The sequence below is a fragment of the Brachypodium distachyon genome, chromosome 3 (genome assembly GCF_000005505.3).
Source record: "Brachypodium distachyon strain Bd21 chromosome 3, Brachypodium_distachyon_v3.0, whole genome shotgun sequence".
In the NCBI taxonomy this organism is placed as follows: domain Eukaryota; kingdom Viridiplantae; phylum Streptophyta; class Magnoliopsida; order Poales; family Poaceae; genus Brachypodium; species Brachypodium distachyon.
In genome coordinates, this window is record NC_016133.3 from 19,638,634 (window position 1) to 19,779,707 (window position 141,074).

Sequence of the window (141,074 nt, forward strand, 5' to 3'; positions counted from 1 at the left end):
GAATTTGGTCCAATATACTGTATAGAACATTCCGTTATGCTGGGCCATTTTCGGTTGACGTGGCAGGAACGTTTGTGTTCAGATGGGCTGGCGCATGTTACATCAAACCATCGGGGACCATCGCGAGTGTTTTTTGTTGGAGCATTCCAAACACGGGACCCCACCCACCCCACCGCGTGAACACGACAGAGTCTTCAACATACACAATACGCAAAAATTTCAATATTTGCTAAGATGTTCATTTTTAGGATTACACTATAAAAACATGGTTGAAGGAGGTTCTGCATTCCGTATCAAAAGAGGCTAGACAGTTTCATATTGATCTGAAAATAAATTAGAGAATTAAACCTCTTATTTTGGTGGGCAGTAAACTATCCATTATTTCACAAATCATGCCACCGAGTTTATTTCAAAAAATAGACAATTACATTACTCATATGGGGATAGCGGGAGTTAGGCGTCCAGAAATTATGGATGCATGCATGCGACAATTCCCAATTTCAGTTGTGTAGCAAGTAGCAACCCGTAATCTGTTTGTAAATGTACATGATCAAGTTCCGCTAGTATACAACAAATTAACTATAACACATCTCTTGTCTCTGCGGTGGATACATCCGGGAACCCAAGTTCAGTGCTGCGGCTTCTCTCCGGTGACAGCAGTCTAAAAGACGTCCATAAGTTGATGCTCACAAGGTAGCAATAAGCGGTGTTGACCTGTGCGCCACCGTCGAGCCAGATCTCCGCACCCCATTCATCTACTGGAAGCACACCGGCCAACTTACATGTTGCCTCGAATCATCCTACTCACATCTCAACCCAGTCTAGTACTACCATTAATTTACATGTTGCCTCGAATCATCCTAGCGGAATTACAGTAATATTTTTGGACACATGCAGTGATGTCCATGGAAGGACGCCCAACTCCAGTGGACGGCGATGAGACGAGCCCTCTTGGTAAAATTGTGCAATCAAACAACTTACATCATCAAGAAGCCGCTGAATGCAAATGAGACTAGCTTGTGGAGGGTCATGGCATGCCACAATGCGCGTTGGATGTGAGGAGGGCGAACGGTTGCGCACCTTCCTCATCCTTGGATGGACTGCAAGATGGCAGTCTGTTGTCGTCATTTTTGGAAGGGACTCAGACGCCGATGATGATGATGAGCAAAGTGGTCACGGCTGGTGGCAGGAGATACAAACAGGCCAACAACCACGACAAAGCAGGTTTTTCTAAAACCAGTAATCATCGCCTGGGTCATGTGGGCACAATTTATACCTGCACCAGACATCATAAACCTTCATGTTTCAGTCGAATTTCTCGCCTTCGAAAGTGGAGCATGATTGTGCATCACTATTGTCCTCTTCATCCCCGTCATCCCCCATCGTTGCCGTTGGGCTTGCTCTGGATGGAAGGTTTGGCAGGGAAAACCGTTGATGAAGTAGAGGAGGCGGCACAGATCGAGAGAACAATTTCACTAGCAGAGCGATGTAGGCGAAGATGTTTGTGGATAGGGTAGATGGGGGAGGAAGAGGCTGATTGTTGGAAGCCCGGCGGTGGTTCCGGCACACAAGGTATGATTCACAGGATGGGAACAGGGGCTTGCCGGGTTGAAGAGACAGACTTACGGCACTAGTTTTTCAGGGGGATTAGGATGGATGATATAAGGTTACGGTTTGTTTGTTTATATAGATCTAGGAGGGAAGCGGAGGGTGGGCAGGAGAGATGAAGTTGCACGGAACTTGCTGGGTGGAGAGAGACAGAGAGAGTTGCGGCATTAATTAGTCAGGGCATGGTGGGACGGATGGGGGCGCGTTGCCGAGACTAGGTAGGAAGAGAGAGGGAGGGAAGGAGGGAGGGAGAAGGTGCACAGAACTTGCTGGCATTGATAGATGGGGTGGGTTACAGTTGGGTGGGTCAGTTGGTTTCGAAGGGCCCAAGGCACAAGGGTTGTTGGATCTTGATTAAATAAAGAAACAAAATTTCATTCAAATCTTAAAAAGTAGTAATTGATGTCACTCCCATAATTGTATTTGAACTGAGGTAAGAAAAACGATATATGGTAATATCGATGTTAAAATAGAACTTCTTTGATGAGTTCCGAAAAAAAAGTACAAAATTAAAAATTTCTTATAATATGAATGATAATGCATTTTTTCTGGAAAATAACAAATGTTTTAGAATATTATTATTACCAAGTTCTTCTATTTACACTGATATCTCAACCAGGAGGTCATCGAAGCAAGATAGCGGACCGCATGAACATGAAAGGCCTAAAATTTGCACCAGGTGAATAGCGACTCACAGGTGCTGGCGCTTCCAAAGTCATGGAGTGATGATTTGCCTTCGTCCTTCCTCATTATGCAAAGATTTTGAGTATTCCATGCTAAAAATATTTTATAGTACCCCCTCTAGTTTTATCTCAATTCATGTCTAAGTATATTTTTTCTATGAACTACACTATCAAAAGTAGACTTTCGCTTCCTATTCTCAAGTTCTCTAGAAGCTGTCATCTTTTGCACAGGCTTAGTAAAACTTGAAAGTAACTAGGGACAAATATCTTCAGAATTATTTAAAATAGCTACTTGAGAATTATTTACCAACCGTTAATTGCCTAAAAATGATAATAATATTACAATCATGTGAGATTTTATTACTCCCTCCGTCCCATATTAAGTAACTTTCCATTGCATGTATCTAGACGTTTTTTAGTTATAGATACATCTATGTTTGGACAAATTTGAGTCACTTATGAGACGAAGAGAGTATACTTTGGGGATCATGTCATCAGGAGTCAGGAGATGCCTTTAGCAACAACGCAACAACGCAACAACGGCTGTGGCAGCATAGGAGCAACCTGTGCTTCCTTTGTCGCTACAACAAACAATGTTGTTTCAGTGGCGTTCTTCGGAAAAGCTACCCCGAGACCTTCTTCGTGGCCTGTGATGTTCCAGCAGTCAGCCGGGAATTTGTGTGGCAACGTGGCACAAGGTGGCGACGCCAGAGGAGGTGCGGCGGTCCTCTAGCACCAACCAGAACCAGGCCATTTTCCAAATTTGTTCCTCAGACCATTTGTCTGTTGGCTCTCGTCCCGGCGCCTCTGGATCCTTGCGTGGCACCACCAAGTGAGGCGGAAATAGAGGCGTTATTTGCCCTCACTGGATGACAATGATGGTCTTGTTGTGGCATCAGATGGTGGCGATCAACAGCTAGGAGCAGGGCTGCTGCTACTGACGGTACATCATGTCTTCACCGGAAGATTTTCTGGGGCTGCACTGCACGTGCCCATGGACATCGACGGTCAGTCAGTCAGTGGCGGCATCGTCGACGAAGCTCGGGGATTCTTCGATGACGCGACGGCCGACATGGGATCTTCAGACGTAGGGACAGAGTGCTTCGTTCTCCTAGATGACATCTTTGTACCCCTCCGTTTTTATAATTCTTGTCTCAAATCTGACCACAAGTTGATCTATCTATTACTGAAAAGTATCTACATACATGTAATATTTCGACAAAAATTATGAACCGGAGAGAGTAAGTTCTAAGACATGAACGGGGCAGCGAAAAGTCAGTGCTTCAGTACGACTAATAATAACCCTATGGTTAATCAAATAGAAAAGAGAGTGTTACGGGCTTGCTCGGCGGAAGGAAAGCTTATGATTATGGTTTTTAATTTTGTTACTCCAAGGGATTCTCTTTAGTTCAGTTTTAAATTTTCTTTTTAGTTTTAGCGATGAGATCAACTATCAGAAAAGTATAACGTTGGTATTTTCTTTTCTACCGTAAGACATTCCAAGGGACTCCTGATTTCAGAACGAGACACCATTGGAAAGAAATTTTGATACTCAGTCCGACCGGTATTACTTGTCTCAAATTTGCCCAAATACAGTATATATGTGCAAAAAATGTCTAGATACATGTAATATTTCGACAAATAATTCCGACCGGAGGAAGTACCAATATTAAGCGGTTTTGCGTCTCACACCACTGGCCAAGTGGCAATCCCGTTCGACCCCTCGTGGACCGGTTCCGCGAGACAAACGCTGATTCCCAGGCCTTGAAGAGGGTTAAGAAAAGGAAGACAAGTGCACCGTTCACTACAACAAAACGGTCTATATGCAACGGCACATCAGTAACGGGTCCGGCGCGACCGTTACTGATGAACCGAGCGGGCACCGCCCGTCCCCGCCTAGCGACACATCAGTGGCGGTCGCGAGAACCGACCGCCACTGATGAACACTCATAGCTCACGAGTTACATCAGTGGCGGTCGGTTAAGGGGCGACCGCCACTGATGAACTATGCATCAGTAACGGTCAGCCCAGCGCGACCCTTACTGATGTGTACATGATTATCTGTAACGGTCGCGAAAACTGCGACCGACACTGATGATCATCGCATTTTAAATACGCTGGGCAGAACTGCAGCTGGTCGTGCCACGCGTCGTAACGGACCAGCTGCGGCCCCTTCCTCTCGCCCGACCGCGCCATGGCCGCCGGCGAGGCCCCCAGGTAGCCCCTCCTCCCTCCCCCCGCGCCGGCGGCGCCGCCTCCATGGCCGGCGAGCGGCCATGGCCGCCGAGCTCCATTTTTAGAGCTCCGGCGGCCGGCGAGCTCCGATATTCAAGCCCTAAGCTTCCCTCTCCCCCCCCGATCTCTCTCGCCGGCCTCCAATTTCTCTCCGAATTTTCCCCATTTCAAATTTTTGAGCTCCGCGGCCGCCGGCCAAAATGCGGCCTCCTCCTCATCGCCCGGAGCTTCCCTCTCGCTTGCGAGCTCTCTCTCCCTCCCGATCTTTCTCGCCGGCCTCCAATTTCTCTCCGAATGTCTCTAATTTCAAATTTTTAGTTAGCTCCGGTTAATTAGTACCTTAATCTCCTTGTCAATGATTAGGCTAACTATTTTGCTTTTTTGTTTTCTTGTGTATTGTGTTGTAAATCAAAGGACTGTTCATGGATGTACGCCAAGGAAAGAATCAATGCTCGATGGATAACCGAATGGACGGTCTTTTTTGGAGTCGCGAAAGGTGATATGGAACGAAAAGGACTTTTGATGATGCGTTGCCCATGTCGCAAATGTGGAAACACATGCATGATGAAGGCTAAAGATGTTCAGATGCACGTGCTGGCATCGGGTTTTGTGGAAGGTTATTCTCGCTGGACTTGTCACGGGGAGGATGCGGTTGATGTCGGTAGCGGTAGCGAAGATGATGATGTCCTGCAGTATGATCTGGCGAATGATTTCGAGGAAGAAACAAGGGTCGATGAGGAGGATAATGTGGAAGGTGAAGGAGCTCCACGTGGCAGGATTGCCGAAATGCTAGATGACCCGTACCTACGGGACCAGCTGGAGGACACCGAAGATGAGGCAGAGTCTGCTCAGTTCAAAAATTGTTGAAGGACGCAAACACACCCTTGTATGATGGAGCTGGCGAAGAAAACAACGTGCTTGAAGTGACGCTTGAACTTTTGAGGCTGAAGGCAGCATCATGCTGGTCAGACAAGGGCTTCACGAACTTGTTGAGTTACCTTGCTTCGGTTTTTCCACAGCCAAACTAGTTGCCCAAGAGCACATACGAGGCGAAGAAGATTACATGCCCGCTCGGATTAGATTGCGTGAAACATCATTCATGTCCAAACGACTGCATGGTATACATTGGAGAGTACGAGAACCATGAGAGCTACCACATATGCGAGTGAAACATCATTCACGTCCAAGTGAGTGTGATGGTGGACTCCGTCGTCGACGACCATCAGGATTATGTTATCCCGCTACCTCCGGAGGAAGGCGTGGATAACCTAGGCGGTTGTCCAAACTACTGAATTATGTGGCCTAGGAGCTTGGTATCTCTCTACAACCAGCCGGCCCTCTATGACTCCATCTCCCTCCGCCCACAAAGGTACTTCTCATTCGCCGCTCGGCCTTTCCCCTAGGATACTTCCTCCTGTCAATGCCGGCGGAGATGAAGAGCGGGCAATGTCGATGCCTGCACAGCTCAAAGATAGCCAGACCACAGGGTCGGCACAGGCTGGAAGCGTCCCTCCCACCTTCTCTCTCTTGGGTGCCGCTGAGTCCATGGGTGGCCACAAGATCGATGACAAGTACAAGGCAGAGGAGCAGAAGGCATGGGACAGTAAGAGAAGGCATAAAAAGAGGGGGCACGGTGACAAGACCATCAAGGAGTCCTCCAATGTCACTCAAGATGAGATGCACCATGTGCCTGACATAACTGGAGTCTGGGAGGACAATAGGCCTGACATTCTCATCAAGAACCCATATCAAGGCCAGAGATCCGAAGACAGATCCTATTTCGTGGCTAGGAAGTTCGACCGGGTGCTTCTTTACTATCCTGGAAGACCGATGGTCACCGAAGATTCCCTGCGTGCCGTGTCCAGAGAGATGCACAAGAGCTTCATCAGTTCTACATGCAAGCATCAGCTGGTTCTCAACAGCACGCCCAACAGATCAATGTTAGAATCCCAAAAGACTATGGCTTCTTTGACCAAGAAACCGGGAACATTCAGGAATGTCCTATCACCTTTGGTGTGAAGTTCAACGAACGGTTCCACCTCTTCAACCGCCAAAAGCTTGATATCAATCTCTTAAGGCTGTGGTCTGCCTACCAAATAAGAGAACTGCGGCGATTGGAGGTAAAAAAAGTAGCCATCCTAGACCCCGCGATGTTCAACTACGGTGACATCGGTCTTGAGCCAGAAAAGGATGCCTCAAGAACCATGGCATCTAAATACTTGGTGGCATGTCTCCAGAAATACGCGGACGACGACTTCATCCTCTTCTTCCTTAATTCGGAGTAAGTTCAATTTTATATATGGAACCGTTTTTTTTTTCTAATTCAGTCTTTCTTATATACCCTTAGATACTAAAGTTTTTTTTTAAAAAAAACAGAGACCATTGGGTGACAATACTCATTTGTTTGCCTTGGTCCGCGGTGTACTACTTTGATTCACTACTTCCGAAGAAGGGGGTTCGAGGTAGGTTCTGGAAACCCATCAAATCACTCATTAACACTAGCTGGAAAGCGGCGACCAAAGGAAAACTAGCTGGTAAAGGCTATAAAGACGAGCCTCACCACAACCACAGGTTCCCTTGCCAGCAACAGCCGCCCGGCAGTGTGTTCTGTGGCTACTACTGCTGTCACATCCTTATGGAGAATGCCAGCATGTTCAAGCCTGGTGGAAGGGGTTAGTCGCGGCGATGGAAGAGTACTGGCGGCCCCGAATGAGCCCGACAATGGGACACCGACCTAAATGGGTCGTCTATAACATTCAAAGGGAGTTCGCCCATCTCATAAACAATGAGGTCATCAAGCCTAGTGGGGACTTCTTCGAACGCGTGGAACAAGTCGTGTCTAGGGTTCACCCACGATAATAGATTCATTTGTATTCTTTATGCTTCCATGAAATTTTGACACTTTGTAATTATGCTTTTATGGAATTTTGACACTTTGTAATCAATGTCGTGAAGTGAGATACATTTGTATTCTTTATATGCTTTATATGATGCGGCTTATATACATTGGTATGCTTTAAATGATGTGATGTGATGTGATGTGATGCGGCTTTATATGTATTTTTCTGTGATGAGATACATTCTGTATATAATTTGCTGTGTTGTATATAATTTGCTGTGTATTTACTGTGGTTTTAATTATTTTTTAAATACCGAAAATGTATCATCAGTGTCGGTCTCTCGACCGACACTAATGCGGCGATGCGACCGTTACTGATGATGGGTATCATCAGTAACACGAAGTTAGTAACGGCGGCCCTGACCGTTACTGATATGATTTTTCGACCGTTACTGATAACCGTTTCTGTAGTAGTGATTGCCAGCCACTAGAAAGGAGATTTGAACCAACCATGTGCTGCTCCACATTGATACTAATAACACTTGGGTGGATAAAGAAAACAGAAGTTGGTTTTCGCTCATTTGGGTGTGTGAATTGAAGAAAAGTCGGTTTTAAGAGTTATAAGTAAAGAAATATATTTAAAAAAATAAAATGCATACTTTCGTGATACTTGGGACAAACTTGTTAGCATTGGGTTAAAGGGAAGGTTATCCTGACGAGGGTGTATATGTGGCTGTGCCCGGTTCCCCTTCAGGAACTATTTATACAGGCAAAACATACATAGTTGAAATTACTTTTCGAAGAAGCTGTTTGGATGTTGGTTAAAAAAAATACTCCATTCGATTCATAATAACTGTCTTTGATTCAGTATAATGTTAGTCCAACTTTGTTTCGATATAGGAGTCAAGCTGTTAAAAAAAATGCTCCGATCCATAATATGTGCCTTTGATTTTGTATCTATAACAATATATTAAATTGGAGTTGATGGTGATGGTACCGACGTCGCGGTAGGTCTTTTCATCAAAATTATGAGAGATATGCCACTCCCGCACGAGAAAAAAAACGTTTCGCTTAGCTATTGTCAATCCATGTAAAAAGAAAGCCTCCCGCATCCGAGCCATCCGTGGTACCCCCGCGGCAGCGTCTCTCCCAGTCGAGCTGATGGGCTCCACGTGCCACAACACCGGTGACGTCCCTGGCACGCTGCAACGCGACATGCCCATCCCTCCCCACGTGGCGGCGCGGACGAGCTCCCCGCGGCACAGCGCCGACGACTTTCCTCAGTTTCCTGCAACGCGACATGCCCATCGATCCCTCCCCGCACGGCGGCGCGGACGAGCTTCCCGGTCCCCGCGGCATAGCACCGACGACTTCTCTACATCGCGACATCCCCATCCCGCCCTTTCCCACTACGGCGGCGCTCCCTCCTGCGGCCCTCCTTCCGGTGTCCCTCTCGTTACACCCCAGTCCGCCTCCTCCCGTCTCGCGTCCCGAGCACGACGAGCAGGCCGTTGTTAGCTAGCCTGCCAAAAATACCAATGCATCTCAAAACCAAACGTTACTAGAAGAGGAGTCAGCGGTGGCGACGACGTCCATGGAAAGAGCAGCAGTCTGCGGCGGCGCCGTGGGCCACAACAGGAGGCGGCGGCGGCGGCGGGTCTGCGGGCAAGGAGGTGGCGGTGGCGGAGTCCGCTGAAGGAGGAGCAGGCGGCCACTTGAGGAGGAACCAGCGGGCAGCGGGAGCCATGGAGTTTCAGGTAAGCCACGGGTATGGGAAAATTGGGTAACGGGGAGAATACGGGAGGGAGAACGACAGAATGATGTGTTGAACTGAACCAATTGAAAAGTTAAAATCTATACCAGTCATGCATGTAATTTGAAGCCGACATTGTTCCATCACCTGGCCGGATCGCATAAAATCTATGGAATAGTTTGAAGCAGTGAAAAAATCTGTAAAGAATGATAATATATGCCAGTAAAAAAAAAGATGACATGGAGTCCAGCTTACATGTATGTTTACACTTCAGTAGATATCGGTAGTAGTTGTTGTTTAAACTAACGATCATCAATCAATAACGATCTGTAACTCTCATGTAATCCTCCCGATATATATATGGCGAGTGCTTCCGTGCTCTCCGGATAATTGTTTTGCACGAAACCCAAAGCATCATTATACTTAACGTTAAAGAGTAATTATAGATTATTCCGTAGAAACACATGGATACTCTGCTAGTAACGTTAGTACATCAAAATGAGTAGGACCTTAATCCTTCAAAGGACTACCGTAGTAGTAAGGTGAATTAGTTCATCTTAATCATTCCATTTCGAGGCATGCATATGGCTAAACTAGTTTTGCAAGTGGGTTCAGTCATATATATATATGGCTTGTGCTTCACTCTAAGCCTTCGAATGCCTTTTTAGATCCCATTTGTTTCCTGTCTACACGAATGCAAATAACAAAAGCACATAACATATATTGTACTTCATACAAGACAAAAATATATATGAAAAGAAACAATTAGTCAAACACCTGCGGTACTTGAATTAAGATGCAGTACCTTCCGCACATGAATCCATTCTAAACAGCTAGTTTTACAAACCAGCTTTTAGCAGGGCATTAAAAATCGGGAGCAAGCATTCAAGGGTAGACTTCAATAATCGATCGAAACCCCAGAACGGGCGAGATCTTATAGTCACTGAATCCAGCTTCAAGGAAAATCTTCTTCCACTCGTGCTCCTCTCGCTCGACCCCGTCCATGTACATCTTGTAAACATCGGAGAAGACTTGCGTCTCATTGGAAACTGTTTCAGGAGACCCAGCAACAGCAAGCCCGACCACCATATCGATGATTGTCACCTTTCCTCCGGCATCCCTTGTTGGGATGGCTTCTTTGCACTTCTTCAATATCTTGACGCAATCTTCGTCTTGCCAACAGTGCAAAATCCACTGAAAATCAATGCAGAACAAATTATGCGACGGCCGGTGTCAGTTGTTGGGAAGGTTAGGACATAGGATCTTAAGAGGATGCGCAGTTTGCGCGGTTTCGTGCCATGCTTGTAGTACTCCCCTGTGATTCAGGGTGTCTCGACCTCATTCAAACACACATTTAGGTCCAATTCAAGACAGGATGAGAGAATTGCGCCGTAAAAAAGGCACAACAATAGACGATTGTCGATTTTTTTCACTCTTTTCTTGTCACTAGCAGAATGTCTGTGCGCTGCCACGGCCCGCAAGCAAATTCTGTGTCTTCTCTTTTTTTTTTTTGGACCACACCTGTTCTACCTCTTGGGCCAGCTTCCCGAGAACGCCCGCCAGCCGATGCCCGCACGAGTGATCGTGTCCGTCTTCCTCCTCGCACCAAAATCAGCACACACGTGTGCCGGCCACCGCAATCTCCGCCCTCGACGATGCCTCCTCGGCCCGCGACTCGTCCAGGTGCTCTGAACCGTATCCCACGACACTTCCCTTCATTTCCCCCTCCTCAATCACCCCCCATAATCATGGCTGAACCGCCTTAGCGCGCATTGTCGTAGCGGCTCCCGTTGGCCCAGATCAACACGCCGGGAATGAGGGCTGAGAGAACGAACTTGTTCCCATGTATTCTGTGGAATTAAACATTGTTTGACAAGATGTAGCCTGCAGGCCAGCGCCGCCGGCTCTCGGATGGAAGGAGGCATTGCATGCTGGACCATATGCTGCATCACAGGATCAATCTGCTGCTGCACCTAAAGATAACGAGCATCACCAGAGCAGCAGAGCAAGGTCGAACCGTCGAAGGTGTGAAGAGATACCTTTGGGCTTTTAATTGGATTTTCTTCACTGCGTCGGGGGGAGTATTTATGTTGGATTAGGAAGGGTCTCCTATTGGGCTGCGATAGGAGCGGGTCTCCTATTGGGCTAACCAGCTTAGTAGCCCTAATATACATAGAATTTTGGGGGCCCACAAATTTTACGAGAAGTTTGACAGACGACGGTGAAAGGAACGGTCCGTATTTTTTAGATAGGTATAGATATAGAGTCAATGGTAAAAACTAATTCGTACAATATCAAGTCTTTAGTTGATTCTATACGAAGAGGTGCGACCAATCGTTGGTGTTTCTTCTCCACGTCAACAATTAACACACAAAAACGAAGTCCGTTAAAAAAAAAACACAAAAACGAAGAGGTCACACCTTTGTAAATGCAAGTAACGTATACTAGTAGCACGGCAGATTATTCTGTACGGTGCCGATTAATTTTGAAATTTTGAGGCTCTAAAATATCCTAGAGAATCGAGAAGGGGTGATTACACACTAGCTATTCTGTTGTTGCGCTTAAAGAATTCACGGTCAACTTCATCGGAAATTAAAAAGTGGAGTGTGTCCCGAAGAATTCATAATGGGCGGTAACTTATGTGTGGTGTTATGTATTTTGTCATTTATTAAGTTGCAGACTCATTTTAGCTTGATTTGTGTGATGTTATTGGTAACATATATAATTACCACAAACCTCTCTTTTCATTAATAGTATGTCACATCGTTAAATTTGCTTAGCTGACATTTATGTTACCATCTATGTTACTCCCTAATGAGCAGCCTCAGGCAGTATCACCCGCAAAAAAAAAAATTCGGGGAGTATCACGAATTCTCGATCACAACACAACGTCAGATCACAAGGGCCGCATGCCTGCAACATGGTTTTGTGATCCAATCTTCCCGTTGAGGCCAGAAATTTGGGTACCGGTCAAAAGAAATTTGAGCCCTTTTTTGAACTCAGTTAAATTATGTATAGTTGATTTATTGCTCAGAATTCAAATTTTCTTTGCCCATTTCGTCCGAATTTTCTTTCGTTCGGCCATTCCGGATGTAGTCGACTCAACTATTTTAAGTATTAGTCCCTTTATCCCAAATTAACTGACTTTTGGGACGGAGGGATACATCACGCACATTGTGCTGTTAATTAAAACCGTTGCTGCTCGTACTGCAGTGCACAAAAAGTTGCTCCCTCCATTTCAAAACACAACTCATATAGATTTTTCTCATTTGTTCCAAAACACACCTCATTTTTTCTCTTGGTACCCCGCACCCAGCCAATAACTACTCAGATCCATTTATTATTAATCCAATATGAATGGTCAGGCATAAGAAACGAGAACTGGCTTGGTCCAACTGCACAAATCTATATGAGTTGTGTTTTGGAACGGAGAAGTAATTCAATGCAAAGAAGTTAATCATACCTTGAGAAGAACAGCGTCCGCCGACGAGATGTGCTGAAACATGTCCTCGGCGACAAACCGGACATCGCCTTCGACAGCAGGCGCTCCGGCGACCACCTGGGGGAGTTCCAGCACGGTGCACTTGACTCGCGGGAACGCCCTCGCGACGGCCGCGGCGACAGCGCCATGGCCGCCTCCGACGTCCATGAGCGAGCTCACGCCCTGAAACACGCCGCCGCCGCCGCCGCTATCCTTCAGGAGGGCCTCCATGACGACGCGGCTGTCAGCGACCATGCCATCGTGGGAAACGCCGGCGTCCTCCTGATCTGCCGCCATCTCCCACCGGCCACAGCCGTGCGCCAACTCGAACAGTGATAAGCCTGCGTGCTCTGACCTCTCGGCGGTGAACCACTCGCGCATGCTGAAGAGAGCGTTTACGGCGGCCGGGTTGACGTACACGCCCAGCACCATCGGGGACAGGCCGGTGCCGCCGTCTTCGACGAGGAGACGGGAGACCCGGGTGAGCTTGTACACGGGGGCGTGAGTCCTGGAGTCACCGACGACGGAGAAGATGCCGGAGGTGGTGAGCACGCGCATGAGCCGGCGGAGGTGTGAGACTTTGGTCGTGTGGATCCCGGTCGCGTCGGCGAGCTCGGACAGGGTGGCGGCGCCTCCGAGGCGGTGGATGGCGTCCGGGATGCGCAGATCGGCGGCGGCCCTGAGCGCCATGGACTTGATGAAGCCGAGCGAGGGGTGGTAGAGCTCCGTCTGAGCTTGGAGCAAGTCATCCTTGCTCATCGCGGGCTCGTCTTTGTCTTTGTCGCAGACATGCGCCATGGTATTACTGTGTGGCAAGCTTTAGTACTGTGACTACTGACTAGAGTGGCAGAAAATTCTCTAGGAACGGGCCGCACGTCCTCTCCCCCGAGGCCCCTTCTAGGATGCTGACAACTCAGCTCAAGGCACCAATCTTAACGCGTCTCTGAATCCTCAAATACTATTCCGTACTTTCTACTTGTTTGTACACAAAACGTATCTGTATCGTATTGGTCAAATACCAGAAAGAAAAACCCATCAACCCCAATCGGCCAGATCCAGCTGCATCTCGCGGAAGCGCTGGAGCCGGCAAGTGTTCGACTCGCCGCCGCCGATTCCTGCTCGCGGTCAGCCCCAGCCGCCAGTTCCTGCTTGCGGTCAGCCCCAGCACGGCGCTTCTGCATCTCGCGGAAACGTAGGTGCCGGCGAGCCCCCGATTCCCCACCGCCGCCTTTTGCTCGTGATCCGCCTCCACACGGCTCCGATGCTTGTCGCAGATGCGCTCGCGCCGGCGCTTCAACCGACGGTGGAAACAAAGCTCCAAGCAATGCGATTCCACAGTTTTCTTTCCCTCTTGTATTTTCTATGGAGTACTATAATTTTTTTACTGAACTATGTTATTGTCTTATGCAGGCAGTCACGATCTTGTTCAGACATTTCTGAATTCCTCACATTCAGCTAGCAGAGCTTCGTTCTCTACAAAGCTTTGTTTCCATTAGAATGCTATAAATTGCCAGGATGTTTCCTTCGGTTGTACACCGTCTGCTAGAGTGCTAGTGCTATGCCTGTAGACTCAGAGTCACAATTATTCTGTGAACTGCAGGTCTATATGAGGTGAAGCAGAAGTCTTTTGGTACTACACTTAGTGTTGAGAAATTAGAACATTGTACCAGTAGACTTTATGTATTGTGAAATTGTAAAAATACCAGTGTGTATATATCAGATTGATGAATGAATGAACATGTGGTTTGCTGCCCTCAAATTTGAGATTGTTTGAAATATTTTTCTGGTAATCCTACTGCTTCACCTCATATAGACCTGCAGTTCACAGAGGGCAAAGTGTTTGTCGCTCGAAACGGTGTCTTCCTTGAGAAAGAGTTTCTCAGTCGGGAGGCAAGTGGGAGGTCAGTGCAACTCGAAGAAGTTCGAGATGAGCCAGTAGGGGATAACTCGACAGGTGATGTCCGAGTGACTGAGCCAGTCGTCGTACCCACGCCAATACAGCACCATATCCACGAAGGTCGGAAAGACTGCGTAATGTACGCAATGTGTTGTTGTTAGACAATGATGAGCCGACTACTTATGCAGAAGCGATGGTGGGTCCAGAGTCCGAGTTATGGCTTGAGGCCATGAGATCCGAATTAAAGTCCATGGATGAAAACCGAGTTTGGAACTTGGTAGATCCACCAGAGGGTGTGAAAACCATCGAGTGCAAATGGATATTTAAAAGGAAAACTGATATGGATGGAAATGTTCAAATCCATAAAGCTCGACTTGTCGCAAAGGGTTTTCGACAAGTTCAAGGAGTTGACTACGACAAGACTTTCTCGCCGGTAGCGATGCTTAAATCAGTTCGGATCATTCTAGCTATTGCTGCATATTTTGACTACGAGATATGGCAAATGGATGTCAAAACAGCTTTCCTTAACGAAAATTTAACCGAGGACGTGTATATGATACAACCCGAGGGTTTTGTCAATCCAAAGAATGCTGGAAAAATATGCAAACTTCAGAAATCCATCTATGGATTGAAGCAAGCATCTCGGAGCTGGAACATTCGTTTTGATGAAGTAGTCAAAGGGTTTGGCTTCATCAAAAATGAAGAAGAACCTTGTGTGTACAAGAAGTTTAGTGCAAACTCAGTCGTATTTCTAATCTTATATGTGGATGACATATTATTGATTGGAAATAACATTCCGATGCTAGAAGCCGCCAAGGACTCATTGAAGAATTTTTTTTCAATGAAGGACTTGGGAGAAGCGGCTTATATTTTGGGAATCAGGATCTATAGAGATAGATCAAGGAGGCTTATTGGTTTAAGCCAGAGTACATATGTTGACAAAGTGTTGAAGAGGTTCAACATGAATGACGCAAAGAAAGGGTTCTTGCCCATGTCGCATGGTATAAGTCTAAGTACGATGTATATGCCAGTCCTAGACCTGAGGTCATCGCATGAGCTTGGGATGTGAATTGGCCTGCTTAGGGGTTGCCAAACGCTACTCCGTAACTGGGTGGTTATAAAGGTAGCTTTCGGGTTTGCTGAGAAGCATGCTGCGAGTCATGGTTGATCAAGATGGGATTTGCTCCTCCTGTTCGGAGAGATATCTCTGGGCCCTCTCGAGTGATCAAATTCGGAAAGCATGGTCATGCGACTTGGGTTAAGTGTTAACCCGTTCGGAAATCTGTATCACAGGAACGAGGAGAGAGTCGAGCTATCCACAAGGATGACAAGCACTCGCCTTGAGCTCAACACACATATCGTGAGGCAAAAAAAATGTTGCATATGACACATTGTATGGTTCGTCAATATACCTTGTGGTTACTCGGGAGTTGGCACGTGCTGCTAGGCGCCGCTACCAACTATCGACTTGAGTCGGTGCCAGTGGACGAGTAAGGTGTTGCTCGGGCCCGCAGTCCGAGCTCGTAGTCGTGTCCGACTGACCGCGAAACTGAAGGGTCACACGTTTAAGGAGTGGGAACCGAGTTGGATCGGATCCAACTCGTATCGGGCTTAGACTCCTAACGGGCCTCAAGTGTTGAGCCCACTAGGGACGTCTATATAAGCGGAGGAGACCAACCCGTCTAGGCTTACACCAGTACAGACGCGAGTTAGACTCGGCCGTCACACCTCCACGCCCAAAAGCCTTGCGATCGGATCTAGCAGTCCGTCGCACGGAGTTCCTCTCTGTATCTGTGGATACCTCATAGGCGCTGCACCTGCGGCGCTTGGACGAACTGTTCATGGGATCGGCGAGGAGGAGCAGGCTGTTCGACTACTCGGCATCGACGCGCTACATCGACTCTACTTCCGCTACGGGTTTGCGCGTCTAGTGGTAATCTCGTGATCCATTATCTACAACATTGGTCCGGGCGGAAGCGGTAGAAATTTTATTTTGTGCTAGCGTAGCATACCGCGTTCCCCAACAATTATATTACATGGGAAGTATAAAATAGCTTGAGACATGTCTTACGGTAATTGTTGAGGACCTTCTCGATGAAACATATTATTTGCGAACTGTGTCATTCCGGTATTAGTCCATGATCTTGCCTCCAAAGAACCCTGTGTCATAATAAGTCGGAAAATATTTATGGTTGTTTTTGGGATAGTTAAATTACATGAAATAGTTTGTCAATAAACAAGGCCGAGTAATCTATCCACAGAAAATTGTTGAAGACCTTCTCCATGAAACATATAATTTGTGAACTGTGGAATTGGAGTATTAGTTATTGTGCTTGCCCCAAAAGATGCCTGTGTCATAATAGGTATAGAAACATTTAGAATTTTTGTGGTACAGTATTACATGAAAATATTAAAGAAAGTAGAGCAATCTGTCTTACGGCAAATTGTTGAGGACCTTCTCCGAAAAAAGTATTTGCATTTACTGTGTTCCCGGCACCTACTATTGATGAACCATGTAAACAAGACAAACTCTACTATCTATGTAATTGAGAGTGACCAATATAAGAACAAGTGGGGTTGCATTGGTAGTTTCTTTGGTAGTTTCTTGATTATTCAAAGAATATCCTCTTTTTGCATACTTTGTACGTCTGGGCAGTATATATTACGATGGTAAAGTGAAAACCTCGTTGATATTGAACACTCGGAGAGCATGTTTGCACAACAGACCTATGACATCATAAAACACGGAGTAAGACAACATTTTATAAACGAACAAATGTTAAAAGATGATTACGTACCTTTGAATTCGTATCTTCTACAAAAACATGATACAAACAGATTCTCATGATTAAAGATGACTAGTGCCTCATCCTCAAATGCCACTGGCATCACCTTATAAGTTTTCACAGTTCCCACCGTGGAAATCATCTCGCACGTGACTGAAAATTGATGTTTGAACTGCTCCTCGAAATCAGAATAGAGCCTCCTTGTATATGACTCGGCTGCAGTCTTCAACATAGGTAAATTCCTTATATAAGTAACAGGTTTAGTCTTTCGTGACTTAAAATCTGCATCTAGTTCATTTTCACGAAGACTAGTAGCACACTTCTCATACTGTACTAAGAGCTCTAAAAGGCAGAGCTTCTTGCAAAATTGTTTCTTGAACACATTGTTCATACCTTCACTCCTTTGAGTTGAGGTCATGTCGGCATGAAATCAATCATTGCGGTACACAACAGCCCACTTCTCACGCAAACCAAATAGCGTTTGTATCCATGAGTTCTCCACAAGGTCATATTCAATCAACAACTCTTGCCACTTCTGCTCAAAGTATGGCACTGAATTTTCTAGGTATACAACTTTCTTAAAATCATCAAGAAACCGAGGATGGCTTGAAATTACATGGCTAAGATGCTTAGCGGCATTTTGATAAATGTGCCAAATGCAGAGAAAGTGTTTTGTGCTTGGGAAAACAATGCTAATTGCTTTGGCCATAGCTACACATTGATCTGTGAAAATTGTAACAGGTCGTTTCCCAGACATTGCTGTTAAAAATGTGTTGAAGAGCCATATAAACGAGTCAGTGGTTTCATCACATAATAGTGCAGCTCCGAAAAGAATGGTTTGCTTATGATGGTTTGTCCCAAGGAGTGGTGCAAAAGGCATTTCAAACTTGTTTGTCTGAAAAGTGGTGTCAAATGACAAAGCATCACCAAAACAAGCATAATCCATGATAGCTTGACCATCTGCCCAAAAGAAATTAGCTATCCGGCAATCCTTCTCATCTAATTGTATGGCATAAAAAAAAGAAGGATCTTTTAATTGCTTGTTTTTTAAGAACTCCAACAATGTTTGAGCGTCATTGACTTCCAAATACTTTTTGCGCTCGCAGCCAATATGGTTATTGCTATCCACCCGCAGAAAAGGTACATGCTGAGGTCCTCCATACCACTGCTTGAAAAATTTGTATACATCTGCGGGCTTTAATCCCGCTTCCCTCATATGACCTATCACAACTTTATCTGACTCTATCAAACGGCGTTGTGACCGCAACATGTGTCTTTTATCCGGACTTGCGAGATAATGATTGTGTTCCAATACAACCTTCTGCACCCTCCAAACGCCATCCCGAGCAATGCTAAACTGAATACGGGCATCACAACCGGACCTTGTTATAGCATTTTGTTTCACAGTTTCATGTTTTGAATGAGCCTCTCGTTTCCCTTCACTACTACAAACTATATGTTTCTTAAATACGGTTTTATCTGGTCTCAACTTTGAGTGGCTCTTTCTAATGCTAAAACCAATCTTACCGGCATAATTATTGTAAAACTCGTATGCTTCCTCTTCTGACTTGAATGCCATCCCAACTTTAGGAACAATTAATGATTCACAATTGGTATCATACACCTGCTTTCAAATATATATTAACTGAATTATACTAACAAACCATGATTTTGTTTGCACAAACTAACACATGGATATGTACCTTAGTGGGGGATGATGTTCTAGCTGAACCTGTTAACGTGGTACCAATCAAGATCGATCCATAATTCCCCATCATGGAAGTAGAGCCAGCTGACGCTTGCATCGTTTTGCCACCAGCCACAGGCAGAGTGCTAGCGGCAACTTGATCGCCGGACGAGTCGAGTGAAAAAGAAGGAACCAGTTGTGCGACCGCCATCATCTGATCACCGGTATGCAGTACGTTGCTGCCGTCGGCATTGGCTGTGTGCTGGGCGTCCGGGATCTTCACGCCGGTGGACGTAGGCGCTACGGCGACAGCGGCCGCGTACTGGTCCGCGGAGGTCATTGCATGTGGAGATTCGCCCGACTACGCCATGGCTCTCTCGTCTCAACACGAGGACGCAGAGTTGGTTCCAATTAGCCGATCGTGTGCCTGGATTTTAGGCCTCGACGGAAACTGTTTAGAGGCGCGTATACGTGATGTGTACGGGCCTAGACAGATACGTATCAAATACTTGGGATTCAGAGACGCGTTAAGATCGGTGCCGTGAGCAGAGTTGTCAGCATCTAAGAGGGGCCTCGGGGGAGAGGACGACCGGCCTGTTCCTAGAGAATTTTCTACCCTGACTAGAGTTCCTTTAAATGCAGATTTTGCCGTTGGTAGGAAGCCCCTAGCATCTTGCATTTAGCTACGCCCGCGTGCATGCCAGTTTAGCTGCACATGTGAACCAAAACGGCTGAGCTGTGCCAGCTAGCTGATTGTGCTGTCGTAGATCAATGCATATCTTTTTGTCATGATATTTGACTTTGTAAATGTAATAACCATGCATGATGCACTTTTTTTTTTTCAGAATAGGAGACTGCCCTTCGGTTTAGGCCTGGCTAACGAGCATGCTCGGCTCGTTAAGAGCTCAATTCGTTAGGCTCGTTAACCTTAACGATCATCATAGCACGGGTGCTCGTTAAGCTCGTTAACAGTGAAAAAAAGGACAGCGTGTAAGCAGAAATAATGACAAGCAAAGCAATACAACAACATTATATAATAAACCATAACAGTATAATAAAACATGCATTAGTGAAAGACTGGAGTTTCGAACGGCACTAATAAATCTAATAACCATTACATCACAAATATTAAATCCTCCGGCTGTGTCCTCATACAAAAGCAATAAATAAAAGGTTCCACAAGACATGCAGCTATGCCAGCAGCCACTAGCCAATCCACAAAGCCAAATTCTTTTGGTTCGATCGACAACGAGGTACATGAGACAAATTAACGAGCAAACGAGCATACGTCAGGCTCTTTAGAGTTACGAGTTTCAAGATGTGCTCTACCCTTTTCGTTAGCCTACCAAGCCGAGTTCTAAATGAGCTGAGCACCTAACGAGTCGATCCGCTCGCCGAGTACCGAGTAAAATGTCCAGGCCACTAACATGCATGATGTACATACGTAGCATCTTATTGGAGGCGAGGCAATCCGCTAAAACACTATAGAGACTCTTGGACATACTTCTATCTACTTTACAAAATATTGGAAAGAGTCCTGGGCTACAACTTTCACTTCTCTAAACAATATACCTGACCTTGAATCGTCATTGGTCATCACTTGAGTTAAAACAACATTATCAGTCTCCAAGATGATCCTGTGACAACCCATTCCGACCGCTTCTTGAACTGCATAAAACATTGTCTCAGTTTCTGCATGTAGAGGACCAACAATTGACAGCAATCTCCGGTTTGCCACCAAAGTATCCTCTTGTTTGTGTTTCTGCATCCATCGAAGTATTATCTTTCTAAATTCAAATATATTAGAAACCTCAAATGAGCCGTTTGATATGAATGTGTGAAATCATATGTGATGTGTAACATTGACAAGTGTTTTAGATGAAACATTGATGTGGATACTTTGGATAATATGGATATTTAAGTGATGACATGTATCTTGTTTGGACTTAGTGCTTTGCTAGTGGTGTGTTGATCCATTAGTTTTTTATGTGAAAACATGGCGTGAGTTGTGTGAAACTTACCCTGAGTCAACTCGTGGACTTGTGCTCGTACTGGTTATTTGTGTGTTTGCTTTCAGGTGTTGCCGGAGCTAGAGGAACGTGGTCGATGACGGGATCGAGGGACGAAGCTTGGGAGAAGCTGAGGTCGAGGATCAAGGTCATGCAGGACGTTTGTGCGAAGGAAAAATGGAAGTGAAGGCTACGATGATCCGGAAGGGCACCGGTTTGTCGTATGTTGTTTATACCGGAGATGTACGGTATTGGAGATATTCGATACGTGATGGTCGAGTTTTGAAGACATCACAAGAAGAGTTGATGGCATGAAGTGACATCGAGGTGAAGATATGTAGGTCCAGCCGTGGCTGGATGAGAGCTGTTTAAAGATTAAACAGTACCGTCATCAAGATGGCGTCGGATGGAAAAGTGATCCACATGAAAGTTGTGCGCGTCGTCGAGACGAACAACTTTGCTTTTGGAGTCATCTCAATCCGAGGTCGTATGCGGGCCCCACGGGCAAAATACTGACCGGGACAGAGGAGTCCGTGTTGGATTCGGATTCGGTTTAGGGTTGCGAATTTTCCCTTATAAATAGAGGGCATCCTAGCTAGGGTTTTAGCAAGGACGTGAGGGAACTCAAAGCTTTGGATCTAGATTAATTCTTGGAGAGTTCTTAGATGCATGGTTGCATCTTTTGTAATCGATCGACATCGTTGCAATAAAGAGATTTGTTGGCGGTGTCATGTCTGTTCTTCTCGGATCTTCGTGAAATCTTCGTGCTAGATCTTTCTAATACTTTGGTGCAGGTTTATCACAAGTTCATAATACTTTGCTGCAGATTTATCACGAGATCAAGAGAAGATTGCAATTAATTCATCTTTCTTGTTATTCCTCGAAATTGGTTTTAGATTAATCCTCGTAACTTTCTATCAGCTGTTACTATTTTGATCATATCTTTTGATTGGTAAGTCCGATTGAGCTGATTCTTGTTGCGTTGGTTAGATAATTTTAATACCTTTCTTTTCCATACTCATACGTATTTTTTGGTTCATCCAATCAAAAGTTACGGCTGTTTTACTATCACGGACAGAAAGGTGATTTAGGGTTTGAACTTTCGGGAAAAGTTTTAATTTGCTTCCGCGCAATCATTCACCCCCCCTCTGATTGCCTATCTCGATCTCGCAGAATGGATCACGGGGCTTTGTTTTTTGACAGAACAACGTTCCAAAGCATTGCATGGGACAGTATGATGTTGGGGCGGTCAAATGGATGAAATTTGAGTTTTTAAAGGACAGGACTCACGGGTGCCCGTGCACTATTAGGTATCCGGGGGTGCACACCCAAATATGGTAGGATCTGGTAATCCGCTTTCCGCCTTTCCTAAAATTGAAAACATGATCCCCCGATCCCGCGCGCGTGGACCCCCCCGATCCCGATTCCTGGTGCGCGTCAGACCGACCCCGAACAACTCCACGCGCAAGTTAGGAAAAGCAAAAAAAAAGGAAACAAAAACAAGTCCAAAAAGTGACCACCCCATCCCCCCGATCTGGTTCGTCTCCCACCTTTCTTCCCTTCTTCCCCATCACAACCTTGCCTCAGAAAAAGCAACAAAGCAACAATGGAAAGGAAGATCTCCATGAGACCTGCGCTATGAAGTTGCTGCCTAAATTGAAGAAAAAGGTACTTATTCCCCCCTTAGTGCAATTCATGCGTGCCCCCCCCCCCTAACAGTTCCAAAAGAAAGCACAAAACCCCCTAATCTGGCAAAAAAAACCATAAACATGTTGCATGCATCCATGATCCTGCACCAGAATTGCTAGGAGGAGATCTGGTTCCGGGTAAGAGTTGGAGCATGCCTAGTTAAGAATTGCAACTTACAGAATAGGAGGTTCCAAAATCAAAGCAACTCTGTAAAACTTGACGAGTGCAGAAACAAAAACCATAGGCAAAGAAAATAGGATAGTTGTTTCTGTTTCTTTTGCCTATCTTTTGATAGCAAGCTATGGAGAAGCAAAAGCAAAACGCATGTAGTTCCCCAGGAATGAAAAAATTGCATAAACATGCATCTCTTCTGGAAAAGTAGAAGCAAAAGCAAAACACACAATGCTCAAGCAACTCTTAGGTTCTAGAAAACACATAAAAATGCTAGATCTCCAGTTGACAACAGAGAAAAACAACCTAGACATGTTAAAAAAACAGGGAAAAAACAGCAACTACCTCACCTATATAAACCAGGAGGCACAAGTATTTCAAGTGTGATAGCACTATGCAAGTGCAAAGTAGCAGCAAACTGTACAAGTTTCATCATAGTGTCAAAGCAGCAAAAAAGTAGGACAAAAGTATGGACAATTACCAATTACAGTAGTACCCCCCCCCCCCCCCCAAAGCAAAAGCAAACAACTGAATCCACTTCACAAAAAAGCTTCTACTCCCACCCAATTTAGTCTCCCCAGTTTCCACCATTTAGACTAGTCTACTATTCAGACTTCACAACACTCCCCCCCCCCCCCCCTCCTCCTCCTGTACAACTTGGCATAGTTCACATCACATTTTCAGTTGCCTTTCATTTTACTCCTTTTGCAATATGTACAAAAGCTTATGCATCTATCTTGGGCATTACTTGACACCTGCGATTAAAAATACACAAAAACAATACAAATCAGGAGACATTAAAAAAAAGTGGAATATGCTTCTTCAAATGTAAGTGCAAGACATAATTGATTGACTGGATTTTGCTTAATTTGCTTTGTTGGTTGTTATTAATTGCAGATGGATTTGCTGGATCTTAATGAGTTGCCTACTGATCTAGTTGATGAAGGAGTTGCAACGACTGGGTTCCCATCTTACTGCACTCAGCCTGCTCCAGGCAATGAAGTAAGAGAAGAGGTGCACAATGAAGTCAATGATGGCTCCTCACATAATGGGAGCCTGCACATTGTTGGGCGTGAGGACCAGGCCGGGCAACTTGACTCCACTGACTTAAATCCGCAGACAATAAGTATCTCGGATTATGATGATGACATCAATGATGAGCAATTTCCAGAAGACGGAGTTCTGTCACAGCCACATGAGCCATATTTGGGGATGAGATTTGATACACTGCTATGCGCAAAAGATCACTACAACGCTTATGCACTAAGGGTGGGTTTCTCGATAAGATCAAGCACTTCTAGGAGATCGTTGTACACAAATGAAGTGGAGAAGCAACTTTTTGTTTGCAATAAGTTCAGGAAGCCTAAAGCTGATGGTGAACCGACTAAGAAAGCTAAAGTTGCTCCTGATGTTAGCTCTCATTCTGAAGTAGGCAGTGAAGAGGAAACTGATCGAGAGGAGGATTTGCCTATAGGGAAAAAAGCTCCAAAGAAAAGAAGGAGAGAGACAATTAAGGGCACAAATTGCAAAGCACGGATGATTGTAAAGTTGGTGGACAGCAAGTGGCAAGTGATATATTTTATTGCAGAACACAACCACCCTTTGATTACCAAGCCATCCTTTACTAAATATCTAAGATCACACCAGGGTATTCCCAAAGAAGAAGAGAATTTCTTGAGAATTCTGCACAATTCTAACTTAGAAACAGGTGTGTGCTAGTTGCTTTCTCTCTGATTTGTTGGTTAACATTAGCTAGTTTGTAAAAAAAAAAAGGAAAAAACAGTGCATCTGTGATGCTAAATAATTTTCCATGTAATCTGCCTTCTCTTATGCATGATGTTCATTCTTTTTTCAGGACGAATGATGCCACTAATGTCATCATTTTATGGATCTGGCCTTCTGGTTCCATATACAACAAAGGCAATAAGCAACTACCAGTCTAGGATGCATGCACAAACCCGTGGTGGTGATATGGCCGAGACAATTTCCTATTTTACACAGAAGCGACTTGATGATCCGGACTTTTACTTCAATGTTCTTTTGGATGATGAACAAAGGGTTCAAAACTTATTCTGGATAGATGGTGCAGCTTGCAAAGCATATGGAGATGCTTATTCCGATTGCATATCATTTGATACTACTTATTTGACCAATCAATACAACATGCCGTTTGCACCTTTCATAGGTATCAACATACATGGGCAGTCACTCATGTTAGGCTGTGGTTTTTTGAGAGATGAAAAGGCAACTAGTTTTGACTGGTCGTTTGAGACCTATTTAGATGCTATGCATGGCAAAGCTCCCGATAATATTATTACGGACCAAGATTAGGCGATGCAGGCTTCAATAGCTAAAGTTTTCCCAAACACCGTCCATCGCAGCTGCCGTTGGCATATCATGAAAAAAGCACAAGAAAAGCTTGGTTCATTCCTAGGTAGAAGGCCAGAACTTGTTGCTCAATTCAATGAGGTTGTTGATTACAGTATGACACCTGAAGAGTGTGAGCAGGGTTGGGCAGAAATGATGGAAACACATCAAGTGGCTGGCAACAAGTACATTGCTTGGTTGTACAACATTAGGGCAACATGGGTCCCGTGTTACTTCAGGAATTGCTTCTTCCCATTTCTCCAATCAACCCAACGCAGTGAAGGCTTTAATGCTGTATTGAAACGCTATGTGAACCCACACAACTCTAGCCTCAATTTTGTGCACCAATATGAGAAGATACAGTTGAAAATCTTGGTGAAAGAAGGTGGCAACGACTACAGGACAGACCATCTGCATGTTGATACTTGGTCGTCCTATCCAATAGAAAAGCAAGCATTGGAAATTTATACTATAGACATATACAACAGTTTCGGTCAGAGTTTGAGATGATTGGAAGATACAATGTAAGGCCCCTGCAAAATGACATTTATGAACTTATCCCAAACAGAAAGTACTGTTGCAACTATGGGACAAGAACATACAAAGTCACACCTAGGGTTGATGAAGCTTCCTACTCGTGTGAGTGTTGCAAATTTCAAAAGGATGGGCTGCTTTGCTGTCACATTCTAAAAATATTTACTCATTGTTCGATTGATGAGATACCCCAACATTACATCTTGACGCGTTGGACACAGCAAGCAATAAGAGAAGAAGTTGCCCCCGAGCAAGACCAGCCTGATGTTATGTCCAAAGAATCAGAGAAGGAGATCCGTTTGGCCAATATGTCTGTTGAGTTGCAAAAAGTTGCTAGAAAAGCTTGTGGATCAGATGCAGGTAAGCAAATTGTGGACAAGCACATGCGCACAATGTGGACTGAACTTTCGCATTTAAACAAGACAAGGAAACACACTAAGAAAGCAGCTGCAACAGCCCCATCACCTCGGGCGTCAGCTTCTGTGCCGCTGCAGCCGGAAGTTGCTCCAACGGTTCGGAACCCAGAGAGGTCAGTGACAAAAGGAAGGACGAGGAAAAGAAGATATGAGAATGCACTTGAGCTAAGGCCCAAACGGAAGAACAAATGTGCCTTGTGTGGTTCATATGAGCATAACCAAGCGACTTGTCCTTCTAAATTGGTGTGATGTTTGACTTAATGTGCTGTTGATTGATGCTGCGACTTGTCCTTAATTGCTATCAAATTTTTGTCAACTTTGTTGTTAATTGCTTATACAGCTGTAATGTTGGCTGGACCTATTTGAGACCTATGTTTTGTCTTTACGAAATGAGATGCTGGAATAGTAGTTCTTTGTGCCTTCTTTGTGCTTTATTGTAGAAGAAAACCAAACCCAAAACATGTGATGCCAAAAAATGGTAAAAAATTGCTTCAAAAGGGTAAAGGAAAAGTAATGTGTACCTAATTCAGCTTCAGAGTGCTTCTCCATGGCGTGCTATTGATGTCAGTGCTCAGCCACAAATAGGTGAGCAACTTCCTGATGTTTGGCACATTGGATTGCCCATAATCTGGGGGTAACATTCCATCCCATAATTGTGTATTCATAAGCATGAATATTCTACAGTCATGCCTTCAAAAAAGGTCAAAACCCCACATCAGAGAGCAAAAAGCAAGAAAAGGAGAGTGCAAAAAGTAACTCTGGTAGTTCTAGTTGCTGACAGAAGCAAAGGGTATAAGCAAAGTAGCTTACGTATTTTCTTGTTTTGGGCCTCCAATATCCTTAAGTTCGAAGGCATCAACTTTTGCTTTTGAGTTTGGGTAATGAGTAATCCACAGGCGTGATATTGATGCAACTATTGCCGCTGCACATTTGTCCAGCGCGTTGTTTCCTAATGTTCTCATTGAGTCTAAAACTTCATATCTCTTGTCCCTTATATTCAGATTGAGTAACCAGTAGTGGCCCGACGTATCATCCTTGCATTTTGGATCTAGTGGTTCAAGCACTGGGAACATTACCTTTACAACAACAAAAATAAAAAAATAAAAAAAGTTAGAATACATGCAAGTTTCGGTAAGAAAATGGTTTTGACAATTAGACAAACTACAAACAAAGGTAAGTTGGTCAGTAAGTTTTTGGTCCGCTCCCAGCAACTACTAGAAAACAAATCTCATGAGCTTTGACGAAAAAGACATGAAAAATGGGGAAGATATAATGCAATTCCTTACCATGTCCAGCCGGTCAAGGTGCATTTTGTCCCTGTCGAATCTTTTCTTTAAACCAGAACTGGTCAAGTCAGAACGCTGCAACCACGTCTGCATTTTTGTATTGGACAAAACAGAGTAAAAGAGTGAGAAAATATTTTTAGTTGCATGGTTTGCTCTATCTGAAAAGGCTGAAAAGAAAAGCAAGAAAGATTGCTTACGGCGATTCTTAGTGGCATCACCACCTTCTTGACATTGCTTGGTATTTTTAGCCTGATGTACTCGATGCCAATCTCGACGACAATGTTCTTCAACCAGGCTTGTGGTGACATTGACATCGCTAATTCTTTCGCAGTAATGTAATAGCCATTGTAATTAATAATCTCTGAACTGCATTTGGACATTGCAGATACACAGGTCAAAAAGAGAAGAAAAGTTGCTTGTTCAAAATATAAAGTGGGGTAATTTTGTCAAAGGAAACCTTTTATCTTCTTTCAGAACACTTGAACTTCTCCAACCAACAGCAAGTACTGTTGCATAGGTTTCTTTGACTTCATTTGAGCAGGAGAAGGAGTTCTTTGTGTTGTAGTCAACATAAGGATACCTTTTGCACGCTGGAGCCTTGATAAATCTCCTCTCTGGGGCGTGGGGAGCTGTTGATCCAGAACTATTGATTTTGCAATTTTCACTGTTGCTTGCTTTTGGTTGAGGTGGTGTACTCAGATCAATAGTTTCGACATCTTTAATCTCTAGGTGTTGGGCTAAGATTTCAGGAGGTGTGGACAAGTCAATGTGATCTGGCTCTTTTTTTGCTTCTTCTTGCTTCTTTATGCCTTCAGCTTGTAACAACTTGTGGGAAATCTTGTCTGCGTGAGCACAACCTTCGTTTAGCAACTCAAGGTCCCAGTCGGCCAGATCGTCAAAGTTCTCTACCTTGATTGCGGATGTCCTAACAGTTGCTTGTCCATCTGACTTGCCTTGCCAATCGGGTTGCGAGTCTAGCCCCAGGTCGAAGGATGGACAGGGGAAATCCATGCCAGTAGTGCAGGTCCATGATCTGCTTCTAACCAATGGCTTGTTGCTCAGTGTGTGATCCTTTAGTTGCTTTGAAGGCATATTATCATCTACCTTGCTGTGGGCAAAAGCTGGTTGTCAAAGAGCATTTGGAGGGCACGTGTCTGTACTTACTCCATTGTATGTTGGATTGCTGTTATGCATATTTCCATCCCTTGGATAGAACACTTGCGGATCTGTCCTGGATGGTGTCCCCTGTGCAAATGATCTAACAAATGTAGTTGGGGCAATCAACTTTGGAGCCAAATCTTTCCATTTACAAGCATTGTCAGTTGACTTCCCTTGTCCATTAGGCAACTTTGTTTTGTACTCATGAGCGAAAACGTCTTCAGCTCTGGCCCATGTTTTATATGGTGATGGCTCAGGGCAATATCTGACCTTCTTAGACGAACACTTTGCTGCCCTGCAACGTGAGCCCTTCTTTGTGGCAATGTTGGTTTTTTGTTCCCCTCCCCTACTAGAGCTCCAGCTTGAAATGATTCCTTGCATTCAAATAGTTCTGATGTTGCGGTAGGTGCTTGCAAGTCTGGCTTCCTTACACCTTAAACAACATCATTAGTAGGTTGCATTCTAACTGATGATTGCAAAAATTTCTGTTCTTTCATTGCAAAATCTGCAGCTTGGACTTGGTACAAGGGACTAAGAGCAGTTGCAACTTTAGGTGATATTGGTTTTTCTGCTGCTACTGAAGCTACTGCTGTCACACCCTCAGTAGATGACATTAAAGGTAATCCGAGATTTCTCCGGAATACAATCTTTTTGTATTTCCTCACAAGCTTAGCAGCTTGTGTTCCTCCACCTGAATATGTTGCTTTGCCTTTGACCTTGAGAGCAGGTGATGCATTATTTACATTATCTGCTGTCCCTTCTACTTCCCTTCAAGCAGGTTTGAGTCCTTGCATCTCAACAGTATTTGCCTTAGTTTTTGTTGGAGTCAGATCTTTCTGCTTATCTATTGTAGTTGCCCTAGGAGACCGGGCAACACAGTTATCTTTTGTCTTGTTTGAGTTCCGTAGCCAAGTGGCTGGAGATGTTGGTTCCTTCTTGGCCTTTGCTTTCTGTTGACCATCATCATCATCTCCCCCCTCAAACCCTGTGTCGTCATTGCCTCCCTTGTAATCCGTATCATCTTTCTCATCCTCCTCCTCATCTTCATCGGCGTCGTCTTCTTCACCCCCCCTCCTAACTATCCGAGCTGTGGTGCCTGTCGCGTGCTCGGTGTTTCTTCACCTGGCCTCCTTCATCGCAGTTCCGTTGCTTGTTGACATTTCTAGCAATATCGGCTCGAGCATCTCCCACCCTTTTCCTCCTCCCAACTGTTTTTTTGTGGTGAGTTTCACTTTCTTCGTCTTCAAGTTTGCCTATGCTCTCAACAAATTTGCCAATATTCTCTGAAATTTCTGAGCACAATTCTCCCACCATAGTTGCTAATTTTCTTTCTTCTGTGGATTTGAAATAGAAAAGGAAAAGGGGTTCAGATAATATTATGAGAAAGTTGCCATGTAAAACAAATGCAAAAAAGATATCAAAAAGAAGCTTGCTGGGTTGATTGTTGCAGGGCACTTACCGTTTTGTTGTAGGTTGCTGGCAACTTTGAAGAAACAAAATCTTCGGCCTGTTGCGAACCTACGAACAAGCTGTACTCAGTTGGCAGCTCCGCGTTTGTTGGAGTCTCTGATGTGGGTTTGATCTGTCGGCACGGTGAAAAAAAGAAGAAGATACAGATACGAAATTAACTTTCAGGATAACAGAATTGCATATATCCGGGCTGCGAAAGGAGCTTGAATGCAACTTTAGACAAACTTACATGCAGTTTCCCGTATACTCCGGGTTCTTTCATATCTTGTTGAACCACTCTGTTTATGGCTTGTTTTGTCCATGTCCGGATACGCATAGGGCAGTTGCTCAAAGGCTCATCAGTGATCAGCGAGTCGAGATAGTAGATCTGCGAAAAATGAGTTCAAGTTCAGTTACGCCGTGAGAAGAAAAAATGCAACACAGAATAATAGAATAGATAAAAAAGGAAAATAGACTAAGAAATTAATCAAACAAGCAAAAAAAGGGAAAAGTGTGTTGATCAAACTTACAAAAAGGTGATACACACAACACCGGACTGAGTTCTTTTCGTCACCCAACTTCTTGAAAGATTCTTGTAGTTGATCAACTACGAACTAACAGAAATTTAAGTCATCGATAGCATCCAGATTTATGAAGGACGGGTAGCACCGTGGACTTACTTTGAGGCTTGTGGTTGGGCAAAGAAAGCGGGACATTGCGGGTATTAACCAGGCCCTGAGAAATTTCTCATCTGCTTGTTCCATTTTGCCAATCATATTGCACCATGCCGTGATGTCTGGTGATGATCCTTTTTCAAATCCATACTCTTGCAAGATAAAATCTGTGTCTTCCTGGTTTATCACATAGTTGACTCTTCTGCCTTTGTTTCGCAACTTAAACATTTTGTACACGATGGCAGCTGTTATTCTGATGACACCCCTCTCAGGAACTACTAATTCTGACAACTGCAGGTTGTAGCAACTCATCACAAACTTGCTGAACTCTGCTGGCATTGTATGGGAAGGAAGAAATAGTAACCCGCCAAAATGCCTCCTGGTGATCAAAGCTTGTATAGCCTAGCAGGAGATGCCCTGTTCCTCCCAACCTAAGTAATTACCAGAGAGGCGAGATTAGAATGTAATCATCATGTAATTAGCAGTTTTAAACAAATTAAATAAAAATGTTGCCTATTTTAAGCAAGCTATGTGATGTTATTACCTCTTTTTCTATCCTTCTGGGGCGTATGTGTTTAGAAACTTGCACATCTACGACCTCTTTGACAGCTACAGCCTTGTTAGGAGCCTCAGAAACATTTGCCTCTGTGGGAGCCTCAGGCTGCGTGTTAAAAAAAGCAAGTTAATAATTACTGGAAAAGGAAAAAGAACAAAAAACAAAAAAAAACAACAGAAACCTCATTAGCCAAAAAGCACTACTGTACCTGAAGGGGTAGCGTAGAAAACCCGCCTACAGGTCCTGCAATTGAATCATCTGTTGCATTGTGTCTCCTGCGGCGATGGATTAAACCCCCAGTTTCAGCTTCTTCGATTCCTTTCTCGATTATGTTCATTATAGCTACCTGCAAAAAAAAGGGATGCTTAACTATCTTGGATTGATGTGGCTAGTTTATATGGGAAACAACTAAGAGCAACTAATGTGACACAAAATTTGCCCAAAAATTAGTAGGAACAATAGGTGTACTCCATAGGTGTAATCTAGAAAAAGCAACTCCTAACGACACCTGGAACAGTAGAAGCAACATAGGGTATTATATATCCTATGTATCTCCTAAAAAATAGAAGCCCTAAGCAGTACAAGCAAGTCTAATAGAAGCAATTCATCCTGAAATTTTTTACAGTGCAGGCAAACTTGTTGTGAAAGTATGCCGGTAAACGCAATTCCTAAAACAAAAACAGAAGCATCTCATTATTGTGCTTAATCAGTAGAAGCAACCCCTAAAAAATTTGCCTAATGGGCAATAATGCGTCCAAAATGCAAATCTAAACAAAAGCATGACAGAAGCAACTTAAGATGCTCTCGCGCAACAAAAAATCTGAAGAAGCTTCTGAATTGGAAGTTGCCTAATGCAATTTTAGCCTAATGGCATTGAGGGGCAGTAATGCAAAACCTAATCCCATGATAGAAGCAACTTAGGGTGCTCTCGCGCAAAACATAGGTAATCTGAAGAAGCAGAATATTCTATTGCGCTTCTGAATTGAAAGTTGCCTTAGGTATGCAATTTTAGCCTAATGACAGTAATGGGCAGTAATTCAAAAACTAAACAATCCCATTACAGAGGCAACTTAGGATGCTCTCACGCAAACACAAAATCTGAAGAAACAACATATTCTAGTGCGGCTAAATTAATAGGATTGGACATTGCCTTATGCAAGTGAGATTCAGGATTCGAAAAAAATAGGACATGATGAACATCCCAAAACCGCCCTAAAAACACCCTAATCTGCACCAAATCTCAGGTAATCTCGGGGTAATCTGCACCCGGACATGGCATAGGAACTACAACACGCCGAGGAGGATGCACGAACATGTACAAAAAACATGTGGATATCCTGCTGCCGAAAAACAGCACAACCCTAGGAAAATTAGGAACAACCATATCTAGCACTGACCATGCTCGGTTCTGAGGGGGGGGAGGGGGGGATTTGTGCATCCGTGCATAGAAAGGGCGATGAAGACAACCCTGCTTGCCCCCGCACGCGTGCTCGGGATTGGGTGTTGATTTGGGCAGCACACATAGGATCGCGGGTAGACGGCACGACAGGGGAAAAACTAACCGTATATGGTGCGCTCGCCGTGGTCGATGCGTCCCCCTCGTGCTCGATGCGCTCGCCGTGGTCGATGCGTCCCCTTCGTACTTGATGCGCTCGCCGGGGATGTTGGGGACACCAGCGCCGGGTTTCAGCAACGAGGTCGTCCTCCGGGAGCTCTCAGCTCCTCGCCCGACGACATGCAGGAGCCCCCGCACACCCCATCGCCCTCGCCGGTGGAAAATCTCGCGCCTCGGCGAATCCCTCGCCTCCGCCCGCCTTCGGGGGAACTCGGCGCCGACGCGTGGTCCGACCCTCCCGGCGCTGCTGTTCCGCTGCGCCTAGCCAACGCCAAAGCTTGCCGGAATCGCGGGAGAGAGAGAGAAAGAGCAGACGGCGAGGTCGAGTTGGCGAGGGGGGAAATGGGGACGGTGAAGAGGAACAGACCGGCGCGTTTCCCAATGCTTTGAAAGGAGAAAAGGTTTAGTCTCACTGGCGTATGGGGTCCACCCGCCGACAGGGGGAAGCTGTCTTAACTTGATCCTACGCCGGACAGGCCAAGCTGAAACGGATAGCGCGGAACACAGTGCACTTGTTCCCCCAAAAGAGTGCATAAGCACTTTCGAGCAATTAGGGTTTTTAAATATTTAACGGTTAGAAATGCGGCCGATCCAGTCCAGCTGGGATGAGCAGCTGATGCCTGGGCCCGGCGTCCTCTTCAAATTCTGGATGCACGTCACAGCAACGTATCCCACGGGGAAATGGGAAAAGGGAAATTGGATTCACATGGAAAATGGAAAACGGGGAAGACTATCGAAGGGTCAGGGGGGTCCCCGATAAATGCCCAAACCGACCGAACCCTTTTCCTTCCTGCCGTTCTCTCCCAAACCCAAACCCAAACCCAAACCCTAGTCTAGAATGGCTCGCAAGCGCCGCGCGCCGTCGCCGCCGCCGCCGCCGCCGCCTCCGCAGGAGGAGTCTTCCTCCGAGGAGACCAGCTCCGGCGAGGAGGAGGAGGTGGAACCCACCCCTACCCGCGCAACCCAAAAACCCCATGAAATCCCTAAATCCCCTCCCACCGCCACGGCCGCGGATGCCACCGCCGAGGGAAGCGATGATGAGTCTTCCGACTCGGAAATTGACGCCGAAGCCTTCCAGCTGCGCCAGGTTGTTACCTCCCCCAGCAAGCCGCCGGCTGCGGCCTCCAAGCTCGAATCCGACGCCGACGAGGAGCAGGGCGAACCGTCGGACAAACCGGAGCCCCTCGGGAAGAAGAAGGAAATGAAGCCCAAGGCCCCGTCTGCGAGGAAGAGGCAGGCCACTGAGTCCACTCCGTCTGGTAAGTCCAAGAAAGCCAAGGCCGAGGTGGAGAAGGCAGTGCCTGAGCCGGCTCCACCCCCCAAGGCCAAGAAGGCTAAGGCTGGGGCAGAGAACACGAAGAAGGCAGTGCCGGACCCCTCACCGTCCAGCAAGTCTGAGAAGTTAAAGCGCTGGACATTGGCGGATGAGATCAAGATTCTGGAGGCCTTTATTGGGTACGTCAAGACTAATGGCACGCAGCCGGGTGCTCTTGACCTTATTGCTGCTGTTGGTGATACTCTTGACCGAAAGAACTGCAGCAAGGTGGAAATGTATGAGAAAGTGCGAAATCTCAGGCAGCGGTATGAGAAGGCAGTGAGCACAGGCACCCTGCCAGTCAAAGATGATGACCTCCGGAAGTTCAAGCTCTCAGAGGTGGCCTGGGGAGCAAATGCAAAGGAGGTTGCCTCAGCCTCCATATCTCAAAATGATGGTGCCAAGGGCAAGAAGACACAGACCACCAAAGAGAAGATAGAAGGAGATACCAAGGGCAGATCGTCAAAGAGTAAGAAGCAGGGAAAGCACATAGAGGAATTGGAAGATAATGAAACTACTGACCCCCAAATCGGTGGTACTTTGGTTAGGAGCAAAAGGGAGAAATCTGACAAGAAAATGGGTGGAGATGTAGACAGCCTCGGGCCAAAGGAGGCCACAGAGGAAATGGACACAGCTGCTAATGTGAAACGCATCCGCAAAGGATTTGATGAGCTGCAGAACTTGTATCCCAATCTTAGCACTTATGTGGAGAGTATCAAGGCCCAGCATCCTTGTGGGGAGACACTGAAGAGAGCATTTGAGCTCATTGACGATGAGAAGGCTTGCACTCTGGAATCCAAGATCAAGAAGCAAAGAGTAGCTGAGGTGAAGACGGAGATTCGCCGAGCTGACACAAAGAAGGAGGTGGCGAACATGTTGTTGGGCTAAACCTCTCTGGTTGTCAAGCAATTTATGTGGTATACCATTCTTCTTACGCTTGGATTATCATGTTTTGTCGTGATATATTGAAGAATTATTACATCTCATTATGACATGAGTTGTTGTTTGTTACATAATTTGAATGTCAATTTTAAAATTTCTACCTATATAATATCCTACTTAGTGTAGCTTCATATATGTCCAATCGAAAATAGTCCCAAGTTAAAAAGTATAGAAATAATAGGCATATGCAGATCATATTGAGGCTGCGTTCTTTTCGGCTTCTAGAACCGGCTTCTCCTAGAAGCTGCCCTCACCTAGCTTCCTGCAGAAGCCACATCTCAGATTTAGCTAGGCATTCAAACTAGTTTAGGCCAATCTAGTTTGGTAGCGTAGTCAAATTTAGGCGGCGGCTTCTCCAGGAAGCTGGGGGAGGGCAGCTTCTCGGAGAAGCCGGTTCAGGAAGCTAAAAAGAACTGGCCCTGAAGTTTGGTTGGACGAATATTGAAGTGTACTTTGGTGCAGGGAGTGTGGGGGCAGCGAATCAGTCGCAACCTAGATAAGGATCATGAGATGGCTGATGCATATAATTACTTATGCACCTATTGAAATATGGCTTCAACACTTATTTAAAATACGCAGTGCGGTTCTAGTATCTTGTTTTTTTGTACTCAGGTCTAGTTCACAAAGGATTCACTCGTGAGTTTTGGGGTGATTTTCTTCTGCGGTATTGATCAAAATAGTGCTTACTGTTTGATACATACTGTTTTGGAACTGTCAAAATACTGTTTAGGATCAAAATCCTGGTAATTTTGATTGTTAGTTTAGTTCATAATCATATTAATGGCTTAGCATTTTAAAATATGTCTCAGTTTTCAACCAACTTATAAAGTTATGCCTTGTAAGACAACAGTTGATTTTTTTTGGGGGGTGGGGGATCAACACAACTGCTAGTCAAGTGAAATAATATCATCTTGACGCAGCAAATTATTTTTGAATAAAACTTCCTATAAGACAATGGTTGATTAATTCAGGAAACTTAAATATCTCAAGATATTTTTGTAACTTCTGCATTCAGTGTCCTATAAAGAACAACGTGTAAGCTTTTATGCCAACAGATGGTTGATTGATGAATCCAAAATAACATTTGAGTACCTAATTTGTAGTTGTAGTTTTGGTTTATGTGTACCTTGTTAGATTAAGGATCAGTATTAACTCAATATTATAGCTGATGTTATGGATCTTTGGTCAACTACCATGTACAACAGAGAAATTTGGCATTGGCCTCTTATTGAACTAGAACTAATAGGTAGAGCCATCCATGGTTATTGAGTCGTCACCTAAACGATGCTAAGGCGTCGAGGCGCGTGGAAGAGGACGACTCTGAGGAACGCCCAGGATTTTCGAGTTAGGCGGGCGCCGAGGGGAAAAAGCGAAGCCCCGCCTGCCTGGGCGTCGATTGGCCTTGTCGTGTTGCTTGCCCAGATGAATTGGCGGGGAATTCGGGGGGAATTGGCGTGCACCTGTGAGGGGAAAAGGAAATCAGGCGAGAGAGGGAGAGAATCTGCCTCTCCAGAAGAGAATCGGCAGGAGAGAGGGAATCGTTGGAGAGAGAGGTAAGCCTTCTTTCTCTGCTTCTCCTGCGCGGCTGCGCCTCCCTCCCCTTCTCTCGCGCGCCACCACTCTGCTACTCCCCTCGCTCCGCCACCCCTCTGCTACTCCATCTGGCCCGCCCCTCTGCTACTGCCTCTCGGGCCGCTCCTCTGTTCCTACCTCTCGAGCTGCCCCTCTGCTCCTCTGCTGGATTTGTTGCTGTTCTGTTCTGCTATCCCCTCTTCTTATATTCCTTGCCGCTGTGTTGCATTGCTGGTAATCAAACAATAGTTGATCATATGAGGCCTTGCCTGTTTGCTTGAGTGGCCTTTGGCTTTTTGAAACTAGCTTTTGGGAATTGAGACTTCAGACTTGGTTAATTTGCTGTCCCAAGTGCTATATCTCCGAATTTGCGTTGAACTTATGATAATGATAGTTGTTATTTATGTTGCTAAACCCCCTAATTTGCTGTCATATGAGGTGTAATTTTATATTTCCTCTCATTTGAGGTATAATTTCATATTTCCACCATATTATATATCATTTTTATTTTATTATGCCCAACGCCCAGACATAGCGGGCGACATGTCTGACTCAACTCCTTGAACCTGACTCGACTCAACTCAATGACAAGAAAACCATGGATAGAGCTATTTCTTTTAAGAAAAAATATCCAGTGGAAACCACAATATGGTAAAGACCATGGAAGCCATGTTTATAAGTTTTGAAAAATCCTACAAAAATCAAGTATGTTAGGAGGGTGATGTTTTAGAAACATGCCAATGAATAAAGCGTTTACTGTTTGTTAATATTGATCGCTGAATTGCTTCCAAATAATTTTAGGTTCGAACTTGATATTTTACATGCTCATAGAAATTTGACCCTTCCAGCATACTATATATTTTTATATATTTTTTGAAAATTTAAACATTATTTTCGTGTGGTGTCAACGTATTTTTTCTCTTGTTATAACTGTTCAGTAGATCTGCATTTTTTGTTTCTGCAAATGCAAGTGATGATCCCAGATGAGCATGCCCATGCACACTTTGTTTGATCTGTGTGCACCTTTTTCTGTACTTCCGAGTTTCAATGCATTTTCATGTGAAATAAATGTCTTCCCTTCTCTATAATGCTACTGTGATATATAGTGATCTAATTATGGTTCTGTTTGCTTTTGGTAATCAGGTGGCTGAGTAGAAGATTCAAGTTGCAAAAGGATGATCTGATATATGTAACCTGAGTAGAAGACTGAAGTTGCAAAAGGATGATTCGATATATGGAGCCAGGGGATAAGATGGGGTGATTTGTTTAAGACTAGTTGTTAACTGTTATCTTGTCTATGATTGTCGGTGGGCAATTATGGTCTACTGACTATGGTGTCGAAACTTAAACTTTGTCCTTGTTTGCCGTGCTAGACAAGTTCATTTTGTCTGTATTTTGAACTTCTGCTACCTTTCTGGCCAATATGAGATGAATTGTGGTTTCTGGCTCGGTCCAATGCACTTGATTTTTTGCCCTACATTTCCATGGAAAAGTAAACATGTGTTGTATGGATCTTGCATCTGGACTGATTCCATGCGTCAGGACGATCTGGAAAGGATATATTGATGTGAATATAATGACGCTAACTGCGGTGGCATTTTTTTGTGCAAAAGTTGTACTTAATGAATTTGTACCCTTGAAGGCTTACTCTGAGAAGTTGACCTCTCTTTTGTTTTTCTTCCGTCATGTGGACGTCGGCCTCCTCCACAGAGGCGGATCTCCTTCTGTGTGTTTGGTGTTTTTTGTTTTCCTTTTCTGAAATTGGATATATAAATGGTGAATTGGAGTGATCTGTGTTGAAATTGGATAACAAAATGATGAAATTGGACGCTTTGTGATGAACTTGGATATTTGTGGTGAATTTCAGATCATTTGAGGTGAATTTGGACGAAATTGTTTGAATGAAAAAAAATAGGGGCTGTAAAATAGGGTCTCTTGCTGGAAACGACTGCAATTTTTTAGCGCCTATTTATTAGGGTCAGTCCCTACTTGCAGTTAAGGCTTGGTTGGTATTAGTGTATTTTTTAGTAAGTAGTGTTTTTGTATTTGAGGAGTTTTGGTGTTCACTCAAAACTCTTAAAAACCCAAAACACTTGCTTTTTCAAAAAACATGAGAAGTGTTTTTATTTGGTACAAAAGTGGAGTGTTTTGTGGAGGAACCCTAGGAATAATCCTCTCCAATTCCTTCCCGCTAGACAACCATTTGAGATTTTTAATGTTTTCAATTTGGAGTGGATAATACTCTAAAAACATCACAAAAACACTAGTACCAAACTAGTATTCAGTTTTTAGGGTTTAGAGAAAAAAAACTGTCTTCAGCATGGCTCCTACTTGGGTGCCTAAATTAGGGAGGGCTCTGGATCACAACCCCCAAGCCCCTATTCCCAGGGGCCTGGAGGGAAGCCCATATTCTTTACCATGTCATTTTCCTCCCATGCCCATCTTCCTCCTACACATCCTGATCTTGTCGGCCTCTTCCTTCCGCTGCTTCCCCTCGTTGGCGGCCAATCCCGCCGACACCTTCACCTCGTCTCCCACCGCGCTCTTGTGGTGTAACGCCACCGTTCCTCCCGCCGCTACCCCGCATAGCACCGCCGTGCCCCGGTCTGCTGCCGCCACGCGGCTCGCACAACCCTGGCCGTCGCCGTCTCACAACCAACCCATGCCCCCGCGCCTCCTTCGCGTCCATCTCGTGGCACGCCACCCTCCGCGATGGCCCCGCCTCCTCCGCCGCCCTCGCCGGTTGTTCCCTTAGGAAGAAGAATATGAAAGGAGAAAAAAAAAAGAAATAAACGACCACTGACACATGGGTCTCGCTAGTCGGTGTAAAAGCAAAATTAAATAGGGGTAAAAATAGGAACTATTTTTTTTAGGAAAAGCACCTGTATTTAGAGACTCTCCTTTAGGGATCACTGAGCTTAGTCTAGGGGGTATTGCTGCACATGTTTGGTTGTTTGAACTTCTACTTCAGCTTTTGGTGATTCTACCGGTCCAAAAAGTATGTTTTTAACACATGAATCTTAAAAATTACTTTTCTTTTACACATGACCTGACAAACATAGAAAAAGAAATCCAAACAACCAACATGTACCCCTAAACAACTTCCCTCCCCTCCCCTGGCCCAATCCCGTCGCTCGTCTTCCTCGAGCGACCGCCGCCACCCCTCCCTCCCCATCCCGGTGCCGAGCGCCCCAGCCCCCTCGCTCCGTCGCTCGTCTTCCTCCTCGCGCGAGCGCCTCCACCGCAGGTATCTATCTCCCCTTCAATTCTCTCTTTCCCGATCGTTTCTCCTCCCATCACCCCACGAACAGATCCCGCCCTTTAGCTCCCCGTTTCATCTCCTTAATCTTCCCCAATTCGTAACTGACGCAAAAACTCAAGGTAGGGCGGCTTGCCCTTGTCTGCAGGGGATTATTTCGAAAATTTAGTGCGGTCCTGTGCGGTTCTTCAGCAGCTGAATATACTGTGACAGAGACCAGAACTGCTGGTAGCGCTGAGAGATTAGGGAGATGTACCGCGGCGGGCTTGACCGCTTCAAGAAAGCTCAGGCCTTGGAGCCGTTCTCAGTGCAGCAGTCTGGTCCCAGCGCAAAGAACACACCCGCTGCTGCAGGAATAGCGAAAGTGCCGCCGGCTCCATTGACGCTGCCTCAGAGTACACATGTTGGGCCCAGCCAGAGTCAGCATGCTCCTCAGAGTGCTGGCTCGAGCATGCCTGGGCAAGAGGCCGGGGCTCCAGGGCCTGCTGGGACGCAGCTTGGCGGTGGGCAGTCGATGTGGCAACCGCCAGACTGGGCGATTGAGCCGCGCCCTGGGGTTTACTATCTTGAGGTGTTGAAGGATGGGGAGGTCATTGGCAGGATCAATCTGGACAAGAAGAGGCACATATTTGGGAGGCAGGTGCCTGCTTGTGAGTTTGTGTTGGATCATCAGTCTGTGTCACGCCAACATGCTGCTGTTGTTCCACACAAAAATGGAAGGTTAGAGACTTACATTGTACTGATGTTTGATGCACTTATAACACTACCTGATGGCTATGTATTTGATGGTTAATGGGAGCTTGTTTTTGCTAGTATTAGCAACCTGAATGTTAAGTTGTTACTAAACAAATTTGATGTTCGAAATCTATGGACAGCCTGAATGTGATGAAATATTGTGCTCCTATATGCTATTAGTCTCGCTTCTGCATCTTATCCATGCCAACATAAAAAGTACGAGTTGGGATGGGATACTTTTGATCTGAGCAGTCTAAAATCTGTAATCTAATCCATAACTATCTATCCACTTATCCAGTGGTTGTGACCAAATGTCATATCCCCCTCTAATCACTTCTATACTTATAGCCTTTTAACTATTCTGATTGCATCCCATTGTTCTCTAATTTTGTTTTGTGTACATGAGTGTTTTTTTATATCTTTACACAATTTATGTGATATTTCTTTCATAAAAAATAGCAAACATGTACATGAAATGCACGTTTTGTGAAAAAACAAACAAAAAAGAGACCTATTTTGATGGAATTATATTATATGAGACATAGCTTATATATTGGACAAAACATGCATTGCATGTTTAGTCTGCTAGTCAAATTTGACGATCAATATTCTTAGCTAGGATAAAACCATTTACCTTGTGTGCAGTCTGAATAGCTAGTTTTTGTATTCTCCTGTAATAGCTTTGCACTTTTTCTTGCTCAATCATTTTGTAGACCTTTAACTTTAAGGGATGGTTCTTTCAGAACTTTGTCTGCCAGAGAAATGGCAAGATTGCCTTGGAAAATGTTTCTTTTATTTACATTGTGTCTGAGGTGTATGACTAACACTCTCCATGATTCTGCCTTTTGTTTCAGCATATATGTTATTGATTTAGGATCGGTTCATGGTACATTTGTTGCAAATGAGAGAATAACTAAAGACAGCCCTGTTGAATTTGAAGTTGGACAGTCACTTCGCTTTGCTGCCTCAACCAGAGCATATATTCTGCGGAAGAACACAGCTGCTTTTTTCCCCACTCATAGTCTTCCATCAGATGTGAGTTTGCCATCTCCTCCAGACCCCAATGATGAAGATGCTGTTGTGGCATACAATACAATACTTAATCGCTATGGTATTAGTAAATCAGACATGCCATCTAGGTCAAAAAGATCTTCACGGGAGGACTCTGGTGCAGATGATGACAACCAGACTGTTGGCAGACTCCCAAAGAGAAGTAAAAAGCTCAGAGTGTCATTTAGAGATCAGGTTGGTGGAGAACTTATTCAGGTAGTTGGGATTTCCGATGGTGTAGATGTTGAAACTGAACCAGGCCCAATAGGTGTGAAGGAAGGCAGTCTTGTTGGGAAGTATGAGTCTCTTGTACAGGTGACTGTCATACCAAAAGGGAAGGATCAAACCTCACCAAAGGAGAGTGCTTCCCAGAGTGGGGTAACAGATAAACTACAACAGGTGCTTAACAAAGTTAAAAGCACAACCAGAGGTGGAATTTATGGTGACCTGTATGACGATTCTGTTCCAGCAAAACTGGGCTCATCATGGGCATATAAATCAGATAATCAGTCAGAACAAGTCAAAGCTGTTGATGAGAAGAAGTCTAGCAGGAATGCGGATACAAATTCAGCTGATGATAGTGATGACTTGTTTGGCGACTAGTGATTGTCAGCATTTTGAATTAGTATAGCGAGTTGGACTGCTCACTGATGTGTGAGGGCACAAGTGTTTTATTCATCTTGGTATTTTGCTTTGTTCTACATGATTGTATCCTGCTGCAAATCAAGGTACACTCGTTTGCCTAATGTTAGGGCATTCTTTCTTATGTTTTTTTTTTCATTCTTTCTTATGGTTGAACTCATGGGGATTAGTAGTTTTACCTAGTTTCCTCATTTCTTAACCCTCTCTTCATGTGGTAATGTTTAATCTTCCAGTTCTTTACCCAGACCTGGTTTCCTAGTTTCTTTAGTCTTACTTTGATAGCTCACTCGTGCATTCTGATGCATTTTCTTGAGGTAATATTCTAATTTTACTTATTATTGGACCTCACATGAATTGTTGCTATATTCATGTTGATACGGTCAATTAGATACACAGCTTTGTTGCATACTGCCATGTTCTCATGTCATAAGCGTGGTAAGTCTTATCTCTGGGTCCGTGGCTTTAATAGACAAGTCAATTATTTATATTCTGTCTTTTCTTTTTCGTTTTTTGCAAGGGATATTCTATCTCTTCTTTAGCTTGTTTTATCTCTATATCTATTCTTTCAGGAACCCTGATCTATAAGGAGTCTTTGTCTTCCTTTTTATTAGCCGAAGAAACGAAAATGAAATATCCCCTCTAGTGTTTTTTTGTTTGTCTAAAACTCCCTCCCCTTGAAGCACTGCTGCCTGGACACTTTCTGCATGGTAGTTAACCATCATGATCCAGTTATTCTATTGCATGAGTTATATATTTTTTAAGTGAATTTGTAGGCTAGTTCGTACTTATCCTTTTGATAGTATTCTGCCATCTGATTGTTGTGGTAAGTATCTTGAAACTACATTTTGTTGGTCTAACTAGCAGGCAGCTCCAGGCAGTGACTATTAGCTTGGACTTTATGCTTCAATTTAGTTTGGAGGGGTTTTGTCATCATAGTGTTTTACTATCTGTGCAGCCCCATTAGTTAGGGCCCCAACTGAGTACACGAGACTATCGTAGTTCGTGGATGCTACTCTTCACGTGGCAGCAACAATAGGATTGGATTAGTTTTATTAGAGTTAAGATTAGATTGGGTTGTCAGGATGATCTATTTCCCTAATATTAGAGATGACTTTCTTAAGGCAAGCCATCTGAGATCTACATAAGGATGCGGTTGTATCTCCTATGGAAGCAACCAATTAGCCCCTGTAGTGTGCTCGCAGCTTGGCCGTGCATCTCAGATTCTTTTTTTTACCGGAGTGCTTCTCAGATTCTGGACCATCTAATTCTTGTCTATGACATTCGATATCAAAGGAATCAATCGTGAAGTGTCTTTGTACCATGGTGGACACGATCAGTGTTCACTTCGCTACTTTGGTGCAGGAAATTTTTCTGAGATTTTCAGCAACTCGGGGCTTGATTTCACCGAGATAACAAAAACATATGCTAAAGATCCAGGCCGAGACATCGTTGAGGCAGAAGTGGCATAACGTTGTGTTTGTCCTTTCATCGTGCCACATTGCTGGTGCTAGGCGGTGCTGCCTCAACGAGCAGAGCTGCCCTTGGCTGTGTGCCGGCGGTGTCTTCACCAAGGGAGAAGACACCAGGTTTCTGATTCCTGACTTGTCTTCATCGTCAACCTCGTGTCATGCTTATGGTGGAGTGGAACACATTGGCTGCCATGTGGTAGATTGTGATGTCGTTGCATCTGTACGACCGTAGGCATAGTAAATCACAGGAAGACAACTCTGCTGCCCTGTGCTGTTTGGCCCTTCTGCTACCAGCTTTCTCAACGTCGAGCATTGTAAGGACTTACCCGTCATGACCATCCACCATCACCGAACATCTCCTGGATGAGGCACTGAATGACCGAGATGGAATAACCTAGAGGGGGGTGGGGGTGTGAATAGGTTCTACAAATTTCCTTACTTTCTTTTGCAATTTTAGGCTTTGCGGATAAATAAAGTGAGCCTGATGCAACTATGTTAACAAACCTATATGATGAGCAAGATACTTCAAGCACGAAGGCTATCACAAATTAAACAGCACAAGTAACCACAAGTGAAACTAGCAACGTCAGAGATAACCGAAGCATGCAGACATAAAGATGTATCCCGATGTTCACTCTCTTGGGAGAGTGCTAATCACCGTTTCGGAAAGGTGCCCGGGGCTTACACCGAAGTGCCACACCGGAGCACCACCGAAGGCTCACCTTGTCTTAGAGAAGCTTCCCACCGAAGTGAAGCTCCTGGGAAGAAGGGTGGGGCCTTTTATACCCCCACACAATTCTGCCCGTTAGGACACAATTTCTGAAGCCGGAGGCAAAATCAGGAACCTCCGGATTCTCCGGGATTCAAAAACAGTGCTGAGCTCCGAAATCTGGCCTGGCATCTGGGCTGGGCTTCAGGGTAGTCCAGTTTCCTCTAGATGCACCCGGAGGCTCCGGCCTGAGATCCGGGACTCAGAAACCCACGGCAGTGCCCAGATTCCGGACCAGCTTCCGGGTTGAGCTCCGGGATTGTTCAGTAGGTACTAGACTCACCCGGAGCCAAAGCTGGAGCCTCCGACCTGAAATCCGGCCTGCACATAAACACTCCAAAAATAGGATTTTCAATAGGCGTTTTAATGTAATGTAAATATGATTTGTCTTGGCTATTTTCTTGGGGATAATATGTGGATTAGAAAGGTGTATGTTGGAAAGCGTAAATCCACTTGAAGTTCATCACAAAATCCCTCTTAATAGTACGGCTTTCCTATGACTCAAAGAAGGTAAAAGATGCGTAAATTTAAATGTAGCGCCTTCTTCTTCCTTTATTCTCGTAGCCAATACTCCATGCATGCTTAGATGATCTTTTTGATTAAAACGTCTCCACACACTTAGCACACATGATTAAATTTCTAAGCATGATGTCACATACACCAAAACCCACTTAGGGGATAAGATGTCCTTTCAATCTCCCCCTTTTTGGTGATAGATATGAGACAACAAAATATGTAAATGAAGCTCAAAAGATAGTCTAAGCATCTAAGAGCACTCCCTCTAAATTTGTGCACCAATTTAGAATTTGTTTTGAATGCCAAGCACACAAGCTAGAGAGAAATACGTCTCAAAAAACACAAACCAAAGTGGGATGATACAAGGTGACAAGATACAACAATATAAACAACCTTGTGCCCAAATTGTGAGACATAAGCAATGAACATAAAGCATTCTCACAATAGGCACAAATATACAAGATACATATCACAAAGCATGTGTAAATGGATATATCACAAGACTATCACAATAATAAGCACGATATGACTAAGTCTCGAGATATACCATAACGAAGCATAACAACATCCAACAAGCTATATAAGTTCAACCACCGGACCAAAGTACTTAAGCTATTACATCCCACACAAATAACATAGTTCAAACATAAGAGTTCACAAGTCCAAATAAAAACCAACTAGCAGGAGGACTTGATAGCATAAACCCATAAGAGGAACCCGGGCAAGTCCTAAATAAGCTCCCTTCTACTCAACCTCTCCCCCCTTGGCATCGAAACACCAAAAAGGGAGAAGGAAAAGCACAAAGGATCGATGCTACTTGACCCAAAAGCTCTTCTCTTCTTGAAAGTCTTCGCCATCGTCTGCACCTTACTCATCACCTTGGTAAGCACTCTCAACATCTTCCTCTTCGTCCTCATCACTAGAGAACGGGTGCTCATAGTATTCAAGATCACTCTCCTTGTCCTCAGACCCAGCAGGAGCATCTTCAGCATTCTTGCGTCGTTCAGCATTGGCGAGACTCAGAGCCGTCTTCACACGCCAACTAGCCTTGAACAACCTCTTGTGCATAGCTTTCACATAAAACAAGGATGGACTTGAGATCAATGCGAGTGGCATTCTTTCTTGTGGGCTTGCGCATGGGAGAGTCCCGTGCCAAGCCCTTTCCATGAGGCCTAGACCCACCTTGCTCAGCAAACTTAGCAGTAGCAGTAGGTCCATGTGGATGAGGATCACGAAAATTCTGAGAAGGGATAGCAGGTTGCATAAGCTCGTGATGGTGACCTGATGGGGAAGAAGGGTGGGGCCTTTTATGCCCCAACACAATTCTGCCCGTTAGGACACAGTTTCTGAAGCCGGAGGCAAATCGGGAACCTCCTGATTCCATCCGGGATTAAAAAATAGTACTGGGCTCCGGAATCCGGGCCGGTCTCCGGGGTGGTCCAGTTGCCTATGGACGCACCCGGAGCCAAACGCGGAGGCTGCGGCTTGAGATCCAGGACTCAGAAACCCACGACAGCGCCCAGATTCCGGACCATCTTCCTTGTCGAGTTCTGGGATGGTCTAGTAGCTAAACACTCTGAAAATAGGATTTTCAATAGGCTTTTAATTGGAATGTAAATAGGATTTGTCTTGTCTATTTTCTTGGGGATAATATGTGGATTAGAAAGGTGTATTTTGGAAAACTTAAATCCACTTGAAGTTCATCATAAAATCCCTCTTAATAGTATGGCTTTCCGATGACTCAAAGAAGGTAAAAGATGCATAAATTTAAATGTACCACCTTCTTCTTCCTTTATCCTCGTAGCCAATACTCCATGCATGCTTAGATGATCTTTTTGATTAAAACATCTCCACGCACTTAGCACACATGATTAAATTTCTAATCATGATGTCACATACACCAAAACCCACTTAGGGAATTAGATGTCCTTTCAGGCATGTAACCAGTTTGTCTAGCATGGGGCCACCAAGGGCTACAAGGACCATAAGGTGAATGAAAAAGAAGAAATAGGGAATAGAGAAGCGCTTGACCCAACAGAAGAGCCAAAGAGGGGAAGAAGTGCACCAACCGGAGTATTTATTCCATAGGATTTTTCTTCAGTCGTTAATTTGAACTCCATCGGATTTCACTTCAGTTGTTAATTTTGAACTGGAATTGGTATGGAAGTTCAAAACAAATCCGCGAAAATATTAAATAGTAACCGGTGACGTGGCCTACCTGAGCATGCAATGTTTTAATAATGTTGATTAATCTTCTTAAATTAACTTTCAATAAAAAAATCCACAAATCAGTATTTGAAGTAGATATGTATGAAAAATTGGGGTTACAAACTTACAGTGGGTACCTATGCATATTGTAAGAGTTGACAACTTAATTGGCACTCATGTTCATCAGTATTTTCACGTGATGAAATTAGAATCCATTAGACTAGAATGTATGATAGGAATGTTTGGATGCTTGATAGAATGTATTTTCGTGTGTATTTAAAAATCTCCCCTATTGGCTGACAACAAATAATCTGTATAAACACAAGTAGACGCTTTGGCTACTGCCATTGGTAGGTACATTTTGCTTCAATTATTTGTCTTGCACATTCTGAGACCATAAAACACTGATCTCACAACTAGTGAACTGAAGTAGCTTTGAAGCTTCAGTAGTCTTAACTTTGCGAAACAAGAGAAAGAGAAGGAATAAGTTGCCATGTTATACTTTGACTGATATTTGGGAAATCAAGTTGTGCTCCGAGCGAAAGGCTATCCTGAGATTCTTTTCTGTCCCTTGAACATGTACATGATAGTGTTACTCTCTCAAGTGTACTTCAGCCTTGGGCTTTACTTCATATTTTATAGGCGAAATGTGGGGTGCAATTGCAGATTGCAGTCTGAAGGATGCATTTTAGCATTTTTTTTTATATTTTCACCGCAGTTTGTAAACATGCTGTGGGACAGTATGTTTTTCCAAAACTGTAGGATAAGAGATAGCTTATTTAATTATCATTGAAAGTAGGGATGTTAACTAATGAGGTTTAGGAATGTGGTTCTTCTGGATTCAAAATGGAAATAGCTATTCTGCACCTTGCGCGATATTGATTTGTGCGGTGTCTCTTTACTTGTGAGAATAGTATTTGGTTCCTGTTATAAACATCTTTATAATTTAGGGATGAGTATGTGCAGCTGCACCTTCATCTACTTCAACCCTGACCCAAGATTTGATGCTTGTTACACATAGCATATACACACTAATTTCATTGTCTTATTTCACTCAAACATCTTGGCATATCTCTAAACGTTCTTGAATCCTCTACAGGGTGTGGCATGCTGACAGGGCCTGTTTTTGCCAAGACCACCTACTCTTTTGTAACAAGACAATGGACGGAAAAGAACTACATCACCTGAATTCATGTAAAACTCATTTGAAATACACTGCCTTGTCTGAATATGATGTGCATTGCGTTCCCATGTTTTTTGGTAGCTTGGTCATTGGTACCCGCGACATGTAAACATTTGCTTTCTTAGATACTGAATTACTGACCTAGTAGATGTGTAGTCTGTCGTCACTCACTCATAACTTCATGTCATTTTGGAAGCCGAGGGATGTATCCAGTTTGGGCAGGTCAATTTTCGTGCCCTGTCAAGGTAAAATGCCATTTTAGACAATGCAATACGATTCATGGGAAATGAAGTGAGATTAAAAAGAAAGTGCAATACAATGACATTCAACTTGTACTATATCAGAAATGCAAATCATCAGGTCAAAAAAAGAAAGAAATACAAATCCTGCCCCTGGAGCCATATGCAGGACACTTGCTCTGCTCTTTCAATTGCCCTGATAAGTATGTACGAAATGATAGGTAAAACATATGCATTTGTTAAACTACTCCGATTCTAAATTCTTGTCATGATTTTAGCAAGCAGTTGATAAGATGTCCCTTCACGTGGCATGACAATTAGCTCCTGCGTGCATAGGTGAATCAGAAAGAGTAGAAAACGTACCCAGGTGACCAGGTCTGGAAAATTCACGTAAGAGTTAAACCTGGCTGTAAAAAAAAGGCTTTCACACTTTTTGAAGAAAAATCATGGCATATTAAACCACGTTTATACGGGAAGATTTTTTTTTATGCGATGGGAGATGTATTAAAATTGGTAGTACCAGGACCATAGAGGCAACATGTATACATCTTGACACAGAATCTCAAATCCAAATTTAAAAACACTACACAAAACAAATCTGTCTTGGTACCTATTGAAATACAATTTGGATTTGTAATTTCGTGCCTAGACGTATATATGCATATCGCATTTATGTACTGATTTAAAAAAAATCAAAAATGAAAGAAAAAATATTGACCACCTTCAGATTGGAGCATCTCTAGCAGGTCCTACATAATCTGAAACGAAAAAAAACGCGTTTGCGGGGAGCCGAATCCGTGTTTTCCGGTGCAAAATTGACCCGGGCAGAACATCTCCCTCAAACCGGACTGGAAAACCAATTCGGGGCTGTTTTCGGGGTCTGTTCTGCCCGGGGCCTGCGAAACCGTAAATATGAATCGGAAAACAGAAAATCGACAGTTCGTCGGTTCACAAAATACTTGCGCGTCTAAGAAACATAGCGCATCATCATAGTTGAATTAGAGTAATCAAGCAATATTGCCTTTCGGGGCAGCAGCGGCAACATGGGCGGGTGCTGCACGGCCGCAACTCTAGCTTGGCGGTGACGCTGCATGATCTCCTCCCTTTTCATCTGTACAAGTTCATCAAGGTCGTCATGACTTTGTTCTCCTCCGCCTCCAATTCCTTCGCCGCTTTGGTCTCCTCAATTGCAGTCTTGCGGGACTCGATCTTCGTCCTCTCTTCCTCGATTGCAGTCCGACATTCCTCCACTTTTTTCACCGATTGCCACTTCTCTGATTTCTGTGTATGCTTATTGTCGGCCAATGCAAGTTTGACCTCCAACTTCTTAGCCGCAGCAACCTCTTTCGATATCATTCCTTCCATCATCATCATCCAACTCGAGGAAGGCCCCTTTCTTCGGTAGTGTTTCTTCATCCCTCAATCTCCACTTCTCGCTATGCTCTAGAACCTTCCAACAATGGTGGAGTACGAAAGGCCGACCCTTTGATGCTGGCATTTGCTTGTATCTCTCCATTGCAATCCGGTCCTACGAAGCAAACAACAATCAAAATTGTGCAATCTCAAGAATAAAACAAACATGTATTGGCTCAATTTCACTCACGTAGTCATCAATTGTGCAACCACTTGACGGTGCATTTCGTACTTTCTCCAAGCAACCACTCCATCAGATGCAACATGTCTCGATGGTCTCAAAATAGACCTTGGAGTGACCTCAATGTGCGTGCCGAAGGAACTGTCATCAACCGATGAAACTTGTCCTTGATACTTTGCCAATATTTCTTGCCGGTTTGATCATTTCCGGCCACGGCATCGAGTGAGACACTCTCCCAGGCTTTCATCAATGTGACGTCTTCGACATCTGGTTAATTGCTCGCCCGCTGAGCAGATTTCGGTTGGTATCCGTCGAATACCCCCTCTTCTATCTCCTCAAAATCATTCTCCTCTCCTCCCTCGGCTCCCTCGGCACCCAATCCAGTCTCATAATACTCTAAAGGCGCCGAATCGATGTTCACCGCATTCTCATCCAACAAATTGACATACAAAAAAATCAAAATCGAAGCTACGAATGGGAAGAAGATCGATTTAGCGAGCAAGGACACACATTTCGGCTACCCAAATCTGCAATGGTAAAAAAGGTTTACTTTGTCAGCGTTGGAGTATACACTGGAGACGCGTACGATTGCTGTGTCGGCGGGGCTGCCGCCGAAGGTGGGGGAGGAGGGGCAGGTCCTCTTCCCGACGTTGCCTTCTTCCGCTTCGTTATTTTCCCGTTGGGTGCGGCCGAGGAGTATGCGGGGACCATCACCGCCGCAAGGAAGGAGAGGAGCTGCCCGAGACACTCGCAGGGATGACCACTTGGCCCTGCCGCTTCCGTTTGGCCGCCACCAACACCGAATTCGGCAAAGCGACGGGCACGGTGCCGACGGGAGGAGGGAGATGAGGAGGCGCAAATTTGGCCATGGGATACACCCAGCCTTCCGATGGAGTTAGTGTGGGATGATTCTTGTGACTCCATCGCAAGATCTGACGGCGGGGTGGGGCCTGGCAGCGCGGCGGGAACTAGATCAGCGACGGTGGTGACGGAGGGGAAGCAGCGGGTGCGAGCTGAAATTTCCCTCCCACCAATGCAGCCTGAGCGATGCGGTATGCCAGCGAATCCGATCTCCCTCATGCGTATATGGGGATTTTTGGCTCGCAGATTCGGGAACCCGAAAACTATTTTCGGATCGGGACATTTTTGCTTCGTTTTTTCCTCGCCGAACCCGCATACTGGCTGTTTTATTCGGATCAGAGCTATTTGCGTATCTGCTAAAGATGCTCTTAGGTCCACAAGGTACCTATATAGGAACGGTATATTTGAAATGGGAATTTGTAAAAAAAATTAAAAGCATGATTTTTCTTTTAAAAAAGGTCTTCCCCATCTCAACGGAAAAGAAAGAAGCAGGAGACAGCATAGCGCGCGCGAGGCTGGAGCGCGTGCCGCGGATTATACGCCCGGCCACCACCCGCTCCTCTCCCTCCATTTCTCGCCCCCCTCCGGCCCGCCCCGCCCGCTAATCCTCTCTCCGGATCGACCTCTCGCGCCCATGGCGTACGACGGGGGCTCCTCCAAGCCGCCGCCGCCGCCGCGGTACGTGATGCTGACGGAGGAGTACGGCGCGGACTCGCTGGTCCCTCCCCCGCGCAACGGCCGGCGCCGCACCAGCGACGGCAACCCCGACGACGGCGGCGGCTTCTGCAGCTGCAGCTGCTGCTGCGCCTGCATCTGCTGGTGCTGCTGCTTCCTCTTCCTCCTCGTCTTCGCCGCCGCCGCCTCCGCCGCCTACTTCGCGTACCTCTACAAGCCCCGCGCCCCTTCCTACTCCGTCTCCGGCATCTCCGTGTCCCGCTTCGACGTCAGCGCCTTCGACCTCACCGTCTACGCCAGGCTCGTGGCCACCGTCCGCGCCGAGAACCCCAACGCCATGATCGGGATCGGCTACGGGGAAGGGTCCCGCACCGCGGTCTCCTACCGGGGCACCACGCTCTGCTCGGGCACGCTGCCGGTGTTCTACCAGGGGTACCGCAACACCACGGTGATGGAGATCGCCATGGAAGGCAGGCACGGGTTCGGGTCCGGCCTGCAGAGCGCGCTGGAGGAAGGCGAGAAGGCCGGCCATGTCCCGCTGGATGTCTACGTCAGCGTGCCAGTCACGCTGCGGCTGGGGACGTTTGATCTCCGGCAGGTTACGGTGAACGTGCACTGCGCGCTCGTCGTCGACAGCCTCTCGCCCAAGAAGAAGCCGGCCATCAAATCGGCGCACTACTGGCCCTACGTAGAGTTTTGAGATTCCCCTTTTGCTGCTTTAGTGTTTTTTTTTGGCGACTTCGGTTGACAGGGAGGAGAATTGTGTGGGAGAGAACACGTGAGGTTCTTCGGTTAGTGATTTACCCGTGGGGATTGGCAGGGATTATTGGGTGCCAACCCTCTCCAAACCCGAGGCCTACGGGGATGGGGAGAACTGAACGGGCCCGAAGAGTTTGGATTTGGATCATCCAACCAAAGCTTAGAGATTTGTGCAATCTTCCTGTGACGGGAAATTTTCAATCCAAGTGCACGAAGCAAGGCTGGTAATGCCCATGTTCGAACCTGGACAAAAATTAGCTCACTAATTTTTTTTCTCGCGAAAGAATCCTACGTTCTCAATCTTTAATCATCCCTCTGTTCCGATGTTCTAGCTTTTTCTTAAGAAACTTAAGTTGATCAAATTTATCTCTATCTCTGTTTCCACTGGTCTCTATCTCTATCTCTGCCAGTTCATGCACATTGATCAAACGGCCTGTATTCTTTTGTTCTCCACCCGGTAATTACGGGCTCTCCCGTCGCATCCCCCGCACCGCACGGCCCTATCCCGAAGCGTTTCTTTTTCTTTCTTCTTGATCCTCCACGCCGTCACATGTCTTCCTTCCCCTCCCTGACCCCAACCGCATGGACGCTCCCTCCTCCTTCCCCTCCCCCGACGGCCATACTCCCTCCATATCCTTCCCCCGCATGGCTCCTCCTCCTCCAGCACATCCCCTCGAGGCCTCGACCCCCCCCCCCCCCCCCTTCCTCTCAGCCCAGCTAATCGGGATCCACCCCTCCGATGCCATTGAGCTTGGTTCAGATAAGAAGGTAGCCATATTTATACTCTTGTAACTGTCTCCTCTCCTTTTCTCCCAAAGTACCTCCTGTGCGTCTGAGATTGTTTGACTGAATGGGAATCAAAGTGCTGATTTCAGAACTCGAACTCTGGTCACTAAGCATCAAATTTACAAGCCATGTTACATTGTTACTAAATCCAATTTAGCACTATTGCCCGCTTAATACTTTCAATCTGAATGCTCTTCTGTGCTTGGTTCATATTTAAACTAACAATTCTGAATTGAGTGATGTGTCGTGATAGTGCGAAACCACAATAGTTAAGCATTTTCGAGTTACAAATGCTTAATGATGAATTCTATTTTCAGTTGCACGCATCCCAAGAAAGTATTCTTACTGCTTGTAGCTTGCTTAGGATGTTCTTTCTAGATTCTGAGTGGATTCCTTGATCAATCATTTTTACATGAGTAGAGTTTGAAGCCGTGGAAACAACTATAGAGACGAATGCATAAGTACATTTTACATACGTACGCTTTCTGTTTCTATTCATAGTGGATTCCTATCGAGTAACCATGCTTTTTCTTTGGCCCGTATTGGAAAAGAAAAATCTACAGCCTTTCATCTGTTTTCTACGGTACTTATCGTACATGTTTTTATCCGGGGTATATACCGTTGTTGTGTAAGATCATGGAGAATGCCTTGTACATTGATCAACCTGAGAGATTACAAGTTTTTGCTTGAAATGTATATGTGCCAAACCTATATTCTTCAGAGGACTGAAGAAATCATCTGAGAAGCGTCACTGTCAGAGCAGCAATGAGGGTCAATTGACTAAAATTTTGATCAGGCTTCGTATGGGATATTTCAGCAATAGAGTTACCATCATTTGTAAACATAATATTTTAGTCAGATGAGCAGCAGTAGCAAGGCGAATAACAATGTTGGGGTATCCTTTGTTTGACAAATTGTCAGTGTGCTTGAATAAAGTTTACGAAACATTATATGACTTCTGTTTTATGTAAATGTTCATCATTCTATGTGTAAGCTAATAACTATGCCTGTGATGATGGATAGTTGTTGATTTTGTGTGTGTTTGTAATACACCTAATTAAGGGGAGATCGTGCACGTGCAATATTTCTAGTAAATAAAAACTACCAACATCTACAACCCTCTAAATTAGTTTTATCAAATCCATTATGATATACTCCCTTTGTTTCCTAATACTCCCTCCGTCCTGAAATAAGTGACGTGGATTTGTATAAGAATCTATATAAAACCACGTCGCTTATTTTGGGACGGAGGGAGTATTAAAAGTTCCAAGTTTGCCTTAAGTCAAACTTCTTAAAGTTTGATCAAATTTATAGAAAAATGTATCAACATCTACAATAGCAAATACGTATACTACGAGTATATCACGCTGGATTTAATAAAACTAATTTGGAGTTTTAAATGTTGGTAGATATTCTATAAACTTGGTGAAACTTTAAAAAGTTTGACTTAGGACTTCTTATATTTAGGAACATAGTGAGAATATCTTAATACAAATTTAATATCTTAGATGTTTATACTTTTTTTTTATAAACTTGGTTTATGATGTTGTTCGGTGGGTCCATTTAACACATTCTTACTTTTCTTACACACCGGTGAATTTTAAATTTTGGTAAGATTTTCAAAGACATGACACAAAACAAGCGCATAGCAAAACAAATCCATCAGGAAAGGTGAGGGGAAAAAGAAATATGCGATAAAAAACATTGACTCTTTGTACAACATCAAATATATAAAGTCAATTTTAAGACATAACCAATTGTACTTGATACTTTACCGTTGACTCGTGACGTGGATAATAAATATTGACTTTACAATTGTGGATGTCCTAAAGACAAATTAATTTGTTTTATTAAAAAAATATTTTTACTATTAAACCTGGCATGATATATATCTTCATATATACGTATTTCATATTAGCACATTTTTCTATAAATTTGAACAAACTTTAATTATTTTTGACTTAGGACAAAAATAAAACATCTCATAAAAAAGAATGGACAAGTATCAATAACAAAAACTGTAAAACCACGGGACACCTCACACTTGCCTACAATAACGAGAACGCTCCTGCTCTTATCCCCTCCCAGTTTGTCAATCTTCTTCAGTGTCCAGCTCCAGCAGCATCCTCCCCTCCACTCCCCCCTAAAACCCCAACGCCCTCCGCCACTCCTTCTATCCTCAGATCAGATGGTGGAGGTGGCCACACGTGGAGAAGAGACCTCGTCCCAGTGATGCGCTGCCATGGCCGCCCGTGCACTGGGCCCACCGCCTCCGCCTCCACTTCCCCCTCTCGGCACCATGCGGGCGCCCCCGCGCGCTACTGATGCCACCGCGCCGCCGCCGCCCCATGGCTACCGGCGTGGCGCAACCGGTCTCACCTCAGCGCTGACTGGTAACCGGGGAAGGTCTGTTCCTCAGTTCCTGGATTACGTCCTCTGTTGGTCGTGTGGATATCGTGCTGATACCGAGTCTGTGCTGTGTGGTTTTAGTGGCTTGCTTCTGTCCATGTTTCTCACCAATTGGCACATTGACTGTTCAGAGGTCCTCTCTGGATGCTCGACTCGTTGCGAGTCAATTCTTGAATCTTAAGTTTGTGGAATGGTCCTGAAACAGTGTTTAGCAAATTCTACTCTTATTATCATTATTATATCGATGCAGTAAAATGAGGTCATGGATTGTTCTTAATTTTAGTGGCCAGTAGAATGGTATTCTAGTTTGCTTGGGTGAACAGGGGTTTCAGTTTCGTGTGTCTATTGATCATCTGGTTGATGTCAACTCATATTACTTCAGGCACATTTTGTGTTCAGTGCAATTGACAGAAGCTCTTAGAGGCAATCTTCAAGTGGAAGCAAACTCGTCTCATGCCCCTACGGCATTGATGTCTACTGGACGTGGTAATTTCTTTAGTTTAGGTGTAACTACATTTGAATGTGTCTTAGTTTCTTTTAGGCACTATATGCAATGAAAGTCAAGACAAAGATGGTTTCGTTACTTGAAACTTTATACTAGGTAGTTTGGCAAAATCTTGGAATTGTAGGCTGTAACTACGGGATTTTGTTGTTTGGTTATGTGAATTTACAATCTGTTGTGCCAATAAAAGGTGTACATTAATTGTGACAAGCTGTTCAACTTTTTAGCTTGCTGGAAATTCTCACTTATTCTGTGTCCTAATAACTGTGATTAGATGTGTTGAAATGTAGAATCACCAGCCTTTTCAATCATTTAACCAATAGAGGTAACTTGGGAAGAGAAATGCCAAACTTGACATATTCTGTCACAGATGATACCACTAAAAAATTATTTACTTCTGATATGGAGGGATAAATCTTAGCAAACAAGTGTATACATTTCAAATTTTTGTCATACTTTTATTTACAATTCCAGTGTGCACATCTTTGTTTCTCAAAGTGTAAATCTGTTAATTTTCTAATAGTAAAATCGTCCGTTTTATTAATTATCAATTTGTACTTTTCCTATTACCTTTAAGGTTGAAAAGCATGCACATCTAAAGTAGCTTACCACATAGTATATATCTAAAGTTTATATCATCACCAGTTGGTTTCTTACAGATGACTCAGCCATAACCTGTAAAGGATTCTGTATGATATCATGGAACCTGAAAGCAGATGTTCCAGATGGTTATGTAATCTTTGTAACAGGAGATCCAGTAACCCTGGGTTGTTGGGAACCTGATATGGCTGTTCAGTTGGCTCCTTCTGTTAAAAGTAGCAATGAATGGACGGCTGAAATAAAGGTAATTCCTCCCCCAACAGAAATTACATTGTGTCAACCACTCAAGTTAGGTACTATCCTTCGGCCTTGTGCTAAACTTTCTACTCCCTCCGATCCTAAATTGTTGTCGAAATATTACATGTATCTAGATGCTTTTTAAGAATAAATACATCCATATTTGAACAAATTTGAGTCAAGAATTTAGGATCAGAGGGAGTATATCATCTAAACGAGGTGACATGGAAAATTTATATTTCACGTGGCATGCTACGATTGGTATGGTCAAGAAGCAGGAAACAAACTAGACCTATCAGGCTATCACCTACGAGTACATGACTACGAGTGAATTTAGTGTTCGAGAAGAGATATTGCTTAATACATAAAATATGCCTCTGTTTGGATGGGTATTGCCCCTTCTGTATCAGGCTATGGTTGGTATGCCTCTGTTTGGATGAGTTGTATGCTGTGGTCTTCCAAGAGAACAACTAAAAGTTGTAGTGACATTTATCAGCATATTATAATAATTGGCTAATAGATCTGGTCGTTCAATTCAATTGTTTTGCATTTTAGTCTGTTCCTATCCTTAATTTCTTTCATGGTGTTAGCATTGAGATCATAATCTTCTGTGGGTAAATTGTTCTTTCCTTTCTACCATGGTGCATTAAGATGTTAATAACTTCTCTTCTGTGGGTAAAATATTCTTACACACGGATGTATGCTTTTTCCCCAAAACTTCTAAGGTCAGGATGATCAACCATTTTCTTCTTAGCTTTATTTCTAGCTTGTTTCTTGTGTTTCGGTATCGTAAGAGTGCTCACCATTGAACATGTGCTCATGTCTTTGTGTTGTGTTTCTAGTTGCCTTGATCTTCACATATTACATATGGTTACCAGTTGGCATTTTTCATTAAACAATTTTCCTCAACTGGATTTTGCTATTGTTTTATTTGTCGCTGTGTCTCTTTGACATCAAGAAAGTTAGATGATACCATATTGCCATTTCCCAACAAGATAATTTCAATTATTTGTGTGTCTGTCGCTATGTTAATGGTTTTACTTAGCACAGTCCTTTTGCTTATTGTTTTGTGGTACCAAGAACATGATGTTATATGGCACCTTTGGAGGATGAGAAACTTTCTGTATTTTCATCTGATACATTTTAGCTCACCAATTTACAAACAGGTTTAGTTCAATAAGGGAATGTTTTGGTGTCAAATGCCATAGATAATTAATTAAATCTACATACCTGACCTTTTCTTTGTGATTATTATAAACATGTGGTGATTTCAACTTCTTAGCCCTTATTTCTTGACCTGTACATGCTTCCAGGTACCATATGGGGTGCACTATAGGTATAACTATTTTGTTCGTGAGGAAAAAGGTTCTTCTAATGATATCATATGGAGGCCTGGTCCTGAGTGCTCCTTATCGATACCTTCAGTTAGCAGGAAAAAACATGTCATTGTTGTGAAGGATCTTTGGATGAAAACCAGTGTGACAGGTATTCCCTCTCCTTCCTGGGGATCATGGCTGATGGAAGCAGATTTTCTTGAAGATCGATTTGTTGAGAGTGAGAAGCGTGAGAGCACTGTGAAAGCCCACTCTGTTATCGATTTGGTGGAGCGAACTTCATCTGTAGGTAATGTTGCACTACCAAACATGTTCATATAATAGCTATTAATTTAGGTTCCCTTGGAGTTGCTCAACACTTAAATGTTTCCAGTTGATTGGCAGGTGAGCATATTATACTAAGACTTGGAAATGGCACGCCTTTACAAGCAAAGCATATATCAGAGACAGAGAGCCCACTCATCAGTGTCAATGATGATTTTACTGTAGTTGATAAACCAAATGCAATTAAAACAAGTGTGAACCAACTTGGTGGAACTCAGCCTGTTGAGGAGCCATGGATTCTTGGACCTATGGTCTCAGCAAAGAACTCTGTTGTGCCAGTCAAACACAAAAAGGACAGGAAGAAGTTTTTGAATAAGGAACATGATCCAGGTGAAGTTGCTGAAAACATGCCTGAACAGTATCAGCCTGTGGAGGAGCCATGGTTTTTTCAATCTTGGGCGGTAGCAAAGAGAACTGGAGTTAAAACGAAAGGAAAAATAGAAGCGAAAGATAGTACAAAAAAGTATAGGAAAATGGATAAGCCCCCAGCACCTTCGGAGGCGGATACACCCTCCACCAGTGAACATTCATCAAGAGTCATATTAATTAACTCCTCTATCTGTACCATGCAGAGAATTGCAGTATTGGAAGATGGGAAACTAGTTGAACTCTTGCTGGAGCCCATAAAAAATACTGTACATTGTGATAGTATTTATTTAGGTATAGTAACAAAACTTGTTCCTCATATGGGAGGTGCTTTTGTAGACATTGGAATTTCGAGACCTTCTCTGATGAGCATAAAGCAAAACCGTGATCCTTTTGTGTATCCCCAAATAGTTAAGGACAATAAAGGAGGTACTGCTAATGATTCTGATTATAATGATGAGAGCCTTCCAACATACGACGACGATGATGATATTGCAGATGAGGAATTTGCAGATGAAGAGAATGATGATGATTCAGCAACATTTCTGGCTCACAATGTTACTGAAAATGAACAAGGCATGGATTTCGTGTCCCACTCTAAGATGAAGATGATTGATAGTGCTGAATTCGAAAGTGTATCTGCTTGTGATGACGAAAAGGATGATGAAACTGATGATCACGTGGAAGATGAATACAACGATGATCTTGTGCCAGGAGATCAGTCAGAGATCTCTAATGATATTAAGACATTATCTTCCATTCAACATGCGTTGAGGGAATCAAATGATGATACAAATGGATGTAGGTGGTCTCAAGTTCGCAAGGGCACAAAAGTTATGGTTCAAGTTGTCAAGGAGGGATTGGGTACAAAAGGTCCCACATTGAGTCCCTTCCCATGCTTAAGAAGCCGATTTTGGGTATGTAAGATTAACATAGTTAGCTAGTTCTCTTGCCCTTTGAGTATCATTCTTTTATTCAAAGGAAATGTCTGGAGTAACAGAACAACCTTCATTTCATCTTAGCCAGAAAATTAAGATCTAACTTCAAAATTATGACTGCGGGTTTGATTTGTGTGGAACTTACATTTTCAATGCTTTATAATCTTGTTTGCTATTGGTAGTTTGGTACAACTGCCCCAGAAAACATATGTGTCCCGATCTCTATTGTTATCCTTCAATATCAACTACAATCTAGCTAGTCCAGAAAATGAAAATTTGCAACTACCTGTATCTGCAACCTGCTGCGAAAATGCATTTTGTGCACTTGAAAAATAAATAATCCAAGATGCTATAAGATGTGCACTTGCAGCACATACTATAACAAGTTAGTTACTGCTTGAGTGTAAGAAACCTTTTCAATTTTGATCTGTAAAGAAGCATTGATGCTAAGATAACCTGGAGTACTGTCCGTTAAGAGCATTTGGGATGATAATTGAATATTATAGTGACATCACCGAGGAGCTATTTATATGAGGGGTATTTCTTTACTCCTATAAAGAGTCAATCAGTGGCGGTGGTCTATCACTTGCTCCTCATCTCCTTTTATCTATACTCCTATAAAGGAGTCAATCTGTGGCGGCGGTCCGTCACTTGCTCCTTCACCTCCTTTTGATGTAAAAAAAAAACTTCTCAGCCTTTTAATGTAATCAACTGAATGTATTCCAAAAGACTAAGATGGTGGTGATGTTAGAAACAAAAGTTAAGATAGATTTACTAGCAAGTGTTACTGATATATAATAATGGTTTTCTAATCTAATTTATTGGTAACGAGTAGTCTAATTTGTTTTATCTGTAGCAACGAACGGGTATCTATACTCATATAAAAGAGTCAATCGGTGGTGGCGGTCCGTTTATCACTTGCTCCTTCACCTCCTTTTAATGTTAAAAAAACTTCTCACCTGTCTAATGCAAGCAATTAAATCTATTCCAAAAGAATAAGATGGTGGTGATGTTTCTCACCAAAGTTGGCATAAATTTACTAGCAAATGTTACTAATATATAATAATGGGTTTTAATCTAATTTATATTTTCTTAGATAATGTAATCTAATTTATCTGTAAGGAGTAGTCTAATTTGTTTTATCTGTAGCAACGCAGAGGTATTTGGCTAGTTGATCTAAATACTAAAACTATCCAGAAATAACCCTGAAGCAACTGAGATTCAGCACCTTGAAATCCATGATAAGTTTACCATGCCATATATTTTGCTGATAAATACTGTTATGTGTACAACATTTTCCTCAGCTACCTATCTGTATATTCATCGGCATGATTTTCTTATGATTAATTGTTGTTTTCTATTATACCCTAAATAAGAGGCTATGGTACGGTTCTCAGGAAGAAGTATTTTAACTTTGGAATGGCCCTTCCACATTTGCTTGCAGATATTAGTTTCCCGCGGTAATAAAGTTGGAGTGTCAAAAAAGATTACTGGAATAGAGCGAACACGGTTGAAGGGCATTACGAAATTATTACGACCTGTTGGATTTACTTTGACAGCTCGTACAGTTGCTGCTGGTCATTCTTGGGAGGAGTTGCAGAAGGACCTTGATCGCTTGCTATCTACTTGGAAAGGAATAACTGAACATGCTCAATCTGCTGCCTTAGCTGCTGAGGAGGGTGTGGAAGGTGCTGTTCCTGTAATGTTGCATAGATCAAAGGGTCAGGCTCTATCTATTGTTCAAGATGATTTTAATGAGAAGGTCAGTATTTTTTATACTATTTGAAGATAGAAAACCGATAACATACTTCTCTTCAGTTATTTTCAAATGCTTTACTAGAATCCTGATTAAAGGGTATTATTCTAGGTTAAGAGGCTTGTCGTCGATTCTCCTCGCACCTACCATGAGGTGAGTAGCTTGATATCTGATACATTTGTGGTTTCAACTCTATAAGAAATATTTCTTGTAGTTTGTTTTCGCTTCAGCTAGATGCATGCTTTATGGTTACTTCCAGTAGACAGATGTTGAAAATTCTATATGCCAGTTAGTCCTGCAGCTTAAAAGATGGAAACTTGAAACCATGTTTCTTTGAATTGGTTCTGCCCATTGTTTGTTCTGCCACATAAGCCTAATAAATTAAATTTGGATAGTTCTACAGTTCATATTACTATAAGCATTCTTGTGCGTGCTTATAGATGTGAAAGAAAACCCGTGTGCCCTAGCTTCGTGAGGTCCGTTCTGAGTATAAGTTAACATTTTCCAGGCCTGTTGAGGTACACAAGTTTCTTGTCTTTTATTTCTAGGTTACGAGCTATCTCCAAGAAGTTGCACCTGAGCTCTGCAATCGAGTTGATCTGTATGAGAAAAGAACTCCCATATTCGATGAATATAAAATTGAAAAGGAGATCGATAATATCCTTTGCAAAAGGTATAATGTCTCTTCTCGTATTACTGATGTAGTTTGATGGCTGCTATTTCTTCTGCTTGCTGTGTCATATTTGGGAGTTGGTCTACTGGAGAAGAAAATTACATCTGCCAGCTGTATATTCAAGTTTGATACGTAGTTTACTAGCTTTAGTGTATGTGTGTGCACACCACTTTTCTTGAACAAATGGCATGTCACCAGAAAGTGTGATCAGATAAGTAGAATATGACTCAATGACGCAGAGTGCCATATGAGATCATGGTTGTGTCTGGAGATGGAGATGGTGGCTAGTTCAGCTCTCCTCCCTCTCTCGCACTGCCGTTCACTTAGCTGAGTCAAGGCCTGCAGTTGTTGGTAGATGGGTGTCTGCCAACTTGGTAACTACGATGGTGAGAGATTAGCGCCTTAAAGGAACCTTAGAAGAGATGGGTGTCTATATTCTCTTGGGGAACAAAAGGAGTTTCTAGGGGTTGATGTCTCTTCCTTATTTTGGCTGCATTTGGTGATTGTGGTGGATTCTCATATTTCCGTTTGTTCCACGGTTCCTCCCGCTTTTGCCTATTTTATTGTTTGGTTAACCAACTTTGTCCTACTTTCGTGCGTACTTTTCCACAGCTTATTATAAAATAAGTTCAGCGCAGCACCATTTAACAACCGCAAACTGGGCCTTCATATAAATATAAATTGCAGATCTAAACACTTCATAGAGTGTAGTAATTTATAACATATACTCCCTCCGTCCGGAAATAAGTGTGTTGGAGGGAGTACATGTAACAAGTATATGTGCACCTGTATGCCATAAATTAATTTTGGAAATAATGCTATGTTGTTAGATCGATGGGGAAGAAAAACATATGGGTGGTGGCTGACTTGGTATTGCTCCTGGACCTTCTCTCGGCCAGGAGCCATGGTGGCGATGGAGAATATGATGATCTAAGAATTGCACATGTAGAGAGCGCATGAGAGAGTTGGAGGGGAGAAGATTATATTGAGATAAACATAGACATGTCTCTAACAATCATCTAAAAAATGAAAGTAAACAGGTTTGACCTAGTCCTTGACTCAAAGAATCCAATCTCCAACTAAAAGGAACAAACTAATCAAGATGAGGCTTATAACCAAATCTTTGCTGCAGGATCCTCTGCCTGTTCTGTTGCTGTGCGAGCCAATCCTCAGGCCTGGCATCTGCAAGCCATTCCCCACATGACACTTATTTTAAAGGAAAGACGGCCCTAATGCCTGAATAACTATATTAATCAAGTAGATTCAAGATCACAGAACTCAGTTTTATTAACAACCAAATAAATATAAAATCACATCATCTTGAGTGATTGAACTGTCTGCTCAAGAAGCAGCTGGACCGACACGCTTCGTAAACGTCTGAAACCAGCAGCTAGAGGCATTGGCCACTAGCCATAGTGTGCTAAGAAACCAATTGTTTAAGAGGACTTTTGTTTGTGCTAGAATCCCTAACCTATCAAGGGGGGCATAGGTTCCTAAGCTACTAGGAGACGCAGCCTGAAGATCCACAATTGGCCTACCAGTAGATGAAAGAGGGTGCTAATTTCAACCTGAGGGGTCTCAAGCTTGTAGGTTGAAGAAGCACAAGACTAGGTTTATCCATTTAAATCACACAATCACTACAAAAGAAACCGTTTGAGGTTTTGTGAGAAAGTTGTTTCTATATTGCTGTAATCATATCTTATATTATTGCTTCCTAACTACGAACAAATTAATGATTTTAATGAGCAATACTCTGGAGAATGCAACAACCACAGTGGCTTCGTGCGGTAGGTAGTTCTGTTGCTTCGCTGCCAATGTGAAATCTTACAGTTAACTTATTTGTTGGTCTTGTTTTTTAATGTCTGATCATCATGTGCAAAAGAATTCTATGTGAAGTAGGTTTTTATGATTATGAAATACAAATCTGTTGAGAAGCCTACAGAAATGATTTATCGAATTGATATTTGGAGCTGCTTATAAATATGATGGTGTTTTCTTTGCTACAGGGTTGTGCTACAGAATGGGGGTTCTTTAATTATAGAACAGACTGAAGCTCTAGTTTCCATTGATGTGAATGGTGGTCACAGTATGTTTGGTCAGGGGACGTCACAGGAGAACGCTATTTTAGAAGTCAATCTTGAAGCTGCAAAGCAAGTATGTGCCTTTTGCTGTTGTTGTGCTAGAAAACAGCATATTTGCTTTCATATTGTCTGTCTGAGAACTCATCTATGGCATCGAACTGACCTTAGTTTTGACATCTTTCTATGTGGTTTTGTGGTCATTTACCTTCAATTTTTTTGCTTTAATTGCCAAGAGATGCAATTCATTGCACTTCTATTCTCTTAAAGCACAGGTTTAATACTCCCTCCGTTCCCAATTAATTGGCGCCGGCCATTTTGCAAAAAAAACCCTATTAATTTACGAAATCAAGCTGCAGTACACATCTTCAATTGAACATGGACTGCGTGTTGATTTCGAAAAACTACAGGTTTTTTTTGCAAAAGTTCTGGTAGAACGTGGACTGCAGGTCGATTTCGGGAAATAGCAAGGGTTTATTTGCGAAATTTCCGGCGCCAATTAATTAGGAATAGAGGGAGTACAAAATAATGCATGCATTTGCCCTTGCTTATTGTAATGAGCAAATTTATTTATGATGGAAATATTGGCTTGAATGTAGCAGTCAAGCGTTTGCAGTTGTGGTATGCACCTAAGATGTTATATCAATAAACACTTAAACCTGCGCCTGTCTGAGCTATCGTTTGTGTTCCCTAGACCCTAGTCTACTAGTTTTCATGTTGTTAGTTGTAGATTAGTATCAGTATTCAGTAATCACATGCCCGTGCCACGAATCTGTATTCGTTATTTTTATATATTGGATATCTAATCCCTGTGCAGGATAACCTAATGCCTGGACTGCTCACACAAACGCTGCTCATAATAAACTTGCATTACTATTCCATGCATAGAAGAAAACTGCTTTGTACCATGGCAACATATCTGCAATTCCTACCTCTGTTCTGTAGCAGCCTGCAACAATACACACTCTAGAGCAGGATGGAAAAATGTGGTTTGCATAGATTGATTCTATTTGAAGTATGGATGATTATTTGAGTATCAAACTTAATTGCTGATCCTGATTTTTTTTTTCAATGCAGATTGCTCGTGAGCTGCGCCTGAGGGATATTGGTGGCATCATTGTTGTTGATTTTATTGATATGACTGATGAATGTAAGATATCAGCTTTGACTTTGGTAGAACTAATAACGTCATTCAAACTGATATCCAGCATCGTGCATTTTTTAGCTTTAACTCGGTTACCTTATTTAAATTCTTTGTTCTGATCTTGCTATGCTTGAAACTGATGCTTTCCTGGTTACGTAATCAAAATTTATTCATTTGGTGATGTCTGCATGATAATTCATATTTCCTTTCTTGCTCTTCTATTTAATCTTGATGTATGTAACATTTTTCCACAGCAAACAAAAGATTAGTCTATGAAGAAATGAAGAAAGCAGTAGAAAAGGACCGATCAACAGTTGGTGTTTCAGAATTGTCAAAGCTAGGTTTGATGGAAATAACTAGAAAACGGGTATGTGTGCGACCTCTTCTACAGACATGTATATTATTGTACTTGGAGTTCAATATTTTTTAGAATTTACAAGAAATTTAGTTGGTCGATTGGAGTTATGAGTGGCAAAATGGCAAATGCTTGGATCACTTTATCAGCTTGCTGACACTAATCTAAGAAGTTCCTGATTATAAGACTACATAGTTATCTGATTATATTAGATACTGAACAGCAGTAAGCTGATGAAACAAAGGGTGTTCAATTTCTAAACAAGTATAACCTAGATTTTGTATGGCCACAGGAATGCGAACATCGTAGTTCTTGGATTGTTTCCTCAACTTGATGCTAAGTGTGAACAATGTATGGAAATAGTTACATAGCTGCCAGGAAATGTGTTATGTTATGGATTATACAAATAGGAAATCTTAGTAGTGGCACTGCACTATGCTCCTTGATAAGTTCAAGACTTTGAGTGCAATATTAATTGTGGTTGAGGCATTATGAACCGATTCATTGTTGTTGTGATCGACATTGTTGCCTATTTTGCTTGTTTGGGTGCAAATCCCGACGAACAGAAAAATGACATATTTGTAATGAGAATGCCTATTCCCTGTATTCAAATTAGTGGACATGGAAGTGTGGTTCAGAAGTTCATATTGTCAATGCACATGGAAATCTTTTCATCTGGTTCCAAGTTCTATCATGTCTTACCCTTGTATCATCATGGTGTATCCTGAATTTGCAATATATAGGAATTTTGGCACAGAACACCAGATGTCATTATCTGACCTCTGCCAGAACCAAAGTTCGAGTGTATCATATGTCTTTTCAAAAAAATAAGGTTGTGTAAGTCCTAGAAATTTGTAGTAAAAATGAAATTATGTTTGGGTTCACAACATGCATACTACTATCATTTGTCTTTTACTTTTGAGTTATGCAGACACCTCTCATTCAAATGATTCTGTTGTTGGTAACATTATATGCCTTGTTGTTACGCAGGTTCGGCCGAGTGTTACTTTCATGATCAGTGAGCCTTGTCCATGTTGCCATGGTCTTGGTCGTGTGGAAGCTCTTGATACATCCTTTTCTAAGATAGAACGTGAAATCTGCCGACGCCTTGTAAGTCTAAACACATGGTTTTTTTAAACTCAAATATATGGCTTGTTTGTTGTCTGACCTTCTCAAAGCACCGCGTCACTTGGTACTACACTAATTGAGCGCTCTTACCTGGATGTAGCTAATTTTCTAGACATAATTTGAAACAATAGTGAGGATCCATGGAACTGAAACCACATGTTTGTTTCCTATCATGCTGATAATATTACTTCATTTTCTTTCGGATACTACAATCAAGAATTCCCAATATAAAGTTCTGGTCCATATGCGTTACTTGGCATAAACGCTCTTACCTGGATGTAGCAAATTTTCTAGACATGATGTGAAAGAATAGTGATGATCCATGGAACTGAAACCACATTTTTGTTTCCTGTCATGCTGATAATTTCATAATATAACTTTGTTCGGGATCACGGGAAACTTCTTCTCTTCTGGACGCTACAATCACCATGTATAGCTAGAATTCCAGATATTAACTTCTGGTCCATAATGTTATTGTTATAGTCAGTTTGTTTTATTGATACAAATATTTCTGTCAAGAGCTAACCTTGTCAAATAAACCAGGCTTCCTCTGGGCATAAATCAGACCCAGAGAAACCAAAATCATGGCCAAGATTTTTGCTTAGAGTGGACCATGAGATGTGCACGTACTTGACGTCAGGAAAGAAAACAAAACTAGGGCTCCTCAGTAGCTCCCTCAAAGTATGGGTTTTGTTGAAGGTATATAATACGTCATATATTTCTTTTCCATCTCTACCCACATGAATCTTCAATAACGGTAACACCGAGCGAACTCATGTTGTTAAAATGTAAATAATTCAGATCGCTCGAGGCTTTACACGGGGTGCATTTGAATTGCTACCATATTCTGATGAGGACACAGATGAGCACAAGGAACCACCTGAATCGCAAGACTCACCACCTCCGAAGGAAGCAGGAAGGCCCAGGCTGTCTGTTTTCCCTATCAAGAAGTGGATGAGCCGTGCAAAGCGAGCCAAGTGAATGCAAAGAGGGATGATTTTTGCAAAGAGCTGAAGTGAATCCTTTCTCAGAGGGCTTTGTTATCTTACAGGCTGTGACCCCAACACGAGGCATCCACGTCTGTCTGACTAACATCTGGACGACCTTCTTCTTGATTTTGTAGTTGCAAATCAATGAGGTCTAAAGGGTGAAAAGGAGTAGGAAAGTAGGAAAGATGTGGGAAGATTTTAGGAGAGAAATTAGATTGTGTAAGAGCCGAGAGTGTGTTGTGGGGGGACAGAGCGCAGTAACATAGTTGTTGGATGCCCAAATGAGATATTTGGTGCACTTATTTTTTTTTCATGCATTGTCAAAATGCAAAATGAATTGTACTCAGAAACAAAATGCAAAATAAACAATTTTCCTGTTAAATTTATATATGACGTGGAGCGACCCTTGCTGGAATGTACTCATACTGAAGTTTAGAGCATAATCATAGTTTTCTTTTAGAGCATACTTATTACTGGAATGTTCTTAATTTTAACAATTTCCTGGTAGTCATACTGAAGTTTAGAGCAGCTGATACTGTTTTTTATTTGTGCAAAACAAATGAAATGAAATTGTAGAGGAATTTCATTTTGTAGTTTTTTTAGGGAACTCATAGGTGTTTTCGGTTGTTTTATTTGTGTTTCCAAAGATGACAGCAAGTCACTTACTCCCAATTGCAGTCTCCAAACACTTGTCCAATGGGCATGTGCTCTGGTGCACACATACCCTATCCAGACGCCCCATTTGGCTCCTGTCCGTAGCATCATCAACAAACACCAAGGCATATCCGGCCGGCATCCTAGCTCCACCATGGATTCCCTCTCCTTCCCCCAAGGTAACAACACCCAAACCCTGAATTCCTGAAACATACCAACATCTAGAGAAAGAAGACAGAGAGGCATAGGGAGAGATAGAGGTTAACTCCAATATGGCATTAGCCACAGCAAGGCTAATCCACCCTTGCCTGGTGGTCTCCAAGAATCCAAGAACACCCTCCCTCCTCCTCCCCACACACAAGCCCCTCACCACCGCGCTGCTAACCCTATCCTCCCCGTCTCAGCACTCCTCGCTCCACTCCGTCGACGTCTCCAAGGAAGACAAGCCACTGGACACCCCGCCGCCGCCGGAGACGACGACGGAGCAAGAAGGTGCGGCAGCGCCATTGCAGGACGAATTTGCGTTGGATGAGGGCCCGAAGCTGGACCCGCGGCGGTTCGAGGAGCAGTTCGCGGTGCTGAACACAGGGGTGTACGAGTGCCGGTCCTGCGGGTACCTCTACGACCAGGCGAAAGGGGACCCGTCGTACCCGGTGCCGCCAGGCTTGCCGTTCGCCAAGCTCCCCGACGACTGGCTCTGCCCGACTTGCGGCGCCGCGCAGTCCTTCTTCGACAGCAAGAGCGTCGAGATCGCCGGGTTCGCGCAGAACCAGCAGTTCGGGCTCGGGGGCAACTCGCTCACGGGAGGGCAGAAGACGCTGCTCATCTACGGCAGCCTCCTCGTTGGATTCGCCTTCTTCCTCTCCGGCTACTTCTTGCAATGACAAGACAACCGATCGTTGTTACTTCTTGTAATGAAGAGGAGACGCGCTGGTACATGTAAGTTTGCAGTTGGTTAGGCCACGAATTACTTGGGCTGTTCTTGGGGAACTTATGTTGTCATATCTTCGTTGCGTGTATGGGCGTGTGTATTAGCTTTGAGGAATATACACATACTGCGTACAGGAAAACAGAGATGTTCTGATGTTCAGGAAGCGTTGAACCCCTTTTGGCTGCGCATGTACATTTATGTGGGGCAAAACCACCCTCGCAGATCACAACAACGTTTGTTTACGACTTCGTTCTCAAGCCTAGGCCTCGCATTAGGTTATCACTATAACTCAGTTCAGATTTTTCGGGTTTTTCAATAGTTTGATGAATGAGAAATACCCAACAACTTATGATCTGTTTTTGAGCTAACTAAAAATTTGGTTAATCGTTTTTCCGGTTTAGTGTTCGGTTTTAAACGGATATGACCAAACTTGTGAACTGGCAGGGAAACAAACAACATCAATCGGGAATTTTAGAGACTTTTCCACACATATGCGAGTACATCCGGAATTTTTTGTTTGGTACTCTGAAATCTTTTCGTGTTTTTGGAAATAAAGAACTACAGCACCCGGAAGTCAAGGAGTCGCACTATGTCCTTTCGATGTTGCATGGTATCATAACCATCATCACATATTCAAATCCAGGAGAAATAGTTTAGTAACTAGTAACAATCAAAATGTAATGACATCATATCGATTGTATGTAAAACATGCCAATTAAGCAAAGTGGTGATGTACGTGAAAGCCTAATTTAAGGATTTAAGGATGCATATGAGAGAAACAGATGAGAAATATATGCACGAAAACATTGAATAATGCATGCTGTAGTGCTTAAAACACAATGAGAAACTGCCACAAGCAAGAACAGACATGGGTTCATTTTGACTAGCATTTATATATTTAATTTCAAATCTGACTATAGTTAGATTAAGTAAGATACTCAACTAAGCAACGAGGATGCATGTCGAGTTGGGTTAGTGAAGCTAGCAACGCAAAAGAACATCAAACTATATATATGAAAATAAAGTAAGCTATGGATATTGAATTGACTAATTTTTTTTAAATAATACGAATTTTTTAATCATTTTCGAAAATAATACGCGTTTTTCAAAATTTACAAAAATAATGCGGCCTCGGCCCGGGCGAGGCCGAATGGGCCCAGTCGGCCCGGCCCACACCGATTAGGTCCAGACGGCCTCGGCCAGGCCGACTGCAGGCCAGCTCCAAAGCACGCGGGCCCCAACACGCCAGTCGGCTTCGCCCAGGCCGACTGGCCAGTCGGCCTCGCCGTGGCTGACTGCGGCCTGGTGGGCTCGGAATCTTTCTCCTTTTCTTTTTCATTTTCCCTTCCCATCACTCCCGTGTGTGGCCGAGCCGAGCAGCCCATCTTCTTCCTCCTCTGCTCGTTCTCACACAGCAGCCAGCTCCTTCTCTTCTTCTCTCCTGTGTTCTTCATTTCCTTCTCAAATGCCCCCATTTTCTAGCCCAAATGAGTGCATTTTGATCCCATTTAACCCACAAAATCGCATCCCCTACCTAGTTGGCACCCAAAGACATCTCGATCTACTGTTTTCATTGGCCATGTGGAGCTAATTTTGTGGTGCAAAGTTGGAGCAATGGTGGTGGTTTGGAGGAGTTTGGAGATGGTGGTGCTCATCCGGTGACCGTGAGGCGTTGGGTTCACACGCTTCAACGGTAAATCTAATCTCTCACGTATTTATCCTATAATGTATATGTTTATGAGGATATGTGTGTACTGCTTAGACACATGATATTTATGAGGATACGTGTGTACTGCTTCAATGTATATGTTTTGATTGGAGCAATGGTGGTGATGCCAGAAGTATGTTTTAGCGTTTGGTAGTGCTTATTATTTTGGACAACGGTTAATGTCGTACTGCTTAGTATTAGACGCGTCATAATATTTTTAATATGCCGTACTGCTTAGTATTTGACGCGTATTAATATTTTTAATATGCGGTACTGCTTAGTATTTGACGCGTATTAATATTTTTAATATGCGGTACTGCTTAGTATTTGACGTGTCTAAACATTTTTAATATGCCGTACTGGTGATTATTTGACGCGTACTAATATTTTTAATATGCCGTATTGCTTAGTATTTGACGCGTCTAAACATTTTTAATATGCCATACTGCTAAGTATTTGACGCGTCATAATATTTTTTATATGCCGTACTGGTTATTATTTGACGCGTATTAATATTTTTTATATGCCGTACTGGTTAGTATTTGACGCGTATTAATATTTTTAATATGCCGTACTGCTTAGTATTTGACGCGTATTAATATTTTTAATATGCCGTACTGCTTAGTATTTGACGTGTATTAATATTTTTAATATGCCGTACTGGTTAGTATTTGACGCGTCTAAACATTTTTAATATGCCGTACTGGTTAGTATTTGACGCGTATTAATATTTTTAATATGCCGTACTGGTTAGTATTTGACGCGTATTAATATTTTTTTATATGCCGTACTGCTTAGTAATTGACGCGTCTAAACTTTTTTTTAGGCATCAGAAATGTCCGGTGTAGTGAAATTTGTATTTTACTACGGTTCCGGTACTGTCTTAACAACCGAGCACAGAGCTCATCTGAGTCAGTTTAAGTATGTGGAGTTGGATCTAACGGCCCCTCAAACATGGACGTTTAGTCTGCTGCAGGAATGGTTGGCAGGATGTTTAGCGGTCAATCCTGAAACATACACCGTCCTTGTGCAAGCATTGTGGACCAAGTCAAGTTCGAATGTTTTCTGGGTTTTGAGGCCGATAGATCGGACATCAAAGTGGGTGCGCTGGTTAGAAAGTTGCGAGAAAAGGGGAACTACACCTGTCGCCTTAATCCAGGTTGTCGCTCACGAGACCAATCCAGCTAAAGGCGGGGGTGAATCAAGTTATGACTTGTCCAATGCAAACTCTGTGTCGAATGCTGGAGGTGGTGGTTATGAATCAGGCCAGAGCTCCGGGGCAATAGGAGAGGATGAGTACACTGGCGAGGCAGATACGGACGAAAAAGATGGTCACTTGCAGAACAAGATGGAGGATGAAGATACAGATGGTCGTAGTTCTTATGACGATGAGTCTCATGAGTCGGACGAAGAGGAGGTGCCGATTCCTGCATCATGGAATCCGCACTTCTCTTCAGCTATGACCGTGAACGATGGGCACGACTCTGCATGGCACTATCATCAGAACAACATTGCGAAGGGTGCCAGATTTCCTGACAAGAAACATCTGCAGGATGCCATAGTTGCTTGGGCAATGTCCACACAAAGGGTTTTCAAAACAACTGTCTCTTCACAAAAATATCTGACAATGGAGTGCGAACAAATAGATTGTCCCGGGAGGGTGCATGGCTATGTTCCTAAGTATGACACAGATTGGGTTGTGAGTGACTTGGTGTTGCGCAGATGTGTTATTCCCAGTATCCCTCAAGACCATCTTAACCTTTCGTCGACGCTTCTTGCTCGGTTGCTTTACACGGAGATAGTGGAGAGCAAAGCAATGGAAGTGAAGGCCATCATGCATAAGGTGAGGGTAAGGTTTAAGTACAACATTTCGTATGGCAAGGCTTGGAGGGCTAAGCAGAGGGCTCTTGAGGAAAGATTTGGTTCGTTTTTCGACTCGTACGACTCTGTTGTCCGCCTCCTCCATACACTGCAAGCCCGTAATCCAGGCACCTCTGTCGACATCCAACACTTCCTGCACCCAGAGTATCCAACTGTGAGGGTGCTGCAACGACTGTTCTTCACTTTCGGTGTATGCGTCAAAGTTTTCCATCATTGTCAACCGGTGTTATGCGTAGATGGCACTTTTCTCACTGGCAAATACAAGGGGAAGATCTTGACCGCAATTGGTCAAGACCGCAACAATCAAATCGTTCCGCTCGCATTTGCTTTCGTGGAGGGTGAGAACACTGAAAGTTGGTTATGGTTTTTCAGGCAGCTCAAGAGAGCAGTTGTGCATGATAAGCCGAATGTGTGCATCCTTCATGACAGACATGCAGGCATACTCAGTGCGATAAGGACACTGACAAACCCTGGGCCTGATGAACAGACTCCATGGCAGGACATGCAGAGTCGTTGGTGCATGCGGCATTTGGGGGCCAACTTCTTCTCGCAGTTCAGGAACAAGTCACTTATGAATCTATTCAAGAAACTCTGCAAACAGAACCAACAATGGAAATACACTAGGATACGTGGTTATCTTGATGAGTTCACGAAGAAACATGTTAGGGAGAGGACAACGGCACGAAACGCGGCGGTAGCAGCACATGTAGTAGCAGTGGCTGCACAGACAGCAGTTGGAACAGGACCATCTGAGGAAGAACCTATTGGGCTTTGTGACTTGCCAGGGTTTGACTCACCCGGCACTAGGAGAAGGGTTGGGAGGCAGATTAAAAACTTCCAGCAGTGGATAGAGCACGAGCCTCTGCAGCGGTGGTCTTTGCTGCACGACACACATGGCGCTAGGTACGGCGTCATGACTACTAACCTGGCAGAGACATACAACTTTGTCCTGAGGGGAAATAGGGCTTTACCACTTAGAGCCATCGTCGAGGGTATTTTCCATGGCACGGTGAAGTATTTCAGAGAAAGACGCCAGAGAGCTGAAATGCATATCATGAACAACCCAAATACACCATACTATGAAAAGATTATAAAGTACATGGATGAGAAGATGGAAAAGGCTAGGTCTCATACTGTCGTTCCCATTGGTAATCAAGAACACAGGTTTGAGGTGCGCTTGCCAACTGACAAGTTCGGCGTTGGAAATGAATTGAGGACACAGGAGGTGAAGGTTGGAAATGAAGCGTGGCCAATGTGTGAGTGCACCTGCAACAAACCAAAGTTGCTTCATCTTCCTTGCTCACGTGTACTTGCCGCTTGCGGGCAGCTAGGAATGGACGCAATCTCATTTGTGTCTCCCTATTACCTGAAAGAGTCTGTGCTTAGCACATGGACGGGTGAGATGCTACGGTTTCGTGCAATGGGCAATTTCAACAAGGTAACCCCTGGTGAAAGGCGGTACATCCCTGACCCCGGGCTACTGCGGACAGGCACAGGCAGATGCACAGGCAGATGCCCGTCCAGGCGCATCCGAAATGATATGGATGAATTTGAAGCCGAGGACCGTCACGACAATGTTTTCTATGCAACCATTTTGGCCACAGGGACACTTATTGTCCAACTTTCGGTACTGGTGGAGCTACTGCCCGTGGAAGAGGGAGACGTGGACGACGAGGGAGAGAAAGAAACTAGGCTTATCATGCATATGTGAAACTATGTGTTAATTTGTATCCTATGTTTTAATTTGTACTATATGTGAAACTATGTGTTAATTTGTACTCCGTGAAACTATGTGTTAATTTGTACTCTTTGTAGAACTAAGTTTTATTTTGTACTCTGTGAAACTAAGTGTTAATTTGTGCCCTATGTTTTGTTCAACTATGTTTTAACATGTACTCTCGGTTTAACTATGCTTAACTTTAATTTGTATGTCTAACTATGTTTATAAATGTTGCAGACACAAAATGGAGAGAGTATCATTGCTATCTCCAGAGATTGAGAGTAAGCATCGGGCTGCTCGATTGGTGGCGCATCCTGGGAGTGTCGAGCCCCTTGTCACGCGCACTCCTAAGGAAAATTGGATGATACACCCTGCCTGGATTCAGCGGTATTTATTCAATCATCCCTTGCATGTCCATTTTATTTATTTATCCCTTGCATGTACATTTTACATTTTATTTATTAATCCCTTGCATGTCCATTTTATTTATGCAGTTTGAAGTGGGCTGGCCTTTTACCTTTCGTACGACTTGTGTAGGCAACTTGTGCGGAAATGGTAGAGGGCGAGCGACGAGGCTTCAACTCTACACGGGTACAAATTGACCACTCGCTGCTTAGCTGCTTAGTGGACAGATGGAGGCCCGAGACACACACGTTTCACTTTTGCTGGGAAGAGATGGCTCCTACTCTCCAGGATGTGTCGATGCTGCTGGGACTATCATTGGTGGGTCATCCCATAGGACCGTTGTAGGCACCAGCTGATTGGCAGGAGGGTATGGCACTACGCTTTCAAGGTATGTGTTAATTCGTGCCCTGTATTTTAATTTGTACTCTATGTGGAACTATGTGTTAATTTGTGTCCTACGTTTTCAAGGTATTCTTGCCGAAGCTGGGCCACTCACCTCGGAGGCTCACGGACCTAAGCTAGATTGGTTGCTCAATTACCAGGTTAGATCGATGTGTTTTAAGTTAATATATCTAAGAGCATGTCTCATATACTTGCATGGGTTTACTAACACTTGGTTTTTGTTGCATGCAGATTTAGAAGTTTGGGTATCCAGAGACCCAAATGACCGAGCCTCAGATCACTCGGAGCCTTGAGGCATATATAATGTGGCTTCTCGGGAAGGTGATGTTCACCGAGAACCACGTCACCACCATTAGCGCACGCTACATCCCTATTGCAGTGGAGATCGCGAATGCAACTTGTGGTGACGACATCACACAGAGGAGTTGGGGTTCAGCCGTCTTAGCTGCTACGTACCGAGGTATGTGCAACGCTTGCCAGCTTGCGTCGCCCAAGTCAGCCCTGCTTGGATGTCCTTTATTGTTGCAGCTCTGGTCGAGGGAGAGGTTTTCTATCGGCCGACCAGACGTTACGGGTGATCACCCTAACCCTGAGCAGGAGTTGTTTTACTTAGAACACATCGACCTGCCTACTTTCGCGACAATTTGGACACGTAGCAAGGTATGTCGAATGTGAAATTCATACATTAGTTTACATAAACCATGAATAAAGCTAACTTCTTTTTTTTTATAGAGACGCTTTGCACACGATCAGGTCAGGAATTGCTACCCATCATTCAACGAGCAGTTCGACGTGTTGCACTCTGAGGCGGTTGTCTGGGAGCTGTACACACAGGACGCCATCGAGGATAGATACCCTGGCGGGATGTCCACGGTCTGCACGAGAAATTACGCTTACTGGATGACAAAATCAAAGACCATCTTCGACGTCTGCGTGGAGGAGATGGCCCAGCAGAGGGTCATGAGGCAGTTTGGGGCACGCCAGTTGGTCGTTCCTCCACCGACGGAGCATCCACTTCCATAGGTCGTCCACAGGTATGTGCAATTCTCCAATTTATGATTGTCGTCCAGAATTGTCCATAATTTAATTGTTCAACTTTCTATTGCGATCTCAGGTTTACCAAGAAGGGAAGTACCAGGACCCAGACTCAGTGGCTGCAGAGGGTTCAGTCGTACGTCACAGAGTGGGAGACTGCGACGACACGGGTTTGGCCATTGGCGGCCTTTGATCTCGATCTATTCAACAGATATTTGCAGAGGTACATGACAGCTACCCGATTGACCATCATTCAGCACTCTCACCCCCAGGAGATAGCCGAGCCGAGTTTGCAAGATATGTACCCTAGCCAGTCTACTTCAGGCTCTAGACAGCACGCGGTAAGTATCTTCTCTTAACATAATGCATGTGTTTGTTACGTACTTTGCCATATATATGTAATACTCTTCGTGCCAATTGTAGGCTCAGTTGACACAGGATTTACAGGCCGAGTTCGCTGCGTATGGACATTCGCTTTCGACCGGTCCACTTCTACTACCACGGGAGCCGCACCGGTCCTGGCTTAGACGAATGGAGGAGAAGCTACGCTCTGTTTACGCGGCTATCACGTGCACCCGCACTTCGGACGTCGTTCACCATCAGGCGTCCGTACGGCCCCCTCGTCACTCCACGCACCAGCGGCGGCCACGTCAGCAGGAAGCACCACACCCCCGACACCACCCGCGTCCACGTATACCAGAGCAGTCGACGCCCAGGCCACCACCTCCTGAGCAGGTCGGAGGTTCGTCGTGGCACCAGCTGCAGTCTTCTTTCGACTATTGGCACCAGCAGCAGCCCTCTTTGAGGCTGGAGGTTCGGCGTGGCACCAGCAGCAGCCCTCTTTTGAGGCTAGAGGTTCGTCGTGGCAGCACCAGCAGAGTCCCAGGATGAACTTCGAGTTTCGTCTCACAGACCCAGCCACAGGGTATGTATATTTCTATCTATTGTGTTCATTACCATGACTGCTACGCAGTTGTAATGCTAAGTACTTTCCCACATGCAGGAGCCTACGGGCATCACTCGTCGTTGTCCGAACCCTCGTGGGGTAGTGAGCAGGATCACGCTCAAGGAGAGGACTATTCTGTCCAACACAGATGGATGTTCAGTACTCCGCCACCAGACCCCACACAGGAGGATACACAGTATCGTGAGGATGGGTCCGTGATTCCTCCGCGCAACGTAGTGCCACCTCATAGGTATGGCTGGACCACGCCACAGGCACCCTCGGAACGCCGTCCCAGACGCCGTGCCTGATATTTGGATGTAGGTCCTATGTATGAGAGAGACATGTTACTAATTTTTGCATTTTTATTCAAGTTACGTTTGCATATAAATAACGGCAAGACTGAAATACATATGCAATAAAAAGACTGAAATTAAAACCGACAACTTAAAATAGACGGGAAACGGTGGAGGTAAAAGGAGGCGGGAAACGGTGGCGCAAAAACGAGGCGGGAAACGGTGGCGCGAAAAGGAGGCGGGAAAACCAGGCGGGAAAAAGAGGAGGGAAACGGTGGCGGGAGAATGAGTTTGAGAGCCTATATATACCTCATCTCCGTTAGTCATCTAAGCATCCTTCCCACTACTGTTTTTTCCAATATTCCAGTGTCCCCAAATGAGTTTGCCTAGCTCGGACCAGGGCGAGTGGCCGAGGAGGATGAAAGATGCGATGTTGCCTCGGGGGGTGGAACATCTCAGGTGTTGGTGCGGCAATCTATGCAAGGTGAAGGAGGTGACAGATTTTTCAGATAAGCTAGGCATGAGGTTTTTCATGTGCGCGAACTATGAGTATGAACCACCTGTCCCGGTTTCGCCGTACGACAAGCCTCTGGTAAGCACATTTAGGTGTTCTAAAACATGTTTTCTGTGTCATAGCAGATTTGTAACAGTAGGCCTTTTTGTAGTCTCCTCCGCCCCTATGCATGTGGTATCGTTGGATTGACACGGAGATGCCGGATTGGGCGGTGGAAGAGATCAAAACAAGGTCCCGAAATGCATGGCAGCGTTTCCACGCGGAGGAGCGTGCGGAAAAAGCTGCAGCCCAGGAGAAAGAGGAGCAAGAGAGAGAGATGAAAGAGCATAGGGAGGAACAACGTCGTTGGATTGACGAAGCACTAACGAAAAACAGGGAGAAAGCACTTGAGATGCAAGAGGAGGAACGAAGGCGCAAGGATGCTCGTGAGGCAAAAAGGGAGAGGCAAAGAGAAAGGGCCGCCGTGGCAAAGGCTGCAGAAGAACGTGGCGATACGAGCGGAAAATGGCCTAAGTGGACTCAGTAGTGCTTATGTTTCTAATGTATTTGCTATCTTTAATTATGTCCAATTGCGGTATTACCAATGTATGTTAATTTAATCGTGCCTTGGTTCCGTAACCAACACATTATCGATGTATATTAATTTATCCAAATGTCAAGTCTTTCAGTTCAAACAAACCGCAAAGAATCGACACCGAAATTGTCCAGCAAATTATCGATATATGTTACTCTTTATCCAAGTTATCAAGTCTTTTAACTCAAAAAACCGCAAGGATTCGAGACAAAAAATGGGCCTCGGCTGTGTATGCGTTGCTCATGCAACGAACTAGCGGCGAAATCGGATTCGGCGTGTTACTTTTATCCATGTTGTCGAGTATTTTAGTTCAAAAGACCGGAAGGATCCGAAAAAAAAAATGGAATTATTTCGAATCGGCGCAGAAAAAAATGGAATTACGAAAAATGGAATCACTTTGATCGGTCTGGCCCAAACCGACTGAATCCAGTCGGCCTGGCCCAAAACCGACTGAATCAGTCGGCCTGGGCGAAGCCAACTGGGCTTCAGTCGGCCTGGGCCAGGCTGACTGACGCGTGGGGCCCCCGCGAACTAGGCCGGCGGCCTGCAGTCGGCCTGGTCGAGGCCGACTGGGTCTAATCGGCTTGGGCCAGGCCGACTGGGCCCATTCGGCCTCGCCCGGGCCGAGGCCGCATTATTTTTATAAATTTTGAAAAACGCGTATTATTTTCCAAAATGATTATAAAATTCGTATTATTTCAAAAAATTAGCGATTTCCTAGCCCGTCCTTGCCATTATGAATATTTGTTTTGTGATGTGGGGGCGCAGGAGGGCACACATACAGGATCTTCTTGGACGTGGAGAATCAGGTTAAATAATAAATGAATCCAGTCAAATAGTTTTTAAGTATGTAATGTTGCTCGGTCCATGAATAAATTGGCATACACGACAATGGAGTAAATTTAAAAATAATTTTGACTTCGGAATTAACAAAGCGATAATAATGTACATTTTGATTTTATTTAGTTGAAGACCAGAAGCTCCAATTGATGTATTGTTGTCTCTACAACACCAAGCCAACCTCGCGCACAAAAATAAGAGAAGAAAATCAAAGAAAAATCTGAATACGTGCATTGCATGGATGGAGGAGCCACATTCAGGTTCAGGTAGTGATAATCCACATCTGACCAAGAGAGAAAACTAGAATAACTTAACTAAGCAGTTGACTGAAAAGCATTGACTTCAGCCGGCCGGCTGGTTTGGCAATGTCAATTAGGGGCGTGCAGATACATACTTATATCAACATGTATGTGTCGGCAAGATGAAAAACTGAAAGATTACAAGAACATGGCAGGGAGATTTGCTAGGCGGCCTCTATACTTAGGTGCATTAATTAGGGAGGATCTACTTTTCAGTCGACTTAGAAATAATTATTTCTCAATCGACAATCATTGCCGCCATCGATTAATATTTTCTCATGCTTTGTAGTTGCATGAATCTTTCACGAATCTCTTTTAGGTCAGATGTTTGTTAGCATATACTCTCTCTGTTTCATAATTCTTGTCTCAAATTTGCCAAAAAAGGATGTATCTATTCCCAAAAAACGTCTACGTACATGTAATATTTCGATAAGAATTATGAAACGGAGGAAGTAATTTTCAAATAGTTATTTCTTAGTTGTCTTAGAAATAACAAAACCACATTAATTACTTATAGTTTCTACGGTATAGGCGGAGATATTTATACACAAATACATGCCGTAGTGGTCTACATATAATGATACACAATCGTTTTTATTTAACCAGCCTGGGCTCGAATTGAGCTCGATCTGGACAATTTGTGGTTGATTTCGGAGGTGTCTAAGTCAAAGGATTAACGAGAACATAGCTTGGCAGTGACACCCAGTAGTTCGCACGTTTTTTTTCAACATGTCACTGGCTCAAACTGTCGATCGTCTGATCTGTCTGCGTGTCGTTGCTTTTACTTTCGGTTTGGCTATTGACAATTCTTTTTTTGTTGGACATCAGTCAACTTAATTGTCCGTTAGATCTTAATCCAACGATAGTGCGAGAGATAGGAGAGTAAAGATGTCCATTAAATCTTAATCCAATGGCTCTAATACGTTAGCTGAGATTTAAAACATCTTGTTTAAAAATCAGCCGATTGAGAATAGTCACACCGTTTATTTTTTGGGTTAATTTGATACATGCGTCTGCAATTTTGGTGATTTCAAAAAACACCATTGCAATTCTCATCCTTTGAAACATGCCACAGCCGTGGCATCTTTCAACCCATTGGAGTGACATTTTTCGAAGAATTTACACGCAGGGTGCTGGATCAACACATTTGTTCTTTTAGGTAACACACAAACAAATATTTCATTAAAAACAATTACTCCGTCTGTTCCTTAAAGATTGGCATATTAGTTTTCATTAAGACAAGCCTTTGACCACAAATTGCTATGTCAAGATGTAGTTTATATGACATGAAATTAGTATTGCTAGATTCGTTATCAAAAGTACTTCATGATACTTGTGGTTTCATGTCATATAACCCATAAACCATATTTTGACATAGTAATTTGTGGTCAAAATCTTGTCTTAATGAAAGCTAATATGCCAATTTTTAAGGAATGGAGGGAGTATAAGTATGGCAATGTATATACATGTACATATGGAAAAAATATTTTCAAAACTCTGAAATATGATTTCTGTGTTTTCGGAATTATAGGGAGCATCGGCAAACTTCCGAGCCAAAAATCCGCACTATGTTCTTAGGGTGTTATTCCGGTCGAGTTCGAGAGCAAATAAATACTTTGCTAACTAAAGACAATCAAAATGCAATAACATCAATAGTACTTGAAACATACCACCTTCATTTGGGTTTACAAGGCTTCTAGCTCCGGTCGGGTTTATAAGGCTCACACGTATTTTCAGATCATCAATTTGGTCAACTAAATATGTACTTACATTGCACAAAAGGTATTCCGTTAGATTAACTGTATGTCCTAATTTACACCAAATTAACCGACACGCACGGCAACATCATAATCTATTTTTTATTTAAGAAAGAGGTCGTGTCTCCGTCCTCTCCATCGTTCCGTGGAACACAAAACAATTTTGGCGTGCGGCCATAATAATGTGATTTTTATGTAGATACAAGTATATCATTGTAGAGGCCAGGAGATATACGCCATAGTTTGTTGTATACACCCACCTTGTTTCGAACTACGATAGAGTTATAAAATTCTTCCTTTTCTGGGACATTTTTTTTCTCGAATTGGGCCTCCCCATTTTTCATTTCACTAAAACTGAAACAACACAATCTCCAGCTTACAGAGTTTAAGCAGAAAAAGAGAAAGCGGGGAGAAGCGGATCGAAACCCACTGCAAGCCGGCTTGGCCGTGGCACCATGGGATGAAAACCTGCTACCACCAAACAAAAACAACACCGTAACAAAAGCATCGCACGCACGATAACCATACACAAGCAACATCCAACAAAGTGTCACAATTACACGCTGTCGAAAACACAAATTGATCGCCATTTACACCATATTGTCATACAGAACACCGCGTGTGCGCAGGGCCGGGGGCTGAGCTGAGCCTGCAGGGTGCGTGCCTATATCGAAGTATCGAAACCATAAACGCCGGCTTCCCGGGGTGAATTGTTGTTCGTTAACCAATGGTGTGCCCGCCGTCGACGCAGATGACCTGCCCGGTGATGTATGACGCGGCCGGCATGCAGAGGAACGCCACGACGGACGCCACCTCCTCCGTCTCCCCCATCCGCCGCATCGGCACCCTTGCCGCCATCCTTTCCACAACCTCCGGGTCCATGACCATCTCCACGTCCCTGGAAATATCCGTATTGATCCCACCAGGCGCCACGCAGTTGACGCGCACGCGGTCGCCGGCCCACTCGACGGCCAGGCTCCGGGTCATCTGGTTCATGGCCCCCTTGGTCATCGAGTACACCGCCAGGCTCGGCAGGCCTACCTGGCCCGCTATCGACGAGATGTTCACCACGGCCCTTGTTATTCCGCCGCCGAGGAGGAGCAGCGGGTGGGCCAGCTGGGCCAGGTGGAAGGAGGACTCGAGGTTGGTGCCCATGACTTTCGCGTACTCCTCGCCGGTGTACCCCGCGGCTGCGTTCATCACGCACTGGCCCGCGTTGTTCACCAGGATGTCGAGCTTCCCCTCGAAGGTCTGGTCCACGGTGGCCATGAGGTTTTCTCTCTGGGCCCGTGAGGAAACGTCGCAGACGGAGACGGTCACCTGGAGGCCCGTTTCGGCCCAGCGGCGGCGGCAGGCCTCCAGCTCCGCGGCGTTCCGGGAGCACGTGTGCACGCGGGCGCCCAGCGACGCGAGCTCCTCCACGATCGCGTGCCCGATCCCTTTGCTGCCGCCGGTCACCAGCGCCGTCGCGCCCGCAAGGCTCCACCGCTCCTGCATGCTCCGGCGTGCGGCGGCTGCCATTGCTGTTGCTAAGCTCGCGAGCTAGTTGATCGATCTCTGGCTGCTACGTATGTGGAAGCTAACTGCTCTGCTTGTGAGTTGTGATACGAAATGGGATGTCCGGGCGAGGTTATTTATACTAGCCGGAGAGTGGATGGTGGATCAAGACGATGGGGGTGTAAGAGTCGTCGCCGATAATTAATTAAGACCTAGCTGTATGCAGGATCGTGACCTCTGACGGGCGGATACGCCGAGATACGTAGCACTACGTAGTACAAGACGGCCGGCTGTCCAGCCAACCACCGTTGGCTTTATTATCGTTGCGCGCCCGGGCGCCGGCCGGCCTGCATGTACGCAAGGGCCAATGACAAAATGTCCGTGGAAGAGGGGAGATAATGTACTACACATTTGCTCTGTATTTTACCTTAGAGATTGTGTTGTTGGTTTAAAGATAAAATAACATGCTTCCTCATGTTTTTCTTTTTCTTTTTTGTCAGAAAGCAAAGGTACTCCTTCCGATCCTAAATTATTATCGAAATATTACATGTATCTAGACACTTTTTAAGAATAGATACATTCATATTTGGACAAATTTGAGTCAAGAATTTAGTATCAGATGGAGTAGTATATTTAATCAATCAATCCTTACAGGATGATCTCTTCCTACTGGATGTACTCACCCATAATGTGCCGTGAAGAAAACTCGATGATGTCTCTGGACCATCGAACCACATCGAACGTATGAAAATGTTGTTGACTTACCAGCTGGGAATTCATCCGTCGGAGACAGAAAACACCGGTGGTAGTGATCTGATAAACCATTTTTTTTCTAGAGAAGATGGCAACAAAAAGGGTTAGATGAGCCCCAATTCTGTTTGACAGATCCGAGAAGACCTAACCTTACTATTCCATGATGAAGCTGAAACTGGCCAAACCTTGCCAATCGGAGAAGAAGTGCTAAGACATGAAAACCAGCTGCGAAACACGATCAAATGCACTACTGCAGAAGAACAAGGGCCAGACGATCTCTTGCACTTCCCTACGTTGCTGACGAGGTGGACCGGGAGGTGGGAAAACCATATTCCTACACCGCATGGCACCACCATATTCACCATAGCGTTGCTACCGGGGAACGGAAGAGTAGAAGTAGATCCAGCTTCTCCACCTCCTCCTGCCACGGGAGCAATAGACGGAGGAGGAGGGGACCTGTGGCGGCGCCGGTGGGAAGCGTTTATTCAGAAGAACAAAAGACCGATCATCAATTTTTAAAGCTTCAATTTAATCAATCTCCACATTTCATGATATATATATAAAGCATGCAAGTCGAGATTCAACTTTGACCAACAGCTAAACAATAATATGTGGGTTATATGTGACAAAAACCAGTGTCGGTGCCAGGACTCTAATTCACCCTGTGATACCGAAGGCGTTATCATGAAAAAAATATCTTTTTTTTTCCTTTTTCATATGAATTTGCAGTTATAGAAATTCTTTCGACGGAATTTTTCTGACATATAATTCACATTTATCTGTCTAATTGATAACAAAAATAAAAACCATAAAATGTATGGTCTTATATTATATAGCATGGAAGGAGTACGACTACAAGTTCACTCTCTTTCTATTTATTTTTACGTGACACATCATTGCATACCGTACACGTTAGAGATGCACTAATTAACTCACATATTCGTCTCGTTCATTCAAAGATTTTGTTTTGGACAACGACTAAGTTTGGCACCAAATTTTGTTGTGCCGCCGTACGTTTATAAATCTCACATGCAGTTCACGTTTCCGAAACATATAACGCATCAACTAACTAACTTACACAGCTACACCGGTAGGACCGAAACAATAATCTAGTACAGAAGGTTGACCAACAATTAGGAATTGAAAGAAAAATTTCACCGTCCGTTTTTACAGCCATTGATCAGAGTTACAAAAAGTAGAATTAATTGTGTCATCCTCTTATATTTTAAGTAATAAAATTAGCCACTGAAAGAAAATTTTCACCATTCTACAGCCATTGATCAGAGTTGATGGATATTTTTATTACTAGCGCGGAAAATTTGCGAGCATAATTTTTAAATATATATTATACGCTAACATAATATGGTCGAAGTTACGATAGCTGACTTTATTTATATATGTCAGCACGACAGGTTTAGTAGAATACTCGTAGAGTTGAGCGCCCATACGTGTTCTATCAATTTGCTGAGCTCGGCAGGCCGGGAGTGTTCCAATAATATAGATATCTCCATGAGTTCATCAAATAAGTTCTGCATGAAACAGGACTAGAAAACCATATCGTTCATGCAGACAGGTATCGTGCATGAAGCATATATATCATACGGAGTATAACATTTTTGGCAACATTAATGCACTACATTTTGTAGAGTAATAGGTGAGCTCTTTTCTTTTAAAGGATGACTTCATCCCTTTTTTTTACAATTTTAAAGGATGATGCTAGTCCAGTAGGGGCCTCAATTGGAGTCGTCCCATCCTCTGCACATACGACAGAGGAGGCCGGTACGAGTCTCCCATGCTTGTTTCAGAGTAGGTATTTAAAGTTAAAGTTTAGAGGCGTCAGCATGTCTACGTATTTCTATGATCAATAACACTGTTCTTTGACGGAATTGCTCCTGGGTCTCGGATGTCATGGATCAATATTTTTTAAAGTCCTTAAAATATAATTTAGAGTTTACACAAATTCTGTTTCATTTTTCTCACATGCACATACTACATACAGAAATATGTTTCTTATGTGTTATAAAAAATATAGGTCTATAATGAATGCGCTATTTGTTATTATGAATGAAAATATTTATTAACTGGAATTTACAAGCATATAGAAAACATATATGAGTGCGTCTGGGAAATTTAGAAGTTAACCCTGAAATATGATTTCTGTGTTTCTGAAAGTAAGGGAGCACAGGCACCTGGGAGCAAAAAAAAATCACACAGTATGTTCTTTCGCTGTTATACGGCATGATCATCATCACATATTCAAATCCAGGAGAAAGAGTTTCGTAAAGACAATCAAAATGAAATGACATCATATCAAATGTATGTTAAACATGCCAATTAAGCAAGGTGATGATGTGGAAGCCTAACTAAGGATGAGAGAAACAGACGAAAAATATATGCACGAAACATTATTGAGTAATGCATGTTGTAGAATTTAAAATACAACGATAAACTGTTGCAAGCAAGAACATCCATGAGTTCATTTTCACTGGCATTTATATTTTTAATTTCAATGCTGACTATAGTTAGACGAAATAAATTCTTAACTAAGCAAGGAGGATGCATGTCGAGTTGGGTTACTCTGCTAGCAAAGGCAAAAGACATGAAATTATATATGAAAATAAAGTAAGCTAGGAATATTGAATTGAACCGAGAGATTTGCTAGGCCCTCCTTATCATTATGAATGTTTGTTTTTGTGATGTGGGGGCATAGCGTAGGGCACGTACAGGATCTTGTGAGGACGTGGAGAATCTGGTTAATTAATAGATGAATCTGGTCAAATAGTATTAGTATGTAATATTGCTCGGTCCATGAGTAAATGGAAATATTTTTAGAAAATAAATAAATAAACAAAGGAGTAAATTTAAAACTAAATTTGACTTTGGAATTAACAATGTGATAAGTTCAACAACTATGTTAAGTTTGTCGTCGCAATCGAGAAGAAGATGAAGACAAATAAGATAGGAGGAATAATTCAATACAACCCCCCTACCAACTCAGAAGGGTAGGATGGTCTTTTCAAAAAATTTTAATATATTTCCTTTTGTTCTCCTTTTGCCTAATCTTTTTCTTTCTCCTGCCTTCTTCCTCTATCACAAAATATCTGCATCCCAAAGTATTATCGACAATCCCACCAATGAGATTGTGCGAAATTGTGTCTACTATGATGGTGTGAAATTTCGTCTCGATCCGACAGTGAAATCTCCGGCCAACTCCAAACACCAAGTGTTGTTCGGATTCCTCGCGGCAGGCGAGACAGCACAAACGTCCAAATTGTTCGCATGTTACCCACTTACTCAAGAAATATTTCGCCGATCCCTTCGGTGAGAATGTGCGGAATTCTGTGTACCACTACAATGTGAAATTTCGTCACGATCCAACGGTGGAATCTCCGGAAAATTGCAAAACACCGAGCGTTGTTTGGATTTCTCACAGCCGTGCGGGACAGAACAAACGTCCGACTTGTTCGCATGTTTCAAGCTGACTCAAGAAGTATTTCGTTGATCCCTACGGTGGGATTGTGCGGAATTGTGTCTACTACAAGCTTATGAAATTTCGTCGCGATCCAACGATGCAATCTCCGGCAAAATAAAAAATATCTAGTGTTGTTCGGAGCCAGGTGGAAAGAAAAGAAGAAAATATTAATTAATGTCCATCATGCCCTTTTTTATGAAGGGGTACGGAGTGATCTGTACCGCCCTTGTGTTTTCGTTGGAGGAGAGGGGGGTGTATTGAATCAGAAGTTAAGGTAGTCGTTTGTACTTTCTAGCAGGAGGCCAATTATGGGTACGTACTTAGGCTGAGATTTATTCAATTTTCGAGTAAAAGTGGTGCTAACTAAAATTCTTTAAAAACTCTAGGTACCGATATTAACCAAGCGGGGGAAGGTTAAATTTGAGTCTACCATTTTACATACTCTTTTAGTAGCCAATTTTCGACGGCGGGAAGTAAGATGGAACGAAGATCAAATACAAGCTGGCTAGCCGCACGTACACCATCTAATGATGCTATATGTTGCTCTACATGGCCTTTTTAAAGTGTAGTCCTAAATCCTCTAGCATGCTACATTTTTGGCAACATTAATGCACTACATCGTAGAGTAATGTATTTGAGCGAGAGCTCTTTTTTTAGTCCAGTAGGGGCCTGAATTGGAGTCCCAATGTCCCATATCCTCTGCACATACGACAGAGAAGGCCGGTACGAGTCTCCCATTCTTGTTTCATACAGTAGTACGTATGTAAAGTTTAGAGGCGTAAGCATGTCTACGTACGTGTGATCCAGTTGAGATATTTCTACGATCAATAGCACCGTTCAATTCACAAAAACTGCCACTACTACAAAATGGTGTCTCGGATGTTATGACTCAATTTATTTTTAAAAATTCTAAAAATAAAAAATGGACTTTGATGGGGATCAAATGGCTGTTTATCTACCGTTTCCATGGAAACTCAAGAGGAAGCTCGTTTACTTATCTTTTCTCATATGAATCTCCTATCTCCCGCTATTTGAGATTAGATCTATTTGCATACCAACCCTCAAGGTAATTTGTGCAAATAGATATAATAGTCACAGAAACTGTCCAAGTCAAAAAGTAAATTACAACAATAATAATTCTAAGTATACAAGAGATAAAGAACCTTTCTTTTATAGTTTCTATGATGCACTGGGAATTACTCCTAAATTCTTATCGTGATTAGAGAGGGAGTTAGTGTTTTTAGGAATTTCTGTTTTTCTCACTATGCCCGTGTGGAATTTCATAAAGGAAATTTTTTATTCTCCGCAGAAGGAACAAATATATAGAATAGAAAATTTTCAAATTCCTTCAGAACTCCGAAATATGATTCCCGTGTTTTCTGAAAATAAGGAGCACGGGCACCGGCCTGAGGACCAAAATTCGCAATATGTTCATTCGATGTTATTACGGCACATATTTAAATCCTGGAGAAAATAAGTCTTTAGTAATTTGTGGTTGTTCTCGACAACAATTAGAGTAAGGGGTGCCAAAGCTCGATGGCACGAGTGCGAGTATAAAAGTAGGACGTGTACGCCGGCCTTATAGCGAAGGTCGCCGTACACTTGGACAGTTGACACGTCGAAATTTTTTGAATAGGTTCGGTCGACCCTGCGGTAGCAACCTAGTCCTATGTTAGGAGAGGCTTCGAGAGGGTCGTTAACCAAAACGTTCGGGTCGATCGAGGCTCCCCGAATCATTTAACGAGAGGTCGAAAGGGGCCGCCTCGTACTTGGGCCGAACGAGGGTTCCCAAGTAGTGAGATCGAGATACCCTTAGGACTCTAACCCGATTCCCTCTCCTTCGGGGTCGGGCCGAACGAGGCTTCCCGAGATCCCAAAACTAGACCTCCTCTCAAAGAGGCTCTCTATCCCTTTCCCCTTGAGTTTATTCAAGTGAGAGTGAATGGTGCATGCCCCCATGAGGGGTATTTATAGCCTAGGGGTCCATGACAAAAGACCATGGCTACCATTGAGGGAGAGAGAAACGTGAGGGCAAAATGGTAAAAGTAGCATCTTGGTCCATAACTTTTGTGTGCACCAAGTGGAAAAAAGAGGGGCTTGGTCAATGGTCCACCATGGACTAAGGGTCCTCTCCTCACACCTTTCTTGCCTCCTACTCAAGCTCAATTCTTCTTTTGACCATGGCATGAGAGATTTGACTTGTTGACTTGTCTTTCTTTACCACGTAGGATTGACTGCGCCACGTGGACATCTTGACTCGTGCTTGGAAAATGTTAACTTGGTCGTCACCACGTAGGATTTATGGCCCAGCCCATTTAAGGGTTTTTAATTTTACTACAACATAATTAAAGACAATCAAAATGCAGTGGCATCAAATCGTATCTAAAGCATGTCAATTAAGCAAAGTTATGATTTAGAAGCTTAATTCAGGATGAAAGAAACAGATAAAAAACATTGACAAAGACATTGAATAGCATTTATATATTAAATTGTGTAAAATATATTTAGAAACTGCGCCCCAAGTAAGAACTGCCATGGGTTCATTTTGACAAGCATTTATATATTTAATTGAAAGCTGACTATAGCAAAAGGAAATAAATACTTAACCAACCAAGGAGGATGCAAGTCGAGTTGGGTTAGTCAACAGCTAGCAAGGCAAAAGAACATCAAACTATACATATGAAAATATATAGTAAGGTATGAATATTGAATTGAGCCGAGAGATTTGCTAGGCCGTCCTTATCACCGTGAATGTTTGTTTTTGAGATGTTGGGGCGTAGGGCACGTACAGGATCTTGTGAGGAGGTGGAGAATCAGGTTAATCAATAAATGAATCAAGTCAATGAGTTATGTAATATTGCTCGGTCAATGAGTAAATAGGCATAAACAACGGTGATTGTCGAGTACTTCTCAGTACTTTCCAGTACTTCCGTCAGAATTAATTATGTCCATTGATCTATACTCAGGAGCTGTTTATTTCTCTGGGGCGCAACTGACCCGCCCTGCTCCAGCGGCCTCACCGGCCTTGCCCAGCCCTGCTCCGGCTTCTCCGCATGGCTCCGCTCCCCTGCGATCTCCCTCGACCCATGCCCTCGCAGCAGTCGCCATCGACTTTCAGGCCACCCTGCCATCGTACTCCAGGAACAAATTTCAGGCCGCTCTGCTTTTGCTTGTGATTCTTGCAGTGGAGAAACAATGTATCGATTGCATTGTGACTATTAGTTAATGGATTGCAGTCTGTTGGATTCAGAATAGAAGATCTTTGCTAATCTTAGTACAAGTATATATCTTGCTAATCTTATTACAAGTATGTGAATTCTCATTAAGTGATATTACATCTACACCATGATTTAATTAATTGTTGAACTAAATTGCAGTCCATTTCTCCAACTGAACTAGCTACTACAACAATAGCTTTAAACTCGTAACAATATCTCTGTTTTGATCACCAAGCCTAATTTTCTTCTCAGTTAAATGTTAACTAAATCGCATGTAGTTCTGTATCGTTAACAGTTAACTGAATTCAGTCTGTATTGCTCTCTGCTCTGATCTCCAACACCATAATTAGCTAACTGAATGAGCATCCAAGTGATATTACATCTACACCATGATTTTAGGAGCCTTGGAGAAGGAACTTTGTGGGCAGCAGAACGAGGGGGAGAGAAGCTAGCCGGCGGCGCGGGTGGTCGCAGGGGGAGCCGGTGGCGCGGGGTGGATGAGATCGTCGTAGTGTGGGCAGAGGGGCTGGAGACGGCCAGCACCCTTTCCCGCGGCAGCGGCGGTGGCCGGTGAAGCAACGGTCCTCCGCCGAGCGCCCCTATTTCTCTCTATCTGTTCCCGTGAGTGCGCTCATTCTGAGGCGGCCACGAATAGCAGCTGCCATCGGATTAGAATGGAGGGCGGATACCATGAGGCAAATATTGACTAAATCATTTTATTTAAAAAGTAAATCGATAATTTTGGTACTTTTCAGTACTTTTGTTTTAGTACTTTCCAGTACCTCATATATCTCCACCGTTGGATCAACTAGGTTGGACGGCTCCTAAAATCGCCAACCATTGTAAAACCTATATTAAAAATAATATTGACTTCGAAATTCATAATGTGATAATTAATGTACATATTGATTTTATTTAGTTAAACCAGAAACTTGATTTGTGTTCTTGTCTCTACAGCATACCAAACCAACCTTTGCGCACAAAAATAAGAGAGGAAAATCAAAGCAAAATCTGAACACATGCATTGCATGGATGGAGGGGCCAGTTTCAGGTTCAGGTAGTGATAATCCACGTCTGACCAGAGAGAATTAAAGTAGAATAACTTAACTAAGCAAAGCAGTTGACTGAAAACCATTGACTTAAGCCGGCCTGGCGTTTATTTGGCAATGTCAATTAGGCCGTGCATATGCATACAGAGTATATACTTGACATGATTAGTTAATTAGACACATGATGGCATATATAGTAGAAATATCATTTCCTCAGAAAAGAAAGAGAGTAGAAATATCAACATGTATGTCGGCAAGATGAAAAATTGAAAACTAAATGTAAGCAGGATTCATGAACATGGCACGGAGATTTGCTCGGCCGTGCTGATCCTTAGGTGCATTCATCCTCTCTCGTTTCTACGGTACAGATCTGAGATATGCATACTCATACATACTGTAGCGGTGTACGTGGAAAGATACACGATATTTTTTATTTTTCCTGCCTTGATCCGGATTGAGCTCGATCTGGACAAATTTTGGTCTATTTGAGATGGATCTAAACCAAACAAAGTCAAAGGATTAACGAGAACAAGGTTTGGTAGTGAGTAGTGACACCTAATCTCAATTATGTCACGTACTCATGTCAGTAATTCGACGTTTTTTTGCATCATGTCAGTAGCTCACACGTCTGTCTATGTATGTACCACAAGCTAGCATAATTACTAACAAAATATATTCGAGGATTAGTTACTCGTTTTAGAGGTTGCAACTGCATAGTTACGAAGGTTCTTTCTCGGGAATTATACAAAGAGTCTACAAAGAAGGCGCTCTCTTCAACGGTCAGCCATGACCTATACACATGGTTGTTTATCTAGAAACACAGTACAAACGCAGACGCTCACAACATGCGTATACACCCATACCTATAAATGCACACACACACATCCTACACCATGAGCATCTCCGAAAGACTGGGTCGGCAGATCTTGAGAGATTTATGAAGTCATTGCAGGCGTCTCGTTGTTGACAGGTACGTCACCTACCACTTAAAAGAATAGCGCCAGTTAAATCATGAATTTAATTCAGGAAATGTGAGCACTCATGTCAAGTCTATACTCACCTATCACTGAAAAGAAGTACTTCAACCTGGATGGGCGGGTTCCACAACAAGGAACAAATCCATTGAGTTAGGCCCAGTTAAAAAAAGCGTGTTTCTTAAAAATCTTTTTAGTATCTATTGAAAGCTCATTCACAATTTTGAAACTCTTTAAAAATTGAAAGTCCTTCTCAAATTTTGATTTTTTTTAAAGCTTTTAGAAAAATGAAAGCTCGTCTCTAGAATTTCCCATCCATTTAATCCCTGAGAACCCACTTCTAAAAATATATAGAAAATCCCAAAAATGGAAAATAGGACTACAGCCTAGAAAAGATCAGAAGCCCAAAAACACCAGTATGGCCGTTTGGCCTGGACAGAAACGAGAAAAGGGGAAGCGTGCGGAAAGATCGATGGTGGGACGCCTGTCGGAATCGGGGTTTTGCGCATGCGTGGCGCTCCGCAGAGTAGTTGGCAGCCCATATCGTGTTGCTAATTAAGAGAGCCGGTGAAAATAGAAGCCCGCACCTGGCAAAGCGGAAAGCGGCTGTAGCGGGTGGTATCCGAAATCGCTTTGAGAGCTTGGGTTCCTCTCACATAGGACTGAGCCCTCGGATGTGAGGGAATGCGTTCGGTTTTTCGGTTTCTCGCTCGGTTCAGTTAACACGGTTTGTATAATTTGATTAATATAACAGTTGAATATTGGTTCGGTTTCAATAATAATCAGAATAACCTAAGACGACGCTAATTTTCGGACAATACATAATCTTTTGGTGCACATGTTTCAATTGGCTCTAATCATGATCGATCCCTGGAGCCCAAATGCTTTTGAGTCCTACAGAAGAACATACGGGCGGATGGGCCTGAAGTCTTGTGGTAGCCCATGCGTTCGCTTGGAGTCACGGGAAGCAGCCAAGCAGTGCTCACGAAGCAGAGTCACGCACAGGTGTTTTTTCTAGTCAATTTTCGGTTCCGGTTTGGTTATGCATGCCCTCCCTAATTACTCGGAATCCGGAATGGCGTCCAGCATCTATTTCTGGCATACTTCGGTCAAAAAAAAATGTCTGGCACACGGGGAATGCTGAATGCCAACGGGCAGAAGCGGGAGAGGCTTCCCTCGCCGTAGACGCTCAATGGGAAGTGGTCACAATTTTGTGCCTTTGTATTAGTACAAAATTCGGTCTTCATTTTCTTATGGACGTGACCAGGTCGTGGCCGTTGGCTGGTTAAGGCCAGCCAGCCAATGGCCCAATTAAGTAACTTTTAATTAGGTTAAATGGGTAGTCCTGCGCACCCGTCGCATGTTTCAGTAACCCGGTTGCTTGCACACACATATAATTTCGTTAGTTTATTTTTCAAAACGTCATAACTTTCGAACCAAGCGTCAAAATTATGATCCGTTTTCACCGTTCACTGTATCGCGACAAGATCTTTAAAATTAGATCCCAATTGGATATATTTTGACCAAAAAAAAATTTGACAAGCAACTTTTATGTTAAACGATGTTATTTTTTCTTAATTGTTGCGACTTTGTCACTACTATTACATTGAAGTGAAAGTTGGTAAGAAAATAGAAAGTTATCGACAAAATAAGTCAAACTTGCTCATTGTAATTTCAAAATTGCAATTTTTTTCCTATACCAACAATTTTTACTCACATATTTGCAACTTTGCGACTCTTATACCTGCGACTTTGCTCCATACTAGCAACTTTGGCTCTCACTAGCAAGTTCGGATTCTATAAGGCAATTTTGAGTATACCATTAGCAATTGTGACTTTCATACTAGCAAGTTCGGCTCTTATAAGACAAGTTTGCCTCTATACCAACAATTTTGGCTTCTATACCGGCAACTTTGACTCTATACCGACAACTTTGACTTCTATACCTACAACTTTCACTCTTATCCTAGCAATTTTGGCTTTTATACCGGCAACTTTGGAATCAACATTAAGCAACTATTTGGCAGATCTTAGCAACTAATTAAGTTTTTTTACCAACTTTGCATTCAATCACGATCCTATCTCTGTGCAGGGTGCGGCAACTTTGGATGTACATTAAGCAACTATTTGACATTTCTTAGTAACTAATTACACATTTTACCAACTTAGTATTCAAGCACGATCATATCTTTGTACAGGATGCGGCAACTTTGGATCAACATTGAGCAATTATTTAGCTTATCTTAGCAACTAATTACAAATTTTAGCAACCTCGTATGCAACCAAGATCCTACCTATGTGTAATGTGCGGCAACTCTGGATCGACATTAATCAACTATGTAGCGTATCTTAGCAATTAATTACGCATTTTATCAACTTTATATTCAAGCACGATCCTATCTTTATGTGGCATGCAACAATTTTAGCTATCTTAGCAACTAATTGCACATTTTAGCAAATTTATTCAAACACAATCATATATCTGTGCAGGTTGCGGCAACTTCGGATCAACATTAAGCAACTATTTGTCGTATCTTAACAACTAATTATGCATTTTAGCAGCTTTGTATTTTAGTACGATCCTATTTCTGCACAGCGTGCGGCAATTTCGCATCAACATTAAGCAACTATTTGTCATGTATTAGTAACTACTCCCTCCTTTTCATAGTTCTTGTCTCAAATTTGCCCAAAAATAGATGTATCTATTCCTAAAAAACGTCTAAATACATGTAATATTTTGACAAGAATTATGGAACGGAGGGAGTAATTGCGCATTTTAGCAACCACAAATTCAAGCATAATCCTACCTATGTTCAGTGTGAGACAACTTTGAATCAACATTAAGCAACTATTTGGCGTATCTTAGCAACTAACAATAGATTTTAGCAACTTTGTATTCAGAAAACTACCTTAATGATATGCACGGTATAGCAACTTTCAATCGATAGTAAGCAACTATTTGGAATACTTTTCACGCTGGCTGAAACTTGCAACTCTCTTTTTCCAAGCAACTACATGTTCAAATTAGAGCAACTAATTTCTTCTAGTCGCTCTAGCCTCTTTGGTCTTCTCTCTTCTTGATGTTCTCCTTCTGTACCCGTCTTGTTTTTTTTCTGCGCCAAAGCGCTTCTGTAAATTCCCCTACAAAATTCCAAAGAAAAAAAACACATTCCAATGTATACATGCATCAGTCAGAGCAACATACCACAATCAATTTGGTGTTGGCTCCCTTGAATCAATGCGAATAGTCAGAGCACAAAATTCACGGTGATCCATAGTCGAATCCTGGCCGATGAAGACCACCAGTTCACCACCACCCCGCCGCAACACGGTCGCCGCAATGGATGGAAAACCACGAGCACCGCACCTCCCATGAGGAAGACTAACCACCGCCAAAAATCCGCCGACGCGCTCCAGGTTTGGCCCCCAACCCGCAATCTCGATCCCGCAACTCGCCACACAGTCACGCTCCGGCTCCAGAAAACGGCGGGGAAGGGCCCAGGGACTAGAAATTGGCCGCTCACCACCCGGGGCACAGATGCCGAATCCTCTCCGCCGCGCCCACCGCTCAGCAGCATGGCAGCGCATAGTGCTTTGCTTCGGCGAGAGGGATGGAGAAATGACGAATCATCAGGTTCTGTGGGCATGGAAGCGGCGACAGGACGTTCCTGCGGCGGTATGGCGCCTAGGCATCGACGCAGCACGCGGGACATTCCTCTGTCTTCCTCCTCCACCCCATCGCATCAGGTTCTGTGGCCGTCCCATGCTGCCACTCGCCCAACTGCTAGGGATTGAGGATCAGGAATTGAGGAAGGGGATTGATGTTTCTTAGAGACTGAGGTTCCAGAGAGAGAGAGAGGATTGAGGTGAGCAAACGTGATGAGAAATAGGAAGGGGATCGTGGATTCAAGGCTGGATGAGGGGACAGAGGTTTGCTGTGTTAAAAAAAGAACACCTGGTCGGGATGTCTTTGGACGGTTTGATGCCTGCGGCTCGATCGAACGGCGTTGCCGTGCATGCGCCAGGAGCGCTGCAATAGTGCAGCTACGTCCGTTAGCTTTTGGGTTTTCTTAAACCTGAAATACCGTAAACCGAATAGACCGAACCAAAATAACCGAATAGACCGAATGCCAACCCCTAGATGCTCCCCATTTTTAGCAAGTGCAGAATGAATTAAGAGTTTTTTCACGTAGAAAATGAATTACTCCATCCGTCCCATATTAAGTGGTGCAGGCGACCTGATCCTGACTATGGCGGCGCCGCCGGTGGTGGTGTTGTTGGTTATGGCCGGGGTGCGGGAGGTTGTGTGTTGGATTTGCTGCTGGATGGAGGTGGCAGCGTTGTGGTCCGAAACTCGTCAAGCTGCGTCGGTTGATCTGGGTCCCTGCTTTTGGCGATGGCAACATGTTTGTGTGCTTTCGTTGAGAGTGAGGACTCTGTCATGAACATGCTGCACGCGACGACTCATGATGAGTCTCCAAGTCATGTCTGTTGCTGTTGGTTCGGAGACGATGATTGTACACATAGCTTCAATGACAAGTCTGCACAGTTAAATGGAAACATTTGATTCTAGATCAGGCAATGTCGACACGTACCTGCGCCATGAACTTGTTGAAGGTGGTGGCTCGAAACTTGGTTTCGGAATGAAAATCCCAAGTTCAATCTTAGGTTGGACTCGTCATCTGCGGCGTTTTTTTTTAAGGCTTTGCCTAGGAGTTGTGTTTCTTTTCTTTTTTCTTGTACCATAGGGGTTAGTGATAATTTGGCAGAATCACGATTTTTTTCCTTTTGGACCGACTTTGTTCATCTTTACTTTTTGGTTTTGTCTGGATTTAATAATATATGAATGTGTGCATCAGTCGATGCAGAAGCCGGTGGGTTATTCTCCTTTTCGAAAAAAATTTGTCAACTGTGCGATTAGGGACGAACTTAATTAGATCTTAAAAGACTACATAGTTTTTATTCGATCAACAGAAATTACATGACTGGAATGTTTCAAGGTGGAACTACCCTTGGAGAATTCAGAACACTAGAGGGCAGGAAGACGCATGAAATTCACACTCGAAAAGAGCTTCCATGGATACTGTGGCAGGCATCCGAGTTTATTCCTTCACCAACGGGCTGGCGTGGCATCGATCTCAGCTTACCATTCATTTGGCCTGCACAGTGAGAAGTAAAAAAAATGACTACTCTACTATTTTTCAGAAAATCTTATAGCCATGTAGTATATGTTTGCAGCAGAAACAAAACATTGATGCATGAGTTACCTCTGCAATAATCTGGTGGTCATCCTTGGGGCGGACTTTAAACCCCACCTTGTTGAAGATACTGTTCATCAGAATGTCAGCAGAGTCCATACCTGAATGAAAACACAAACGCGTCAGTCGGAAATGAGATGATCGATCCGGGAAAAACTTCAGAAGACAGCAGCAGAGTTAAGAGTTGAGGCAGACCGGCAAGATAAGCTCCATGGACATAGCCATTGTAGTGCTCGCTCGTGTGCTCGCCGGTGAAGAAAACCCTCCCAACCGGCGCCTAATTAAATCAAGGGACCATGTATATATCAGAATCGGCATGATAGAAGTTAACCAAGATTTGGATCAGGACTCTCTATATTGCATTGCTTAATTACTTACCCGGAGCTGGTCGTATTCGTAGCGGTTGACGCCGATGGGCCAGTTGGAGTAGGAGCCCTTGAAGAAGCGGTCGGACCACCACCGTGGCACGTAGATGTCCGTGGCGTCCGGCACGTGCCTGTCGGGGAACATCTTCCTCAGCACGGCCACCGCCTCCGCCTTGGTCTGGTTGTCCGGTTGCTGCTCGATCCGCCGCGACTCCTGGTCCGTCACCGTCACCATCAGCACGTTGGCTCCCGGGTACTCCTTCTCAAATGACTGCAATATATACAACATTGACCGGCCGTTCACAGAGTCAGAATTTACTGTATTTAGTTGGAATGTCGTGTTCAGTTTGTCGTAGAGTTGCAAATTTTTTACCTTCAGCATACCTTTTGACCTTACTTAGTTCAAACAAATGAACTAGTTTTTCAAAAAGTTGTGTCATTTTAAAATTTTAGTTCATTTGGTTAAACTAAGTAGGATCAAAGGGTACCTGAGGGTCAAAAATTTGCAGCTCTAGCTAGCTATATATATCGTTCATCAATTCGCCTTTTTTTGCGAATAATCCATCAGATTTAGTATTTTGTTGGCAGTGAGCAATTTTCACCGTGCTGGATTTTTTTAGTTGCAATGTTAGTTTATGCTGTTTTTCGTTTCACCTGCCACATTCCGTAGTAACCTCTCCTGCTGCTGGCGTAGACGAAGAACTGTTTCCCTTCTCCTACGGGCCAGAACTTGGTGGGGAATTTGAGGAAGATCTTGGTGTACACTGCCATATCAAATCGGTAGATGGCGATGATCTTCCAAGCCTGCAGGTCGATCGTCCATGCAGTTCAACACACGCACAAAATAAAACAAATAATCAGGGCCTCGTGATTTGACAAGCAATTAATTGCAGATCTGGTGATGTTAATTGGGATGTGCAAGTAGAAACCGACAGGCAGTTGCGGCTTGAACTGGATGAGGTCGCTCTGCAGGACGCCCAGGCTTGTGGACACGATGACGTAGTCCCCGCTGTACGCAGAGTTGTCCTCCGTCCTCACCACCACGCCCTTCCGGTTGTAGGAGATCTCTCGGACCACCTGCACGAAAGGTATGTATATCCACCAAATTAATCAACATCAAATCATATAGGAGTATATTAATTCCTCTAAAATAAATACTGAAAATACAGCTTGTGGTTTTCCTTTGGCATCTCTTGTACAGCTAGTGCGCGCGATAGATATGTCATACGGTTTCGCTATATCTAAGTCGTATGATTTTTAGTTAGAAATAAGTTGATTTCTCAATAATTGTATATGGTCTTGTTCTTTAAAATTCGGAACGAACCATGAAAAGAGAAGAGTGAGATGGTATCCAAATAATAATCTAACCGTTCTGATACGTCAACCGAGATTTAAACCTTTTCGTTGAGAAAATCAAGCGACTGAGATACACCAACACCAATTGTCATAAGTTCATGTCGAAATCAATCAATCTCAGCTTAATTTCTTTTTTTTTTTGAGGGGAAACAGTGCAAATTTTATTACTCCATAAATAATTATTGGTTTAATATATTCACCAGATCTCTTGATCGATGAGGTTGGTTTTTAGTTAAATTATTAATCAATTGCTGTTTAATGACGCAGATTTTTACATAATGTAAGAGTCGTAAGTACAAATAAACCTTGTTGAGCTTGAGCCTTGGATCAACGATGTTCCCGGACTTGCGGTCGGAGCTGAGGTACTGCCTTGCGATGTGGTATATGATGGCCTCGAAGCCGCGCTGGTCGGCGACGAAGTGGTTGTCTTCCCCGAAGTCGGCGGCGGTGGGCAGCGGCTCGGTGTTCTGCAGGCTGGTGGCGCGCGGCGGCTCCGCGAACTCGTAGTCGTACCGGAAGTAGTCCAGCGCCATGTCCACCGGCGTCGTCGGCCCGTTCGGCTGGCTGCATGCACACGCAAATTAATATAGATCATGATTATGAATCCTAATTAACACAAGGCAAAATCTATGGCAAAATTAATAAGCAAGACTTTACTGGTTGAATAGGCGCTGCATGGCCAAGATGGAGATGTCGTCACGGCCGCTGGGATCCATCTGGGAGGCCAGCTTGCCGCCCAGCTCTTCCACTTCGTCCGCACGGTCCCATTCTCTTCTGCACGTACTCCTCGTCGTACAGGCCACCACTGGCATGGTATGGCCGGTTGTCAATTAATTAAGCATGCATGCATGCATCAAAGTTTTTTAAATTAGTTTATTAAACATCCATCGACGAATCCGTTCGAGATGTAGTCATTTAATAATCCGTTCTGAACGTTCTTCAAAACTTCAATGTTCAATTCACCCATATATAATCCTTCTCTGTACGTTCTTTCTTGTGCGAAGCTGCTGCCGCCTCGTCAAATTCTGCCTCTGTTTTCAACTTTGTCGCTCACGTACAATTAACGTCCGTCCTCCGTTCTTTTCGTACACACATATAGTTTGGTCCCTCTTTTTAGTTAATATCGTCCATCATTAGGCCGGCTATACCATGGGTATGCGTGCGTGCGTGTCATTTCGACACGTTTGCACACACTGACACACAGTACATATTACGTGACTGTTCGATATGACCTTCATTTATTAGGTAGGGGACTTAGGAGTAGATGGTAATTAAGACAGGTGCCCATCAGTTGATGCTTTATGTTTCCATTTTGAGCATGCATTAGCTAGCAAGCAGCTAGGCAGATATTCGTGCATGTTCATGTGTATGCATTCATGTACTTGAATGAAGTATATATGCATGGATGTACAAATTATGGCTTTTATGCATGCATGCATGTCGTTAATCATCGATTCATTTTCATGCACGTGAGGTATACGTACTTCTCCTTGTAGACGTTGCTGACGACGCTGTCGAAGTCGGAGAGGAAGTTCCTGAGGTTGAGCGTGGCGTTGACCATGGGCCAGATGGGGTTCACCTTCTTCCCTTCCACGCCCTCCACCCAGTTGGCCCCGATCTCCACGTTGATGCCACCAAAGTTGTGCTTGTGCATCCGCCCTCCCACCCGGCCCGTCGCCTCCAGGATCAGCACGTCCCTCACCCCGGCGTCCGCCAGCCTCTTCCCCGCCGAAATCCCTGCATATATCCAGAGAACATGCTCATTTTTTCATTTAATTGATGCATGTGGGTGATTATTAAGGTATTCCTACGATTCTAAATTGTTGTCGTGGTTTGAGTTGGATCACGACAAGAATTTAAAATGGGAGTGAGTAATTAGTTACCGGACATGCCGGCGCCGACGATGATCACCCTGGGGCCTCTACCGGCAGCGACGGAGGCATGCTGTGTTACGACCAGCAGTATTACTGCTGCCAAAGCACTGAAAGTGGAAGGCTTCATCATCTCTCTCTAGCTAGCTCACGTCGTCGATTACGTTACTAGCTAGCCTCTGCTGCTCTGCGTTCTCCAGCCCACCAGGCAGTGGGCACTATATATACAGAGAAGATGGCTACCCAAACCAAACCTGAAAAAAAATCTGTGCATGGCGGGAACCACACACGTTCCCCAGAATTAATGCCTCGAACCAATCCATACCCTTTTTTTCCAGAAGAACCGGTGTATTCTCATTCCAACCACGTGTCGTATAAAACTAGATAACGCCACCCGCGTTGTTGCGGAACTGTGTTAAACAAATGCATAACTAGATGTTTAAAATTGGAATAAATTTAAAAAAACACATTTTTAAGCAGCCGTATCGATGTACCACACTTTTCGCAAAACCGTTTGCAAAATCACACATTTTAAGACAGTTTGTCTCAAGTAGACCATAACCAGATGGTTTGGAGGTTTCAGACTTTCACTTTCACGTGATTCCTTACAGTTGGGGCCCACTTGTCGGATGCCACGTAATTGCTTACAAGTGGGGAAAACCTCGGCTGCGGGAAGGAGTAGGGAGCCGGAGGGGGGGGTGTTAATCGTGGCTTAATGGGTCCGGTCGGGTCGAGTCGATGTCGACATGGCATCTGACATGTGGGACCTAACTGTAAGGAAACATAGGAAACCGCAAAACCACCTGATTTCAGGCTAACTGAGACAAACTGTCTCAAAATGTGTGATTCTGCGAACGGTTTTGCGATAAGTGTGGTTCAACGATACAACTGCTACAAAAACTATGGTTCTCTGAAATTTACTCTTAAAATTAACTAAAACTAATGAAAAAAAAATGCAAAATGTTCTTTTTTTTACATTTTAAAAACAATAAAATCTAAGAAGTATGTGACAAAATGATATATAAAAAAGAAAACTTTTCCAAAAAAAAAAGTCACGATCAAATTGATGGAGAGTGGCATGGTTTGAATTGATAAATTAATACAAATTTTAAGTGAATACATGCATAGCTTGAAAAAAAAGACATGCATGACTTGATGAGGTCGCATGGTTTGTATACCAATGTGGTGGGCCTACTGAGGACCATGCTTGCATAGTGAGGTGCTCCTATTTAGATATAAAATATTTCTAGACTAGACATTACAAATATATCTTGCCAAAGTCACAATTTCAATACAATGCATTTTTCTCTCTCTAATGTGCAGTTTTTAGGTTATTAAGATTTACTACATATTTAGCAAAGCTAAACAACGATTTCTTTACTTTATAAATCCCACTCACCTCTGGCTCACTATACATATACTCCCTCCGTTCCTTGAAGGAGGTCATATTAGCTTTCATTAGGACAAGGCTTTGACCACAGATTACGATGTTAAGATGTGATTTATATGCTATGAAATTAGTATCGTTAGATTCGTTATCAAAAATATTTTATAATACTTGTGGTTTGATATCTTAGAAATTACATATTAATATATAGAGTAATTCTTAATCAAAGCATTGTCTTAATGAAACCTAACGTGACCTCTTTCAAGGAATGGAGAGAGTATTGAATTTTTTTATACTTCATTAATCTTGTAAAAAAACTTGAGAATTGATCTTTTCACACACTCATACCCTATTAAGTTTCGTGACACTAACCCTTCCTACTAACTGCTGTTGTTTTTGTTCAAGAAGGAGAAAATGTCAATACAATTGAATGTATAGTGATTGTGGTTATCTCTCAAGATCATAGATACATGAAGCATGGCTAGCTACGAGCGAGTACGGAAAAAGAATTAGAGACCGTCACTAGCTTTCATGCTGCTACCGGCCGCAGAGGACATCTTTATAGAAGGAGAGCAAGTTTGCATGCATAAACGTTGACTAGCGATTGGTTAATTAGAGAGCAAATTTCATAAAACCATACTTTTTGGAACAACTATGCGCATGTGTGTTGCTGTTGCTGTTTTAGGGGCTGCAATGGTCATGTGTAATGCTACTGGTGCGTTTGTGTGCTTGTCGTCATGCCGAGCGTTCTGTGCTGCACAAACATTTCGGTACAAACCGACCAAACTTCTGGTTAACTGAATTTTCGATTTTACCTGTTTAGACACTAACTTTGGTTACCATTTGGTGACAACCCAATTTCAGAATAAACCAAATTTTACAATACCGGAGCCCAGATAGAACCGAGTCTAGCTAAAGCTAAGCAAATACATGGATGCTTTATAATGTGCGTAATCTCACGAGGAACATAAAAACCCAATCATTGTTTTTTTCGCTCGATCTCCTTCAGGACCGTTTGATAATTATCACACGAGATATGCATGCCACCGGAAACCGACCAATTGATTGCACGTCGATCCGCAGTTGTCAGTGTCTTTGCCATCCCGGCCCCTGGCACCACAAGTGTTTCTGTCATCATCGTGTCAAAAAAAAATAGTGTTTCTATCATCATAATGTGTGGGAGTAAAATCCGAAGCTATTACAAACAAAAGCTACAAAGATGCCACATGTATGGTTTCAGAAATGAAATTCATTACGAAGCAATAGCTAGTGGCCCTGAGACTGGTGTCTCGCGGGACACGTTTTACGTGGAGGGTCGGAAAACAAAGATATCACCTTCCATTTCATCACTGTCTAAGACGAAATTTTTGGACTGGTGTGGTTGGCTAGAGATCTAGTCTGGTCCGGACTCTCTAATTTTGACGAGGGCCGATTGAAAGCCGAATGTATAAAGCAGGTTCTTGGCTCCGGGTAGCCTGTCAGTGTCGATAAATTGAGGGGAAAATCTTGTTGATTTGTTGTCCGCGATCATCTCGGCAATTTTTCTATCGGGTTGCTAGAGCTCAATGGCGAATGTCGCTCCTGAACTTCGTAGAGCATCTACAGTTAGGTTCGTTGTGCGTTTTGCAGAGGAATCAAGGTTTGACGGAGTCATTGTTTTTTTTCGAAACGGAAGCAAAAGTTTTGCCTCATCTCATTAATTAAAAAGAAGTTTCGATGTCCGGTTAATTAACGGAAAAACCGGGCAAAATCATTACAACAAGTCCAAGAACCGTCAAAGATGACAGCCCCTAGGACACCACAAGCCAACTTGGCTACCAAACGCACTCCACACAAATTATCGAGGGAGAAGACCGCCGTCGAGATTGTTCGTAGGTGTCATCGTCATCACACATCACTCCTCGAGATGGCGACTCCGACTTCACCACAAATGACCGCCAACGAAGCCCTCATCCCGACAGTCGCCTGAAGCCCACGTCGGCCTATGCCTAACAGTCAGGCCACACGTCGAGGACAAGGCAGCTCCGATTTTGAGGGCAAGCTCCGACAAGAAGAAAGGCAAGTCTTGCGCTGTAGATCGCCGAACATCAAACCACCTTCCACGAGGCATCTTCGCCACCAAACCGCAGGAGGCACCCAACGCGTCCACCACACATCGTCATCGTCATCGGCAACAACACCCCCGGCCGGAGACTCCGACTTCACTACAAGCAGACACAGAAGGGTACTCCGCAAAGCTAGAGTTCTAACACCATCACTTTCACATAGATCGTTGCAAGGACAAACACAGAAGACCGCAGATGGTCGACGCCGAAGACCACACCGAGGCTTCCCTCGTCACCATTGTCGTCGCCGCACAAATCGCAACGCAACCACACAGCCTCCAACCATTGGTCCCTCCAGCGGCTGTCAACTGATTGCTTCAGGCTATCTTTCACTGATTTCAGAGTTGAAGTCTCCCTCGCTGCACAGCTGATATCAAGAGGCAAATTGGTGCTTTCAGTTCTATTTCTTTTGTTCATATCAATGTAAGACGAGGACCACGAGGTTGTAACCATGTTGCTCCTGAGTCCTGATATCACCTAGTCCGGATAGACGGTGCTGATGTCGTGCGGGTGGAGCTGTTCCGTGGCCTCGTTTGAATCTTCGTTGAATTAATAGAACGCCGGTCACAATAGAAAGAGGAAAACAGAAAGAAAAAACATTGTGTGTCATGATTGTAAAGAAATTTACAAGAAGTGAACTTTTTGCGAGAATTTATAAAGAACGAACGTCTCTGTACATTCCCTGTAATTCCAGTTTTTCTGTTTTTTGTTTGGAAGAATCATTCCAGTCTAGTCAAGCAACGAGCCTCCTCCCAGCCGATGGGGCCCGCATCCGGCATCTCCTGAGAAGGAGTTCGTTCTCCTCCTTGGGTTCCAATGCGCCCTGCCCCTGAGCTCCGCGTGGAGATTGTCAGCGACGAGGAGATGGCCATCATCGAGGCCGCGCTCGCCGCCGCTGCTTCTGCCACCGCCCGTCCCCTCCTCTCCGCCGCTGCTTCTGCCACCGCCCGCCCCCTCCTCTCCGCCGCTGCCCGCGGCGCCGCCACTATCTCCTGCGCTGCCTACACGACCGCCGGCGACATCGAGGACTCCCCGCCGTCGCAGCGGAGGTCGCTGCTCTCGCGGTTCCGGGAGCGCCGAGCTCTCGCCGTCACAGACATCACCGCCACGGTGAGCCCCCCAGTATTTGCGCCTTTCTCGGTTCTTTGCCCCCCTGGACAAATGTGGCGTGTCGCCATTTGTGCTTCGTTCTCCAATGTATACCGATTGGTCGATTCCCCTCATTCATCTTAGGGGCTTCTCGTGGCAGGAGTGGTGCGACAAGCAGATGCAATTCGTGCTAGAACACGGGAAGCCAGAGAGGACCGAGGCGATGAAGGCCGGCTCTGAACGCCATTCCCAGCTCGAGGAAGAGGTGGGCTCTACTGTTTTGGTCCTTTTAAGAGATGGTTCCTGACTTAGGATGAGGCCAATTACTGAATGATTATGCCGTTTTCACCATGACACCAGAATACATGGTTTTGGCTAACGAATTACTCCAGGTTACAGAATAAAGACTGATTTAATGTTGTCATGGGCTTTGGGTTCCTGGTGTGACTTGTCCTAACCATTATATCTTTCCTACCTTCATGATATATATTTTATCATAGATAACATGGGTCATGCCATCATCGATACTGGATCAATCCCCATTTAGCTTCTTACAAATCTGATACTCAAGCATAAGTGATAAGTGAGTGCTTCTGCCGATCATATCCCAATAGGATATCCTAATCAAAGCTTGTATACATACGAGTAATTTCTTATGAGGATTTGGAGAATAATAGCAATTTAAATCTAAATAAACGAAGAGAAGAATGTGACTCGTTTATTACATTGGAACAGGTTATTGAAAGAGTGGATGTTGCCATTAGATCTGCAGAAGAATCATGGGCAGTTAAATTCATGAACTTTATTGTGGGAACAAACCAATTATTGTGCAACGGCATGACGCGTGAACTTCCAGTGTACGTGCTAATATGCTTTAAACTTGCAACTGTAACTAATATTTTTGGTACTGACGGGAATGCTTTGTTGCAATATTGTTTTCCAGTGGGGATATAATGAAGCTTTTAAGCTTCGGAAAGATACTTTTTTGGTCAATTTAGTTTACATTTATGTCTGTGCAGGATTGGGGTTGTTGAAGGTTCATGGATGGTTGGAATTATTGATGAAATCCAAATGCCTGTTGATGATGTTTCATCTCATCCAATTCTGGTGGACACAAAGACACGTTTCAAGCCGACAATCCCCTCAGAAGCACAGAAAAGAAATGGAAGGTTTTCCTGTTAGAATTGCTTTACTAACCATCAAAAGCGAGCAGACCGGCAAATCATGTCATGTCATAATGTGGCATTGGCAATTAATAATTCAAGCTTAGATTCAAATTTCTGTCCCATGACTAATGATTCCCTCCGAGTCAACTTATGTTTTGGGCTGAATTTACATGAAGTTGGATTAGTGCCCCCATTAGTCTGTTGAGAGTGCTAACTGGTGTATCAAAAAATTCATGGCTGAGGAAACGACTATTTGCTGGTAGATAGTACTTGAAAATGCTTGAGAATTTATCTAGTACCTAGATCTATACAGATACCTAAGTGTCAAGCTATGGTATCTTCATGCAAGGGAACTGCTCTAGGATCAATGAGTCGGTTATTTAATGGAATGGTACTTAAATCTCTTCAAGTTGTGATACTGAGAAAGTGCAGTCATTAGGAAAGTTTGCAGCACGTGCGTTCCATGTTTATTTTGCGCCATTTAAAAGATGCATCTTATGCACATATTCATGTAACTATTGCTGAGGTAATACGGCGAGTACTTCCCTGTACAAACAAATTCAGATAATTATTATGCATAATTTTCTACAGTTTCTAATTTCTTTAATCATACATTATGATAATACCAAGCTAGCAGCTGTTAAAGTTGTATGGTATCTGATCAACGTTTGTGACAGGCTTCAGCTGATGTGTTATAAATACCTATGGGACAGTTCTGTTGGTGAGAAATTTCCAGCAGAGAAGTTCTTCAGCTATTTTGACCTGGACCCCAACTACTTGTTATCAGATGATGTCAAACTGTACATTAGCTCATTGGGTTTCAATGCAAAGGTTATATATCTCACCTTTAACTTTGACTTCTGTTTTCCAACTATTTTACTGTGATTTGAATAACCGGTTGTCCTGGAAAATGATTTCATTCCATTTTCTTGGTACATTAACAATCCAATAGTATGTCATTGCTGGAAATTTTCTGTCCGCAGAATTTTGGGGATGTATTGAAATACTATAAGATTGCCTGCCACACACTATCACGATCTCAAGAGCAGCTGACCTTGAGGTAAATGATTTGCAGCCTGAACATTGCCGACCTGTTGTGATTACTGGATACTTTGATAACAGAAAAGGGATTTTTGGTGTACGCCAACAGGCTGTTGGACGTTTGCAAATCAAACATGGAAAACTTACAATGTACTTCTGCTTTCCTTTATAAATGCAGATATGAACTGCAGGCAGATCATTCCCTGCTAGAAGAATACAAGTTCTCTTATGATGATTGGTGGTTCAAGGATCAAATCCAGGAAGCCCTCAGCTTCTGGCTAGGGGCACGAGAACCAAAATTTGTAACTGAAGAGGAGTGGTGGAAATGTAAATTCTGCAAATTTGCGCCAAATTGCCCAAAGATCGCTTCCATCTCAAGGTGTTGACTAAAACATTTGCAGCACTGAAGGTTGCGCATGGACTTCTCTGCTTTTGGGTTGGTAGAGCCTGGAGAAATTTTCGGACACTGGGCTTATGCACCATCCATTTTGATGAACCATGGCAATGGGAAGGCCACAAATTCATTAATTCATTTTCTCATTTCTTCCTTTCCAAGGATAAAATTTAGGTCAGTGTTATTTCACACCATACGCAGCATTTTAACTCAGATGTTGCTGACTGGCAAGTGAATGTAATTCCTGGTGTGGGTGTACATATGGTAATGATGAAAATCACTTCCTCAAATTTGTTTCTGTGGGACTGGTGTTGACACCGATTTCGTCATGACATTTTAAATAATATGGTAAGATATTTTTCTTTGACCAGTATGAAAAGATATTTTTAATTTGGATGGCAAACTCCATCACATGGGAAATAAAACATCGACGAATGAGCCGATATAAACACATGTATGATACATACAAACATGTGCTGCAACGGGACGAATGAGCCGATATAAACACATGTATGATACATACAAACATGTGCTGCAACGGGCGGCGGGTCCTAAAAGGTGACTTAAATCACTCCGTCGAGGACGTTGCAGATATTTATGAAATATTATACTGTGGGATAAATATCGAACCAGTCCTGCCAACCCCACAAAATACAAATAGATTAGTGAAATTGATCCATTTAAAACTAATCAGCCCATATCCATATATATCCAGGGCTGTAGGCCGCATGCGTTAGCTCAAGCTAGCTAATTAAATTTATCAAAAGCCCATCAGCAGCTGGCCGAGAAAACTTGATCCATCCGTCTCCGCGCACACGTTCTGCACAATTGAAGCTATCACTAACACCGGCTAAGCGCTAGGACGCCTGGTCGCCTGGGGAAACTTCTCTCGTATGAAGCCCACGATCTCCTGTTGCCCACGCTGCAAGACTTGGATTAACAAAGAAAATAAAGAAAAGAGATAACTCCTAGCATCCACGATCTGCAGGGCATGCGCACGTCGCCGGGCTCTGAGCCTTTCTTCCTGACTATAAATACAGATCGACGAGGAGGCCTGAGTGGCGGGACTCTCCATTCGCTGCTAGTCCACCCGAGCAGAAATCCATCGAAAGAGCACCCCAGACTCTCATACGTGCAAACCTTCCCCTGATTCTCCTAAGCATAGGCCCTAACACATACGCACGTACTGCTGCTGCTTCTCTCGGTAAGTTCACAAAAGCAAGAACATCCGTGAGAGAGTAGAAGAGAGATATCAAGGAGGAACTTGGTGCTTCAAAGAGGTGAGAAGGTAGAAAATCATGTCATCCCTCTGCCCTTAGGTTTGTCCTTTTGGTTCAAGTCAAGGAGCATTCTCATCTTCCTCATGTCAGGTCCTTCGTTTCGGTCTTTTAGTTCAAATCAAGGAATATATATTTTCATAGTTTCTTCATGATACCATGCCCTTAGGTTCGGTCTTTTGGTTCGGATCAAGGAAATTTGCATAGTCCCATGTCATATATTTTGCATACCTTCGTTTTGGCCTTCGCGGTTCAGGACAAGGATCATATATTTGCACACCTTCGTTTTGGCCTTCGCGGTTCAGGATAAGGATCATATATTTTGCAGACCTTCGTTTTGGCCTTCGCGGTTCAGGACAAGGATCATATATTTGCACACCTTCGTTTTGGCCTTCGCGGTTCAGCACAAGGATCATATATTTGCACACCTTCGTTTTGGCCTTCGCGGTTCAGCACAAGGATCATATATTTGCACACCTTCGTTTTGGCCTTCGCGGTTCAGCACAAGGATCATATATTTGCACACCTTCGTTTTGGCCTTCGCGGTTCAGCACAAGGATCATATATTTGCACACCTTCGTTTTGGCCTTCGTGGTTCAGCACAAGGATCATATATTTGCACACCTTCATTTTGGCCTTCGTGGTTTAGAATAAGGATCATATATTTTGCATACCTTCGTTTTGGCCTCCGCGGTTCAGAACAAGGACAATGTTCCGAAAAACACCTAAAATTGGTATGTTAATAACAAAAATCTTAATATACGCACTGCGCATGGGTTCTTCGCGAATTCCATGATATGAGCCGTTAAAAATCTTGAAATCATAAATCGAAGCTCCTATCATGGGTTCTTCACGAATTCCATGATATGAGCCATGAAAATCCCAAAATTATAACTTGACGCTCCGCGCATGGGTTCTCAATAAGAATTCCATGATATGAGTTTTATTTCACCAAAATAATAAGTCATGTTCTTATGGTCAAGGATAGTCAAATTATCTTCGACTTCAAATTTGCATGCAAATTATATTAGTATATTTGCATCTCGTCCAAAATAAATTGTATGCATCTTTCACATGGGTGCACGCATGATAAGAAAAAAAATGAAGATTAGGAATATAGCATGTGTCGCTTGTACCAACAATCATATGTGCATTTAAATATTTTATTCACATAGTTTGAGCCGTAAAAATGCTAAAATGATAAACCATGCCCTGCGCATGGGTTCCCATCGAAATTTCATGATATGAGGCTGATGTTAAATTATAAGTTACGTTCTACGCATGGCTTTTCCAAAATAAAATAAAATGAATGAAGCATATTAGCAAAATATATTACAAGATACCAAATATAATGATGAAAATATAGCTCATAAAACATCACTTTAATTATGATGCTTATAGGCATCATAGTCATACATGTGCCACTAAACTATGTCAAATTAATATGCATGCCCAATATATGAGTCAACATCATGAGTTCCAGGCTTAGCCAAAACTATATATTCGCACTTGATATCATACTAGTGCAAATCAAATCCAAAAATCTGCTCCATAATGCGAATATATGCTCCAAAATTCTAAACACAATCACATGAACAAACTTCAAGTTCCCAAGCAGGCGTCCGTCATCGACAAGCGAGGAAGACTTCATTTTATTTTTATCTTTTGTAATAGTCATAGGCATATGTTTTAATCCTTTAGAAATGTTGGAATTTTTAATCAGGGGTTTTCTCGTGGGAGATGTAATAAACAGAATTTTTATGTAAATGTAAGAGTTCTGGAAATACAGAGCATGCAATGTTTGATCCCTTATTTATTTTGCGCATTTACGCATTTAATTTATATACTATCTGTCTCTACGACGTGGACGCGTATTTCCTCGCCCCATTTTCCCGTCATCAACTGGGTATAGATTAATGGAGAGTGATCGCATTCAATGCTCGTGATTTTTGTAGGGCATTTCCGCCAAGTGTCTGAATCTCAGTCTGAATTGTTGCTTTGAAAATGACATCTTTATCGCCCTTCTTTTGTAATACCTAAACCGGAATGGTCATTTGGATAGTTGTCAGAAAAAGAAGACAAATGCTTGAACCAGTTTTGCACTGATTTTTTTTATGAAATCCTCTGGGACTCCGAAACGAGGAAAGCATGTGAAACTAAATATACTATTTATCCAACCATTCACAACGGAGTTGGATCTAGCATCCAAGCAACGCCCAAAGATATTGCTTACAGATATATATTTTTGCAACAAAGAAATATGTAATGCCGATGTGCAGTTACTTGAAATCCTTTGCAATCGCAGGGTGCTAGTGAAGTAAGCTGCAGCCGCATCCTGAAATTCATGTATTTTGAATTCCCGTATGATTTAACATGGTATGGCGTCCGATTCTTATTTCTTTATTTTTTAAATTCCATGATGAAAGAACTCAGCATGATTTTTCTTCTTTTACCTCATTTAGCGAAACTTGTGCTGATTTTATCTCATATAAGTTTTTTATCATTCTGATAGATGTGATCCAGTTTTTCAAGACGGCTTAACTTGCCACATGGATAAAGCATTTTTCTTAGGCGCTTCCGACGTAGTAGCCAAGCATGTAACCGGTTGATTATTTCTTAGTGCATACACAAATCAATCAATTGGATCAAGCGGCGGCTGAGTCGCCTTGGCCATTCCCCAACAATTAGGCATATGGCGCGAGAAGGTGTGGCCATGAACTGTCACTCGTGCTGGTGAGCAAAGCGACTATTCGTTCTCCTCCGTCATGGCCACGCTGATGAGGATGGACTGCTCTTACTAGCCGATGGGAAAAAAAGGTCGCCACCAACACGACCAGGGCTCCCTTGTTTCCGTCGGCCGTTGTAGTAGGATGCCCGACGACGCTTGGTCCCGTCAAGCGCACAAGCAGAGAAGAGCGGGATAAACATAGTGATCGTGGTCAGGTTGTGGTTAGACTAATTCTGGATGGGACAGCTGGTCAGTCACATTTGATTACTTTAGACCTTTAGATTTGTGTGGTTAAGTAAATAAAAATGATCATTTCATATCAATCGGCAACGGAAAGACAAGGACAATTTTTACCTTTTGCATTACGCCCTAAAACCGTTAAGTATTTGATATTTTAAGGCACACAAAGACGTGGGTATTTTATCGATCAGGAGTTCAGGACAGTCCCCAGCCCAACCAAACAGAGCCGCCTTCCTCTCTTGACCACCTGCTCGACTCGAGTCCTCTCCACAGCGTCCGCGGAACCCTAAGCCGCGTCCGCCCAGATCCCGTCATCGGCATGGCCGCCAAGATGAAGGAGCACGACGGTGCCAGCCCCGCGTGAGTACCCTCTATCCTCGAACTTCCTCTCTGTCGCTTCGCTCTCTGGATTTCTACTTCCGAGACGTATTTTCTCTGATTTCGTGTTGTTCCCTTCGGGGCTTTAATTCGTGCAGCAAAATCTTCATCGGCGGGCTCTCCAAGGAGACAAGCTTGGGTACGTGCATATGCTTGCCTTCCCCCCCTTGCGTCACTTGTTGGTCTGCTTTAAGATTCTAGAGTTTGTTAGGTTTTGTTCTCGTTCCGTCAGATCGGGTTGTTGTTTGCCCTCCATGGCGATTGAACTTGTGCTGGATCTTCTATCCTAGTCGATCCAGTGGAGATCAATTGGTTTGTTGTAGAAAATCATAGGATTTGCATGTTTAGCATCCGTGCAACTGTGCAAGTTTAGTCCTAGTTTGGGTCCGCACTTCTCTCTTCGTCGATGTAAGTACTGTTAGTTCAGTTTGGGAGTATGGTTTTGCGAATTGGTTGTTTAGTCGGGACTGCAATCAAGTCTTCGTGTGGCTGGCTTGCTGTGGATTTGGTTAGATCATAGTTTGTCTAGATAAATTGTTATGATGCACGGCATTGCTGTTGGTTCTGAACGGAGGAAGACTTGAAATTCATTAAGAAGTCTATTTAGTGGAAGCAAGTGGATTATTTGTGGGGATATAATCAAACGATACAATACAAGGTGCATATGCATTCGGGACAAAATTTTAAAGCAACGTCCTGCAGAAAGTCCATGCCTTGCCAATTCTAGTCTTATCAGGCATTTACCCTATAGTTTACCGAGATGTGATCTTTCACATCACCTCATATCAGATTAAAGTCAATTGGTTCAGAAATAGTTACTGTCAGAATAAAATGCTTACTGTCAGAATAAATGCACATTTACTATGCAATTTTCTGCTGATGTCTTGTTAGGACATAAAATGCTTACTGTCAGAATAAATGCAAACTGAATAGGCATGTAATTTCGGTGCTTGATGAATTGGCATACTAAGGTAATAACCACGAGGCCACAAGAATCAGTGGACCAGTTAGCTGTAGCTTAAAGTGTACAAGTTTAAGAAGTACCAATAAGGATGTTTGGATGTTTTATGTTTTATTCTTGCACCCTCAACTAGCACTAACTGCGTTGGTTTATTCTATACATGCAGGTACATTCAAAGAATACTTTGGGAAGTATGGGGAGATCATCGATGCTGTCATAATGAAGGACCGCTATACCCAAAAGCCCAGGGGCTTTGGATTTATTACCTTCTCAGATCCTGCAATTGTTGACAGAGTGATTGAAGATAACCATGTTATTGATGGAAAGCAGGTAAATTGCTTGGCTTGTATTCCTGATTTAAATCATGTCAGTTCACATAGCACATCACATTTCTTGAAATTTTATAGTACAGAATGCATACATTATGAAGGTTTAGATCTTTGACTGTGCCATTGCCAAAAAAAAAAAAAGAAAAACAACTAGCAATTCTATATGTGTACATGTACATTGAAATCTTCTTTAGTCTGGGGCTTTTTAAGAATCAAACTTTCTTAAATTCCGTGTTTTATTTTTTATTAATCAGACATAATGTGAAAATTGCAGGTTGAAATTAAGAGGACTATCCCGAAAGGTGCTGCCCCCCTTAAAGATTTCAAGACAAAGAAGATTTTTGTTGGTGGATTGGTTTCTACTCTGAAAGATGGTATTATGTGTGTTTATTCTTTATCTGGCAGTGGCAGTTGACTTACTTATTTTGAATAATTAAATTGAAGTTCTTAACTTGATTGTTTAACAGATGAATTCAAGGACTTCTTTTCAAAGTTTGGAAAGGTGGTGGAGCATGAAATCATCCGTGACCATTCCACCAACAAGTCACGAGGATTTGGATTCATAGTTTTTGATGCAGAAAAAACTGTAGATGAATTGTTAGCTAAGAAAGGCAATATGATTGATCTAGATGGTACTCAGGTGAGCCTCTGCATGGTTCTTTCTGAATTTTGTAATCCTGGCTTGATACAAATGGGCCTGCACATGTTACTAAAATATTGTCTTTTCGTTACCTCAAGCAAGCACATCATGTCGCTGGTTTGCCCTTACGTTTTTCAGTCGTTTTAGTTGTGCTCTTGCTGTCTTAGTAGGTGTTAGGTTATTAGCACCCCGTTCTTGGAAAAATAGAATTTAAAGAGATATAGGTTGACTTTCTTGCTTTGCTGTAGGTGGAGATCAAGAAGGCAGAACCAAAGAAACCCTCTAATCCACCTCATTCATTTGATAACAAACCTAGGAGCCGTCCTCATGCAGATGGTTATGATGGATTTAACAGCTCTTACAGTTACGGTGGTAGTCTTGCGCCCTATAGATCACCTGGAAGTTTTGGCGCTAGGCCTAGCAGTTACGCTACTGCTTTTCATCCTGGTGACTATGGTGGCAGCTATGGTGGTTATGGTGGAGCATTAGGAGGTTATCGTGGTGAATCGTCGCTCTACTCTAGTCGCTTTGGTAGTGGTTATGCAGGAAGTTATGGTGGTGGCAGTTATGGTGGCGGTTTAGGCGGTGCATACGGGCGTGATGATGTGGGTTATGGTGCTTCTAGCTATGGGCCTAGTTATGACCCTTCTTCAGGTGCCAGTGCCAGTGCTGGTGCTGGGTTTGGTATGGGTGGACTGTATGGTACTAGGGGAGGCTATGGTAGCAGCACTGGTGGTGGTGCTACTGGTCGTTACCACCCATATGGAAGGTAGGAAAAAGCTTCAGTTGCTGCTGTGTGTTAGATATGCCTGCAGAAGGTCAATCTAGATGAGAATGCAAGACATCACCTGTGGCTAGAAAAAACATGTTGAGCTGCTCAATTTGCTGTATTACTCCTGTTAGACCAGGCTTGTAGAACTTAAAAGCACTGTTCAGTGTTTGAAATATGAACATACTCAAGATTTTCATGTTCTTCTGGTTAGATAGCATGGCTGGCTATTAGTTTAGCTTGTAATTTAGTTGTTGAGCTGCAAGTTGCTTGACATTAAGGCATCTCCCCTCCCTTTTCACTACCTTGATTGCTGCATTGGGGCATTATCCTGATTTCGTGTTGGTCTAGATTGTTGATCGTCTATTTGTTCTTGGAAGTCATATTAGTTTATTCATGTAATATTTTACTTTTCTTGCATGTTATAAATTAGCTTGCATTAGTCTGTTACATGGATGTTAGTAAGGTAGGTTGTCTATATTGATGATGCTGTGTGTTCATAAACGTCGAAAAAGCCTGTGCTGTTCATTTACCTGACCACATGTTGTCTCATGCAATTCAGTAAGCTGTTTAATCTCGTAAGTTTTATTTTGAGCTTGTGGGGAGGTTCGTTACTCTGACTTTGAATTGTAGCTCTGTTGGCTTGTGAAATGTTACGGATTGTGCCATTGTGCCATTACATAAAAAGCGTCGCCCATTTCGTACTAAGTTAATGCAAATTTTGTTGCAAATTTTGTACTAAGTGGGTGACACTTTTTGTGGATTGGAGGGAGTACATGCTGGTCTTGTATCACTTTGAAGCACGGGGTGTCATGCTATAGAGACATGTGATAAACAGTGGCGAATGTACCACATCTTCCATTGACAATGCACCTCAAATTGCAATTGTGGGCCTAGTTACCATGCCATTTGTGGAGGCCTGGCACATTTTATTTATTAGATGAATTTTCTCTGTTGCATGTAATCTTCCCAAGCCTACTTACAACCATCGTGATGTCAGTTACATGCTCTAGTCCTGTATGGCTGTATCAGTGTATTTCTAGTTTCAGTGTCATTTGTACCTACGTACCTGCCCAAGGAATGGATTTTCTGCTATGCAAGTCCAGTAGCCCAACTTACTATTTTCATCCAGCAGAAATACTTTTGTCACAGCAACTTATTAGAACATCTCCAGCAGCTCCACTAAAACTGGTTCCTGTTCTTGGGATAGGAGAGGTAGGATTTTTGAAAAAAATAATGCTCTTCTCTGGCAGATTTTCAAAAACCAGTAACCTGTATTCCTCTCTACATCTAATCGACAGAGCTCCAACCTGTAAATGGCTCAAGATTTTTTCCCCCTGAACCGACGCAACCATGCTGTTGCTCGCCGAGCATGCACTCGTCGGGTTGACCCTGACATTGCTCTCTGGTATGCCCCCCCCCCCCCCCCCCCCCCCCCCCCGCCAAGGGCTTTAAAAGCGTTAGGAACAAGATAGGGAATTTATTAAGAGAGTTTTTTGTTTGCAACTTGTAGAAAATGATGAGAGTTTGTAGGAATTTTAATCCACTTTAGAAAATCTACTCTAGAGATGCTCATATTACTTCCTCCGTTTCACAAAACACTTGTTGAGATCATGAAGTGGAATGTAATGGAATGGTTCCAAAAACTGAGATGATTCTTGTGTTTGGTCCTTAGAACATGGAGAAGTGGAATGGAACCATATGGTTTCTCGAAAGAGAATATTTACTCAATATGTCTAACCATCTTATTTCTCAAAAATGTAAGAATGAGTTGGTTCCAAGTGGAACCAGTGATTTAAGTGTTTGGTTCTTAGTATATAGAAAAGTAGAACCGTTCCATTACATTCAATCCCTATAGGAATATAACCGTTCTTTTCCATTCCACCTCGCTCTACAACCAAACATAGCCTTAGTGTAGATTTGTGGATGGCTCTATTAAACTTGGTGATATTACATTCTGAGGAATCAGGTACAACTCAACATAAATTAAATTTAGCTATTTTTGGACTTCATATATATAGTTTGTACGGCAACCAAATTAATAATTCCCTTCAATGTTTAAGTCCGAATTTAATATTCATAGAAACTAACAAATTGATATTTTTGTTTTATTTTTTTATTCTAATTTTTTTATATACAAATAATGGTTCTACAAATACATAAGAAGCTAACAAGTTAGAAAAGCCTAGCTACTTTTCTACCACTGTACATCACTGCTAGGCTCACTGAAGGACCGGGCAACCCTTGGCGATCACCCCTGGCGCCGTCGGGCAGGACGCCAAGGGGCAGTGGTCGTCGGCGACGCCGCCCCACCACCGTATCCCGTAGATATCGAAGTATCCTAGCGACACGAAAGTGAGCACCCCCATGAATGCGACGCCAGAGTCGAGCCCCGCGGCGAGCACGTAGTTGTGCCGCATCCACCACGCCTTGTAGCGCCGGTATATGAAGTGGTTGAACAAGATTCCCACGAGCCCCCACATGACGAAGTTGACGGACCGCGCCGGGAGCAGCCCGCCAGCCCCGGCGAAGATGAGTGGTATGTTGATGTTCTTGAGGAACGCGTGGCGGGGGTACCGGCGGGAGAGGATCCAGAAGGGCACTGGCGCGAGGAGGCCGACAAGGAAGAAGTAGTTCATCTGCCAGTAGTTGCCGAGGCGGCCGAACATGCGCAGCGGGCCGACGACGCCCCAGATGATGGAGGCGTTGTAGAAGACGTCGTCCCCCGGGCACGTCCACGGGCTGCCCTCCGGCAGGCTCTCCACGTTGCAGATGTTGTTCACCGTCGTCAGCAGCCACCACGCCGTCGCAAAGTGCACCGTCGACGCCGTCACCGTCCCCGCCAGCTGCGCGAAGAACATGGACCGAGGGGGAATCTTCATGTAGTGCCCGAGCTTGAAATCCGACACGAACGTCAGCGCCTGCCCCATGCTTATGTACCCGTAGGTCTTGAACACCACGTTGGCCAGCGGCTTCCCTGGGTACAAGTACCCGATGATGAGCTCCGTGATGATATTCAGTCCTGGTTGCTGCAATCATTCATGAAAGTGGTCATTGATAAACCACGGCAAATGGCAATGGCATTTTCAGTATGAAATCTGCTCAATTTTACCATGTTGGTGGTGGCGGTGATGATGCCGATGGGCAGCGTGAAGGTGAAGGCGATGGCGCAGGCGAGCAGGAGCCCCCAGTAGGGAAGTTGCAGCTGGCGGCCGAAGCCCTCGCAGGTGAAGAGCGAGAGCGCCACCACCAGGACCAGCATCAGGTGGAACCACCACTGCGGCACGGCCTCGTAGTTCCTCTTCATGATCCTCGTGTGCACGTCCTGCTCCTGTCCCTTCTCCGACGCCGCCTTCCTCCACAGATCAAAAATACTCCTGCATCCCAAACACACAAAGATAAAATCCCAAACATAATCGAAGCGAACTACTATGAATTAATGTAAGCTAGATATTGAATAAGTCGAGACCTTACTTGCCGTGGTAGAGCGCGACGTGGGAGAGCGTGGACATGAGCCCGGCGAAGCCGAAGCCGTAGTTGATGGCGAAGAGCACGCTGAGGTTGATGCGGCTGTAGGAGTTGTACTCCGGCAGGTTGAGCGTGAATGTCTCCGGGTCGAGGATGCGGTTCGTGTCGTAGCGCTTCCCGGAGGCGTCGAAGACGTGGGAGGAGATGATGGGGAAGCGCTTGGCGTTGTAGGCGTTGGTCCAGTAGAGCAGCGGCACGGCCACGTAGGTGGTGAGCGCGAACCCGACCATGACGTTGAAGATGGCGAATGCCGGCGACGCCAGCGGGTTGCCGATGAACCCGGCCACCGTGTTCCAGTCCAGCCCCACGGAGCCCACGCCCAGCCCCTTGAGCCCGGACCCGATCTGCTGCGCCGTGACAGAGTCCTTGTAGAACCAGCAGAGGACCGAGAGGGTGCTGGCCACCGGGAACAGGTAGCTCGGGACCAGGTAGTAGGCGAAGCTGCAGACCATGACGATGATGAAGAATTGCAGCCGTGTCAGCTGCCCCTTGGGCCTCTTCTCCTCCTCGTGCATCGCCCTGATCAAGTGACCATACATCAATTTTATGGACAAGTTTGAGTGAGATTCATTCAACAAAATTTGAACAATTATTTACTGACCTGAAGAGGGTAACCTGGACGAGATTTAACGGCCACCACATGTAGGCCGAATCAACCAGGTACGTCCTAAACAGCCCAGCCCATCCGTACCCAAGCAACTGAAATCAAATCAAACACAATGAATGTCACTACCTCTGGACCTTAAACATGCAAAATATAATTCCGGCCCAGTAGATAACCAACCTGGGTGGTCTGTGCAAGCAGCATGGCCGCGTAGGGGTTGATCTGCCGCTTGTAAAACACCTTGACGATGGCAATGATGTTCATCGCATACACGCCGCTGGCGCCGGCGCCGGCGAAGATGGTGATGAGGCAGTGCTCCTTGAGGCTGAACGGCGCCGGGTTGAGGGAGAAGGACCGGCCGGGGCCCGGGACGCGGAGGGGCCTCGACGGCAGCGTCGACGCCATGAAGCGGCCGATGGGCAGCGTCACAATCTGCACCACCACGGTGCCGATGCTCAGCTGGTTGGACCGGTACATGAAGAACTCGTTGACGAAGGCCAGCAGGATGCACGACGACAGGCCCAGCACCCACGTCCTGAAGGTCAGGCATGGCTCCGACGGGTCGTCCGTCACCGGCACCGTGTTCCGGACCTCCTCGATCGGGTGGTCGTTCACCTCTTCTTCTGCATCGTCTGCACATCGGTTATACATTTGTAGGAAAACATCATATATCAACCCCCAAAATGTATGTATAGCTCGTGTATTCATCCACGCCAACTCCTCTACCAATTTTAAGGTAAAATTGACAATGAAAACCCGAATCAGACGTACATTTCGCCATGGGAGCGTGCGCCTCGTCGGAGTCCGGCCGGCGAGCCTACCGGAAGTTGGCGGCGGTCTCCTTCACGGAGCCCGCGATGAGCAAGCAAGTGCGGTTGAGTTTTCTTGCTCTATGAAGCACCTCGATCCTCCGTTCAGTATATTTCCACTCACTAAAATAGGCTGTTGGCTATTGTTAGAAAGAAAGCAGCGGAGTGGTTCTTAGATGGAGGGCTGTCCGGGTGTCACACACTGTCACACCGCGTCCTACGTCGTCAATTCTGACTCCACGGAGTTTATTCATTCCAAGCCATACCATGCCGTGAGGATGCATGCATGGGCACCCAAGCTTACGGCGGTGCTACTGTAGTTTTCTATGCTCAAAGTTTCTTCTGGTGTTCAACCTGTCCCTGAATAGGCGCGAAGCTTACGGAGGGGCTACTGTAGTTCAGCACATCTGAAGCCCAGATCCAGTGAGCATATTTGATGTCATGTGGTGCAGCCAGATTGCCAGAATGGCTAGCTAGGCCGGTAAACTCCCTTGGCACCGTTCCATAATTCTTATCTCAAATTTGTCCAAAAATAAATATATCTATTTCTAAAAAAGTCTAAATACATGTAATATTTCGACAAGAATTATGGCGTGCCATCCCTGAGCAGCCAAAGATCAGGTACATCCTCAAGCAACACATCCTGCAACAAGGTTAACAACAGAGGCGGTTCGGACCAAGGTCAGTCGACTCCGCAAACCAAGCTCAATTCCTTCGTCCAAAATGATGGAAACTAACGCATAGATCTTTGTGGTGGGGGCAAAAGTGGCTGGGAAGATCGTTGCAATGGGTCGCGGCAGCAGCCCGCTATCCAGCCAGAAGAAGGTGGAAGTACCCGATTTGACCTAATTTTTGCGAGGTGTGACAAGAGTGGTGCATAGGCCAAAAACAGAGCAAGCCAGTGAGTGAGCACTGAGCAGACATTGTTTCCAAGGTAGATTTGGTGAGTCTAAGAATATAACTGCAAATTTTAAAAATAAACTTGCATTCTGCACTGAAAGAATTTACCTAAACAACCCGAAACTTAGGCAAACAGACACTATCTTAGGCTAGTAGCCATTTTTCCCCAGAGCAAGAGTCATTCCTTGCCAAAAAAAAGTTGTCCTGTAGATTTGATGAAGTTCAATGATCACCCGATTTCGTTAGTTCAAAGGCTGACATGAAATAAGTAGGCAAAGAGTCTAGAACAGATGATACCAATATCATTTGATCTCCTTTTGACAGGGCAAACGCTTTCCCTACCCTGCTAGGTTGGAAGGCTGAGGCACGGAGGCACACAGTTTATAGGGAGACAAGGAAAGGCCTAGGTAGGTTTGTGTGAAGAAGTAAAGTTGGGATTCCAAAGCATTGGTGAGGCATGTGACTGTGTCTGATGGGACGTGCAATGTGATGGAAGTTGTTTTTTAGGTACTTTATGGATAGTCCCGTAGAGAGGGCAAAACAATGTAGGATATATCTAATTTGGGTCACCGCCAGAGGGAGGCCTTTGCAAGTATAATGGGGTCGTTAGCATATTTTAGGACCACATGTGACCATTTTGCCCGCTGCTAGAACCTTACGATTTTGGAAAAAAAAAACTGTAAGAGCTCGATTTAGGCATTCAATGTCAACACACATGGAGTGGAAATTTCGGAACAGATCAAATTTTCTTTTCGTTCAACTACATGCCTGAATTTACGATAAAATTAAGAATTACAATCATGCGTAATGGACAAGTACAAAAAACTTTTTTTTTAGGGACAAGTACAAAAGCTTAGGGCATCTTCAATGGTCTAGTACCAAGGTCGTTACGACATGAGAAAACGGTAAGCTAGTAACGGGTGGTCCAACGGCTCCTACTTTTCTTTGTTACTAGGCTCTGCAAGACTATTTAATTACTGCACGTGTGATTATTTTGTGCTAATCCATTGTGCACTATAACTTTTGCAAGCAGTCTTCGGTGCAGGCTCGCCTCCAACGGCGTTTTTGCTGTTATTCCGGTCTTGGTATGTGAGCTTGTACCGTCTCTCCCCTCAGTTCATCTTCTTTCACTCAATTTTCCTTTTACACATCATATTTTGCTGATATGTCAGCCTACCTGCTTAGCTGGCGATGCCCTCAGAGGTTGGTCGAGGCAGGAAGAGTCCAGGGCCTCAGCACAGAGGGTCTGTCTCTTCTCTTGGACCCTACAAAGCTACAACTGCTGGGCGCAGGCTTCCGCACCACCAAGAGAAGAGAGGATAACCCTCTCACAGCCAGCGATCCAGTTCCAGGCAGAGGCAGCCAGCCATGGCGTCGTTAACCCTCCGCCCCATCATACCATCAACAGCATCCACGCCCACAACTCCCAATCGTGCTTCTCCCCGCAGCGGCTCGGCCATCCTCCGGCGACGCGGGACCCGCCGCCAGCCATCTGTCACGTGCAAGGCGGAGCCGAGCGGCGGCAACAGCACCCTCGAGCTGGCGGCGGGGGCGGCCGGGCTGGCGTCGAGCGCGACCGTGGCGTGGTCGCTCTACACGCTCAAGGCGACGGGCTGCGGCTTGCCCCCCGGACCCGGCGGCGCGCTCGGCGCGGCGGAGGGCGTCAGCTACCTCGTGGTGGCGGCGCTGGTCGGGTGGTCCGTCACCACCAAGGCGCGCACCGGGTCGGGACTCCCCGCTGGCCCCTACGGCCTCCTCGGCGCCGCCGAGGGCGTCGCGTACCTCACCGTCGCCGCCATTGCCGTCGTCTTCGGGCTGCAGTTCTACCAGCAGGGGTCGCTCCCGGGTCCGTTGCCGTCGGACCAGTGCTTTGGCTGAATGGATGCTGTTTAGTGAACTGTGTGACAGTACGTGAAATCGATCTGTCTAAGTGTGTATATTTGTTGCAGTGCTCATTTTCAGTCTGTTGGTGTTCTTGTTGTCTTGCGGATTTTGATTGGAAATTTGGAATTCGGAGCTTGTTGATACTCAAGTTTTCTTAAATGAATTGATTAATTTGATGCATATTTATTTCTTCTTTTTAAATAGACGACATATGAGAGTCAAAACTTGAGAAGTTCCAAATCCTAATTATTGTAGCCTAATTGCTTGAAAGTGCCTATGCATTTTTTGGAGGACACGGACGCACATGCTTCCAACACGTTCGTTTTCTCTTGAATCATGCGCACCGTCCGATTAGTTTAGGACATCCTCACCCTTTCAGTGCTTCAGGAGTCGGCCGCCTCCCATTCCCAAATCCCCATTTCCTTCTCCGTTCTCCCCCAAAGCTCGCGCCTCGCCGCCCTCGCGGTGAGTTCTCTCGCAGCGTTTTCAACCACATGATGGAGAGCCAGAGGTGCAGCAGAAGAGAGGGGAAGAGAGGGGTGGTCGTCGGGCGAGATAGGCGGTGACGGGGAGGTGATTCGTGAGTCAAATCGGGGCGAGACAGGCGGCGCGGAGTAACCCGCGATTTCACCTCTGCGGGAGCTCCACCGGCGAGTTGATAGGGAGGGGGACATTGCGGCTTCTGCATGTCGCAAGGCGTGGTGCTGCGGGCCGCGAGAAGGTGATTCGTGACTCGAATCGGGGCATGGAGGCTCCTCGGTGAGTCCTTTCGCGTGCGATTTGCTGGAGGTAGGGTTTGCGGGGGCGGCACGGAACGGCTCTGCACGGGCGGCGGAGGTAGGCAGCGGGCGGGAGAAGCTGTCGAGTTCACCGTCAAATTCGTAGCGAGGGCGCGAGCTCCACCGGGAAGTCAATTAGGGGCCGCGGGGCTTCTGCATGTTAAGCGAGGTTGGGGGTCGCGAAGGGGTTTCGCGTGTTGAATCGGTGCAGCAGGCCGCATCGTCCAATGCCGAGGAATGAGCACGACGAGCACATCGAGCATCTACTGTTGCATCAAGTTTTCACGGCTAGTTCCTTTTCACATCCTGATCTATCCTACGGAGTACGTTTTTCCGTCGTTTTTTGGGGATTTAGGTTCGTGCCATGATTCGATTCGCTATGCTGTGTGTAAAATTTAGAGCCCAAATGAAGATTAGGTGAAGGTTTTGCTCACTTTTTTTGCATGAGACTAGGTTAATTTGACAAGGGATAAGTAATCTTTGTATCTAAAATTGCTTGCTATTTTTAGCTTTCTCATGGGGGATGCTGTGCAAATTTGCATGCAAATGTACCCTAATTATAGCTGTTGCAATGCTTTATGGCAGGGACTGTGTGCGTTTGCCCGTGTGTTTATGATGTTGTTTCCTTTAGTAATTTCCCTGCCAGAAGCATATTCCTATTTTAGCTTGTTTCTTATTTTGTGAGACTGTCACTTTCCTTTCAGTAATCATGTGGTGATTGCCTCTTCGAGTGTAATCTATGACATCGTTGGTCATTTATGATTTTCTTAGGTTCTTTTCTTAGCTAAATTCTGGCATCGTTGGTCATGTATGTGTCTGCCAACGTTTTTGAGCCAATGTATTGTTTTTGTGTCCATACAGCAGTTCCTTTTGATGTCCAAAAAATGAGGCTAACCAGGTGGCACATCTTTTTGCGTTGCAGATATCATGAATGCAATCGATGACGAAGCATATGGGGGAGCAGCTGAAGAAGATAAATCTGGGGATTTAATTCCTCGCTGCAGGAGACGAAAATCAGATTGGGGTCAAAGTTTTGTTGGCTGAAAATGTAGGAGGAATTGACCCACGTGTTGACAATATGCTGCAGGTGTGGTTTTTGCTCCCCCAATAGTTTTCTGGGATGTTTCTTTTCCCGCCTGCTCCGAGAATACTAAAATCCTGATTAGGCACCCTACTAAGATGCTCCCCTTGTTTTCATTGTTTTTGACTCAATCCACATATGCACTGGGTTTTTAATATACTCGCTCATACTATGCTTTATAGTTGCTTCGTTTCAATATAGGTTATTTTTTACCTAGCCTTTTATTAATTAGTTGCTTATGTATATGTTTAGATCTAACTATTTTAGTCGCAATTTTCTAACAATATACTTGACCATGCCCGGGCCTGAAGTTGCTTTTAACCTAGCTAATGTAGTTTGATTTTAATTATTAGTTGCTCACACACCGTCTTATAGTTGCTTCCTTCGTTTTAATATAGGCGGCAATAACTTTGTGTTTTAGGTTACTTCTTAGGACCTTTTCTTAATTAGCTGCTTATACATATGTTTAGCTTATGTGCCGCTTTTTCCTCTCAATATACCTGCTCACACACACTGCCTGAAGTTGATTTTTAACTTAGGTAATGTAGCTGCTTTTAATTATTTAGTCACTCACGCAACGCCTTATAGTTGCTTCTTTTTAATATAGGTGGCAGCAAGCAATATAGGGGGGCATGCCAGACCTAATATAGTTGCCTTTTTATAATGCAACTTCGTGTTCTAGGTTACTTCCTAGGACATTTTCTTAATTAGCTGCTTATACATATGTCTAGCTTTACCCCCCCCCCCCCCAATTGATGTTATCTTCGGTTCTTTTACACTGTTTATTGTGTGCAGGGCTCCGAGAATACTGAGATCCACCCTAGATGCCCCGAAGGCATGGGGCATACATGCATGTCGCGGGGGGAGGTCGTGAGGGCTACACGAAGGCGCCTGCATCGTTGAATCCGGCTCTACTGGCCACAACGATCTCGGTGGGGCATATCGACCACGGGGTCAGGGCATCGAGCACGGAGCACGGCGTGCCCATCTGCTTTTGCAAGTTTTTCCCCATGGTTAGGTCTCCTCTGTCCTTCCTATTTCCCCTATTTTTCGCCCCTAATTTCCTCTGCAAAACGTCATCCCCCAATTCAAGCATGTCGTGTCCTAGTCTTTGGTGGTGCCGCAGCAGTGTGTTTCCATGGGCTGAGAGCTATGTGATTCGTAAGTTTGTCATGGTGTTGTGTGATTCGGAACAAAGCTCAGTGATGCATATCTGGTGGGGCTTGTTGATCTAATACATGAGGTAATCTCACTGGTATTAGCATGTGTTAAATTGCCCGTTAAATTGGCCTGAATTTGGGCCATGGTTCTGTACCTTAAATCTGTGTTGCATTTGTGTAGTGGGATTTTGCTTGGCCTGAATTTGGGCCATGGTTCTGTACTTAAATCTGTGTTGCATTTGTGTAGTGCGATTTTGCTTTCATTGTTCACATTTTACTGATCCCATTACTGATTATGAGTTCCATTTTTTCCTCTAATTAAGTTGCATCAGTGATCAGGCAAATCATTGTGTAGGATTTGCTTTTTTTTCCTCTATAATGAGGAGTTGCACGAGTGGCTAGGCAAATCATTCAGTAGTTGGTTTTTAGTGGTCACTGTTCCTATTTAGCAATGACAAGACAAGTTGCCCTAGCTATTTGAATGGAGCTATATCACTGGCTAGGCAAGTCATTCAGTAGGATTTGCTTTTTTAGGATACGTATTAAGCAAACTTTCTTGAATAGCTATTGCGACATTGTCCATATACTCACGATTACATGTTTCTTTCACTAACTTCCCCTATCTTTTTTGTTGTGGCGTCGGTGGAGAAGCGGAGGGCGCGGGCGACTGCAGCGTCGACGAAGGGCTGGGAGAGCTAGGAAGGTGGCGGTGCGTAGGCGATGGCATCATGGCTCTGTTCTGTGTGAGTCGACTTTCTTAGTGCGGCGCGTCTGTGGAGAACTGCAGGAACCTGACTGCCTGAGCTTTGCCTGTTGATTTCAGGTCTAGGTTTGGGGATGTCCTGGAGCACGCCTACACATCGAGTACAACAGGTGCATCTACTGTCATCCATTTTTCATGGTTAGATGTCTCACGTCCTCCCCCAACCCTCCTGGATCTAAGCACATCCCAACATTTTTCTGTCAATGTTTTGGTGTTCTGGGTTTGAACCCATAGCAGAGATGAACATTTGTGGGGATAACCTATCTTTCCATCTGTGCTATGTATTAATGAACACACGTAATAGGTACTTCTGTCATGGCAATGTATTGAAATTTTTCTATCCAAATTAAATGTACCTTAATTTTAGCCTTTTGCTTGCAATCGTCTATGTGAATGATATGTGTTTTATGGGTGTAAATTCATTGTTCATGGGGGAACTATCAAATTTGTGACTTTTTTTAGTTCTGTGATACCGTCGGACATTTTGGTTGCATGTTTGTTACCGTCTAGGCTAAATGGATAAGAAGGTGCTTCACTGTTCAGGTTTTTTTATTTATAAAGTTGCTTCTTGACTAATTTTATCCAATAGATGTTGCATTACATGCACATATTTTAAGGAGGAGTTGCATCAGGAAGCATTCAATTTTTCCCTTCAAGTTGCATCACCTGTTTTATAAGTTGCATGATCAAGCCAACATTATAAGTTGCATGATTAAGCATTCCCTTCGAATTTCAATTTGCATCGCTGTCCAGGATTTAACACGACACTTTTTAGAAGTTGCTGGACTAATCAACGTATTGAATTATAAATTGTTGTACTAACAAAACTTGTTGAATCAGAAGTGGCTAGACTAAATAACTTTTTTGGAACAATAAGTTCATTTTCATCCAATAAATTTTTTCAGAAAAAGCTGCATTCCAACCAGATTTTGAATTAGAAGTTGTTAGACTAGTTAGTTTTTTTTTAAATATATAAGTTGCTTTCTGATCTCTCAACCATCGACTAGAAATGCACTACATTCAAATTTTGAAGCAATTAAACATTCATTTGCCTTCAATTTGTTAATACGACTTGCTTCATGTTTGTTGGTTATAAGTCGCTTTAGATTTTTTAATAGGAATTGGTCACTGATTAGGTAAACCATTGAGTAGAAGTTGCTTCATGCTCATGTGCGTTGATTTTAAGTTGCCTTAGCTAATCGAACACTAAGTTTTGACCTAATAGGAGTTGAATCAACACTTGGACAAAGTTTTGCCTAGCGCTTTAGCTAACTATTGACCAGGAGTTGCTTCACTGTACACTTTTTAGATTATAAGTTGCCTTAGCTAATCGAAACTTTTTTTTTGAATAGCAGTTGCATGATTGATTGTGCAAATAATCCACTAGAAGTTGCCCCCACTGTCCACTTTTTAGATTATAAGTTGCCTTAGCTAATTGAGAGCTATTTTTTAAAGCAGCATGACTGATTAAGCTAACCATTGACTATGAGTTGCTTCACCGTCTATTTTTTGAATTATAAGTTGCCTTATCTAATTGAGCTATATTTGAGTAGCGATACATGACTGGTTAGGCAAACCATCGACTAGTAGTTGCTTCACTCATTCTTTTTTCTAGACTATAAACTGCCTTCGCTAATCAACCTGTTTTAATTGAAGTTGCATGAATTATTACTTTATTAGGCAGATCATTGACTAGGAGTTGCTTTACTATTGTTTTTTTTCTAGATTATAAGTTGCCTTTCAACGGACTGGACTATTTTCTGGATAGGTATGGCATGACCAATTAGGCAAATTAGTGACTAAGAGTTGCTTCACTTCTTCGTATTAGCCAAATTAGCGACTAGGTGTTTCTAGCAATGCATGAAAAGTTGACAACTATTTCGCAAATTACATCTCCTTTTCTTGTACAAGTGTTTTTGCCAGGGATTTGTACAAATGATATGAGTAACATGAAGCAAAATCAGAAGATGTACCACACGATATGAAACAATGCTCATATTAACCCATCAGTACGTGTTTTTTCCGGTGTTCTTTTTGCCAAGGAACAAAGCTGTGGCGGGCATATCATGTGACCAGAAAGTCCACAATATGTAGTAATGTTTCTTCTTTGTAGCTTCCAGCAACAGGTTAATGCTTTTGCTTGTAAAAGGGGAGGGTCCATAGGCAGTACAGAAACTACCTTTTGGTTTTGTAGTGAACATATCAAAGCACCATAAGATGCATCTTTTATTTTTCTGATCAAAGGGTTTGCAACACTAAATTTTCTCTTAATTTGCTTTTGCTGACTCAAATTTCTCTATGAGCATAAGTACTAGGAGCAGGGCCAGTTGGTACCTGACCCAGAACTCAATTTTTGGGCTTTAGGAGTATGGATCCACGGTCATGTTTTTCTAGGCATATGATGATCCGTGTGTTTTTTACAGAAATTGGGTGCCAAAACAAAGCCTGGGTAACTTTGATTAGGTTTTGTTCAACAAAATCATAAGCGAAGGGTTGGGCAAATCCTTTTGTGCACCTTTTTTTTTTTACTAAATCAAGAGTTGCTTCAAGTACGTACCTGGAGGTAAAGAAGGGGGAGAAGTCAGAAATGTGCCCTTGGAGAAAAAGATGTAATCGGTGGAGGGCATAGAAGGCAGGGGTTGAGGCTGCTTCTTTCTGCTTGCTGCCTAAGAGACAACGTTTGCCTATCACCCTTTTGTACTTGCCTGGCGTGGATTTTGAAGGCTGGCGCGGCCGCGCGGAGGAACCCAGGCGCGGGATCGAGAGCTGAGGCGCACGTGCGATTGGGAAAGAATAAACTTTCCATTTTTAGAAAGGAGGGAATATGGCTTGCTATTTTTGGATGTACGCCCCAGGGATCCTAATAGTGCATGAGCACTCACTAGCCACGTCCTTACTGTAGATCTCAAATAAACGAATCAATTATCTAACACTATTTTTATATCTAAGTGTTTAATCAAAATAATCTTGGTAACCTATATTAGCATGACGCACCTATTCTGAAATCTTAAAAATTTCTAGAAAACGAACATTTTTTAATACGTCGTATGTTTGGTTTGTCTATGTACGTTACATATAATTCTACATTTTTTTAACTAGGTCTCACATCTATGCATACTGGAGTATGTTATGGTTTTTTAAAGAAACTTTTAATAGTAACAAAAACAAACAGATTGACAATGTGTAATGTACAGTCGTCAGATGACGAAGGGACCGATGATAAATGCGTGCTACCTCCTTTTCAACCCAGCACGCCTTCCCCACTCGAGCAATTTGCGACTTCGTTGAAGACCCTCCGCCGGCACCAAATTCCTCATCACCGTCATCTACATTCCACTTTCTGCAATCCGTCTCGATCCACCACTCTTGCCGGCAGCCATGGAGGAGTACCTGGCGAACATGAAGACCCTCCGCAGCTACATGAACGGTGCGTCGTGCGATCCCAAACCCCACGTTCCATCCCCGCCTTCCCCATCCCCCCTCGCCCATGGAAGTCGACAATCTTATCGTTCCGTCGCTGCGGCCGCCGGCGGCGGTTGTGCCGCTGGGCTGCAGATCTGGAAGAGGAGGCCGCGAAGCGGTCGGCGGAGGAGCAGCAGCAGCGCACGGCCATAGACGCCCACGACAGCGACATCGCCAAAGGTTCCCGATGCCTCTGTTTCCTCGCACTTGATTTGCTCCGCTAGTCTTTGCTTACCCTACTTCCATTGAATGCTGTTGGTGTGATTTTGGGCAGTGAGGGCGCAGGCCAAGCAGGTGAGCGACGATGCTGAGCGGCTTGCCAAGGCGAGGGCGCAGGTCTTCGTCGAGATGGCGGAGAAGCAGAGTAGGATCGCCGCACTGGAGACTGAGTGCTCAACGCTGAAGCAGGTGAGGGTTTGAGATTGTTCTCACGGATTTCCTATCCTGAAAATATGTGTGCGCAGCGCAGCTGTAATGAATTTTGGGGCATTGCTTTGTTCTGGCATGTTGGTTTACCGCAAAACTGTTGGAAGATGAGGAGTGCAATGTTGAACAGTGTTTTGTGAGTTCTAGATGTCGTGAATGGAAGGAAGTGGGATTAGTAATTGTTAACAACTGGCAGACTTTGAGAAGCACAGATTGGGCGTCGTTTTGTTGATTCATCGTATAATTCCATACAAATGTTGGGCCGAACCACATTCGGCACCTCATTAACCCACACAACACGAGCTTCATGGATGACCAACTTGGTGATAGCACGGGCCACCCCATTACAGAATCAATTAACCTGCATAAACATCAATTAGTAAAGTATTAGTCTTGTAAACATGTAGTTCACTTCTGTAATGCTAAGTAAAATAAGGGCATTATAAAATATTAGTCAGACTTACTCCACTTCTTTGTGTGCCTGACGATGCCTTCTTGAAGTTTGTAGGCCATGTAGATAGGTTGACACTTGACAGGGAAAGCTCTCATTGCACTACCTTAGGGAGTGACATACTAGGATTTAAAAATTCATGGCTGAATGTTCCCAACCCCAGGTCTTGCTACCAATTTATTGCTGGATACTTGTGCACTTGTAATCACTAGTGCCGCTGTGCAGGATTTATATTAAAGAAATTACTGGCATCTGTTTTCTGGTACTATCATTGGGTTCCAAACTTCCGATTTCATGGATTCGTAACTACCCAGTTTCAAAAATAACCCATCCATATTGATACGTTCACTGGTAGTATAAAGCTTATCACACTTTGGCTTTAGTGAAAGAAAGGGGCCAGGTTCAATTTGCATTTTCCTGCAAGTAAATGTTAGCAAATCCAAATGTCTTGGCAGATGTTTCTGGCACCAGTTATTTGTGTATTATATGCTACATTTTTTTTTTGTGTTTGCTGATAAAATAATTTTCTTCAGTCATCTTTAGTAAAAAAGACTTGCAAATTTTTATTCGGTGTGATCCATATGCTCATTATTAATTTGTTTTCACTAGAATGCACATTCTATAAGTAGGTTAGTCCAGAATGATTAATTTGCTTTGCCAAATTTTATGATTTCTTACATCTGCCCTAAACAAAATATGTATACACTATACAGTCCTTGTGCGGTGTTGTGTCATAAATGGGTTCTTTGAAGAGACCTACCACTAGAATTATCTGAACATGCTTTTATTTGGTGGAATCTGAATATTTTCTTCGCTTGTCTTTTCCCCCCTAAATGCTCAACTTCTACCCTGGCTCATAATTTTTTGAGATCAATCTAGTCTTTTGAGTTTAGACAAGTTTTACAAGCTGCAACACTATATTTCATCCTAGAATTTATTTTTAGCATGAATGTTTGGGTAAAAATTCAAACAACGCCACATCATACATTAGCTTGAACAAGTTGGTAATTCTGCCTTTATTGCCCCCTTTATGATTATAGACATTAGAGCTCCTCCATCAGGAAATCACAAGCACATCCACAAAACTCAGTGAGAACAGGTCCATCTCTGAGCTCTAAAAACATCAAGGTATCAGTTGTAACATGGAAAAAATCATTTACCTTTCCCATGGCAGGTTGTTCTACTCGAAGACAACGGAAGTGTTAACTTCCAAACTACGAGAGCGTCAGGTTATTTTCTTTGTTCCTGTGTTGATATTTTCTGATCAATATTATTTGTTTCATGAGTAAGATCTGCTAGCTACCAATGACATTGCCTTAAATCTCTGCATTCTTCATTTCCAGGAATGGCTTGATTCATTTAAGAAGAAAATGGTTGCAATACCACTTGTAAGTCTTTTTGATACCTGTAATAAATCTAGTTTTGCTTCTTGCCATGTTTGCTGATTTTGTGTAACACATTTGTTTCCGTTTTATTCTAATTTATGCAAATAAAAAGAAATCTGCTTAGGAAGTAAGCCCCTAACCCTAGGGATACGAGACATGGGTAAAGAGAGCAAAAAAGGGATCTTACGTGTGTAATCTTGCATAATCTCAATGTCAATAGTTTTAGTACACATTCTTTTTTTTTTCCAGCCAGTTGATTGGCATGGACCAAATCCTAGCCCAGTTTCCAACATGACTAGGTTTACTGATTCTGCTATTTTCCTAACATTTTTTTCCAATGAAGGAGCAATTAGCAACCACTTACCTCTTAACTGAAACAAAGTTGGTCTAGGCATAAGAAGAACCTTATGTGGTGATTTTGTTCATTGTAATCCTGCACTCGAATAGTTTAATGAACTGTATATACTCCAGGAATATTTTAACAGATTATGAAGCCAATTTAAATTTAAATACATAATTTCTTTGACATTCAACATCTACCATGCAAGTTTCACCACAAGGAATTTTACTAGTTCGCTCTTCGTTACTTAAACGTCTTGTTACATGAGGAAATCAATGGTTTGATCAATGTGGCAACATATGCATGCAGGTTGGGGTATCTGAGAGCATACAGAACTGCGTCGAAGGTACGGTTCCTCTAAATTTAGTGTAAAACAAAAGGCGGCTTGTATTCTATTTTGGCATGGACCCGTTAATGGGTTTCTTTTATGCATGTAAATTAGCTTTTGTGGGGCTAGGCTTTTCACTGGACCCTGCGATGCATGTCTTCACTATTAGAAAGATCGCGCACAGTCCTCACCAACGCATACTATCCACAGTTCCGTATACATGATAAACAAAACATTCCAACACCACTTTGAAACAAACTAAGACTTGTGAAAAAGGCTTTACAGAGTGATGCAACATAAGAAGTTTGAGAAGTGACACCTCGTGGTTTGGTGCTCCCATTGTAAAACCCCTTAGGCCCTGTTTGTTTGAATCTAATCCCCACCAATCCAGAGGGAATGGCAGGGACTGAGAGATTGTAGTTCATTTTCCCCTTAATCCCTCACAATCCCCTCCAATCCAGAGGAAATTGGAGTGAACGAAACAAGCCCTTAAGGTTTTAAACCAGGCAACTAACCCCAAACCTTCGTGAAACTGTCCAAAAACCCTCCATGGCTTGGAAATAGTCACATCTTCTCCATCCCTTTTCTCCCTCACTGCTAGGAATTATTTGCCATGTATCAAGGTAGCTACATAGGCCTCACCCCGATCCAACTTCTAGAAATCCATGCATGAGTTCTTCTTTCGTGGCCTGAGCCACCATGCACCACATGCTTTTGATCTATGTGTTCCTCTACACTAGCACACCTTTTTTATACCGAAAACTGTAGGAGAGACTCCAACAGTATATTGCGCCCCTGCTATTAGAGAGACTATAACATGGGCACATGGCACTTGGTTCAGGGAAGGACTGTTGGAAAGGGGAAACATGGTGCTTGTGATGATGCACAAGAGCTCGAGGTCAAAGGTTAAGACCGATGGTGAGGGAGGAGAGGCAAGGAAGCCTTAGTCCTGGGAAGCACAAGAACGTTGTTCCCCCTAGTGCACGCAAGCTTGCCTCCTCTCCTGGATGGCTTCATCGGGAACCACTTAGGATCCTTTCTTCTGGTTGCATTTGATAGCTTGAACTCCTCCTCCGACTTGTGCTGCTAGTCCTCGACACCTTTTCCCTTCAGGATGCTCTCCTGCTAGGGCTGTTCAAAACCGGGTTGAGCTCAACCTGTGAAACCCAGCAATTAGCTAAGTTGTTCGTTTTAATTGGTCACCACCATAACGACCAAGCTAATAGAAAATTTTAAACTACCGGTTTGTACAGGTGGAGCTTAACCTGGTAGGGCATCATTGTGGTATCGGTGGCTCAAAACCCCCACGAGTTGGGACTCGTGATTAGAGGCCTAGGGGGGTTTTCAGAAAACACATTTAAGTGATTAGAGGTTTCACCTTTCATCTGATCCGTTTATTTTAGATTTAATACTACCTCCGTTCCCCACGAGTTGGGACTCGTGATTAGAGGCCTAGGGTTTTTTTCAGAAAACACATTTAAGTGATTAGAGGTTTCACCTTTCATCTGATCCGTTTATTTTAGATTTAATACTACCTCCGTTCCATAATTCTTGTCGTCATATTACATGTATCTAGACGCCTTTTAGGAATAGATACATCCATTTTTTGGCAAATTTGAGACAAGAATTATGGAACGGAGGGAGTAGCTAGGATTGAAAGTTTTCAAGTTTTCACTGAATATAGGTTTTCACTTGATAGGTCACCATTAATAAATGTGAGGCATGCAAGTAAAAGTATTATGAGTATTAAAACAGTGCAAGTACATTTGGAAATATAGGTTCCAGATAATCAACAGAAGGACTTGCCTTGCTCAGAAGAAGTCCTAACTTTGCATAAATAGATTGTCTTCTGGGACGTCTGAGTCAGTTTTGAGCAGCGGTAAATATCGGATAGACACACTCAAACAAATTATCTGAACTTGAAATCTAGATGTTTATGGTAATGATAGGGATGTTTTGAATTTCAAAGATCTACAGTGAAAAGGCAGGCTAATTGACTTAAATTAGAAAGAACAGGCTCCCCAAAGGGTCTCAAATTTCATCAAATGTTAGCAGGTAGGTCATCGGCTCTTTTGTCTTGTTTTCAAAACCAAAGATAATATAGCAACTCACAGACAAAGTCAACAAGGGTATATTTCTTTTCCTTTTTCTATCCAACAGGAAATGGCACTGGCAGGTGGGACCACTGTCTCAAACTAATTTCACCGAGTGAGCTTTGTGGCCAGCCCACATGTGGACAGGCGGGTGTCTAGTGTCTACTGATCATCGACACATGACAAACCACTTTTCTTATGTTCCAATGGAGAGAAATTATCGTTGTGAGATGAGGGTATTCCCTAGGCCGACGTCGAAGAAACTAAGCCAAGCTCACCTCACATGTCACTTCCTTCTATAAAATCGCTCCCCTAATCCACACTATTTTTTCTGGATTGTTGTCACAGGGACGCCAGAACATCTCTTCTTTTTCATTTTTTTGAAGTGGGCATGGAGAAACTTTTATATTTTTTTTTAATTTTACTTTAAACTGTAAGAGCTGCGCGATTGCAGTCCGACAGTATATAGATATATAATTTTACAAAGTGAGACACCAAAGTGCGACCTTCGAGGATCGAACTCTGGTGGGCTGCCAGCACACCTGGCTGCCTGACCACCCAAGCTATGCTTGGTTCTCTGAGAAACTTTTATATTGGACAAGGTTAGTGGGATTAAATGGTGTTGTTGGCATACGAAGTAAGCATAGGCGAGAGGGTTAACAGCATGAGGTACTCCTTGTGGACTGCCCGTTCTCCCGCCTCCTGTGGCATGAGGTACTCTTGTGGATCCGCCCCACCTGCGTCCTGCCGACCGCTGGCGATTCTTTTGCAGCATGGTGGCAGGAGTCTATCCGCTCTTCCCCTCCCACCGCCCGGAAGGGCACTGCGTCTCTGGCCATGCTTACGGCGTGATCGGTCTGGAAGCATTGCAACGCTGCTATCTTCGACAATGCAACCCCCAAGCTCGCCTCCCTCTTTGACCTGGTCAAGACTGATGCTAAGAGTCGGGCGAGTGCAGGAACTGCAGGCCTCGGAGCGGTACTGCCGGCATACCCTAGTTAGGCGCGCCGCGCTGTAATTCGGGTGTGGCCCTCTGTGGCCTTGTACATAAACTTCTTTCTATTAATGCATCGAGACGCAAAGCTTTTGCGTTTTCTCAAAAAAAAAAAGAGGGTTAACAGCATGCTGCACTCAAGCATGGCAACAGCATAGGTTAGGGCAGGATGATACACTGTTGCACACATGCGCAGGGCGAGGTATTGGGCACGCCAGGCTACAGAAACTTGCCTAGAACTCCAGGATGGGGATAGGGATGGCATGTTTGTCCTAGTCCCACTTGTCAGTGATAGTGAGAGAACTGGGAGAAGGCACTAGGCAGATAGGGAGTTGACAATTGATGTCTGATATCCGAACATGCTGCACCAGGTGGTTTTCTGAAAATTGATGTGTCCGTCAGATTGCATGGGTGCACTAACCAAGTGACCAGGCTGTGTGAACAAGATATGTAGCCCTGGATGGTTTATTATCCATTTTCTGTTTGAATGATGTTGCACTTGAAATTCTTTGATCATTAAACTATTAGCTTCTTGTCAGACTGCGGCAATCTAGATTATCTTGTGTTTTAACTTGTCTAAATGTAAATTTACAGAACATAAAAGGATTTTTTGTCAAATTATGAAACTGAGTAGTTAATATTCACCTGAACCTATCTGTTTTATGTTATTGCAGGGAAGAGGTGTGAAATGCTTAACTCAGAAGGGTGCATAGATAAGGTACTCCTGCTCTGCTCCCTGAATTCCGTTCCTCTCCTCTAAAAAACTATCCAAATTGTAAGGTGATTGTCACTAACTAATTAACAGGAAACTGACATGGGAAGCAAGCAAGGGGAACTCAGGATTCAATTGGAGTCAGCTCAACTCAAGACAGAGGATATCAAAGCAAAACGATCACAGATTCTTTTAGAAATAAGCAAAGTATTATAATTCGGGACACTCTTATGGCCCTTCATCTGCCAAACAGTCACATTGGCTCTTCTAATGATATTAACAAATGAAGTATTAACTTTGCAGAGCAAGCAGATCCTTGAGCAAGAGAAAAACATAATCGCTAGCTTTCCTGTAAGTTCGATGTTTTCTTTTACCAATTAAACATGATTTATTATTAATTCTCATCCTGGTGCTTGCAGGCTGCACTACAGGAGATGAATATGAAGTCCTTGGAGGAGGAATACAAAGCTCTACAGGGTGATAAAGCTGGAGAAGTTGAGTTCTTCCAGACTCTTGAAGAACGAACCAATGAAATGAAGGTACGTCTCTGATACTTTTCAGTCAGTTGTGCTCCCATCATGATTAAAGAAAATTGGTTTCCCTTGTTTTTTTTTCCTTATGGTGATATACATACGCTGCTTCCAGTGATGCTTTCTGCAATCATAATAAGCTGAACATCACTTTCTGCAGGGGGTTTCGGATCCTATTAAATGCAATTGTGGACTGGAGTACAAGGTAGAACTAAGCGGGGAAACTATGAGTATAAGCTAAACTGTTCTGTAGATGTCTAGATGACCACTGGACCACCCTGTTCGCAGCATGTAGATGCGTGTCTGCTGTGGGACAGAGCTTGGCAACTTCGTAGGTACTAAACCGTCTGAGAATTGTGCCGTTTAGAACTACGAGACGAACCAACGAGTGAAATTTAGTAGCCCGAAGTTTGTGAAAGAGATATTTCTGATGTAGGAACTGAGAACTCCTTTTAGGAGCTTCATGAGACCAGATATTTCAATTATATCTTTTGCAGTTTTTAAACAATTCTTGTTTCATTTCGCTACAAGTGTAAACGGGTATGCTGATGCCAAGATCAAGGGCACATTGCCGGCAAATACGCAGCTGTTCTTGGTATTTGTTTCCACGATTTTAGATTCTTACGCCATGGTTTTATATCACCAGAATATTTGAGTGTGCAAGACCATAAAAGAATCAAGTTCTTGGCTACTTGCAGGTGACATCAAAAGAAAAAAAGAAACATGCCAGGCATGTTTTTTTCTCTCTCTAGATACTGGAGCTAGGATCCAAATTGGTCACTGTTTAGGGTCTTCGAAGCTGGCAAATTCAAATATTTGAATATGAACTATCTGTCCATGCAAATAGGAAAAGAATATGGATTATGTGGTAGAAGGTACAAGTTCTCGTTCCTAAGCAATATGAGTACTTGCTTAACATAATGACACGTGGTTATCCAGTGATTTGCTGTGGATGACAATGTCTCAAATTAAATAACGACAACTTTACTTTCATTATCCCCCAATGCATTGTTTCAAATTTCACATTCTCTCACATTAAACCTCTCAAACTGGAAGTGACATCTCTCTCTATGACTCTTTTCAAGGGACATCCTATTCTTTGGGTTTCCATGATCCGTCTCCCTTCTTTACTTTTATCTCTAACAAGAGGCAGACGCTTAGGTAGTCAACTTCGTGAAAGGGTGTGAGTGGCAGCATTGCCGTTCAAGTTAACTACACTCTTTTTACTGAAGCATTGACAGAATTTTGTGTTGCAAATATTGATATCATAAAGATGTTTTCAAGAGATATCATTGTAATTCTTAGTTATAATAAGAGTTGTTTTGTAATATTTTGAGTCTATGATCCAAAGCATTATACCTATAACGATTATAAAATTTCAGTTATACTTCCTCCGTCCAATAAAAGATGTCTCAAGTTTGTCAAAATTTGAATGTATCTAGGCACAACTTAGTGTATAGATGCATTCAAATTTGGTCAAAATTGAAACTTCTTTCGTTAATTTAAAAAAAAACATCGACAGGGACACTGGGTACATCCGCAGTACTCCAGTAGTGAAAGCTTGTTAGAGCATCACCAGCAGACTACTCAAATGACTCCCTATAGTTATATTTGGGGCTTTTCAGCAAAACTGCCCCTCCAACAGAACACCCATCCAACTACCTAAACCTAGCCAGTCCCCAAATCCCCATCGGGAGCCCCCAGATTCATCCGCCGGATCGGGAGTCCCTATCGTTGCTGCGCCAACGGAATCGGTCCTCTTCCCGCTCCTCCCGCCAAGGTACGTTCCTCCCTTCCCTTCCCTTTCCTTTCCCTTCTCCCTGCGCAACGAGTGAAGAGGCGAGCGGCAGGGGCGGCGCTGTCGATCCACGCGAGGCAAAGGGCGGGCGGGATGGGTGGCGGGTGAGGGCGGGGCGATGCGTGCCAGCGCGGGCGGGGGCAGGTGAGACGGGCGGCAGGCGGGGGCGGGGGGATGCGTGCCAGCGTGGCCGGGGCGGGCGGTATGGGCGGCGGAGGTCGGGGCGGGCTGGATGGCCGACGGTGTTGGGGAAGGGTCAGGGAAGGGTGGCGGCCAAGATGTAGCAGGGGATTTCCGTTTTTTGCAGAGAGAAATAGCAGGAAGAAGAATTGGTTGTACATAGAAATAGCAGCAGATCATACAATTGCTTATAATTTTTTAGTGTGTTTCGATTGCTTATTTACTTAAATGAATATTAAAATAAAACTATTCGATTTAAATTATAAGCGTTTCAAATATATAATTTCAAGT

General features: G+C 43.7%; 12 protein-coding genes, 1 long non-coding RNA gene and 2 pseudogenes across 18 annotated transcripts; 11 read left to right on the top strand and 4 right to left on the bottom strand.

Annotated features, from left to right (window-relative positions):
* Nucleotides 1–10,003: 10,003 nt before the first annotated feature.
* LOC100827387 (acetylserotonin O-methyltransferase 1) lies at nt 10,004–13,397 on the bottom strand. Its single transcript, XM_003571586.4, has 2 exons — nt 12,582–13,397; nt 10,004–10,312 (listed from the first exon to the last, which is right to left on the bottom strand). The coding sequence occupies exons 1-2, from the start codon at nt 13,395–13,397 to the stop codon at nt 10,004–10,006; spliced, it is 1,125 nt and encodes a 374-aa protein (XP_003571634.3).
* Nucleotides 13,398–19,195: 5,798 nt separating this feature from the next.
* Nucleotides 19,196–26,404, top strand: LOC112271652 (annotated as a pseudogene).
* A 7,265-nt stretch (nt 26,405–33,669) lies between these two features.
* LOC100828604 (hepatoma-derived growth factor-related protein 2) lies at nt 33,670–38,199 on the top strand. The gene is made up of 2 exons (XM_003571588.4): nt 33,670–35,125; nt 37,866–38,199. The coding sequence occupies exon 1, from the start codon at nt 33,732–33,734 to the stop codon at nt 35,094–35,096; it is 1,365 nt and encodes a 454-aa protein (XP_003571636.1). The 5' UTR covers nt 33,670–33,731; the 3' UTR covers nt 35,097–35,125; nt 37,866–38,199.
* A 1,646-nt stretch (nt 38,200–39,845) lies between these two features.
* On the top strand, nt 39,846–48,819 carry LOC100831964 (protein phosphatase 1 regulatory inhibitor subunit PPP1R8 homolog). 5 transcript variants are annotated; one of them, XM_014901294.2, is made up of 4 exons: nt 39,846–39,969; nt 40,130–40,701; nt 41,571–42,494; nt 48,470–48,819. In XM_014901294.2, exons 2-3 carry the CDS (start codon nt 40,232–40,234, stop codon nt 42,367–42,369), a joined length of 1,269 nt encoding a protein of 422 aa, XP_014756780.1. In that variant the 5' UTR covers nt 39,846–39,969; nt 40,130–40,231; the 3' UTR covers nt 42,370–42,494; nt 48,470–48,819. The 5 variants fall into 5 exon arrangements, with proteins under 5 accessions (XP_014756780.1, XP_024317019.1, XP_003573702.1 ...); XM_024461251.1 differs by adding an exon at nt 42,978–43,115 and having other exon boundaries at nt 39,872–40,701; XM_014901292.2 differs by having other exon boundaries at nt 39,901–39,969; nt 40,104–40,701.
* A 3,077-nt stretch (nt 48,820–51,896) lies between these two features.
* Nucleotides 51,897–54,489, top strand: LOC100828902 (NDR1/HIN1-like protein 6). The gene has a single exon (XM_024460574.1). It carries the CDS (start codon nt 51,933–51,935, stop codon nt 52,620–52,622), a length of 690 nt encoding a protein of 229 aa, XP_024316342.1. The 5' UTR covers nt 51,897–51,932; the 3' UTR covers nt 52,623–54,489.
* A 1,065-nt stretch (nt 54,490–55,554) lies between these two features.
* Nucleotides 55,555–68,715, top strand: LOC100832256 (ribonuclease E/G-like protein, chloroplastic). The gene is made up of 14 exons (XM_003573655.4): nt 55,555–55,873; nt 56,259–56,362; nt 57,038–57,222; nt 58,529–58,838; nt 58,934–60,156; nt 61,622–61,939; nt 62,045–62,086; nt 62,482–62,606; nt 64,613–64,760; nt 65,762–65,834; nt 66,083–66,195; nt 67,174–67,293; nt 67,855–68,010; nt 68,113–68,715. Exons 1-14 carry the CDS (start codon nt 55,710–55,712, stop codon nt 68,290–68,292), a joined length of 3,261 nt encoding a protein of 1,086 aa, XP_003573703.1. The 5' UTR covers nt 55,555–55,709; the 3' UTR covers nt 68,293–68,715.
* Nucleotides 68,716–69,011: 296 nt separating this feature from the next.
* On the top strand, nt 69,012–70,130 carry LOC100832567 (rubredoxin). The gene has a single exon (XM_003573656.4). It carries the CDS (start codon nt 69,227–69,229, stop codon nt 69,836–69,838), a length of 612 nt encoding a protein of 203 aa, XP_003573704.1. The 5' UTR covers nt 69,012–69,226; the 3' UTR covers nt 69,839–70,130.
* A 5,393-nt stretch (nt 70,131–75,523) lies between these two features.
* Nucleotides 75,524–76,128, top strand: LOC112271943. The gene is made up of 3 exons (XR_002965499.1): nt 75,524–75,581; nt 75,689–75,987; nt 76,068–76,128. It is a non-coding gene; the product is annotated as an uncharacterized LOC112271943 (long non-coding RNA).
* A 6,445-nt stretch (nt 76,129–82,573) lies between these two features.
* LOC100829504 (tropinone reductase homolog At5g06060) lies at nt 82,574–83,844 on the bottom strand. The gene has a single exon (XM_003571590.3). It carries the CDS (start codon nt 83,778–83,780, stop codon nt 82,980–82,982), a length of 801 nt encoding a protein of 266 aa, XP_003571638.1. The 5' UTR covers nt 83,781–83,844; the 3' UTR covers nt 82,574–82,979.
* A 14,295-nt stretch (nt 83,845–98,139) lies between these two features.
* LOC100832876 lies at nt 98,140–102,284 on the bottom strand (annotated as a pseudogene).
* A 4,003-nt stretch (nt 102,285–106,287) lies between these two features.
* Nucleotides 106,288–109,621, top strand: LOC100829810 (exonuclease V, chloroplastic). The gene is made up of 7 exons (XM_003571591.4): nt 106,288–106,674; nt 106,814–106,918; nt 107,389–107,510; nt 107,673–107,822; nt 108,497–108,650; nt 108,803–108,879; nt 109,039–109,621. Exons 1-7 carry the CDS (start codon nt 106,381–106,383, stop codon nt 109,244–109,246), a joined length of 1,110 nt encoding a protein of 369 aa, XP_003571639.1. The 5' UTR covers nt 106,288–106,380; the 3' UTR covers nt 109,247–109,621.
* Nucleotides 109,622–113,682: 4,061 nt separating this feature from the next.
* On the top strand, nt 113,683–116,856 carry LOC100833186 (heterogeneous nuclear ribonucleoprotein 1). Its single transcript, XM_003573658.4, has 6 exons — nt 113,683–113,859; nt 113,976–114,016; nt 115,005–115,168; nt 115,442–115,541; nt 115,635–115,807; nt 116,056–116,856. The coding sequence occupies exons 1-6, from the start codon at nt 113,819–113,821 to the stop codon at nt 116,578–116,580; spliced, it is 1,044 nt and encodes a 347-aa protein (XP_003573706.1). The 5' UTR covers nt 113,683–113,818; the 3' UTR covers nt 116,581–116,856.
* A 1,182-nt stretch (nt 116,857–118,038) lies between these two features.
* On the bottom strand, nt 118,039–123,498 carry LOC100830119 (oligopeptide transporter 1). Its single transcript, XM_024462434.1, has 5 exons — nt 120,889–123,498; nt 120,706–120,803; nt 120,051–120,623; nt 119,689–119,953; nt 118,039–119,605 (listed from the first exon to the last, which is right to left on the bottom strand). Exons 1-5 carry the CDS (start codon nt 121,414–121,416, stop codon nt 118,799–118,801), a joined length of 2,271 nt encoding a protein of 756 aa, XP_024318202.1. The 5' UTR covers nt 121,417–123,498; the 3' UTR covers nt 118,039–118,798.
* A 151-nt stretch (nt 123,499–123,649) lies between these two features.
* LOC100834118 lies at nt 123,650–131,506 on the top strand. Of its 2 annotated transcripts, none has more exons than XM_024462436.1 (4): nt 123,650–124,324; nt 126,003–126,167; nt 126,957–128,064; nt 128,145–128,458. In XM_024462436.1, exon 1 carries the CDS (start codon nt 123,786–123,788, stop codon nt 124,293–124,295), a length of 510 nt encoding a protein of 169 aa, XP_024318204.1. In that variant the 5' UTR covers nt 123,650–123,785; the 3' UTR covers nt 124,296–124,324; nt 126,003–126,167; nt 126,957–128,064; nt 128,145–128,458. The 2 variants fall into 2 exon arrangements, 1 of the variants encoding a protein (XP_024318204.1); XR_002965637.1 differs by lacking the exon at nt 123,650–124,324 and adding an exon at nt 131,279–131,506 and having other exon boundaries at nt 128,145–128,222.
* Nucleotides 131,507–131,758: 252 nt separating this feature from the next.
* LOC100834418 lies at nt 131,759–139,384 on the top strand. Its single transcript, XM_024462435.1, has 10 exons — nt 131,759–131,954; nt 133,464–133,522; nt 133,598–133,652; nt 133,767–133,811; nt 134,458–134,494; nt 138,238–138,281; nt 138,369–138,482; nt 138,579–138,626; nt 138,695–138,814; nt 138,966–139,384. Exons 1-10 carry the CDS (start codon nt 131,895–131,897, stop codon nt 139,044–139,046), a joined length of 663 nt encoding a protein of 220 aa, XP_024318203.1. The 5' UTR covers nt 131,759–131,894; the 3' UTR covers nt 139,047–139,384.
* Nucleotides 139,385–141,074: the final 1,690 nt, after the last annotated feature.

Excerpts from the sequence above, each read along its gene's own strand:
- LOC100827387 (XM_003571586.4), bottom strand. The coding sequence starts at position 13,397 with ATGGCGCATGTCTGCGACAAAGACAAAGACGAGCCCGCGATGAGCAAG. Across the intron at positions 10,313-12,581 it reads CGGACGCTGTTCTTCTCAAG|TGGATTTTGCACTGTTGGCA; the intron begins GTATGATTAACT and ends ATTGATTTTCAG.
- LOC100828604 (XM_003571588.4), top strand. The coding sequence starts at position 33,732 with ATGGCTCGCAAGCGCCGCGCGCCGTCGCCGCCGCCGCCGCCGCCGCCT.
- LOC100831964 (XM_014901294.2), top strand. The coding sequence starts at position 40,232 with ATGTACCGCGGCGGGCTTGACCGCTTCAAGAAAGCTCAGGCCTTGGAG. Across the intron at positions 40,702-41,570 it reads GTTCCACACAAAAATGGAAG|CATATATGTTATTGATTTAG; the intron begins GTTAGAGACTTA and ends CTTTTGTTTCAG.
- LOC100828902 (XM_024460574.1), top strand. The coding sequence starts at position 51,933 with ATGCTGACGGAGGAGTACGGCGCGGACTCGCTGGTCCCTCCCCCGCGC.
- LOC100832256 (XM_003573655.4), top strand. The coding sequence starts at position 55,710 with ATGGCCGCCCGTGCACTGGGCCCACCGCCTCCGCCTCCACTTCCCCCT. Across the intron at positions 62,087-62,481 it reads CTCCTCGCACCTACCATGAG|GTTACGAGCTATCTCCAAGA; the intron begins GTGAGTAGCTTG and ends TTTTATTTCTAG. Across the intron at positions 66,196-67,173 it reads TGGAAATAACTAGAAAACGG|GTTCGGCCGAGTGTTACTTT; the intron begins GTATGTGTGCGA and ends GTTGTTACGCAG.
- LOC100832567 (XM_003573656.4), top strand. The coding sequence starts at position 69,227 with ATGGCATTAGCCACAGCAAGGCTAATCCACCCTTGCCTGGTGGTCTCC.
- LOC100829504 (XM_003571590.3), bottom strand. The coding sequence starts at position 83,780 with ATGGCAGCCGCCGCACGCCGGAGCATGCAGGAGCGGTGGAGCCTTGCG.
- LOC100829810 (XM_003571591.4), top strand. The coding sequence starts at position 106,381 with ATGCGCCCTGCCCCTGAGCTCCGCGTGGAGATTGTCAGCGACGAGGAG. Across the intron at positions 106,919-107,388 it reads ATTCCCAGCTCGAGGAAGAG|GTTATTGAAAGAGTGGATGT; the intron begins GTGGGCTCTACT and ends ACATTGGAACAG. Across the intron at positions 107,511-107,672 it reads ATGACGCGTGAACTTCCAGT|GATTGGGGTTGTTGAAGGTT; the intron begins GTACGTGCTAAT and ends ATGTCTGTGCAG.
- LOC100833186 (XM_003573658.4), top strand. The coding sequence starts at position 113,819 with ATGGCCGCCAAGATGAAGGAGCACGACGGTGCCAGCCCCGC. Across the intron at positions 115,169-115,441 it reads ATGTTATTGATGGAAAGCAG|GTTGAAATTAAGAGGACTAT; the intron begins GTAAATTGCTTG and ends TGAAAATTGCAG. Across the intron at positions 115,808-116,055 it reads TTGATCTAGATGGTACTCAG|GTGGAGATCAAGAAGGCAGA; the intron begins GTGAGCCTCTGC and ends GCTTTGCTGTAG.
- LOC100830119 (XM_024462434.1), bottom strand. The coding sequence starts at position 121,416 with ATGAATACACGAGCTATACATACATTTTGGGGGTTGATATATGATGTT. Across the intron at positions 120,804-120,888 it reads TGCTTGCACAGACCACCCAG|TTGCTTGGGTACGGATGGGC; the intron begins GTTGGTTATCTA and ends ATTTGATTTCAG. Across the intron at positions 119,606-119,688 it reads TCACCGCCACCACCAACATG|CAACCAGGACTGAATATCAT; the intron begins GTAAAATTGAGC and ends GAATGATTGCAG.
- LOC100834118 (XM_024462436.1), top strand. The coding sequence starts at position 123,786 with ATGGCGTCGTTAACCCTCCGCCCCATCATACCATCAACAGCATCCACG.
- LOC100834418 (XM_024462435.1), top strand. The coding sequence starts at position 131,895 with ATGGCGGAGAAGCAGAGTAGGATCGCCGCACTGGAGACTGAGTGCTCA. Across the intron at positions 134,495-138,237 it reads CATACAGAACTGCGTCGAAG|GGAAGAGGTGTGAAATGCTT; the intron begins GTACGGTTCCTC and ends ATGTTATTGCAG. Across the intron at positions 138,483-138,578 it reads TTCTTTTAGAAATAAGCAAA|AGCAAGCAGATCCTTGAGCA; the intron begins GTATTATAATTC and ends TTAACTTTGCAG.